Source organism: Equus asinus, chromosome 10 (genome assembly GCF_041296235.1).
Source record: "Equus asinus isolate D_3611 breed Donkey chromosome 10, EquAss-T2T_v2, whole genome shotgun sequence".
In the NCBI taxonomy this organism is placed as follows: Eukaryota; Metazoa; Chordata; class Mammalia; order Perissodactyla; family Equidae; genus Equus; species Equus asinus.
This window is the reverse complement of record NC_091799.1, coordinates 33,864,527-33,967,194: the sequence shown is the minus strand read 5'-3', so window position 1 is coordinate 33,967,194 and position 102,668 is coordinate 33,864,527. Positions and strand designations below refer to the sequence as shown.

At 42.4% G+C, this 102,668-nt stretch overlaps 3 protein-coding genes, 1 long non-coding RNA gene and 1 pseudogene across 11 annotated transcripts in view; 2 read left to right on the top strand and 3 right to left on the bottom strand.

The window, feature by feature from the left end:
• Positions 1-6,738, bottom strand: part of C10H9orf152 (chromosome 10 C9orf152 homolog) — a 12,195-nt gene extending 5,457 nt beyond the window's left edge. Inside the window, exons 1-2 of one of the 2 annotated variants that reach the window (XM_044779068.2) lie at positions 5,781-6,738; positions 4,821-5,665 (exon numbers count right to left, since the gene is read on the bottom strand). In XM_044779068.2, coding sequence (XP_044635003.1) covers positions 4,821-5,013 — 193 coding nt within the window. In that variant the 5' untranslated portion in view covers positions 5,014-5,665; positions 5,781-6,738. Of the gene's footprint in view, positions 1-4,820 lie in introns of both variants that reach the window. The other variant, XM_014834497.3, reaches the window with a different exon arrangement.
• A 22,954-nt stretch (positions 6,739-29,692) lies between these two features.
• On the bottom strand, positions 29,693-44,632 carry TXN (thioredoxin). The gene is made up of 5 exons (XM_014834486.3): positions 44,358-44,632; positions 39,331-39,435; positions 38,843-38,902; positions 30,641-30,706; positions 29,693-29,907 (listed from the first exon to the last, which is right to left on the bottom strand). The coding sequence occupies exons 1-5, from the start codon at positions 44,379-44,381 to the stop codon at positions 29,845-29,847; spliced, it is 318 nt and encodes a 105-aa protein (XP_014689972.1). The 5' UTR covers positions 44,382-44,632; the 3' UTR covers positions 29,693-29,844.
• Positions 44,633-48,675: 4,043 nt separating this feature from the next.
• Positions 48,676-97,346, bottom strand: TXNDC8 (thioredoxin domain containing 8). Of its 7 annotated transcripts, XR_011506293.1 has the most exons (6): positions 96,777-97,346; positions 96,164-96,267; positions 91,684-91,743; positions 90,494-90,656; positions 88,952-89,017; positions 88,311-88,442 (listed from the first exon to the last, which is right to left on the bottom strand). XR_011506293.1 is itself a non-coding variant. In XM_044779067.2 (4 exons), exons 1-4 carry the CDS (start codon positions 97,344-97,346, stop codon positions 48,691-48,693), a joined length of 702 nt encoding a protein of 233 aa, XP_044635002.2. In that variant the 3' UTR covers positions 48,676-48,690. The 7 variants fall into 7 exon arrangements, 6 of the variants coding, with proteins under 6 accessions (XP_044635002.2, XP_070375130.1, XP_070375125.1 ...); XM_044779067.2 differs by lacking the exons at positions 88,311-88,442; positions 90,494-90,656; positions 96,164-96,267 and adding an exon at positions 48,676-48,696; XM_070519024.1 differs by lacking the exons at positions 88,311-88,442; positions 90,494-90,656; positions 96,164-96,267 and adding an exon at positions 75,523-75,628.
• Positions 61,381-62,035, top strand: LOC106826880 (ADP-sugar pyrophosphatase pseudogene; annotated as a pseudogene).
• On the top strand, positions 96,210-99,569 carry LOC106826911 (uncharacterized). Its single transcript, XR_001397006.3, has 2 exons — positions 96,210-96,367; positions 96,806-99,569. It is a non-coding gene; the product is annotated as an uncharacterized lncRNA (long non-coding RNA).
• The last annotated feature ends 3,099 nt before the right edge of the window (positions 99,570-102,668 follow it).

Here is a 102,668-nt window from a genome sequence, read left to right as displayed (position 1 = left end):
TATGCTCACACACAGGCACTCTCTCCCACCCGACACACTCACGCCCATACAAGCTGTCTCTCTCCCCCCAACACACACAATTATTCATTCATCCAACAAATACTTATTGAGTACTTTTTATGTGCTAGTTATTGTTTATTCTAGGTCCTGGGACTATAGCAGTGAACAGTGAGGTGAAATCCACACCTTCATGCTGTGTTCTAGTGGGGTAGAAAAACAATAAGCAAATGAATATATTCTAATAAAATTGCAGGTGGTAACCAGTGCCATGGAGAAAAGCTCAAGCACAACAGAGTTTAATAAGAGACTTCAGGCTCTGACTGCAGTGAGGGGGGAACCCTGGGAAGAGGTAGGGAACTAGCATTTCAGGCTGACAGAATGACAAGGAGCAGGGCCACACGTGGTCACCCACACGTATGGATTCACATACACTCAGCGGTGGAAAAGGTGACTCCTAACTTACTGGGTTTTGTGTTCTGGGATCCTGATAATGGGTTTACCACCCAAGGCAGAGGAGGGAGGAGCTGCATTTCGAAGCAGCTCCTTTTGAAGGAGTGGCCTTCTCCTTCCATCCCATAGATACTGTTCCCTCTTTCTCAGGGACATATTTCTATCACCTTCTGGAACATGATAGTTTATTGTCAATTCTTGGTGGCAGCGAGAGTTGTGAGAATGACTAAAAGGCATTTTCCTATGGAAAGTAGGTCTGGAGATCCCCCTGAAATGTCAGTGAAGCTCACTTGTGCTTGACATTTGTCACTGTGGGAGGCCCTGTAGGTGACAAAGTGCATTGCAGGAGAGGGGAGATGGCGTTGGAGGAATAAAGTCAGAAAGAAGCCCCTGAGCCCCAGTTCTGGGAATCAGAGAAACAGAGGATTGATGCAGCTGTGTCTGCAAACCGTTACAGACCCATAAGCACTGACTCCAGTGGTTTTGTTCCCGCTTTATAACCACGCTATTTTCTTAGCACGGCAAACATGAAAACCTTTACAAATATTCAAGTGCTCTCTACTTACTTGAGAACAGAGGGGGATGGGGACATGATGGGAGAAGCTAGGAAGTGGGATCCTCTCCCACTATGAGTCTAGGAGGAAAGGACCCAAGATGGACAGGCAGGTCTTGGTAGCAGAGAGGAGCCGACTCAGCTCTCAGTCCAGCCTTGGGTCCGCAGAGGACAAGGAAAGAGACTAAGTGGGGAGGTGCACATGGGCTCCGACCACAAAGCGGACCCTTCTGGGAATCACTCCATGAGCCTTCCATTGTGGTCCCCTGCACACCTTTGGAACGGTGCCTCCTCTCCACGGTCCAAGCAAAAGAAAATTAACACAATTATCTGAAGAGTATAGGGAAATTTCCTATCGTGTGCTTTATCTGTTTTGTTTTGGTTTTGGTCGATCGGGGACTAAGGATGACAGAAATGTTTTAATTATCTACATGCTTTCTTAATCCCCCATCTTTCGTTCAGTTTGCCAGAAGGTACCAGTTGGAGAAGGAGGATTTTGAGCTCCTCCTCGATCTCTCTCTTCAGCTGGGGTGAAGCAATGGGGAACGGAGATCTTAAAACCGGAGTTGACTTACAGGGCTGTTGGGAGCGTTAAATGAAATGTACATAAAAAACACCCAGCCCAGATATGAGTTCTCATCCCTAATCCCATTTCTACATGAGATGAGTCACACACCACCTAGATGTGAGAAAAGCATATGCCTTTTGGATACCAACTGTTGAGGCAATAGGGGCTTCATAGACCCCCGGCTCAAGGTCCCATGGTACCCTTATGTTGCATAAGGGCAGCCATGCTGCTGCTTGGAACTGCATTTCTAGAACTGAGATCCATTCCATAACGCTAATACAGGATGAAGAAAGCCAATTCCAGGGCCCTTCCTTCCATTGATCAGCTCCCAGAATACCTGCCCTTCCAAATACAAGTCAATGTCTTGACACTGAAATCTAGTTTTAGTAGGTGCTGATCTCAATGGTCTATCTTCTAGGGTCTCTCTGTGTACTGGACACAGAGGATCACTATCTTCTAAGTTCCCTCTACTGGCTTGGCTTCATGACATTAATATCACCTGGTTTTCTCCTACCATTAAAAAAATACGTAATTGTGCTAAGACATACATAACACAGGATTAACCATCATAACCATTTCTAAGTGTGCACTTCAGTGGTGTTAAGTACAGTCACCTTGTTGTGCAACAGAGCTCCATAAGTTTTTTAATCTTTCCAAACTGAAACTCTATACCCAGTAGACAACAACTCTCCCTACCCCCTCCCCCAGCCCCTTGTAACCACCATTCTCCTTTCCATCTCTATGAATTTGACTACTCTAGGTACCTCGTCTAAGTAGAATCATAACAGTATTTGCCCTTTTGTGGCTGATTTATTTCACTTAGCATAATGTCCTCAAGGTACAGTATATGCCAGGATAGCCTTCCTTTTTGAGACTAAACAATATTCCTCTCCTGCCATTTTGACTGCTCTCTCTATCTTCTCTGGCTTCTCTTCCTCTGTTTGTCCCTTAAATATCTGAATATTCCAGAACTCTAATTTTCATCCTAGCCTCCCATCAATTGACACGGTGACCCTCCACCATCTTATCCATGCCCATGGCTTCAATTACCACCTGCATGTTGATGACCCCAAATCTGTATCTCCAGCCCAGATTTCTCTCCTGACACCCAGCCTGGTTGGGAGTTCTAGAGACAACTCTCTCACATACTGCATATTCAAAAACAAATTCCTCTTTCCCTACCAGAAACCTTTTCTCCCGTATTCCCCACCTCAGTGAGTGGCACCACCATCAACCTTGTTGCTAAAAGTGCAGGCAGAATTGCTTTTCTGCCTCCCTAGCATCATTTCCACCTTATTTTTGTAATCTTACCCTGGTTTCTCCCTGGAGACCTACCTTATTCCTCCCACTCAGTCCAAGTGCTTCAAGTGTCCTTCCAACTCAGACTCATGTGACATAAGTGACCTGGTCCTCAGCCACTCAGCACATAAAGCCCTGAGGAGCTTTATACATATCAATTCATTTAATTCCTACGACAACCCTATATAGTCAAGCACTGCGTAACAACATTTTGGTCCATGATGGACTGCGTATATGACGGCGGTCCCATAAGATTAGTACCATACAGCCTAGGTGTGTAGTAGGCTATGCCATCTAGGTTTGTGGAAGTGCACTCTATGATGTTCGCACGCTGACGAAATCGCCTGATGACCCATTTCTCAGAACGTATCCCTGTCTTTCTGCAACACGTGACTGTACTTCAGGTTATGACAGTTATTCCCAATTGACAGACAAGGAAACTGATTCACAGGGAATTTACATAACTTGTTCAAAGCTGCATATCAAGTAAATGACAAGAGCTGAGACTCAGACTCAGGCTCTTCCTCAAGTTCACGACCGCTCCATCAGACAGTGCACTATGTCTCACAATTAGAGAAAGGGTGTGGACTTGCCAACTGTTAGGACTACTCTGAAAGAGCTTTCTGGAGCCTGGGGGTGGGAAGTCTTCCCTGAGAAGGCAGCGCCTGAGTATTCTTTGCATTCACCTGCCCTAACTTATCACGCAGTGCCGATGGAGGAGAGGACACTGAGTTACAGAATGCAGGAGAGAGGGCTGCGGGGAGGGTCATGGACAGGGCATGGTGAATCCTATGGTGCACACTGCGTTTGGGCTGTCTTTTGGACATGCCCCTTATATGGATTTGCGCATCTGAATCATGCGTGTGTTAAGCATGTGCTTTCATTTAACAGAGGTTTCATTTAATAAGTGTTTGCTGAATGACTGAATGAATAAACTCCCTTGAGGATGGCATAGGGCTTTTGGAACGGTTCAGCTTCTGCCCTGCAGAGATGGGGGCTACTTGGCTGTGCCAGTTCAGGTCAAACAGATCCTACTGGTTGGCAACAGCCCAAGTCATGAGGGATGGGTGCCTTCAGCGCAGAGGTGCCACTTCTGTCTCCAAAAGGCAGCACACTTCCTGTCCTGGATGGTGAAGTTCCCTGGACCCTGATTCCTTCCCAGCCTGGCCTAGTGCAGGGTGGGCCACTCGATAAGTCCCAAACTGTACAAATAACCACAGAAACCCCCAGGCACAGCCTTGACCTTTCAGGGGGTCTTCCCACCTCCCTGGACCTGTTCCTCTGTCAGAGGATCAAGGGCTGGGATGTGACAATTGTTGCTTCCTGAGCCTGTACTCCTAACGTCCTCCTGGGATGAAAGCTGTGTTCCCAAAGGACAGAGGCTTCTCCCCTGGAGGAGGGGGCTTCCAGGTCTCATTGCGCCTCCCTGGCTGCTCTTAGAGGTGTGATGAGCAGCTGTGTGAGCATGAGCGCCTCCTGGATCCCTGAGCCCTGCACTTCCTCTGGCCAGTTCGAGGGGCTGTCGGGAATGCCACGTCTTCTGTCTCCGGAGCCAGTTTCTCAGGTTTGCAGGAGGCGCCCCGTGAGACCCAGCCAGGAAGCAGAGCCCTTATCTTCCCACCTGGCCTAGCAGGGGGGCTAAGCCCGGCTCACCAGGCAGACCAGTCCAGCAAGATCAGAACCTAAGAGGAGAGGCCAGGAACAGCAGGCTGCCGGCCAGATGCCTGGTTGAGGCCCTTGGCTCAGGTGGCAGAGGGACTGAGCCGGGCAGAGCTGCCCGGCCCTGGTCTCCTTGCTCTCGCTGTGACTCCTGCCAGTCTGCATCCCTGCTCTTCCCACCAGGAGAGCTCGCAGAGCCCTGGCCTGCCCTGCCCGCAGCCCAGCCACCCACGCCGCCCACAGCCGGGCCCTCCTCCCCTCCCCTTCGGCCCAGCACCTGCCCAGCCCTACCTTTCGGAAGCACCACGAGGTGGGCCTGGGCCCTCTGCTGCCGCCTCAAGCCTTCGTACTGGGCTCGCAGGAGCTGGATGCTGAGCGAGGGCCCTTTCCCTGGGGCCTGAGTCCCGGAGCCCTGAGCCATGAAGTGAGACCCCAGAAGCCAGAAGTGGGGCAGGGCAAGACATGGGCAGGGCAACCTCTTCATCCGGGATCCGGGAGGAGAGCAAACAGTGGGGGGCGGGGCCTGGGGGGGGGGCGCGGTGGATGAGGAGAGAGGGAAGTGAGGACAGGAGGTGGAAAGATAGGGGGAGGAGTAAAGCGGCCGGAGAGGAGAAAGACTGGTGAGAGAAAAAGGGGAGACAGAGAAATGTGGGGGAGGGGGCACGTAAGAGGAGCAGGAAAAATTAGAGGTAGGAGGAGAACCCGGGAGGAGGAAAAGAGGGGTATGCGAAGCTGGAGGAAGACTGGAGGAAGGAGGTGATGTGGTGAGGGGATTAATAGGGTGAGGGGGATTAATGGCGTGAGGGAAGAGTGAGGACCACGGGGAAACAGGGGGAGGAGGAGGAAGGAGGGATTAGGGAGGAAGGATCGAGGCGCATGAGGGTGAAGGGAAGAGCAGGGATATGAGAAAAGCAAGCCCAGCTGCTCAGAGTCCTGGAAGTCCAAGCTGGCGTTGTAGTCCAGGTCCTTCACTGCTTGATCCCAAAGTTTCGAATCCAGTTCCAAGAGTCCCCTGAAGCCCCCTGTTTCCGGGCAGAGCTGGAGCTGAGCTGGGGAATGCCAAGTGCCCGCTCCGCTCACACCTCCCGGACTGGGTCCTGGACGCTCAGCAGCAAAACTGCCCACTGGGTTTGCAGCTGGAAAAGGAACACCCTCTGCAGCCTCACAAAGCAGGGGCCTCGGGCTTGTGCATGCCGCAGGGCTGCCCTAGGGAAACCCAGTGGCAAAGGTGCCCCCAAGATCTCTACTCACCCCCCAACACATCCGAGGAGAAAGCCCAGCTCCAAAGTTGGCCGTGGGGACAGAGCCTCCAGCCAGCCGCACCTCTGTGATATTTGATGCCGTCTCTGGTCTCTGCCGTCTCAGCATTCTCCAAACAAGCAGGGAGTTGGTGTTTGTCTTCCCACAGCCAGGGCGCCCTCCCGCCCTGCTGGCCAGCCCCACCGTCTCTACATCCCCTTTGAATCCTAGACCCTTTCTCCCCTGCACCAGCTTCCACCTATCCTTGCTCCCTTTGGTTAACTAAGTCCCTTTTTATCTTCTCCCAACATGGGGTTTACAGATTTCCCAATTACCCAACTTGCCCACAGAGGCAGTGGAAACAGAGTAGCAGCTGAACTTAGGAGATATTTTGGAGGTTAACTGGATGGGATGTAGTCATCCGAAGTGGCGAGTGAGAGAGGGAGGGTCCATCTTCATTGGGTAGTGTTAGTTTGCTGGGGCAGCTGTAACAAAGCACCACAGACTGGTTGGCTTAAAAAACAGAAATCTATTGTCTCACCATTCTGGAGGCTCAAAGTCTGAGATCCAGGTGTTAGCAAGGCTGGTTCTTTCTGGGGGCTGTGAGGGGGAATCTGTCCCATGCCTTTCATCCAGCTTCTGGTGGTTGGCTGGCAACCGTTGGCATTCCTTGGCTTGTAGAAGCATCAGCTGATTTCTGCCTTTATCTTCACATGGTGTTCTCCATGAGTGTGTGTCTCTGTGTCCAAATTTCCCCATTTTATAAGCATATCAGTTATATGGGATTAGGGCTCACCCTAATGACCTCACCTTAATTCAAATCATTACACCTGTTTCCAAATAAGGTCACATTCTGAGGAACTGGGGTTAGGGCTTCAACGTATGAATTTTCGGGGCCACAATTTAACCCAGACCAGGGAGAGGAATGGTAGTTCCATTCACAGAGATGACACAGGAGAGGAGTAGATTGGGGGAGGGAGAAGAGAAGGGATTTATTTTAGATGTTTCAGGAGCCTATGGCCTTTGGGTCATCAGGAGGGAGTTAGACACTCGGTGGAGAGATCTGAGCTAGAAATGCGGATGTCATCATTTGTGAAAAAGATACACTCCATTATTGGAAACGGTTTACCATTAGACGGTCAGGCACATATAGAATTGAGAGGTGGTCCTAAGTAGCTCTTTCATTTCCATTTTCAGTCTCCCCATTAGCTTGTTCAAGTTCATGTTTGATGGGCAGAAGAGAGTCCTCTTCTACACACTCCTACTTTCTTCCTTCTCTTCTCTTGTGACTTCTTTGTCTTGGCTTCCCTCCATCATTAAATTCTAACTATTGAAAGAGGAGATGAATGGTCTAGGCTGGTGGAGCTTCTACAAGATTACTCCTTAACACAACTTCTGTGCTATTATGTCTTTTAAAAAAGTCTCACTCTGTTTTCTCCACCTCATTAAGACCTCCTTAGTTATCCGGGCTTGGGTTGGGTGGGGTTCCATCGGCTGAGTGGGTACGCACTCCTGGAAGAGGGTCATGGAGGCGAAAATGCCCACCCTACCTGAAAAGAACAGAAGTCTTCAGCCCATATGTGGCAGCTGAAGTCTTAGAATTGGATGTTAAGTATAAGGCAGGGATCTAGCTATTTTCACTCCCAAATAATTGCCCAATTGTTACAATACCACTTATTGAATAAACATTTCTTTCCCCATGATTTGCAATAGCACTAATAATAGCATAAGAAAAAATTGGAAACTGTATCCCATCCCAGGGAGTCTTCAGAAATAAATAAAAAATATGATTAAGTCTGTAGCCCTTCCTGGAAACATGATGATGGCTGCCACCCAAAGGTGTCCTCTATTATTTGGGTAGACTCTCCAGGGGAGTAAGAAATAAGCTTCAAGTTTGCTCCAGGTTCGAGACACTGGAGTAGGGATGGGCTACCTGTTATTTGAGGAAATATTTTCTTTTTCCAAATGTATTTAAATTGTACTGAACCTGAAAATTAAAATCTGTGGTTGAGAGATGAGCCTGTGCTTCATCAAACAGGTCCCCTAATTAAAGGAGTCACTCTCCCTGCAGCTCTCAGTGGAGCTTATAGTAAAGGAAATTAGACCGGAAGTATCCAGGTCCACTCTTGTCCAAGAGATCCTGCTATTCCATGAGATTTGGGTGGCAACAGGTGTCACTTATCACTAGGCCACTACTCCAAAGAGAGTCACTCCCACTGGAGGTACTGTAACCTAAAGGCCAGCCATTGGTGGGTGGAGATTCAGAGACTTGAAGAAGGAAGCCCATAGGGGAGGTGGTGTGAGAGCCAAAGGCCAGGAGAGCCAGGTACACAGTGGGGGTGGGGCAGGAGTGGATCCTGTCCTTGTGAAAGACTTAAGTTTTGAGTTCTTTCTACTGGAGACTCCAGGGACAGCTTAGGTTATCCCTATTTTTGGCTTCTCCTCTTCTCTGTAATAATTTCACTCGGAAATTATCCCACCTCTGCAGCCTAGTGGTGTAGCCTTAGAAAAACCAAAATGGCAGGATGGCAAGGGATGGGAGGCCTCCCTGTGATATCTTCTCCCTGGTTCCAGGAAGGAGGAGGGCCTCGTCCTATGGAGTTGACTATGACTTGGGGTTCCATGTGGTGAGAGGCAGTGTCCACAGGAAAGCCAGGTATGACAGGAAAGGACTCAGGGTGTTGAGGAGTGCTCCAGGGCAGACAAACTCATAAGTTCAAAATTTTCGGCCTTATCAAGTGAGGAAGATTCCGCTCTGAAAAAGATGAGTGTGGGAGATATATGAAAACAAAAATTGCATACATTGAGCCCAAACTACAATGGGCCAGGTATATGCCAATCACTCTGTGTACTCAATCAATTTTTTATTGTTGGTGAAATAGACGTAACATAAAATTTACCATTTGAACTATTTTAAGTGTGCAATACAATGGCATTAAGCAGATTCACAGTGTTGTGCAACCATCACCAATATCCATTTACAGAACTTTTTCATCATCCTGAACAGAAACTCTGTACCCATTAAACAGTAATTCCCATTCCTCCCTCCTCGCAGCCCCTGGCAACCTCTATTCTACTTTCTGTCTCTATGAATTTGCCTATTTTAGGTACTTCACATAAGTGGAATCATCCAATATTTTCCCCTTTGTATCTGGCTTATTTCACTTAGCATGATGTTTTCAAGGTTCATCCATGTTGTAGCATGTATCAGTACTAAGTTCCTTTTTATGGCTGAATAATATTCCATTGCCTGCATATCACATTTTGTTGATCCATTTATCCGTTGATGGACATTTGGCTTGTTTCCACTTTTTGGCTACTGTGAATAGTGCTGCTGTGAACATGGGTACTAGTATTTGTTTGAATTCTTGCTTTCAGTTCTTTTGGATATATACATAGGAGTGGAATTGCTGGATCTCATGGTAAATCTATGTTTAACTTTTTGAGGAACCTGTATAGAATCAGACTTAATCCCCCATGAGAACATTGTGACAGAGGCAGCATTCAATCCTTTCTCCTTCACCTTTTATATCAAATCCATCTCCAGGCCCTGGTGGTTCCAGCTCTATCTCAAACCTGTACACTTGTCTGCACCTTCACCACCACCAGCTTAGTCTAAGTTGTCCTTGTTTCTTTGTCCAGGACCACTGTAAGAGTCTCCTAACTGGCTTCCTCACTTCCAACCTGTCCTCTCCCATCCACTCTCTTCATAGCAGTCAGGGTTCTCCCGAAGGCACAAAGCAAACTGACTCTTGTGTCTTCCCCCTGGTTAAAATCCTCCAGTGGCTTCCCAATGTACTCAAACTAGCGTTCAAATCCTTCTTGTTGTCTAAGAGGTCTGTCTCACCACTCCAGTCTCCTGGGTTGATTTTTCTCTTGCTCTCAAACTCGAGATGAGATTTCCTACAAATGGGTGACATATGCACAGCTTCTGGTGGCTTCTGCTTCCTGCTTTTTGGAATTCTTGCTCTTGGGATACTCCTTCTCTGAGCCCGGACAGCAGGCCATGAGCAGCTCAAGCAATATGGAGAGGCTGCATGTAGGAGCTTCAGTCAACAACCCTAGGTGAACTCCCAACCAGCGGCCAGCATCTACTGCCAGCCATGTGAGCAAGCCCCCAGGACATCCAGCCCAATCGAGCCTTCAGATAACTTCAGCCCAGCTGTTATCGAAATGTAGCTTCATGAGAGATCTCAAGGGAGAGCTGCCTACATAATCCCAGGGAAGGCACATACCATGAGAAATAATAAATAGTTGTTTTAGTTCACTAAGTTTTGAGATGCTTCATTACACAGCAAGAGATAACTGAAACAATCCTGGCTGTGAATGTGTCACCTCTGGTGCTCAAACCTGCTGTATTGGGAGACCACCTGCTAAATTAGGAAGCTGCCAGGACAACTCCTAGACCCCTAGACACACCGCCTCTGCCATGAAACACATCTACAAAATGGATGCATGAATCCTGCCTCTGCCCATAAAATCTCAGAAAATGCATCTGATTAGTAGAACCCAAAGCATATCCGGAATCCTACCTCCTAGAAAGTCTGGGGAATGTAGTGTTCTTTTTGAAGCTTCCCAACTTTTGCAAAATAAAAGAGGATTGAAGTAATGTTGAGCAAAGCAATCCACACTATCAGTGACCCATCCTAATTCCTAAATGACCGAGAAATTGCAAGACTCAAGAAAATAAAGAGAATGTTTAAAACGTTTATGCTATATACATCAGACTCATTTTTCACTCGAAACATCTTTTGTAGTCAGTACTCCGTAGACCTTTGAGACACGTTTCATTGCACTAGATTATTATAATGTTCAAAGAGATCTTACCTGTATCCAGCTGATTATCTGTGTCCACTCTGAAAGTTCTTTGATCTTTCCTATCTTTTTAGCAAATATAAAGAGCAAATGAAACAAATAATACTGCTTTGATGCTTGGTCACACTTTAACCAAAGGGTATAGATGTCTTTGTAGGTTGTACTCATGATAAAGAAATAATGAGATATTTTACAGTCTTAAAATAGAGATAAAATTTATTTTCAACATTGTCATATGTTGTATTTTTTCTATTGAGGTAAAACTCACGTAACATAAAATAAACCTTTTAAACCATTTTAAAGTGAACAATTCAGTGGCGTTTATTACAGTCACAACGTTGTACAATCACACCTCGATCTCATTACAAAACATCTTATCACCCCAAACAGAAACCCAGTACTCTCCCTTCTGCTATGTCCCAGGGCCTCCCAACCACTAATGTGCTTTTTGTCTCCATGGAGTTGCTTCCTTTGGATATTTCGTATCAGTGGAACCATACAATATGTGACTTCTGTGTCTAACTTCTTTCACTCAGCGTTATGTTTTCAAGCTCCATCTTGTTTTACATGTATCAATACTTCGTTCCTTTTCATGGGGAACAATATTCCATTGTATGACTATGTCACCTGTTGTTTATCCATTCCTCTGTTGAGGGACATCTTGGCTGTTGTGAATAGCACTACTGTGAATAGTGCTGCTATGAATATTCGTGTACAGATTTTTGTTTGAATACCTGTTTTCAGTTCTTTTGGGGTACTCTACCTAGGAGTAGAATTGCTGAGTCATATAGTTGTTATATGTTGTTATCATGCAAAACTTCTTTGGCTGAACACGGGTTGCATTTTGATGATATTAAAAGATTTCTGTGTTGTATGCTTTGGCTTTTCTGTTGATATGCCAAAGAGCTCTGCCCCACAGCAAGCTGGCCTTCGTGTGTTAGTTGGTTAGTGTGTGTGTTTTTTTTTGGGAAGGAAATTATAGTTCATAATTTTTCATCCTGTAATGACAAAATAATTCCTTGGCTAGAAACAAGGTTTTGAGAGGCAAGGACAGCTTGTGACCTCTGTCTTTCTTTTTCAAGCACTATTATTTCAAGTAGGTTAAAAGTCCGTTGTGAAACATGGACAAAAGTTCTCTCAGATTGTTTTTGCTGTGGCCTGTCAGAATTAGTACCTATGCAATTATTACTTTATGTAATAATTGTATAAAGTCATTAAGTGCATTTGGATTTGAGAGGTAGTGTAGTGATTATGTGCCTGGAGTCTGCAGCCAGAATATCTGGATCTGAATCCCAGCTCATTTCACTCATTGTGAAATCTCATTTCTTAACCTCTCTGCGCCTCAGTTTCCCCATCTGTAAAATGAGGTTAATAATAGCACCTTTGTTAGGATGCAAATTCCTTAGAACGATGCCTGCATGAGGTCAGCACTGTAAGAACTTGTTGAATTCAAGTTCACAAATTGGTCCAGATAATTACAATACTGTTAATCAAGATGATAAGTTAATAGTACAAATTCTCCTAAAGGGGGATCTTATTGATTTTAGTTTTGACGATGCCTATCACTCTCTACAAAAGAACATTTTTCCCCCAAGATAAAACATAAAATCTATTAAAGGAACACTAAGGGACAAGCATTTAATAGTTAATTTCAAATACCTAAAAAGAGATATTACAAAATTTAAAGACAATTTTACTAATGACAAAACACAGTGTACGATAACAGCCCCTACCCTTTTGGTTTTGAAGTTAAGATTCAATTCATGCAACAGTTATTCATTCAACAAATACTTATTCAGCTATACAATGTTCAGTATAGAATTGTAGACTAAACAGACATTATCTTCATGGAACTTTCAGTCCAGCAGTGGGGACAGAAATGCAAACCAAGTTAACTAGCAATCATATAATCACAATTTATGATAAGAACTGGGTGAAGAGACTATGATAATTAACTTAAATGAAATAATGCATATAAAATGTTTATGGGAGTGCCTGGCCCTTAGAAAGTGTGCAATAAATGCTAGCAATGATTATTTATTATTCCAATAATTATTATAATTGATCCAGTTTATTCACCTATAAAAACCCCGTCTTAAATTAAAGTGTCCTGCCCTCTAGTGGGGACTTTGACTCATAGCCACACAAACAACTGAGAAAGGTTGAGCGTTTTCAACGTTTCAACTGCTGTTGAATGAGCCGTGTTGGTTGGGATGCTCAGCAAAACACTAGACAGGCCTTGCAAGACACTCGCCTGATATAGGGCCCCACATGCCCAAAACTTCCTTCAGAAGGCTTCTTTATGTGTGCTTGGTGCCATGTGACTTCACCACCCTCCCTGGGCACCATCTATGGCTAGTCAGTGGCCATGAAGTGGCCTGAGGTGGAAGATCTACTGAACAGGGCTCCCCATACAGGATAATGAGACCTTCAAATTAGAGCAAGACAGAGCCAGTTAATCCACAGTCAAAGGAAACAGATGGAACGTATTTGAACCATGATGATGACGGAGCATCAGAGCGAAGAATGCTTGTTAGTGACCAGCTAACAGGGTCACTAACCTGCCTCCCGTCCCAAAGACATTGCAGTAGCCCCAGGCGAGTCCAGGGGGCTTGTGACTTTTGCCTTTTTCCTACCTTCCCTGGGCATCTTTACTGTAGCCTTGAGTTAATCACATAGTTCCAGCGTCAAAGAGCCTAAGATGCTTTAAATATGCTGTCCCATTTCATCCTTGCCAGTCTCCTGAGAAACAGGTATAATTATCCCTGTCTTACGGGCTCAGAGAGGTTGAGTTACCTTCCCAAAGTCCCACAGCTAATAACTGGCAGCCCAGAATCTGCACTCACTTTCTGTTATGGAAGCTCTTGTTTGTTCCACTACCCTATAACCCATATCTGTGGTATTGAAACATGCATTTAATGGAGATTTGAGATGAGATGTTTTCCCACTTTTTATTATAGCAAAACTCTCTTTTAAAAATAACTAGGTTGGGGCCGGCTCCATGGCCGAGTGGTTAAGTTTGCACGCTCTGCTTTGGCAGCCCAGGGTTTCACTGGTTTGGATCCTGGGCGCAGACATGGCATCGCTCATCAGGCCATGCTGAGGTGGCGACTCACATAGCACAACCAGAAGGATCCACAACTAAAATATACAACCATGTACTGGGGGGATTTGGGGAGAAAAGCATAAAAAAAAAGATTGGCAACAGTTGTTAGCTCAGGTGCCAATCTTAAAAAAAAATAACTAGGTTAAACAACTTTAATCAGTTTATCAGATAATGTTTTGCACGAGCTTTAAAAAGAGGTTAACATCTAGGAGCAATTTGCTCCCTTGCTCCATAATCTTCAAGTTTTCCTTTATTCAACTCTTTCTGGGTCTGATCATTGATTAGAAAGCCTTCCCCAGCAGCGGGGGCCCACATTCTTGGGGATCGTCTTCTCTTTCAGCCATAGTCAGATGACGGCTATCTTAAGGTGTTTAGTTCATGGATTCTCAGTCCTGACTGCATATTAGGGATCCCTTGAGTAACTTTGTAAAGTTAGTTATGCCAGGGCTTCATCCCACAGCAATTGAATCCAAATCACAGGAGAGGGCCCCCGCATGGGTACTTTAAAATGCGCCAGGGTGCAGCCGAGGCCAAGAACAGCTGAACAATTTACATGGTTGTTCGTCAAGCTACCTAGTTTTGGGAAAACGTCTTTCTGCTCACACTCCTGGCAGGTCTGTTGGCAGAGAGATGGGAGAGGCAGCAGGGGTGGGGGATAGAAGATGGGATCCCCTTCAGCTGTCCATCTTCCTCGATGACCTTGCTCTGAGTTCTCCACCTGATCTTAACACAGGTGTGGCCTGCACCCTCTGCACCACCGCCTGAACTCTGGACCTGTTACAGAGATTCAGGGAAAAATAGCGAAACGAATTTCACAGACTTTCAGCCCAGACTTTACCCACAGCTATCTGAGCAGTAAATTTTGCCCTGTCTTGCCACCCAGGCAATGAGAGTCTGCCTACACCGTGTTATCCATGTTGCCAGCTCTGCTCTGTTGTCCCCTTACACTGTGGGGGTCTGGATAGCACGTTAATTTGTGCACAGATATAAATCGTGCACGAAACACTAGGGAAATTCACTAAAAGTCCTACTATTCTCTGCTTCTGTTTTTCCCAAAAATTTCGACCCTCTTTTGCATCTATGTCTTTTGGAAAATGACTTGGATCCCAGGAGGTTTTGGTAATGACTGCTGGGCTTACAGAAGTCACCCAATGGGAACTAGCCAGGTGACAATTGCTCAATTTGGCATAAGTTCCCTGTTGAGTTTTGACATTGAATTTGGTCCCTTCTGATAGTTTAATGGTCTATTTTTGTGTTTTGGTGTATTTGGAGATGTGATAAGCCCAAGAGCACAAAGGCTTTTGAGAATTGGAGTCAGGTTAAATATTCGCTGGACCTTTAACCTCCTGGAAGTTCTGTTTTCATTTATCCTGGGCTACTTAGTCCCTCCTCTGCAGAAGCTCTGGGTGGAGACGGGCCAGCGTGGCCTCCCCACTTCCTCACTGGTGAATCACTAGGGAGTAAGCCTTTTATGAGTCCCTCTTTAGCTTCTGTGCCCCCAAATTTAGCCCAGCCTTCCTAGGAGAGTGGACATTCCATTGAATGGTCCACAGAGAATGAGAATAGCAATGAAACTCTCTCTGATTAAAAATATAAATCATTTGGGCCTTTAGGAACTTAGGGAATATGGAGGACAGATAACCAAGCATCGTATCATCCTGACTTCCTTGTAGCCACCATCTGCAGAAGCAAGGAGGCATGGAGTAAGAGCTGGAGAGAAGTTTTGGTCCATCCAGCAACTGGAATTTGTACTTTGTTTGAAGGCTCATTGACATAATACCTGAAGTAACTCTCTGATTATTTATTGATGATAATTACATCCCCCCAAAAGTTCCCACATTGAATTTACTTAGGGGCCCAAGTAGAGGGTAAATCTAAATTAAAGAGATTTCAAGCCACATGCGAACATATCAAAACAGAAAACTCCCTTGAAATAAAACAGCTTAATATGTTTATGACAAAGGTGGCGCTTCAGAGCAGTTGGGAAGGAAGAGATGAGCATTTCAATAAATAATGTGTAGTCAAATGGAGATCCTACGGGAAAACATTAATCTTGACCTCTGCCTCACATCATATACAAAACTCAATTTTAGATGAATTGTAGGTTCAAAGGTAAAAAGACAATAAATGTTCTAGAAGAAATCATAGAATAATTTTTATTTACTTGGGGAAGGCAAAGATTGTTTGAATAGAGCAGAAAAACCACTAGTAATAAAGGATATTATTGATAAAATGCACTGCATTAAAATTAAGAAATTTTTGATTTCTTATTAAAGATACTATTAAAAGTAAAAATGCAAGGCACAGAGTAAGTATACAAATACCAGTCAGTGGACTCAGATCTAGAATATATAAAGAACTACAAATTGATAGGAAAAAGATAGATGTGCAATACAGAAATAGTCAAAGGATTTAAACAGGTACTTCAAAAAAGAGGCCAATAAGGCCCCATGGTATAGTGGTTGGGTTTGTGCACTTGGGCAGCCTGGAGTTTGTGGGTTCAGATCCCGGGTGCAGACATACACACTGCTCAGCCAGCCATGCTGTGGAGGTGTCCCACATACAAAATAGAGGAAGATGGGCACAGATGTTAGCTCAGGACCAGTCTTCCCCAAGCAAAAAGAGGAAGTTGGCAACAGATGTTAGCTCAGGGCCAATTTCCTTACACACATACAAAAAAAATTTAAAAAGAGGCCAGTGAGCATATAGAAAATATTCAGTCTCCGCAGCACTGAAGTCAGCAGCTGTGCTTTTTACATTAGGTATAAAATGAATGAAATATCCACATCAATGTTCTTGTTTTCTTCCAGTAGTTGAGCAATACATATAATAATGCCATTTAAAATAATGCCATATAAAAAATGCCATTTGTGCCTGCCATAATCTAATAGAACTAGATATAAATTTCTTAATTGAAAATATTATGATTTTTTCTATCTACGAATTCCGCTTTGAATTTTCCATCCTGGATAATAATCATTTGTCTCATTGTTTTTTAATATCTGTTTGACTATTCTAGCACCAGATTTCGAAACTATTTATACTACTTTCCATTGTTTTCTGTGGATATTGTGCAGTCAGTTAAGCACAGGTTGCTTAAACAGCACACAAATTGCCTGGCTTAAAACTGTTTTGTTTGTTTCTAAGAACCTCAAGGCAATACTCTACACAGCATCAACATGTCTCTGCTCAATATCATCAATTGTTTACTGTTTACTCACCTTTTTTCCCAGTTCTAGTAAATGCATATGTTCTTTTTTGTGTACAAGTGATGTGTTACATCCCTTTAATGAAGAATGTAGTTTATATTGATAAATACCAACATTGGGCAAGAGATAATGCTGAAGACTGGTTGTTAAATATGTGATGGAAGTAATAAAATACTTTCCCTTGAACTTAGAATGTAAAAGCCAGTTTCTACTGTCTCTGTCTGTGTTTTAAAATGTAGACCTTATTATTCAGGTATCATGACGCCAACAGATCAGGAGATGTGTGCCACTGAAAAGATGGTTTGTTACTCGTAGTTCCCGAGAGGAGGGGGCAACCAGGCCATGCAGGGTCACATGGGGAAGCACCAGAGTCAGTCAGGAGCCAAAGGAGTGAGGGGGAAAAATGGGCAAGAGCCTTTATTGTGGTTTCCGCAGGAAGGAACAGAAGAGGCAGGGTCAACAGGCTTAGGATTGGCTGGTTGGAATAGTTGGAGTGGGCTCTGGGGCATGGGGACTGTCCCTAGTTGCCTGGTACCTGGTGTCACTGCCTGGTGATGGCAGGATTTTCAGAATCTGAGCTCTGGCCATGGCTCAGCTGGGTAGCAAGGTCCCTTCGTTCCAACTCTTAGAAACACCCCTGTGTTCATTTCTCAACCAGGGGGAACAAATGCTGTGCTGGTGGGAGACACAGTGGAGGAAGATGCAGGGAAACCTTAGTCTTCCATCATTGTGACACATGGTGGGATTCACGGATTTTTAATGCGATCTTTTTTGGGCTCTGGGGTAAGGAGGGCAGGCCGATAGTGGCTCTGAGTGTGAGAGGCTGATGGAGGAGGCGGTGGGCTGTGTGGGCCCTGGACTGGTTGGTTTGCATAAGAGAGGCACACTCACGGGTGAGTCCTTTACTAGCTCTAGCAATTGGCTAGCCTTGGGAGGGCCAGTCCCTCCAGGGTCAGTGAGGCTCCAGGTGTTAAAACATCAGGATAAAAAGAGGTGCTTAATACACTCCATTTGAAAGACTTGGTGTTAAATGAAATACTATATTTTCTACCATGTTTATCCAAGAGAAAACCAATATCATTAATTCAAAGCACATCGTGCTTGCTAGAAATAACCTCACGCTATCAAAAGAGTTAGAGTCACGTTCCAGTATCGTTATCCAGCAAACATAGTAATACTCGACATTTCATCTTTTTTGATCAATTTGCTGGTTTCATCAACATAATCTTTTTTTATCTTGAAGGGCACAGCCCAGAGTTACATTTGTTACTTCTGAATTAGGCATTTGATATGAATAATTCTCTTTTCAATTTCAGTGCTTTAATGAATACCTAAAGAATCAATTAGCAAATAATATAGAGTTGCAAGAATTTAATCTGACTTGAAGTTCAAGATGTAGCTTTGATAAGAATAATCTTCTTCATTTTCATTACTTTCATGAGTAATCAAATATTAATAAGTAATTTGTAATGCCTTATTTCTGAATTTTACATGGGTTATGCTCAATAAAGTCTGCTAATTTTCATCATTGCCAGTTTTTACAAATTTAAGCAGCCTTCTTATTTGGAAATTTTCTATTTCCCCTCATTTTTTCCTCTTCTGTCATTATTACAATCTTGACTTGTACTCACTTCAGTGATTAAAGGATTAAATGTTATGTAGCTGTTTCAAATATTCAAAATTTGAATATATTTTAATCCAAAAACATAAGTTAAAATTTAGAAAGTCAAAAAGTTAGAATGGTCTCATACATTTTCAAAAATTATTTTTCTCTTAACATATTTAAAATTGCCTCAAAAATTAAGGGACAAAAACATAAACAGATTATTCAATAAAGCCAATATTTTTACTTAATTTATGAAAATTAAGTCATTAAATATTTTTATAAAAAATAAAACTACTCAATTCTAGTATTCAGGGTCCATCTGCTTGCCAATGTAAAGAAATTATAATTAGTATCATGGGTCATATGTTACACCTAGGCCTATATATTTATATACACATTTTAGTAATATGAATGATGTAATATTGCAAAATATTGCCACGTGCAACTGTTGCAAACACTAGACTGTGAGTACCTCAGAAACTGAGACTTGAAACACAAAGAGAAGCAAAGAATCTCTAGCATTACAGGAAATGATACTTTGTAATGCAAGAATCAACGTCTCCTTGCTGAGAACTGACAAGTTAATTAAGAGCTGACATGTTTTCCTTTTCTCTTACCTGTTGCTTCTTCCACTCCATTCCTCCCTGCACTCTAACATAACCACCCATCTCCCACATCAGCAACAACCCAAATATGTCATGGCTGTACCATTTATAGATTGCTGAGACACAACCAAGCTTAAAATTGAGCTTTGCAAGAACCACAGTGTATAAATTCTCTGAATGTGGCCGAATATGTTCTTCACTGGTTTTACCGAGGCTCATTCCAATGCATGTCTCTTGGTGAATAAATGCATGTATTTCTCTGGGGGTGTTTAACACTCTGGTGAATTCTTAAAGTCAGTTTTTTCATCTTGCTATTAATACCGGTAGGTAGTGATAGAATCCTGTATGTTCTGCCTTCAAAATAGCTGTCACTCCTCAAACTTTAGTATTCTAAGAATCACCTAGAGAGAGCTTATTTAAAACGCAGATCACTGGGTCCCACCCCCAGAAAGTCCAGTTATAGAGACGAGGCGCAGGAATCTGCGTTTGTTACCAGTTCTCAGGACCATGCTCTAAGAAATACTAGTCTACACTGGCACCTCCTCTTCAACCCCCCAGTAACAGTTCAGGTCCTCTAGGGTCTCACTCTGGCATAGACTCCCCACAGATACCCCTGCCCCAAGACACACTAGTTTGTGATTCTCATTGCCAGCTACACATTTAAAGCACCTGGAGAACTGAAAAATTTACCACGTTTGTACCTCACCCATCCATAGCAACTCCCAGTATAGTTTTAAAGCAAACCCAGCAGGTTTGACTGCGGGCCAGGGTTGAGAATGACTGTTCTAATCCATCTACTGCCTCCCATTGTCTTTCTTACCCCAGCTTAAAGTAATCTAAGATTTCTTCTTAGAGCAGAGCTTCCGAGCCGGTATCCCAAAGAATGCAAACAGGCTTCAGGAGTGGCACAAAACATTGATCTGCTAGTAATCAGGTTGCTCCTGGGCCCGTGAGCTCCAGCTTTAAGTAGCCTCTCCGGCTGCTCCTTAGATGGTAGCTGAGCTGGGTGACGTTTGCCTTCCTACCTCCCCACCCGGTGTTCTCCGCTGAAGATGAGGTGTCCGTGGAGATGCAGAAGGAGAACATGGCCCAGATGCCCAGGAGGCTCGGCCCCAAGGTATGGCTGGTTGGGGGAGGAGGAGTGATGCGCGCTGGGGTGGGGGGAAGGCCAGCTGCCCAAATCTCTGTCTTCGCACACATTTGATTGTTTTTCCCAATTGTCTCTGATGCGCCCTCTGCATAGTGACAGGGTGACTACTCCAAGTGTGTATTCTGAAAATTAGTTGCGTTATCATTTTGAAAGATTTGATTTGAAAAACATGAAATTGGATTTGAAATCTATTGGCATTATCGTGATAAATTTTAACACTGTGTTGGGCAATGGAAGAAAAGGAAGAACTGTTTCTTTTAAATATGATTTCAGATGCTGGTTGTTGCTTAAAGTTTTTATCACTTGTGGGATTAAAATTTTTTTAACTGATACTATCATATGAAGAGAAAAATTAAAAAGCTTGATTAGGAGTTTTTGTGTGTAGCATAACCTATCCAAAAACAGTTCCCAAATGTTAAAGGCAATTATCTACCTGACTTGAAATTTTCAGTGATATCAAAATTATGAACTTCTATTTACTCAAAACTGGGAAGAGACAAGCCACAATCTGAAAAGATTTGCAGCATAAAATCAATAAAAGGCTAGTATTCAGAGTGGATTAAGAATGCTGAAAATCAACAAGAATGAACAATCAATAGAAAAATAGAGGCAAAAACTTGAACGGATGCTTCACAGAGAAAATCTGAGTAGGCAATAAGCACATTAAAAATGCTCAACATTAGTAATTGCAGAAATGCAAAATAAAACTAGAAAATATGATTACACATCCACTAAATTGGATTTAATTTAATTTAAATTTAAAAGCCTGCTAATACCAAGCATTGATGACTATGTGAAGTAACAAGAACTCTTATTCCTGTAAGTTCCTGGTAAACAGGCATTATCTAAGACTGAGCAAATTCATCCTCTACTCAATGTGTGGTCCGCGGACCAGCAGCATTGGCATCACCTGAGCGCTTGTTAGAACTGCAGAATTTCCGACCCTGCGTCAGACCTACTGAATCAGAATTGGCATCTTAACAAGATCTCCAGGTGATTTATGTACACACTAAATGTTTGAGAAGCTCTGCTCTATGACCTAGTGATTCTACCAAGTATATACCTGAAAGAACCTTGTTCATGGCAGCATTGTTTGTCAATAAAAACAGAGATGAACCCTAGTCCAATAACAGTGAAATGGACAAATTATTGTTTAGCCGTATATTGGAATAATATAAGCCGGGAAAACAAATGAACTACAGCTGTGCATGTGGATGACATTCACAAGCATGAAGATGCGTGCAAGAAGCAGATCACAGAATTATATATTTAGAATGATTACGTTTATATTTGCACATGTTTTATAGATTCTGTATTTCACAATTAAACCTTTTAAAAAAGTTATGTTCATGGAAAAATCTTGAAGTTTGACATTAAAAAATTAGGATATTTTTTGTGGAAGTTTTATACAAATTCTATATTTAATATCCTCTAAATAGTTTGCATTGAAATGATTTAAAATAAAAGTGTTAATATTTTACTAAGCCACATACAGATGTCCCCAAATCCTTTCCACTTTAATCTACTGGGCTGGTCAAATATTTTTGTGTTCCATGACGTAAAACATTGTGAAGTAGGGACCTAGAGGCCAAATTATTTCAAAGGCCTTCAAGGTGCCAGCCTTCCCTTGCAGCTTGATCTGTTGCAAGGAATCCAACAGCTGGGATTTGGAGCAGAGCCTTTCTCCGAAGACACCACCATGCCACTGTTATTCTAGGGTTATTAGTAATTCACTTTGGGGACAATAGAATCTTATGTGACACTCAATTATACTCCCCAGTTACTGAGATTTTTATAAACTAGGGTCTTTAACATCTTTAATATTTTAAATAGTTAACAATGTATGCTTCAAGTTATGAAGCATCTACTCTAAACACTTGGTCCACAGTGAAGCAATCGAGCTTAGCAACTTCATTTTGTTTGATGGAAGTTGGCAGGAAGGAGCCATAAAAAAATAGGAATGAGAAGAAGGAGGACTGATATTTATGTTCATCTCTTAAAATGCTTCTGAAGCAAAGAAAAAAACCAGTATCTGTTAACTATCTTCTGCAACAATTTTGATGTTTGCCCATCGCATTCTATAAGACTATCAGAATGAATTGCGTCATGTCTCAAACCCATTGACCACAATTGCTGCCAGAAGTCCAAGCTTCAGCTGGCCCCCCATCATCTCCTGGCCATATTGTCCTCCCCTAAACCAGCGGTTCTCAACCTTGACTGCACATCCGATCATCTGGTGTCCAGGCAACACCCAAGACCAGTTAAAACAAAATCTCTGGCTGTGGAACCTAGCATCACTATTTTTTTAAAAGCTCTCTAATTGATTCCAATGTACTTCCAAGATTGAGAGCCAAATCCTTAACCTGACCAAATCCTGACCCACCCTTTCTCCCTCCTTTCCAGTCCTTTTCATGGTACCTGCTGGGATCTAGATCAGGGGCCCTCTCTGAGTCTTCAATATATTCTTGTAACATCACCTTCTTCCTCAACAGAAATCCCCTAAGCGGTCCCCCCCCCCCAACTTCTTACACTCCACATACCCCAGATTCAGAAGGCGATTGAGTTTCTTGCTTGCCCTCCAAGGCCCCTTACAAACCATTTCTCCTTCCTGTAAGATCTCCACTCCTTTGAGACTCATTCATGCCTTTATAGCAACTTCTTACCCTCCTTATTGCTGCCATCTGCTGTCTACCAAACCCCTCCTTCACTCACGATGGTTCACCTCAAAGAATCTTCCCTCCCTATTTCATTTTCTCTCTCAGCGACCCGTCTAATCTCCTGGTCTCAGATCCTTGACCTGCAGAGTTTCAGCCGTCTTCCTCTACCCCACCTCACACCCTCTCACAGTCATCTTAACCCTTGTCTTCCCTGGAAACTGCATTACCGCTAAAATTTGTTTGTAAATCCAGTTCTGCCCACCATCTCCCATCTCTTTAGTTTGCCTGCTCAATCACTCCCACTGCCACCCTTCTTTGACCTTGTCAAGACCTCTGATCCTCAGACTCCATCACTTTTTCTCCATTTCCACCAGCCTCTTCCTGGGTTTGCTTCTCTACTCATCCGGCCTTGATTCTATAGTGCATCAGTATAATCAATCCTTTGAAAATGCCCGTCAACTCCTTTGCAGTCTCCCTCTGTTGGCCTCAACTAAGACCCAATCCTGCTTGCACTCCCACTCTCCACCTTTGACTGCCTGCACTGAAGCAGCTGAGTGTGGCTGGAGAAGCACGGACCAGGGCTTTGAAGTCCTAACAAACTTCTCATTGGGCACTCAGTGCTGCCCAGAAACCATGCTCTGCTTCCACATTTTGATGATTACTATTTCATACTTTCTCTTTAAAATTGCCTACTTGTTCTCCCATTTCCATCTTAGAAAACAGAAATCATCAGATGGAAATTCCATCCTCCTATCCCCAAAACCACAATCTTGTTTAAATTTGTACACATCTTTATGCGTGGGTTTATTACGGGGCTCTCTATTCTGTTTCATTGATCTGTGTGTCTGTATTTATGCCAATACCATACTGTTTTGATTACTATAGCTTTGTAATATAGTTTGAAATCAGGGAGCGTGATGTCTCCATCTTTGGTTCTCTTTCTCAAGATTGCTTTGGCTATTTGGGGTCTTTTATGGTTCTATACAAATTTTAGGATTGTTTCTCCTATTTCTGTGAAAAATGTTGTTGGAATTTCAATAGGGATTGCATTGAATGTAGGTTGCTTTGGGTGGTATGGACATTTTAATATTTTTCCAATTCAAGAGCATGGAATATCTTTCCATTTATTTGTGTCATCTTCAATTTCTTTCACCAATGTCTTATAGTTCTCAGTGGACAGGTCTTTCACCTCCTTAGTTAAATTTATTCCTAGATATTTTATTCTTTTTGATACAATTATAAATGGGATTGTTTTCTTAATTTCTCTTTCTGACATAGTTCATTATTACTGTATAGAAACGTAACAGACACATAAAAAGATGTTCTTCATCGCTGATCAGGGAAATGCAAATCAAAACTACACTAAGGTATCACCTTACATCTATTAGAATGACAAAAATAACTAAAACTAATAGTAACAAATGTTGGAGAGGTTGTGGAGAAAAAGGAACCCTCATACACTGCTGGTGGGAATGCAAACTGGTGCAGCCACTATGGAAAACAGTATGGAGATTTCTCAAAAGATTAAAAATAGAACTACCATACGATCCAGGCTGGGTCTGGATCCAAAGAGCTACTGGGTATCTATCCAAAGAGCTTGAAGTCAGCAATTCCAAAAGTCCCATGCACCCCAATGTTCGTTGCAGCATTATTTACAACAGCCAAGATGTGGAAGCAACCTAAGTGCCCATCAACAGATGATTGGGTAAAGAAGATGTGGTATATATACACAATGGAATACTACTCAGCCATAAAAAAGAACAAAATCGTCCCATTTGCAACAACATGGATGGACCTTGAGGGAATTATGTTAAGTGAAATAAGCCAGATAGAGAAGCACAATCTCTGTATGATTCCACTCATATGAGGAATTTAAAAATGTAGACAAAGACAGCAGATTAGTGGCTACCAGGGGAAAGGTGGGGTGGGGGGTGGGCACAAAGGGTGAAGGGGTGCACCTACAACACGACTGACAAACAATAATGCACAACTGAAATTTCACAAGATTGTAACCTATCATTAACTCAATAAAAATTAAATTAAAAAAAGAAACGCAACAGATCTCTGTATATTCTTTTATATCCAACTTATTCTAACTAATTTATTATAATAACTTATTTATTATAATAATTTATCAATTATTCTAACAGATTTTTGGTGGTCTTTAGGGTTTTCTATATATAATGTCATCTGCAAATAGTAACAGTTTTCCTTTTTCCTTTCCAATTTGGATGGCTTTTCTTTTTCTTGCCTAATTGCTCTGGTTATGACTTCCAATACAGTGTTGAATAAAAGTGATAAGAGTGGGCATCCTTGTCTTGTTCCTGATCAGTTTTTCACCATTGAGTATGATGTTAGCTGTGAGCTTGTCATATATGGCCTTATTATGTCAAGGTATGTTCCCTCTATATTCATTTTGAGAGTTTTTATTATAAATGGATGTTGAATTTCGTCAGATGCTTTTTTTGCATCTATTGAGATGATCATATGATTTTTATTTTTCACTTTATCATATTGATTTGCAGATGTTGAACCACTCTTGCATCCCTGGAATAAATCCCACCTGATCATAGTTTATGATCTTTCCAATGTATTGTTGAATTCAGTTTGCTCATATTTTGTTGAGGATTTTTGCATCTCTATTCATCAGGGATATTGGCCTGTAATTTTCTTCTCTTGTGGTGTTCTTGTCTGGTTTTGGTATCAGGGTAACGCTGGTCTTGTAAAGCACTCTTGGAAGCATTCCCTCCTCTTCTATTTTTTGGGAGAGTTTGAGAAGGACTGGTATTATTTCTTCTTTGGATGTTTGGTAGAATTCACCAGTGAAGCCATCTGGTCTTAGACTTTTGTTTCTTGGGAGGTTTTTGATTACTGATTCAATCTCCTTACTAGTAATCGGTCTGTTCAGATTTTCTTTCTTTTCATGATTCAGTCTTGGAAGGTTTGTATGTTTCTAGGAATCTGTCCATTTCTTCTAGGTTGTCTAATTTGTTGGTGTATAATTGTTCTTAGTAGTCTCTCATGATCCTTTGTATTTCTGTGCTATCAGTTGTAACGTCTCCTCTTCTATTTCTGATTTTGAGTCCTCTGTTTTGTTCCCCCTCTTTGTGCATCTAGCTAAGTTTGCCAACATTTTCAAAGAATCAGCTCTTGGTTTCACTGATCCTTTCTATTCTCTTTTCAGTCTGTATTTCATTTCTGTTCTAATCGGTTATTTCCTTCCTTCTACTACTAACTTTGGGCTTTGTTGTTCTTTTTCTACTTTCTTGAAGTGTAAGCTTGTTTTTAAGATCTTTGTTTCTCAAGGTAGACATTTATTGCTATGAACTTGCCTCTTACAAGGGAATGCTTTTGCTGCATCACATAAATTTTGGTATGTTGTATTTCTATTTTAATTTGTCTCAAAGTATTTTTTGATTTCTCTTCTGATTTCTTCATTGATTCATTGGTTGTTCAGTAGCATGTTGTTTAATCTCCATAAACATATTTGTGAATTTTCCAGTTTTCCTCTTGTATTTGATTTCTAGTTTCATACCATGTAGTCAGAAAAGATGCTTGATATGATTTCGAGCTTCTTAAGGCTTGTTTTGTGGCTAACATATGATCTATCCCGGAGAATGTTCCATGTGCCTGAGAAGAATGCACGTTCTGTTGCTTTGGGATGTAATGTTCTGTATATATCTATTAGGTCTATCTGATCTTATGTGTTGTTTAAGGTTGATTTTTCCTTATTGATTTTTCTGTCAGGATGATCTATCCATTGATGTAAGTGGGGTATTAAAATCCCCTACTATTATTATGTTGCTGTCTATTTCTCCTTTTAAGTCTTATATTTGCTCTATATATTTAGGAGCTTATGCATGCATCCTTATTCCACTGGTTATGGTGGAGGAAATGACTTTCCTTCTATCCAACGTGTCTCTCTCTTTGTGCTTTGAATCACATTCTCTCTTGATTAAACAAATTCTCTTTTTCAAGTATCCTTTTTCCTGCAAAATCAGTCTCTACCTCTGTATCATTTCCATTTGCATGCTAGCAAACCCTCCGTCTTACACATAAAATGCCTATTAACCCCATCTCTCAGCTCTACTTGAGAGGAAAATTTCTCATGAATTCTACAAATCCTGCTTCCCTTTCTTCACATTCTATTCACTTTTTAAAAAATATTTTTAATTTGTAAGTAATGCATGAATATATTCCTTTTATGAAACATCCAGATATTTACAGATAAAACTAAAACCATTAATGTCTACGTATCCCCCTCTCCAGAAGTCACTGCTGTGATTAACTAGAAATGTCTCCTTGGAGATCTTTTCCTGTTAATTTACATGCAGATTTACCTACAGATAGCTAGCATGTTTTGTGTTTTATACAAATGGAACCATACTGTTCTGTATTGTTAATATTGTTCTGCAACTTTTTTTTTTACTCAGTGACTGAGATTTTCCTATTTCAGTATTAATAGCTCCTTGTTCTGTATTACCTAGAAAGAATTTCATATTGAATTTAACCATTCCTCTATTGACGGAGATCCAATTTTGTGCTGCTATAAACAATGCTCCAACAATTATCCTTGGACATTTTTCTTCAAAAACAAATGTTATTTCCTTTAGGATAGCTATGAAAAGTGTGATTTCTGGGTCATTTCTGATCACTCTTCAGTTCTCACCGATCTCACTTCCATCCCTATTCTCTCTATAGGAATTTCTTGTCATAATCATCACCTTCATTTTGTTTTCCTGTCATCTTCCTTAGCCTCTCAATAGCATTTGATAGCTCTCCTCTTTGCTTTTGGGATAAAATCCTTCTCTGATTTTCCTCCTTCCCCTCTGTCCTCCCTTCTGTCTCCTTTGTTGGTTCCTACTTTACTAGTCTCTAAAAATTGGGAGTTCATCAGGCTATTTTGAGTCCTCTTCACTCTTGATTATCTTCCTGGGTGATCTCACACATTCCTGAGCCATCTACATGACAATGTTTTCCAAATTCCCATCCCAGTCCAGACCTGATCTGTACCCAACAGCCTGCATATCTTCATTTGAATGCACACCACCAAAGGATCTATCTTAACATGTCCAGAGAGGACCTGACCTGCTTCTTTCAATCCTCATCTCACTCACTACATGGCACCCCAATCACCCAGTTGCTCAAGCCAAAAACCTGGGATATACTCTAGAATCCTACTCCCAGAAGTCTTTGGATTGTCTTCATACACACTTTGTTTCTCTCTACCACTTCCCTGCCATCCCCCAACACAGCTAATCCTTATTTCTGGCCTAGGTGCGTGTAAAAGCCTAACTGGTCTTCCAGTTCATTGCTTCCTCCAACCCATTTTCCATAATGCTGCCAAAATGAACTCTGAAGATCAGAGCCCATTAATCTTCAGCTTACCCTTCAATTGCTTCCCTTTGCACCTAGAAGGCGGCCTTGGATGACCGGGCCCTGCTACTCTAGCTGGCTTTATTTCATGCTTCTCTGATGGTCTTTCTCGACTCAGGGCCTTTATGCACACCATTCTCTCTACTGAAAAGCAGATTCCCTGGCTCTTTGCTGGTCGGAGTCCTTTTTAACATCAGGTCTCAGCTTAGTCACCTCACAGAACCCCACCCCAACAAGTCCATCAAAGCAGGTCCCCCTAGTCTCAATTATTGTGTCCCTTTGTTTGTTTCGGCCTTGTAGAATATACCATAGTCTATTATTCATTAGTTTGCCTCCCCTTCTATATGTAAGCTCTATGAGGAGAAGAGTGTCTTATTCACAGGTATATTCCTAGCCTAATACAGTGCCTGGATCATATTCAATTAGTATTTTCAGAGGTCATCTAAGTTCAGCACCCTAATTTTAGATGAGGAAAAAAACCTAGGGAAGGGCCCATCATTTTACCAGTTACTCAGACTGTTACACTGAGAAGCAGTGTAGTATTTGAGAGCACGTACTCAGGCTCCAGCTCCCTTTGTTTGAATCTCAGATCCTCCACTGACTGGCGTGACAGTGGGGAAATTACTTACCTCTCTGCCTGTTTCCTCCCTGGGAAACAGGGATTACAGAACTAACTTCACAAGATTGTTGCAAAGATTGAATTAATATAAGGATGACGCAAGGCATATGATTAATTCTATGGTTTTCATTATCATACAAATTAAAAACTTTCTTCAAGCATTCGTCTAGCCCTTTGCTGTGTCTAGAACACAAACACTTAATGTTCTTTGAATGAAATAACTGGTAACTTCTACACCCTTTACCACTCAGGTTGAAACTTCTATCTGGCCTATAAATCAGTTCCTCAGCAACTTTGAGGGAATCAAAATTCCCATGGTAATATTTCTGGGAACTCCCTTGTGAGCTGACCACGAAGAATTCCCAATTGATACAATAGGACTCAGTCACCATTAGCAAAATTAGCAGCTCACTATGACCTTTGGGACAGGAATCTCAAACTAGAGATAGAGAATTCCTTCATGGGTGGACATCAATTTTGGTGATGCTGATCATTCAGACAGCACAGGGGCTTTTCCTGCTAGAACAGAATACTATTTATTTTCTCTGTTCATAAGGGTCAAAAAATAACAGAATTTTAACATACTACTCTATTATCTGCACTGCTCCCAACAAGATTTTTTTCTAGAAATACACTAAGGTAGTAATAGTAGGAAAAAGTCTTAACAGCCTATGAGGTTACTAAAAACTGATCAAGAATATATGAAAATAATTAGGACATTAAATATTATCTAATGGCCACTTTTCATTTATTTTGAAAGCTATTCAAAGATACCAGACAGTTTTAAAAAGGGTAGAATTAATATTTTATTGTCACTTATAATCAGATGGCAGTTGGGTATATAGTCTTCATACTTGATCTTTCCTTTTTGTAAATAAAAAAAATTACAAGTTTTAAACAACTGATGGCTGGTCACGTTTTCAGAAAACACGATTAGATTAATCCCTTAATGGTGGCTTCAAGTTTTTCCTTATTAGCTCCAGAAAACTCATCCACCTGTTAAGAGAACATTGAATTGACATTAGATGTAGCATAGTGTCCCCATTTTGTGCCTAAGATATGATCAGAGAATGGGAAAGAAATGGGAGGAGGGGAAGGGAAGTATAATCTTAATTTAAAATTAACATCCTTGGGGGCCGCCCCATGGCTGAGTGGTTAAAGTTCTCCACGCTTCTCTTCAGTGGCCCTGGTTCGTGGGTTCGGATCCCGGGTGGGGATCCACTCCACTCATCAGCCATGCTGTGGAGGCATCCCACGTACAAAGTAGAGGAAGACTGGTACAGATGTTAGCTCAGGGCTAGTCTTTCTCAAGCAAAAAACAGGAGTATTGGAAACGGATGTTAGCTCTGGGCCAGTTTTCCTCACACACACAAAAATTAACATCCCTGGGTAACACAGCTCTTTTAAGTTAAAAATAAAAAATAAAAACTAAGAAGAAAAATCCTCAAAGTCTCAAATACAATTTTTTTTTACAGAAACACCTCTTAATAAAGACAAATGCACTTCATGATAGAAATACGAAGCACCAGTCACAGAGATTTTAGTGACCAGTTCCAGCAAAGATCAATTTTCAAATAGATGTCACATTATGTACTTAAATCAATGAAGAATGACATATTTAAATAGTCTTAAAAACACACAATGGGGGCATGCTTCCCACCGGGAAGGGCTAAGTCCATTCAGTTTCTTCCTTTACGACATGTTTTCTTTCAAGGTCAGATGTACCTACCTTTTGCCCCTTTTTAAAAAACTGGAAGGTTGGCATGCATTTGACTTCACACTCTGCAGCAACATCCTGAGGGAGGGGGTGCAGGAGGAGAGGATGAGAACAAGACTGTGAATGCTGAGCTTTGACAGAAGTAACCCAAGCCAGCATCTTTTTCCTGTTACATACCCACATCTCAGCATTAGGACTTTTTTTTTTTTTTGCATATGAAAATCAATATAAGGACTATAACAGCAGCACAAAAGCCAATTTGGTTATATTCTCAATTACAATTCTTAACGTGTTTGCTCCTCTATGAGGGGCACCCACAAGCAGCATGCTACCAGCATCAGATACTATACATACAGTGATTCACTAAGTTGTGTAATCAATTCTATCTCAGCTATTTCAAGTATCATAAAGGAGCAATAAAAAATTCTGCTGTAACCGCATTCAGGATTTTAATCTTAACTATTCCTCAGAATTAGCACCTCTTGTCTTTCCTCACGGTTTTTCCAATTTTCTTAAGGGAGTGATCAGAGAAGATGATCATAAAGGCTCCAGTCCATTGTTAGCAAGAAAAATTTATTTCCAAGAGAATTGTTCAAGAACAGAGTCACAGTAATCTAAAGGGACAGCTCCATACCGGTTTTTCTGTCTATTTTTAATTAAAAATTCACTTGGAGGTTCTCAAATCTGGCTGCATATCGGAATCACCTGAAGGGAACCACAAATTCCACACACCTTGCCTCCCCCCTTTAAATCAGTATAAAGCGGGACTCCTGGCTTGGAGGAAAATGGATAAACTTTTAACATTGCTAACTGGGCTAGTTGGTGCACATTTTCTCTTCTCCTAGATGTGGCTCTTATCTAAGGATTTTTCTGCAGCTCAAAGGTCATGGCAGTCTCAAGCGTTTTTCAGTCTCATTACAGGAAGATGAAGTGAGAGGGCAACACCACACACGCAATACGTTGTTCACACGGGGTTCGGAGGGAAATGCCATGAATATGGTTTGGTTCAGACGAGAGTTTCAGGTGAAGAGGTCCAATAAGGATTGAAAATGTCAGCTTGGCATTCAAATAAGGAGGACAGGAAGGAAAGGCAGAACCTCGCAGCGCCTAAGAAGCAAAAGCTGGGAAGGACAGCAACCGAGGAGGCAGAACTCTGAGAACCAGAACTCGGAAACCAGAGGCTTCACGGGAAAGGAAGGTCAGCTATAAACACCGTGGTGGTTTCTAGTTTGTGATTCGGGAGCAAGGGGCATAGGAATTAAAAATGGAGTGGCCTCCAGGAGATGGTACACACCGGCCTAACTTCACCTCTTCCTCTGAGACTGCAAAGAAAAGCATGACTTTACATCCTCAGGAATTTGCGTGCGGACTGTTGAGAGCTTGGGCAGGAAGCGTGGTGGGCACTACTATTGAAGAGTTCTTTCCAGAGAACCTTTACTTTGTCTTTAAATGCACCAGGACAGTAATGGCTGGAATAAAAATGGCTAATACTGAATGCCTACTATGCTGCAAACACTGAATATTCGCTGAAAGCAAGAGTTACAGGGAATTACCAAGAAATGTGAGAAGACTATCAAAATGAAGATGACAAAGTTTTAACTGCACCAGTTTACTACTCCAGTGGCTCCCTTGTAGTATGAGCATCCAGGATGGAAAATCTGGGTGAAGAGTTGACAGCAAGACTACGAACTGCACATGTCAAAGGTCCTGGACGAATTGTGGATGAGCAATCAAGAAGTCTAGAAGACGGCAAGTTAGAAGGAGGGAGGGACTAGTTTAGCTAAAAGGTTAATAAAAACTGGTAGTCTATGGGGCTGACTCTGGTCCAGATATGAAAAAGAGAGGAAGACTGGCAACTGATGTTAGCTCAGGGCAAATCTTTCCCAGAAAAAAACCAAAAAATCAAAAACCCTCTGAATTGGTTTACCCACTAGCAGATATCTCTTGAACTTGAATATCTGGGGACACCGGGCTTACCCCTCATGGCACTGGAGAGCAGGTGTCTACTACAATCCCCACCCTCTCTACGTGGCACCTGTAAGCCACCAGCTGGATACCATCTTTCATGTACGCAGGTGGCAGAAGCCTCAAGAGGAGGGTGTTGGTTTTGTTTTTACATCCACGGTGGGAGGGCAGTGGTCCAGGAAGAATGAGCACCCTCTCCCCCACTTCTAATCATAGAACCAGGCTGGAACGGAGCTGCACGGCATGTGAAGGCACGCAAGACATCAGGACCTGGACACTATCACAACTTTCAGACAGGAAAAGCCACTCCCAAAGCTTTATCAGCAGAAAATAAAGGGTCCCAATCAATAAAGTCATAGTTTAGTCAGTGTTTTCAGATTCTGGATGCCTTACACCTCACTGAGCCAGAGGTCAGCATTCCTGCATTGATACAACTGCTTAACTTACAATAAAATCATAAAAAAACTGGAAAAAAGATAAAGGCTCACAAAGAAGTGGTGTCAAAGCTTTAAGATAGATTCTTGGTGTGTTTTAAATGATGTTCATGCATTTTATTTTAAATTGCAGTCAGGTCTTTAAACGGTAAGTTTTTAGTTTAAGCATTCAGCATTGTCACTTTCCTTGGGTGTGAAAGTGATTTTTAAAGGTGACACAGGATTTCGTACTATAATCCCCCATCCTGGGCTTTTAGGTTATTTCCAACTTATGTCCATCCTTATGAATTAAGTTCCCAGACACATCCCCAGGGCAAAAAGCTTAACGTGGAATTGCTGGGTTTAAGAAGATCATTTTCATTTTTAATTAATTTCTATAAGTATAACCCACATTCAATGCTTTCCTTTATAAAACCCATGTTAGATGCAATGAAACACACATAGACACTAGGTGTAATGCACATACAATGGACTTTTCCCCATGAAACCGTACACAGTCATTTTTTATGGTCCAATAGCATTCCTTTATGGCTGCATCATCATTTTAACTAATCCACTAGTCAATATGTAGGAGGCTTTGATTTTTGCCTAACGTAAACACTCTAATCTTCTATATAAATATCTCTACTTCCTGGTTCAATTCCCATCGCCTGAAGTAGAATTGCTGAGAGAAAGAGCATGCTCAATTTAAAGGCTCTAGATATATACTATTAAACTACCTTCTAAGGAATGTGTGTCAGTTTATCAGTATTCATCACGATTTCTGCCACCCAGGTTAAGACTTTTCATGTAATCAAATCATCCATCAGCTCTTCCCTACCCATTTCATTAAATGCATGGGCTTTCTTCAATTTAGCATCAAACAACTTTAGTTCTGTGACTGAACTTTTCCAGGCCCATGTCCTCAATGGCAAAGGAGAGAAACAGTTCAATTCTTAAGACTACAAGAGACAAGGTGTTTCATGCGCTTGACGGTGTCTATCATTTCAGTACTTTTGAGGATTTTGATGTTTAAATTTCTACTAGATTTTACTTGGGAATAAAGGTAGAGTTGCTACATTTTAACCCCAAATGGTTAATCATTAACACCCGGTTCAACAGACCTGGTTCTGTTTTTTGGACTTTCTCTTCTAGTCCACGGATCAACCTACCTAACTCTGTTTAGGCGACCAGCCTCTTTTAACTAGTGCAACTAACATACTTTATTTTTATGGGGCTTGTCCTTTCCCATCCTCCACAATTTCATCCCCCCAATTATTATTTTTAAATACTTTCCAGGATTTTCCTGACTATATTATTTCAGAATATCATGATCAATTTCCCAAAAATGTCAGTTTGAGTTAGACAATTTTGGGAGTACTGACATTTTAACAAAACTGAGTCAATATCTAGGAACACAATATACCCCTATTAAAATTTTTTATGGAACTTGGTAAAGTTTAGTAGTTCCTCAACTAACATTTGATCGTTACTGTCTAAAGTTAATGTCTTTTTTGTTTTGTTTTGTTTTTGAGGAAGATTAGCCCTGAGCTAACCACTGCCAATCCTCCTCTTTTTGCTGAGGAAGACTGGCCCTGAGCTAACATCCATGCCCATCTTCCTCTACTTTATATGTGGGACACCTGCCACAGCATGGCTTGCCAGGTGCTGCTGTGTCCACACCCAGGATCCGAACCAGCGAACCCTGAGCTGCCGAAGTGGAATGTGCGCACTTAACCGCTGAGCCACTGGTCAGGCTCCTAAAGCTAATGTCTTAGTTTTCTTTTGTTTTCTACTTCTTGTTCGACAGACTAGTTGCCTATTCGTGTAGTGATCTGAAAGGTATGCATACTTCAAAATTTAATTACTTCTGAGGTTTTAAAAACATTCATAAGGCTAGCTCAAGCCCTAATGACATCCTCACTTCCTGGTTTTTTTTTATAATCTAGAATTTAAAAAAACTTACATACAGTAAAATTGACTTGGGGGAGGACATACAAGTTCTCCCAGTTTTGACAAATGCATAGTCATGTCACAACCACCACACAATAAGGATACAGAACTGTTCCCCAGTCCCTTGAAATGTCCTTCAGCAGCTCCTTTGAAGTCAAACCCTCCCCTACCCCACCCCCCGGGAACCACTGATCTGGTCACCATCCCTGTAGTTTTGCCCATTTGCAGATTTTTATTAGTTTTTATTGGTAAGAGTAACAAGACCACATTTACCTTATTAGTTTCATTGGTTTCTAGCTTAGCCCTCCATAGAGCTGAGACAACTTTCAACTTGCTTTAGTCATTTCTGTTAATTCATTCCTGGCTGTGCTAATTAAAATGGAAACACATGGCATTCTGAAAGGCTGCAAAACAATCAGGTCAAAATTACTCGGTTTCTTATTTTAATTTACAAAATAAGTACCATGCCCTGTAGAGAGTTGGGAGTAGAGTCTCAGTCTTTCATTTTCAAAAGAGCTGGTACTCATACTTTTCTATGAATTCAAAATTATTTTGTGTGTGTGGGCCAAGCCCGTGGCCGAGTGGTTAAAGTTCCACATGTTCTGCTTCGGCGGCCTTGGTTTGCAGGTTTGGATCCTGGGTGCAGACCTACTCCACTCATTGGCCATGCTGTGGAGGCATCCCACACATAAAGTAGGGGAAGGCTGGCACAGATGTTTGTTAGCTCAGGGCTAATCTTCCCCAAGGAAAAAACAGGAAGATTAGGGGCTGGCATAATGGTTAAGTTTGTGCTCTCCACTTCAGCAGCCTGGGTTTGCAGGTTCAAATCCCAGGCATAGACCCACACACTGCATATTAAGCCATGCTGTGGCAGCGTCCCACACACAAAACAGAAGAAGATTGGCACAGATGTTAGCTCAGGGTGAATCTTCCTCACCCAAAAAAAAAAAAACAAATTTGTGTACCACATATTATGTCCATGCCTCCTAACTGTCCATTTAAATCTATTACACCTAAAACAATTTTTTCCAAATGTTTAGTGATCCTTCTACTAAAACTGTATGCTGTTCGCCCCAAAGACATTATAAATGTAAAGTACCCTGGGCCTGAAATTTAAGGTCAGCAATTATCTGCATAAAAAACTAATTCATTTAACATTCCATCTATTTAATAATGACCTAATATTCAGAAATTGATGCAATCTTTATCCCTTATCTGCATTCTTTTAGAGTTGAAATGAGGTGACGGTTTTACCTAGAGTTCCAAAGCAACCAGAAGATCCACTCATGTCATTCGTAAATTCCTAGGGGAAAAATAACTCCTAGTTGTTCAATGAACCTGCTTTTTGTGTAAATTTCCTGCCTTGCTAATTCTGCTGAATGGCCAGGTGAGTAGGAGCTGACAGAGACTACTGCTACGTGTATGTGGTGACCAAAGGGTGCTGGAATGAGTTCAACTTTTAACTCTGCAACAGATCAATAAGGCTAGATAGTATAATAATACTCATTAGAGATATCCAAAGGAAAAAACTGCATGGTGCTCCATCCTTAGAATATGGAGGCAAAGTGAAAGGCCTCCAATTTGTGAGAGAGTCACTCCAAGGTTTGGAATTTGCAGGGTGATCATGAGTAGGCCACCCAGACATGACGGAGGAGCCCTGCCACACAGAAGTCCTTGACTGCTCTGCATACCTACTTCCCAAAGGATTTGGACTGAGGCAGAAAGAGCACCTGTCCTCGGTCCAGCATGGTCCAGGGTCAAACCCACAGGCTCTGTCTCGGCTGACCTACTTCTCCTTGCGTGCTGCAGTCCCATTATTTGTTCAGTGGAGGTGCTAATAAAAAGTGTCCTTGTAGTTACTGTGGGGATCACCTGACCTAATGCACACACAGAGCTTACCGCGGCATCTAGCACGTTATTACTTTCAGATAAAATCTATTCAGTTGCTATGACAGGGTCAGTACCAGATGGAAGTTTCTCTAGTCCCTTCCAGGTGACATTTTCACCTGGTTAAGGTGACCATATAGGAAAAACAAGAGTGTAAGTTAGGTTATAAGAGGGAGCAAGGCTTTTGTTCACAAACACATGCTATCTACTCTCACTTCTTTGTTTAAAACTCTGGGACACATCAGAACAGTAACTTAACAACCATACAACATTCACTGATTCCGGACCTACTACATGCAGGCAGGTATGCTAGGTGAAGGGAAAACAAAAGTGAATCTAACAGGGTCCCTGACCCCAAGAAATTGACAGGGACTAATGGTAAAGGACAGACACAGAGAGATCATTATAGTAGTAGCTAATATCACTGAGTACTTATCACGTGCCAGGCTCTTCGCAGGTATTATCTCATTTAACCCTGATAGCTGGTTTATGATGTTGGATTAACACTGCCTTTTTACAGAGGATCAAAGTGAGGCAGAGAAAAGATAAATAACCAAGCCTGCCCAGCTAAGGAGGCGCAGCTGGGAAATAAGCAGGCAGTCCAGGTACAGGATCCTCCCCATTCTATTACCACAAATGCAAGAGGACAAGCGGGGCAGAGGACATGATGGGGACACGGAAATGGAAACTAACCTAGTCTGGGGCATAAAAGGGGTAACTGGGATTCTGGAGAAGACGTGAAGCTGATGACTAGGAGTTCGTCAAGGAGGAAAGGAAATGAGATGCCAGGTAGAGAAGACAGTGCCAGCAAAGGCAGGAGTGTGGAATCAGAAAATGTGCCGAGAATAAGCAATGTGATGCTGGCAGGTCCTCACAGGTTTAGAAAGTACTGCCATAAACCTTTTAAAACTAACCTTTCAGTACCTTTCTTAAACATTCCATGTTTGCTCCCTGAATAAGCAACCTTGGGAGGCTGAAGGGGCAGGGATTAAGATCTGGACAGAGAGAAGAACCAAGGGAGATGAGCCTAAAGCAGAAGTCACTGAGACAGGATGAGAACCAGGTGCAGCGCATCAGACCCTAACCCCCTCCGGCCCCGCTGGGGCTAACGAGGAAATGCCCACACAGCTGTAAAGAGCCCCTGGGTGACCCATCTTGCTCAGGCCCTCCCAGTTCAGGGGGCTGTGTGAGAGCGAGGCCACGTGCTGGGCACCGGACCTGCACCCCCAGCACAGAGCCTCCTCTCAAGTGTGTGCTTAAGAGCATCAGCTGGGAAGGCAGACCACCTCATTTGATATCCTGGCTCTGCCACTTCCTAACTGTAACTCCACGGCAACCTCTCCGTCTTTCAGTTTTCTCCTCTGTAAAATGAGGATGATGCCGGCACCAAGGCTGAAATGAATCGAGACTTGTAAAGGACCCACAACAGTGCCAGCACATATAGCGCTAAACAAGCATTTGTTAAATCAAACCAACCCTGGAATGTCCCCCAGATTACCCTCTCAGCTCTCTACCAGGAACCCTGGTGTGTGTTCTTTAAAACAAATGGGTTTTCTAATTGACTAAAATCAACCAAGGCACTTGTGAATATACTTCCTTGTGTCATTAATTCACAACCTTAAAAGGAGTCCTCCAATTTGCTGACACCACCAACTCTGTCAATTGACTTATCACAGCCAAATCTAACTTCTACTTATTGAGCACCTCAGAATGTTAGGTAGAATTATGTAGTATTTCAGAGAGATCGGTGACTGGGAAGGGACAGAAGCCACAACCGTCTGTCGTCATGCTTTCTTTAGGATGTGAGGGCTATAGCCCTGATATCTAGGATTAAGCCCATAGTTGGCACAACTACCTGTTCTTCCAAAATAGAACTTTTTGGCTAGGGTTGTGGTTCTAGTAGTATTTGACATGTTTATGAAAACAAGCACTGTGCGATGCAGAGGGAAAGGCCAGGGTGAAAGCTTGGTTGTGTTCTTAACTTCCAGCCACGTACCTGACAGTCATCCACGTCTACTTCAAGGAACACCACATTGGAGTACTTTTCAGAGAGGGACTGGAAAATTTAAAAGGAAAAATCCACCAAGATTTAGAACTGGGTAACAGCAATCAACACACTCAAGCTTCTTAAATGGAAACTTAAAGTATAGACTAACTAAAGATCCAAAAATTTAGACCAAGGATCAGGGAAGCATAAAGGACATCAGTTTTCTCTGAATCGAATTTTTTCTAATACAAAATAATTTGCTACATCAACTTTTGAGGCCTAAATTTCAAATAGGGCCCATGTTTGGCTGGAAGACAACCAAATTAACTTCAAAAGTGGTCTTCAATGGGCTACCTGTGTAAAACTAAATTAAGTTGTTATACTATTACTTTTAGACCAAAGATCTAACAAAAGACCCCCAAAGCTTTTGAACTGTCCTCCTTTCCTAGCTTTGTGACCACAAATCTCATACAAAGGAGAAGTTGTTTAATACTCACATGAAAGAAAGGCTTGATCATTTTGCAAGGCCCACACCACGTGGCTGAGAAGTCAACGACTACGAGCTTTTCTCCTGCACTGTTCAAGGCCTCCTGAAAAGCAGACTAAGAAGGGAGAAAGGAAAGTGTAAGGTAAATGGCTTCATTTCCAAAAGCCCTGGTTAAACCTGATAAAATGTGACACAAAGCACGAATTGGAGGTCCTGCTTTCAGGACCTAATTTTTAGTAAAAAAACCAAATCAGAACAAACTGTTGGAAGAAATCCTACAGAGTGTTGTAGTGTTACCTGATAAGATGCAACAAGTATAATGTATATAGTGTATCGACATTCGTGTCTTCACGAATTTTATAAAATATTGTTCATTAATCTATAGCCAAACTAAGCAAACAAAAGAAAATAGACATTTGTATTAAAAATGTTTCCACATCAAATCTAGGTATATTTATGGTCAACATTCACTAAATGCTTATCGACTGATCAAAGGGGCCACTTCCATTGCAGCCACCAAGGCAGAGAACTCTACAACGAAGACACCACAAGTTAGCTTTCTTTTTAAAAAGAGCTAACGCTTTTTTGATTAAACTATTTTCTACGGTAGAACACGCCAAAAGCTCAAAAAAATATCAAGGAAAATAACCTCCCCAAACCCTCACACTCAGACAATCACTGTTGACATTAAGCATATTTCCTTGTATTCTTTGCAATGGAGTTCCCAGAGTCGAGATCATACTGTTTATCTTTGATTTCTGCCCTTTATCTCCACTCTGCCCTCATTGTGGACCAAACCAAAGATAGTTTTAGTTCCTCATGAAGGGAATTTCCTTAGATGTTATTTTGCATAAGCAGTGCATGTTAAATACAATTCCACCAGCAGAAATGATCAAGAAATCCCTTCCCACCAACCTCCCTGAATAATTAACTCACGGTCTTGACACTGTAACCTAGGAACCCAACCTTCTAGTTAACAAGAGACTTGTTTTTACCCACAATTAGTCAGTCAGTGCTGATAAAAAGCGGAGCAATGAAGAGAAATCAAAACATAAAAACGTGACTGAAATCTAGGTTTCTTCTGGGGGAAAAATGCTGGTCACGTTGGCTTAATTGAAACGAACATCCCCCTCCCTTGAACGCTAAGAACCCTATCAGATCTGGTCCAGTAAAGAAGGAAAGTAAATAAAACACCATTAAAAAAAAAATCTAAAGTGAATTCCTCTGAAGTACAGTTCCTTCTCTCAATTTCTGATTTCCACCTTATTTTTGGGGGGAAACAATTCCCAAGCGGTGTTCCTGATAACGGTTAAGTCATGATGGCACTAACTCCCATCCCACCTTTGGATGTGGGGAGACGTGTCGGGGTGCGGGTGGGGGTGCTAAGCCACAGACAGTAAGCCACAAGGAGAGAAGTTATTATTTACAAATCATTTGTAAAATTACCGGTTTTCCAGCTGAATTTCACTCACAGCCTTCCCTAACACGATTTTTTTTTAGGTCAAACCAGCCACTCTTCACTGCAAGGTCCAGGTAAGACAGGAAAAAAGTCAAGGAATGACAACATCTGGTCAGATCAACACATCTGTTTGTGAACACGGTTGGCCTTCCGTAAGTACTTGCAGGGATTACTTTCAAAACAGAAGCTATTTCAAACACCCTCAAGGGGTCCCCAAAACAATTCTGAATCAAAGTCAAGCAAAACGACCTAATATTCTGAAAAGAGACAGGCAACAATAACTTTTGGCTTAACTGAACATGAGTTACAGAGCCAGGTGTGTGTCGACGTCACGACAAATTCTCTTCTCCTGATACTTAAAAAGTTTGCCTAAAACAGACATCAGTTTAAAAATGATTCAAGATTATCTAACTAAGAAAAAAACCACAATTTTTAGCTCCTGGAAACTAACAATGAGGATTAATAAAGGTACCCATCATGGACACAAATATTCTGAACACAGAACACTATAACTGGGGTAGATAAGAGCAGAAACTAGCATCTCTTTTCCTAAACATACCCATTCCAAAGGTAATTAGTTAGAAGAGTGGACGTAAAGCATTTAGTAAAATGCCTGTGTGTAGAAGATAGTTCAATAAACGGCAGCTGCCATTCTTGGGGGGAAAAAAACGGGGTGTTGATTTCTTTCTCATCACATTTATGATCCATTATCCCACTCATGTCTGAAATAGATCCCAGTGGCTCTGAACTACCAACACAGCGCCTCTGAGTTATCTCAGATGGCCAGTGGCACCAATTTAGTCCACCAGGATGAAACTCTAAGGTGCATCCAATATTTACAAGTAATGTTCAAATTCGTTTAATTTTGATTAATGACTCTGGATCATAATTTTGAAGATCAACTGATTATCAGGGCCCTTGGGCCCCAGACTGTAGTGCCTTTTTTTTTTTTTTAAAGATTTTTTATTATTTCCTTTTTCTCCCCAAAGCCCCCCGGTACATAGTTGTATATTCTTCGTTGTGGGTTCTTCTAGTTGTGGTATGTGGGACGCTGCCTCAGCGTGGTCTGATGAGCAGTGCCATGTCCGCGCCCAGGATTCGAACCAACGAAACACTGGGCCGCCTGCAGCGGAGCGCGCGAACTTAACCACTCGGCCACGGGGCCAGCCCCTGTAGTGCCTTTTTGAGTAATGAATTTCCTGTCACCCTTGCACATCTTCTCACTGATGAGGGGAAGAGCATGTCATATTTCTGACAACTAAAACAGGGAAGGGCTGAAAGGCGTGTTCCAGGAATCAATCCATTTTCTGTTTGTCCTGTATGGATTCGGAGACAACTAATACAGGCCACTCAAAGGTCTGCTTACTCCTTCAGTGGGTTCTCACCGGTTAGGTTACACTGATGAAGCTGGCAGACGCTGGGGAACAAGCCCTCCCCGCACAGACATTTGTCACTCAGTAGGCATTGAATCAAAGTACGTAGAAGAAAACCCAATATTAAGGATCTCTCTTTTCAACAAATGACAGGGTTGCTAATTTTAATATAAAAGCTCACACAAAAAAAAGCTCCCAATAGGAAAAATCGATAAGGACATGCAGATTAACAGACTACAATTAGCCAATCAACATGTCGGGGGAGAAAAGTTCAGTCACAATCACTCAAAGCTACTCAGATTACAGCGAGATAATTTTTCTTACTAATGATTTGGCCAAAGTTATGGGGGAAAAGTCAGCGTTGATGGCGTGCAGTGAAATGAGAATTCTCATGTTTCTCGCCGCATCTACAAGCCTTAAAAAGGTCACATCCCTTGGGGCTGGCCCCGTGGCCAAGTTCGCGCGCTCCCGCTGCAGGCGGCCCAGTGTTTCGTTGGTTCGAATCCTGGGCGCGGACATGGCACTGCTCATCAAACCACGCTGAGGCAGCGTCCCACATGCCACAACTAGAAGGACCCACAAGGAAGAATACACAACTATGTACAGGGGGCTTTGGGGAGAAAAAGGGAAAAAAAAAATTTTATTAAAAAAAAAAGGTCACATCCCTTGACCCAACCACCATACTCCAGACCCCAACCTGAGGAACAGCATGAACTCTGTACAAAGGTTGTGAACAAAATATTCACTGAATCATGGAAAACTGCCTAAACATCCAGCAAGGTGTTCAGATACTGAAATGATTACAAAAGCTTCTAATTACATGGAAAGTGTTCCGGCTAAATTAGACGGAAAAGAAAAAAAGCTCAGACACAAAACAGGACACATAAAATAATCTCAATTACTCTGGTTGCTTCTAGGAAATAGATCTCTCTTTCCAAATGTTCTACAATGATCATGTATGTTTCCTGATTACAAAAGTAACAAAAAGATAAGGGATCATTACAGAGAAACTTCTGTTTCCCGAAGCCCATCCCAGCAGCTAACAGGTCGGGGCACTGACGGCAGGGGAGGACCCGCCTTTCCCCTGCTTTACTGGGGTGGGGGGTAGCGCAGGGTAAACGCTTTGGAGAGGTCTCTCACTGTTCCAACATCAATGGTCTCTTACTTTCCTTTCTCTGGGTTTAACAAACATTTGAGTGGCTACAGTATACCAGACACAATGTTAGGCTCTGGGTTTTCCAGGCAGGAGGGTATCAGCCTGGCCACGACTTTCCAATATGGGAACACTTTTTGCCTTGGACATTCCTAAAAGGACAGAACCACCATCTGGGTACCCGGAGGCCAACGAGCACACAGACGGGCGCGGCTGCTCCCAGGGGAACTTCTGGCTTCTGCAAATCCCACTGACTGAGGGTGAATCACACATGGGTAGAGCAGCGGAGTCCCCTGGGCCCAGCCTTGGGGACTGAGTCATTCCAAAGCCGGCACTGCCGGAAACACGCCCAGCGCCGCAGGAGGAGGAGTCCCAAGGGCTCGACGCGCACCTCACTTCCTAGCGGCCACCTGGGCCCCTGGGGCCGGACTCCTACTTTCGAGCAGGGTCTCCAGCCCGGGACCGCCCCCTCTGCGCGGATACAACACCCGTTATCTCAGCGGCCCGGCAGCGATGAAGGCAGCCGGGAGTCTCCGGCCTAGACCCGCTCCCAAGGGAGCTCACTCCACCCAGCGCGGGTGGATCACGCCGCTCACCCAGGAGGGAGTGGCGGCCAGCAACTCCGTGCTTTCTCCAAGGGGCCCTCCATCTCCTGGCCCGGACCCGTATCGGGATACAGATGGGGCTAAGGGGGGCCTCCCTCCATCCCCTCACTCCATCAGCGTTTCCTGGACCAGGGGATGCAGAACGCGCAGTGGGGAGACACCCGGGCGCTCCCCGCGCGAGTGCATCCCCCGGGCGCACTGGGCGCAGGCAGCGCTGGGCACCCCGACTCCGCCCTCCAGGAGGCCCTCGTCTCTCTCCGCGCTTCCTCCAGGGCATGCTCGACCGCCTCGGGCGCACCCAGGCCCGGGCTTCTCGCAGTCCCAGGCCGAGCCGCTGCGTCCCCTTCGCCCAGGGATGCGGACGGGCGGCCTGCCCACCTCCGGCCCATCGCCTTTCCCAGCGACGGAGGGTGCACGGCGCGCCCGACCTTCCCCGGGAGCGCGTACCTTGCTCTCGATCTGCTTCACCATTTTGGCTGCTGGAGTCTGACGAGAGACCGTAAACAGCGATGGAAGCGGATCCAAAGAGTCGGACGGAGCTTGGAGCGCGCGCAGCCCTCCTTCTCTTTATACAACAGGGGCGGGGCGGGCGGGCGCGCGCGGCGTGCGTGTGGCGGGGGCGCGCCCGCTCTAGCCTCCTGCGCCCGCCAAGACTCCGCGGCCAGGCCCCGCCTCCCGCAGCCGCGGAGCCGCCGGATGGGGACTGGACCACGGTCGGGGGCGGGGCTGTCGCCGGCGCGGGGCGGAGCTCCAGGGCACCCCCCCACCACCCCGACCCCCGGCGCCACCTTCCCACACCCGAGCTGGGAGTGGGTAGTGGTGGGGGCCATCGAGCGGCTTAAAGGGCGCGTGCACAGTGCACCGCCAGGGGAGGCGGGGAGGCGACGGCCACACTCAGAGCCACAGGGTCACCTGGACAGGGGTCAGCCAGGCTTACCCTTAAGGCCTGGCTGACCCCAGGATCGAGAAGGTGCCGCCTAAACCGGGCGGGATTCCTCGAGAAGGCCCGCCACGCCCCTGCCCTCCATTCCCGGGAACCCCACAAAGTGCTGAGTAACGCAGACCGGGAAGTCAGTCTCTCTGCGTGTGCTCCCTGCCTCCTTTCCCAAATTGCCCGCGCCCATTCTGTTCTCGTCGCTCCTTCCCGTTCTTTCGCTTTCACCGATGAAGCTGAAGCTGCTGCCTCAGCGTGACACAGCAGTTTAGTGCCGTAGAGGTGGTCCGGCACCTGGCTGGGCCCCTGAGGACCGCACAGCCGCGTGCGGGCTGTGAGTGTGGCCAGAGTGATGCAGTCGAGACCCTAAGCAGGTCCTGACCGCCGGTGCCTCAGTTTTCCTTTCTGTAAAATGGGCCTCATGATGCTCTGTAACTCGTGGTGGTGTTGTTTGAGGATTAAAGTGCTTGTAAAGTGACTAGGACAGTGCTTGGCCCATAGTAAGCACTCAATAAATAGTTATCATGATAGCTGTTGTGAGTACTAATTAGGCTTGCTTGGTGTCATGGAGGCCATGTTGAGCTTGGCGACTGTATATTTCTAATGGAATCAGTACACACATTTGTGTGAGTTTTTTCTACCAGTGGTAAACCTGGAACAGAGAAGTGGGCCGTTCGTGTTGATACAGGGCTGCGTTTGGCGGACTGGGTCAGGCAGGACTGGGGATAGCGGAAGGTGAGTGTGGTAGCTGGCACTGTGAAGCCAGGCGGGCCTGTCAGCAGCTGGAGGCGCAGATGGAGAAGCTGTTGGGCTGGAGAGAGGAGTGAGAGCCGGAAGGCTGGAAAGGAGGGATGATGTTGGGGTGGGAGGATTCAAGCATGTATTTTCAGAGTGGAGGGGCTTGGATGAAGCCACATCTAAGTGTGACTGGCTGGGCCGGTCTAACTGCTCCCTGGCTTCCCCCCCAGGGCCCCTGGCTTCCTTCTCCCTGCTCTTTCCAACAGAGAGGAAGGAAGAAAACCAGAGGTTTTGAACCTATTGTGCAAAGTTTCCAGAGAGGTGAGGAGCACAGGGCCATGGGTAAGATATAGACAAGGGACACATTCTAAGGACAGTCCTAGACAGAGGAGTTTGGACTGGCCTGAATGCAGCAACCTTCCCATAGACAGTAAGGACTACTGGGGCAGGGAAGAGGCCTTATGGGGTCCCAGGAGCAGAATATATAACCTGCTTTTCTGCTGCTGTGTCTTCAGCCAACTTATATCCCAGCTTCTGGGCCTATTAGTTGGTACATTTACATGGGAGGTGACATTAAATAATTGAGCTCTAGGAAGGGGAGGAACAGATCTCTAATGGCCATCCAAACCACCCTCAGCTGACTTCTCTCCAAGGACCTTCCAAATGACTAGTGACTCAGTTGGAGGAGGTCCTGACTCCCTCCCACCTTCGCAGGACCAGAGTAGAGTAGAGATGGGGGATGCTACAATTCGAGGGAACTGGGAGGCAAGAGTGTATGTTAGGAGCCCAGATTCTGCGATTAGATTCCCTTGTCCTCACCCCCACTCTATCACTTAGTAGCTGGGTAACTCTAAAGTCTAAATAGCCTTTCTGTGCCTCAACTTCCTCATCTATAAAATGTGGAATTTATGCTATTATAAGAGTTGAGTGAGCTAAGATATATGTAGAGTGCTTAGAACCATGCCTGATATGCAGTATAAACTATGATGACAGGCTATTAAATGAGATGGTGAGGTCCCTCTGGAATGATGGCAGAGGCAGAAGAGACTGTAAAACCAGTGTCGAAGTCCTAAGTAAATGAAGTAATCAGGAACTTAGTAAAGATCAGTGAGCTCTATAACATGAGTCTCAAAGTAAGAGCATTTTTCTTCCTCAGTGTGTGAAAGCAAAGTGGGCTAGACCTGGCCCTACCTAAAGAGGAAGGTCCCCTGCCTACAGGGACAGAAATTTGAGTCCTTAGGATTTCAGTTGTGGCAAGGAGGTGACATTCTGTGAGGAGAGTGAGGTGCGGGGGAATTGTCAGGGACAACCCAGTGAGGGAAGATCCGTGTATGCAGAGAGCTAAGGGTGAGAGGAGGAGAGAAAGGGTGACGTACAGCCCTTCATTTGGGGGGTTGGTTCTGTGTATTCGAATGCTCAGTTGGAAGGAAAAATTCCAGCTCAAACTGACTTAAACTGGAAAGAGAATTGGTAAATCTTATTATCAGGAATTCCAGCGGTCTAAAGGTGTCACAGAGGCACCATCTCTCAATAGTTTCATTCTCAGTGGATTCTCCACCTTATGTAAGACTAGCCCAGGCAGCTCCAGGCTTAGTTCTTACCAGATTAGTATCCCAAAAGAAAGAGCATTGCTCTGCCTTGTTCTAGTAAATGTCCCAGAGGCTGACCTTCATTGACTTGAGTTGGGTAGGGGGAGGCCTCAGCCTTGCTTGAATCATTTTGACCAGGAGTAAGGAAAATCCAGGGGGTTACCAGAGAAGGGGGAAATGGATGCTGGATAGGCAAAAGTGATGTTTCCATGTCATCAAGAATAGCAGAAACAAGTAGTGTGGATGATGAACTTGCTTCAGGTTTCTGGGTCAGCTCAGTCTGAGCCTCCATGGGGGACTGGAAAACCAGGTTTGCTGTCTTTGTTCAAATTTGAAGAAAAGGCAGCTCCAGGGCTTCTGAAGCAAGCTTTTCTCAGATCACAGATTTCTGTAGGTGTGGCCCTTGACCACCTCATTCAGCATAGCAAGGGGTGCCAATGATACTGCAGACTCCTGGACCACACCCAGAGAGGCATGGAATCACAGTCTTTTGAGGTAGATCCCTGGATCTATATTTTAGAGAAGCATCCCAGGTGATGAAGTATACTAAGATTTGATAGACTGCCCTGAGATCTTCAGAGGGAGGCCAGCATTAGTTAAGCTTGAAGACTGTGTCAAGCAAGAGAGTAGAGATGAGGACACAAAAGAGAAAACAGTGAGTGATATCAAATTGGGAAGCTCAAAATACCATGGTAAAGAAGGTGGTTGAAGGAAAAGGAAGAAACATATATGTACAGAATAATCATTAAGTGCAAGGCCTGGAGCTGGGGGTGTGGCATCATTCTTCTCAACATCCCCTAGGACATAGATATTATCCTTCTCATTTCACAGAGAAGGAAATCGAGGTTCGAAGAGGTCACATGGTCACACTAAATGCACACCGCCTCTTCTACTCTTCTCATGAAGGGGAGGAAGTGCCAGCACAGTTTTCAAGCCAGCCCGTCCACCTATCTTGGACACCCTTCCTTTCATCAGTGAAAAATATCTAACATTCCTTATGCTAATTTACAAACTCTAACTATAAGGATATTTGAATAGTTTGCAGAAACTCCCTCTGGAACATCAGTTCCTATTTGGGGATTTTCAAATGCTCATTCAAACCCCCCAAAAGTGGACACCTGATTAGGGTACTTCACATGTTAACTGTTTAGATTTTAGAAATGAATATACATATAAATATCACATTTTTAATGCTACGTATTCTAATGTAAATTTCAAACAGTATAACCACCCATGTGAATCACCTACCCCACACACCACTGCTCTTTACATCCCCTAATCTGTTGCAATCATCCCCACCCCTGCCCTCTCAAACCCTTGGCTGTTCACCCTGCTGGGACCACTTGGACCCAGCAAGTCCCACTGCATTCTTAACCTCTTCTCAGATGTTTCTTTTGCATTCACTGAAACTTCTGCTCTTCTCAAGTGCAGGCTCCGTTATAAGTCAGGGCCAGGAGGTCAGGCAAATGCTTCTCATTGCTGCTTCCAGGTTCTTTCTCCTCCTTCAAAAATCTCATGGCTATCTCTGTAAAAAAAAAGAAAGAGACTTACCCTTACCTCACACCATACAACAAAATCACTCAAAATTTACTATGTGACTTCTAAAAGAAGATGTTGGAGATAATCTTTGCAACCTTGAGGTAGGCAAATATTTCTTTGGCAGGACACAGAAATCCCTGACTATAAAAAAAGAGTTGGTAAGTTTGACCTCATTAAAATTAAAAACCTCTGCTCTTTGAAAAACATTGTTTACAAGAATGTGAAAAGGCAAGTCACAGACTGGAAGAAAATACACATATGCATATACAATACGTATACCTAACAAAGGATTTATACCCAGAATATATTGTGGAGGACTGGAGTTGGCCACCCCAAGATATGTCTCTTTGGCATGAGGATTATTTTGGGCTGGTTATTTTTAAAAACTGCGGACAGGAAAGAAACTCTGAAAAGTAGAATTTACTTAGCCTTTGTTAAGAGACGTTTACACTTGTAAAGGAAATCTCCATCTGTAAAGGTGTCTCTCTCTCTGTACCAGGAAGAAGGAAGGATGACCTTATCTCTAGAAACTCTCATCAATGTGGAAGGCAAGGACTCAAGCCTGCATAATAACCTGATTCTTGTTTACTGTGCTTGTCTGGTAATCTCCCATAACTGACTCTCCCCACCCCCAACATCCTCCTTTGTCTTTAGCTGAGGGTGGTATTTAAGATAAGAACTTCTGCCATTTTGGGTAGTTGCTCAGTTTGCCTGAGCCTCTCCAATGTATACATGATATAAAGCTTTGTTTAATTCTCTCTGTTATTCTGTCTCATGTGAATTTAATTCGTTTTCTGGCCAGAAGGACCCAGAGCAGGTAGAGGAAATGTCTTCCTCCCCTACAATGTAAAAAACTCTTACTACTCAATAAGACAAACAACTGGTAAAAACATGGCAATAGATTTGAATACCTACTTCTCAAGATATATGAGTCACCCATAAGCACATGAACAGATGATGCTAAACTTCATTTGTCGTCAGGGAAATTCCAGTTAAAACCACAATGAGATACCACTTTGCACCCACTAGACTGATAAAATTTAAAAGAACTGATAATACCAAATGTTGGTGAGATTGTGAATTAACTGAAAATAACTTCCATACACTGCTGGTAAGAGTGTAAAATGGTACAACCACTTTGGAAAACAATTTGGTAGGTTTTTTAAAATTATGTTTTAATGAAGTTATACATTTACCATATGACCCAGTAATTCCACTTCTAGGTATTTACCCAAAAGAAATTTAAAAACATATCCACACAAAGACTTGCATATGAATGTTCATAGCAGCTTTATTTGTAATAGCCCCAAACTAGACCCAAATGTTCATCAGGAGGTGAAATACTACTCCAGTCATGCGTTGCTTAACAATGGGGTTATGTTCTGAGAAATGTGTTGTTAGGCAAACATCACAGAGTGTACTTACACAAACCTAAATGGTATAGCCTACTACACACCTAGGCCATTTGGTATTAATCTTTTTTTTTCTTTTAAAGATTTTATTTTTCCTTTTTCTCCCCAAATCCCCACAGTACATAGTTGTGTATTTTTAGTTGTGGGTCCTTCTAGTTGTGGCATGTGGGATGCCGCCTCAGCATGGCTCGATGAGCGGTGCCATGTCCATGTCCAGGATTCGAACTGGTGAAACCCTGGGCTGCCAAAGCGGAGCGCGTGAACTCAACCACTTGGCCACAGGACTGGCCCCTATTTAGTATTAATCTTATGGGACCACGCTCATATATGCGGTCCGTTGACAGAAATGTCGTTATTTGGCACATGGCCATACTACTGCTATTGCTAATAAAAGTGATATATCCATACAATAGAATGCTTCTCAGCAACAAAAAAGAATGAACTCCTTCTGTACACGATAACATGGATGAAGATCAAAAATACTATGCTGAGTGGAAGAAGCCAGAACAAAAGACTACATACTGTATGAATCCATCATATGAAGTTCTAGACCAGGTAAGACTAATATATAGTGACAGAAAGCAAATCAGTGGGGTGGGGGCATTGCAGAGAGGAGAGGGGAAACTTCTTTGTGGTTACATAGATCTATACATTTTTCACAATTCATGGAATGATGCGCTGAAAATGGCTACATTTTATTTATTATGGGTGTAAACTATACCCCCAATAAAGTTGATTTAAACAATAAAAACGTAGTCTCTGAGTAATCCTTTTAAGGCACAAAAGCCATCCTTAAGACATTAAAATAATCACACAAGGCAACAAAGATGGGATAAATTGGAACGTTTAGGCAGTGCTTTGCTTCAGGCCACATAATTTGAAACCCTGGCTAACTGAAAGAGACAGTGCATTCAAAAGTAAATATTCCTTTTATAGCTATTGTAGCCTTTAGATAGAATATCAGATATTAAACATACATAATCTAATTGGGAGACTGACCATAAATACCCTAAATCCAGAGACGTGGAGCATCATTGAGGGAATAATACAAATGAGTAGAACCTGATGGACTGTTTATGAAGGACACTTGGGGAGAGTCTGAGCCATCCACACTAATGCCTCAAGGGCTAAGAAAGCACCTAGCTAAGAAAGATACAGTAAGAAGCCTCACACCCTAAGATCAGGTAAAAGACAAGGATGTCTGCTCTCATTGCTTCTATTCAACGTCATATTGCAAGTTCTAGCCAGAGTAATTAGGCAAGAAAAAGAAAGAAAAGGTATCCATATTGGAAAGGAACAAGTAAGACTATCACTATTTGCAGATGACGTGATCTTGTATATAGAAAATCCTAAAGATCCTAAAAACTGTTCGAACTAAGTAAGTTCTAATAGGCAAGTTCAGCAAAGATGCAGGATAGAAGCTCCATATAAAAAATTCAAAAAGAATGAATTACTTGGATATACATTTAATAAAAGAAGTGCAAGACTTGTACTGTGAAAATTGAAAAACCTCATTGAAAGAAATTAAAGAGTTAAATAAACGGAAAGATATTCATGTTCATGGATTGGAAGACAATATTATTAAGATGACAATGCTTCCCAAATTGACTTATAGATTTAATACAATCCCTGTCAAAATCCCAGGTGCTTTTTATTTGCTGAAATTGACAAGCTGATCCTAAAATTTGTATGGAAATGTGAGGGACACAAAATAGCCAAAACAGCCATTTTGTTTTTTAAGGTTTTCATTTTTTGCAGGGGAAGAGTTGCCCTTTGCTAACATCTGTTGCCAATTTCCCTCCTTTTTTTTCCTTCCTTTCCCCGCACTTAGTTGTAAGTCCTTTTAGTTCTTCTGTGTGAACTGCCACCACAGCATGGCTACTGACAGACGAGTGGTGTGGTTCCATGCCCAAGAAGTTAACCCTGGGCCACTGAAGCAGAACATGCTGAACTTTAACTGCTAGGCCGTCAGGACTGGCTCAAAACCATCTTGAAAATGAAGAACAAAGTTGGACGACTCACGCTTCTTAATTTCAAAACTTACTCCAAAGCTTCAGTAGTCAAAACAGTCTGATACTGGCAGAAGGATAGATAGATACTTCAATGGGATAGAATTGAGAGTCCAGAAATAAACTCATAAATCTATGGTCAATTGATTTTCAACAAGGGTGCAAGACCATTCAATGGGGAAAGGATAGTATCTTCAATAAATGGTGCTGGGACAATTAGATATCCACATGTAGAAGAATTAGGTTGGACCTTTACCTCACACCATTTACAAAAGTTAACTCAAAATGGATCTAAGACCTAAATGTAAGAGTTAAAACTGCAAAACTCTTAGAAGGAAACATAGATGTAAATTTCTGTGACCTTGGATTAGGCAATGATTTCACAGATACGACACCAAAAGAACTAGCAATCAGATAAAAAAATAGATAAATTAGGCTTCTTCAAAATTAAAAATTTTTGTGCTTCGAAAGACACCATCAAGAAAGGGAAAAGACAGCCAAGAGAGTGGGATAAAATATTTGTAAATCATATTTCTGATAAAAGACTTGTATCTAGAATATATAAAGAACTCTTACAACTCAACAGTAAAAAAGACAACTCATTTAAAAAGAAAGGGCAAAAGATTTGAATAGACATTTCTGCAAAGAAGATATACAAATGACTAATAAGCACATGAAAATATGTTCAACATCATTAATCATTGGGGAAATGCAAATCAAAACCACAATGAGATACTACTTTACACCCACTAAGATGGCTATAACAAAAGACAGACAATAACAAGTGTTGGTAAGGATGTGGAGAAATTGGGATGCTCATACGTTGCAGGTAGGAATGAAAAATGGTGCAGTTGGTGTGAAAAACAGTTTGGCAATTATTCAACAAGATAAACAGTTACCATATGATCTAGCAATTCCATTCCTACCAACAAAGTTGATAATATACATACACACGAAAACTTGCACATAAATGTTCATAGCAACTTTATTTTTTTATTTTCCCTTTTTAAAAATTAAGGTCTAATTGACATATAACATTATATTAGTTTCAGGTATACAGCATAAGGATTCCGTATTTGTATACATTGTGAAATGATCACCAGCAGCATTATTCTTAATGCATAAAATGTAGAAACAACCCAAATGTGTATCAACTGGTGAATGGATAACAAAGTGTGGTGTATCCATACACTGGATTAATTTTGGGCCATAAAATGGAATGAAGTTATGATACATGCCACAATATAGATAAACTTTGAAAACATGCTAAGTGAAAGAAGCCAGACAAAAAAAGATCACATATTGTATAATTCCATTTATCTGAAAAGTTCGCAATAGGCAAATCCATAGAGTCAATAAGTACATTAGTGCTTTCTAGAGGCTGAGGGGAGGAGGGGAATGGGGGATAATTACTAGTGGGTACTAAATTTCTTTCTGAGATCTTGTAAATGTTCTGGAATTAGATAGTAGTCATGATTATACAACTATGACTATCCTAAAACTCAGTGAAGTGTAAAACAAAAATGGGATAAGGATATCTGTTCTGCCTTTACCAAATCATGTAATGGAAATATATATGCTTTGTAAATTATTTTTAAAAAGTGAAAGAAGAACAAATAAAAATCCTTTCCACAGAAGCCAGGTGAGCCCAGTTTCTGTAACTGTACTTTGGAAACCTTATCTCTGCAAAAGGTATGCGTTAATGTGGGTAGAATATCTTTGCTCAATGACATTAACTATTGGTCTAGAGCCAAGGGTGACCCTGACTCTTGTCGGGAGGATGACCTCCTGTTCTACAACCACCGATCAACCAGGAAGTACATATTTTTGATTATTTGCTGCTTCCCTGCATGGGCATTGGTGTTCCAAATCAGTCAGTGGCACTCTATTAACAACCCAGCTATGCCCAATTATTCCTATGAGCAGGTACCCTTTAAGGGAAGGAGACTGGTCCCATAAAAGAGTTTTCCGTGGTTGGATACTTAACACATAAAAAAAGAGCAGTTGAAATACATAGATGTCCAGGATGTCTAATTCTAGAACTATTTAGAAATCACTTGACTACAGAGAAGTAATTAAAGGGTCCAAGAAGTACATTCAAAACTATTTCTGATGTTGGCAACTTTGAGAGTATGGTCAAGGAGTCACAAGCCAATATATAAATACATTATCAGTAGGATTTTTATGTCCTATTGGCCTTTACCTCTTGTTTATCAATGTGACTTGGCAGCTGTTTGTGAGACACATGTTCTATCATGATCCACCTCCCAGGGGGAGGAAACAGGGTTAGTCCTTGAATTAGAGTCTGTATCAGCAAAAGGGAATTGAAGAAACAACAAAATTTAAAAATGTATCCTTGTCGGTAAGTTTAACCAGATGTGGGGTCATCTTTGTTTTGCTCGTAAAGGATATTTTTACCCCAATAAAGCACTTGGAGTTTCTTCATTTCTCCTTCCACTGCTATTGCCCTGGTTCGGACCACTTCATCTCTTACCTAGACCGTGGCCATGCTCTCGTAACTCATCTCCCTTCTAACATGTTGCTCCCCTGTAATCCATTTTTCACACCACAATATGTATATCTGAGCATGTTTTTCCTTTACTTGAAACACTTCAATGATCTTTCCATTGCATCATGCTAACACTGACCATGGCCACCATCATATATGGTCTGATCCTTCCCTATTCCACAACCTCATTTCATGCCATTTTCGCTCTCATTCACTGTATCTCCAGGCACCTCATGCTTATCTCAGGTCCTCTCTCCAAGCATGTTCCGTCTAAAGTTCCCGCTTTAGAGAAGGTAATTGATCACATCTAAGTTCCTTTGTGTGAGTTTGGAATCCACTGGGAAGAAGACGCATGAGTCAGACCCACAAAGATCAAAATATCAAATTTATTCCTGAAAACGCTGGATTAGAAAACGACTTAGATGTGCAGCTATAATCATTCCTTCTTTGGAGCCAAAATTTCCTTTTACAGATACAAGGACTGAGGAATAGGGGCTTCATCCCTGCTTACTTCAGGCCCCTTTCTGTTTTATTTCTCGATGATTGCAGAAACTAGTAAATACTTTGTCTAGCAATAAAATGGCATGTTTTATGGAACCAGTTACCATGTTAAAACAATTCTTAAACAATTGTAGAGGCACTGAGCTTTTCCTCCTCTTTGATTTATCACTTATGCAATTTACAGGAAATTTATTGTAGAGTAACTTACACGTAGTCATTTTCTCAGGAAACATGTTTAGAAGATCATTGGTTTTTCTGGAGAAATCTGATAACTGAAACATAATCTGGCACTGTCCTACCTCCCCCTGCAAAACCAAACACCAGTAAGTCACCATTTAATCCTGAGTTGAGGACAGAGTTTTGTGAAATATCCCCTTCTTGAACATTATCATAAAAATTATTCATAGATGTCAAACACATGTTATTATATATAACTTTTAACCATTCCCACCTGAAAACAAGCCATGAGCTCTTGGTGGAAAATATGGTTGATTGACCACCACAGATTTACATAGGAAACAAAAAATGAACTGCAAGGTAGCTGAATTAAAAGTTAATTTGATGTGTACACTCTCTGATTTTGGAACAAATCATGCCCTTCAGGAAAAACAAAAAGTGTGGTTCCAGAGTTGCTTCTTTTGGTAAAGCTTTCCAGACTGCTTGGAAAGCAAATGTTCTACTACTACGTTGTAACAGAATAATATTGGAACATGTGCATTTCTGTATCCATTCCTTTAATATTACTACCCCTTCAATGGCCATGTGAGTCTCTTGGGCGAGTACGAATATTCCTTTGACGGGGAGGAGACAGAGATGCCCAAGTGAGGTGATTTGCCTGAAGTTACCAGGGATGCTGCAGGAGATCCTGGATCAGACTCCGCCTAATAAGGATCCAGAAGTCGGAGGCCTTGGTCCTAGGCCTGGCTGTGACTATTCTTCATTCTAGACAGCCTCTCACTTGCATGTTGGGGGAAAACCAATTGTATCATTTAGACCTCTGTCTGTTCCAAGTGACAGGAAGCAAACTGACCTAGAAAAGGGAAATTGGCAATTCCAAGGGTGGGTCTGGCTTCCGTCATGGCTTGATGAAGGAGGTTGAGTGATCAGGCCCTAGTTTCTCTTTCGTCTTTTGTTTCTACATCCTCTGATTTGCCCTATTTTCAGAACAGCTCCTTCACTGTGGTGGCAGTTGCAAACCTAAATTTCTAACACTTCAAATCCAGTGAAAAAGAGCAAAAATATTTTTTTCTCAGGAGTCCCAGTCCAGGTTTTATCATGTCCCATTGGCTCTGATGCAATGGATCAGTCGATATAGCCACATGTTGGACCAGGCTGAGGTCACATGCTCCACCACTTTGGCTAGGCTGGGACAGTGAGAAGTAGGATCCTGTAGAAGGAGACTTCAAGGACCCCTCAGCTTCTTTAGTAGAATGGCAGGCTTTGGTTTTACTGTCTCTCTTAGATTTCACGAGATACAGGAGCAATACTTTTCTTTGCAGAAACCAGGGTATGTGAGAAAAGAGGAATGGATGCTGAGCGGAAAAAAAAAATCCACCACCCCTTTTTTAGTAGCCTGTTCATGTTTGAAATTGTCAATTGTTCAGAGAATCTTTGCTTCATATTTGGCTTCCAGAGCTATGCCAGCTATTCCGCCTATGAGGGAATAAAGCTGGAAAAGCCTGGAGAGGCTGTGTCTGGCTTACAAGCAACATGTTCCACCTCAGCAAGCAACCTTTACCATCACTTAATAAGCCAGTAGCCCAAGAGACCCACTATCCCCAGGGTAGCAAACTTCACGATCTAGAACCAAGATGTTTCTTTCATGATCTAAAGAAAAAGGAGGGCAGTGTTTCCAATTTATAACCATTAGTATAATTAAATTGCTTCATTATGCTACCCAATGAGAACTGGTAAATTAGCATCAGCTTTTGATCCAAAGGGAATTCAACCATGAAGATATATTATTCTGGGAAAGTAAGATGGTTAATAAGAATGTGGTATAATTTAGGAGCCAAAAAGTATTAACGGTGCTTTTTTTTTTTGGCTTTTTCTCCCCCAACCCCCCCCCCCCCCCCCGTAGATAGTTGTATACTTTTAGTTGTGGGTCCTGCTAGTTGTGGCACGTGAGATGCCGCCTCAACATGGCCTGATGAGCCGTGTCATGTCCATGCCCAGGATCCGAACTGGCGAAACCCTGGGCCGCTGAAGCAGACTGCGCGAACTTAACCACTTGGCCACGGGGCTGGCCCCTTAATGATGCTTTTTAAGCTACAGGTTTTCATTGTATTTATATTATTAAACTTAATAATAGTGAGATTATTATATATGAGAAGAGTTTAGTTTTATTAGTCAGGATAGGCTAAAGAAAAAGTCCTAGCAAGGGAAAGGATTTTTTGATGCTAGAATTTTATAATTCTTATTTTTTAAGTTATCTAACATTCTAGAATTGTTTCCATTTTACACACAGATTTGAAGCAGGAGGCATTGTTCTGAAATTCCTTAAGCCACTGACAAAGCAGAAACTTGTAAAGAACCCTATTCTCCTCAGGCCCAGACTTTAGAAGGCAGTACCACACTACTTCTGCTTTTAAAATGTTCCACTTTCCCACTTTGTGTTTCATGCTGATATCAATGCTAAAGGGCAGGTTCAAATTTTTGTAGTAGATGTTGAGGGTTATATGATCAGAGTTCATAGTTGCAAGCAACTGAAGCTTACGTTGTATGATTTATTCAAACAGAATTTCTGGTAATGACGCAGAACTCATCTTGGAAACTGAGCAGGAGCAAGAGAAAGAGGTAGTAGGATGGACCACAACCCAAACCAAGGCACAAAGCCAGTCTGGTGAGGACTCGTCTGCCACTGCCACCAAACACTTTGCTGCCACTGGAAACTGGATGTCATCAGATTAGGGTTGTTGGAGGAAACACAGGACGCCTAGTTAAATTTGAATTTTAAATAAACAGTGCGTAATTTTTAAAGTATAATAATGTCCTATGAAATATTTGGGATATACTTATACTAAAACACTTATACTAAAAATTACTTGTTTTTTAATCTGAAATTTGAATTTAACTGGGTCTCCTATATTTTCATTTGCTAAATCTGGCAACCCTACACTGCGTATACCATTGCTCTTGCCACTGCTGTTCCTGGAAGTCACCTGCCACTCAAACGGATTTTCCAGGAAGTTCCTGGCTCTTTGCATCATGGGTTCTAAAAAGAACCCAACAGAGAGTTATGTGTGGTCAGTGGAGCATCTGTTACATGCCTCTGCTCTAGCTGCGGGGGAGGTCAGAAAGATGCTGGGGTCTCCATTGTTAGTGGAAAGTGGCCTCTGTGTTCCACTAAATATTAAGTTACTCAGACATAGGGTTAGGGCTGTAGTGAGGTTCAGATATTCAGGAGGAAAAAAATAAATGCCTACCCCATTTCCCTTTAACATACATTCCTCCTGTTTCTTATTGTCTAGTAGCCTGTGTGCTGGGGGCCAGGTATGATCATTTAATTCTCTTTGCCAGTGACTGGTTCGAGAACCCAGATACAAGCCTGTTAGCAGATGGCTTCTCCTTGGCCACAAGGGTTGTTTCAGGATTGGGTACATGACCCAATCTGGGCCCTCGAGATAAGAGGAAAGCTCACGAGAAGATTCTAAAGAAAGTAACCGTATTCCTGAGAGCTGCATAAAAAATAATCTTATCTTCCTGCGGATATTGTTTTTGTAGTTGTGAGACCTGAAAATTCTGCAGCCATCTTGCTTCCATCCTGAGATGAAGAACATAGAAAACAAGGGCAGAAATCACCAGAGTAATTGCAGAGAAATGGAGCTGGAACCGCTGGATTAAGTCCCCTGACGCCTGTCCACATCTTGACATTCAGTTATGTGCACCGATACATTTTTGTTTGGCTTAAGCAATTTCGAGTTGGGTGTTCTGGTCCTTGTAGCCAAAAACAACCCAACTGGAAAAGGGACTCATGAATATGTGAGTCACTTTTGTAAGCTTACCATTTGTTGAACTCTGAAAGTTTAGCATAATGTGTTTTGATTGAACTAGAAATTATTGCCATTATGAAACCATGAGGCAAAGATTAGTATTTAAATGAATGCAACCGAACAACTGGAGATCTGCTTCATTAGTCCAGGGAAAGAAGTTTATGATTATTGCCAGATTCCTGCTCTTTTTGCATGAATGCCCTGAGGATGAGCCAGCCTCTTAGGGAGTTCCCTCTGAGGAGAGAAACATTTAAATTCGTGGAACGGCCTAAAGTATAAACATAAATGGTATTTTAGAAAACATTACCCTCCCTCCTGCTTCTTTCTTCATGAGGTAGACAGCTGCTGCTTTGCCCTGCCCAGCAACCCTCCCCATTTCTTTGGGAATGCTCTACTTTTCTTTGGATAACTCTCTCTTCTTCATTCCCTGTAATCCCATTGGGACCAGCCATCCAGGTGCTACTCCAGCTCCCTACCACTGGGCCCAATGGTGGGCACGTGACTTCACCTCTAACTCTCCCACAAGAATTCAGCTCTCCAGGGGAGTGACACAAGAGGAAAAATCACTGGAATCATTCCTAAAGGAAGTGTCCATGGGTCCCGGCTCCTCACATCCTGGAAATGCCTGATGCCTGTCCTTTCTGAGGCTTGGTTCTGGCGGCCCCCTCCCCAGCTTTGCTTAAGGTAGCAAGCGAATTTCTGTTGCATGCTGCCAAAAACCTAAGCCGATACTCCCCACCAAATCATCCTCGAACACAATCAAGCCTTTATTTTGGAGTTACATTTCTTGTTTTTACTAGACATGTGTGAATACAAGCCTGATGTAAACCTGTTTATAATAACTTCTATCATGCACCTAAATTATCATATAATCGATTATTAAGAAAAACTGTCTTGGGAACAAAAGTATTGGGAAGTGCATTTTTAAAATTTACCTAGAAAACACATAGAGCACTTGTGTGCAAGGCATTGTTTAGTTGTTTAATCATCATTGCAAATAATTTTATCACCATTTTACAGATTGTGAAACTGGAGGGCAGAAAGGTTAAGTAACATGCTCAAGGTCACACAACTAGTAGATGACAGAGCTGCCACTCAAACCATGACAGCCTGACTCCAGTGCATGCTCTTATTCACTGTGTAAAATACAGCATCATCAAAATGCTGACTTAAACTACAAAATTAACTTCTAATGAGTAAGATTAGTTATATGGAAAAGCATCTTAATGATAGAATGTCTTCCAGTCCAGAAGCAAGAAAGATAAACAGAGTTGGCCAAAGCCCCTGGATTCCAGCTTGTAATTTTTGAGACAAATAAAAACCCCTTAGGATTTCCATGGGAAAAAAATCCTCATCTAATTAGTTAGTGAGCACAAACTAAGTCCAGACATCTGCTACTGTTTTTCTTTCCCTGTTGCCAGGTGCTCCATGGACAGCCTTAGATCAATAAGTAATTATAATAGAAGCTGAATTTAATTACTTATATAACTTTAACTTATTAAGTTTATGTCCATTAAAATTGCCCCAATAAACTGGGATATTTTAAAGGCTGCCATAGACAAAGGGGGACTAAAGATTCAGTTTAAGCCTTTTTTTTTTTATATTTGACTCAACGATGAGTCACATCTTTCCACGGTGTGAATTCTCACCGTTAGTAATTCTAGTAAATAGCTAGGGAGTTATTCACCCATTCATTCAGCTAAACGTATTGAGTAGCCACCAAGTGTCAAGCACTGTCCTGGGCACTGAGGTTACGGCTGTGAACAAGCAGAGGAAAATCTTTGTTCTCTGGCGTTCTAGTGGGGAGTTGTAATTCCATGGCGGCACAATCGAAAAATCCTGAATCTCTCCTGGTTCCTGATAGTTTCATTACTATAATGACTGAAAGAACAAGTCATCTGATGGCTATGCTGAGTCTGTGCAATGTCAGTGGGCCTGGTCCTTCCAGAGGTGTCCAAGGGAGGGACGCTGTGGCTACTGCCTGGCAGAGGCAATAATATCCACTGGGAGATGATGATTCACTGTTGTGTGCCCAGGATTTCATATGAATAAACCATGTGCTTCAGATTCTAACACGCTTAGTTCTCACAACAACCTAAGATTTAAAAGCAGTAACCCCAGGATCTGCTGAACCTGCTACCTCAGTCTTGTCCTTTCTTCTTTTGTTCCCCTGAGTACCCTTCCTTCACCCCACACTTTGGACATGAACTTCTTGCCTGAGGACACTGAAGACTAACTAGTTTGAAAATGGAAAACCAAGAACCAATGGATTCTTTTCAAAATACCAAGCAGTCTGTTATTTCAGAGGAGTTAATTTCAGAAGGAAAATGGATCAAGTGAAAAAACAACTTCCATGGATCCCACTGGTGAAACAAGAACTTGGGAAATTGTGAAAAGTATAACCAGGAAAGGACCGTTGGCTGATGGTGTGGCGGTCATCCCAGTGCTGCAAAGAACTCTTCATTATGAATGCATTGTTCTGGTGAAGCAGGTCTGATCACCAATGAGGAGTTACTGCCTTGAATTCCCCACGAGTGTCGTAGGTGATAATGAAAGCCCGGAAGCAGCTGTTCTTTGGGAGCTTGAGGAAGAAACTGCCTCTAAAGGTGACGTTGCTGAATGTTCTCCAGCTATATTTATGTATGCAGGTTTGTCAAACTGTACCACACACAACGTGACAACTATTAATGGAGATGTTGCTGAAAATGTAAGACCTAAGCCGAAGCCAGAGGATGGAGAATTTGTGGCAGTAATTTCTTTACCAAAGAATGACCTGCTGAAGAGACTTGATGCTCTAGTGGCTGAAGAACATCTGACGGTGGATGCCAGAGTCTATTCCTGTGCGTTGGTGTTGAAACAGGCAAACACGAAGCCATCTGAAGTACCCTCTCTGAAATTTTAAGGCCAAAGGACAGTGCCCATGTGAATATTCAAAGATGCCTATTTGTTTTCGCTAAAATTAGGATGTCTTCCAACTGAAAGCACGTCACACATAATTGTCAGCATCTTTTCTTTCTTGGTGATACATAAAATAATGACCTAACAGTTGACAGTGTCTCAGATTCAATGAAGTAGAGTGTACGAGAGTCAAATTCCCAGAAGCAGAGCCTAAGACAGGTATTGGGGTTTATATAATGTTTTGAGGGGGTGCTCTTTCAAAAAAGCCCGAAGGGAGGGAGTGAAGCAGGAGAGAGAAAGGGACAGAGCCAAGCAAGGTCTTAGGTCAAGACTAGCCTCTGGCTGATCCATAAGAAATGGGCTCTGGAGCATAAGCCCCATCACGGTTTTACTCTCCTAAGGCAGGGGGCCTTTTGTGCCCCCACATTAGTCATTGACTATGGGCTGTCTTTAGAGGGGTCATAACATCCTGGGCAAAGGGTTCCCATCAGCCAAGAGCAATTCTCAGAAGAAGGGGGAACTGGGAGCCACTATCAGCTGGGGGCCTTCCCTTGGCGTAAGGGCTCTGGTGGACATTACAGCATCCACTACAGGAATCCTGCTCAGTGCTCACAAAAAAAAATAGCTGCTCTCAAGAAAAAGAATCATTATTCTGACATGGTGTGATTTGCAATATCCTCAATAATATCCTTAGAGTAGACACTTCATCAAGTGTCCTAGGGCTGTTGTAGGTCGCCTGAGGACAAGGCAATCAGATGCTGTCAGAAGCCACAACTGCCACAGCCACAGAGACATTCTCATCTGCATGTGGCAGATCTGGCTCCCCAAGGAATCCACAGGCCCTTGACGTCTTGGTGGGGGAGGGGCAGGTAGCTCAGAAGGGAAACCATAAAGTAAGTGGAGTGTTATCTTCTCTGTCCCCTGCTCCACTTTTCCAGAATAGAATCTTGTCCCCTCTGCTACTGTCCTTTTCTCTACCCACTTCACCGCCACCCTTGCTCAACCTGATCTCTAACTGAGCTGTTCTCAGGTCTTGGGTTGTTTCTTTCTCCACCCCTGACGCCCCCAACCCTGCCTCCCGCCGTAAGGCATTTACCTTAAAAAAAAAGTGTTAGGAATTTCATGTGTTACCACCTGGGTATATTTGCATTTTAAAGACCACTGGGAGAGGATGCTATTTACATAAGGAAATGAATAACTATTGGTGTAGTTTAAGGCATCTGGAATCCTTTAAATCATTCAACATGGATAAGCTCCTCATACAAACTACAAACATGGGGAGTGAATGAGGAAACAGCAGAGAAGAGTTGGGAAGACCTAATTCTGCTCTCTCACTTTGGCCTACAGACCAATCCAGGCCATTACTCTTAGCTAATTCTTCTTCCTCTCCCTTCCCATATCTTGGCTTTCTCATTCCCAGGCCCAATCAAGGGCATAGACAAGGATGGAATAATTCCAATATATTAATTTTCCCCGTTGCAGTGATAACAATAGTAACAGCAATGACACTACCAACAATTACTGAATGTTTTCTAGATGTCAGTCCCCTTTCAACCCACAAGCCTTGTAAAAGAAGTTGTCAGTGGACTTTCTGGTTAATAAGAGCTAAACCTCAACCTCTGAATCCTTTTTACCTGTATCAGCTTGAGTACGTATTTGAGCTGACCTAGAAGTGAATGTTAAAATGATGAGAAAAATGAAATTTGACCAAGGTAGTCTTTCACAGACTTAAACTTAGCCTCGGGGAGACTCTGATTCAATTAAAGAGGAGCAATGACAAAACAGAAGGATGGGATCCTAAGGATATGGAGCTGAAAGGGAGCTTAGAGACCACACAATCCCAACTTTCTCATTGTACAGGTGAAAAAATTACATCTCAGGTAAAGCAAATTGTTCAAAGCCACAGAGGTCCAAGAGTTCCGGGAAGATTTGGATTGGGCAGGGGGTGACATGGTTATAAAGGCAGGTGCCAATGAGGACTTTACTGGGCTTAAGTCAATGTATTTTAATATGGAAATACAAGTTTAATGACGGCTGCAGGTAAATTAAGCTAGAGACGAATAAGGACTAAGACTGGAGAATGGCTTTTATATGGCGAGTGTTCGTTTGCTGAGAGTAGATTATCAATCATTCTGAACTCTTTTCTTGAGCAGCTGGTGCGCAGGGCAACCAGCACCTCATGAGGTGTGTTCCCAGTGGTGGGTGCCTGGGATTAGAGCACACAGCCAATAGAATATCTTGGTGGGAAATATAAGAAGAGAAGCTTTTATGTGAAAACTGATCTTTACTATTTTAAGAAGGAAGTGACTACTTCTTTGTTTCCCTACCGTTTCTTATCTGCCCAAACTTAGCCTATAAATGACTTGTGAAAGACAGCATGCTATCCACTAGTCACCTATAAAGGCTAATTTTTGGTCCTCCCCTCCGCTCCGTGGTTAAATATTGTCAGCTTTATGAAAGGCACTAAAAGACTGAACTTTTTAAAAACTTCAGTCTCTTTGGATGTCTATAGGATGATTGCTCTTTATTGCACATTGTACTAGAGGCTGTTGGAAGATACAAAAGAAGTAAAAAAAAAAAGTATCAGTTCATATGTTCAAAGAGAGTAGAATCTGGTTGGAATGGTAGAAATGAAAACAGTCATCCTCATCACCATCATCATTCCCATCCTTGAACACTTTGCCGTGGACAGGTAGTGTACAAAACACTTCATGGACATTATTCCATTTAATACTTGCATCGACCTTCTGGAGGTATCCATTACAGCCTGGTTTACAGATGAGAAGACTGAGCCCCAGAGAGGCCTTCGGCCTGGCAGCGCCTGAGTCATGACTACAAACCGGATCTGTCTGACTTTAGAGTCTGTGATGCTTCCATCACAGCACACTGCCCTCACAGGAAAGCTGTAAAGCGAAACCCGGTGATTAATTGCCAACCTGATTAATAGAGACAGAACTGGCCCCAACATGGAGTTGCTCTGTTCCTGGCTGCTGCTGCTATTTATTCTGTCTGGCTTTGGATTCAGTATACCAAGTTCTCACCCTCATAATGTGATCTGTGTGGGAGCTGATGGTAGACTTGTAAAGTATATAGAAGCTATGCAGTGTGTGACTTGTTATTATATGTATTAAAGACAGGATAGAGAATAATGTAGACACATTTGCTCCTTCCTACCGGTCTAGTTTATAGATTATGAATGTATTAAATTTGAGCACATTATCTTTCCCCTTCCAAACCTCCATTCTTAGGTAGAAATAAAAATGTATTCCTGATCTCAGTTGAAATCTTAGGGTTTCCTATGGGAGTTTGGGCAGCAGTCATTCATGTAGTCATTCATCCATCCAATAGTTACCAAGCCTCTACTAAGTGCCTGGTAATGTTCTTGGGACCGCACACACGAGGATGGAAATCCATCACCTGTGTCCTTAGGAAGCTGGGTCTCATTGGAGACAGACATAGGGTTACCAGATTTAGCGAATAAAAAACAGAGGACACCCAGTTAAATATTGCACAGAACATACTTACACTGAAAAATTATTCTTTGTTTATCTGAAATTCAGATTTAACTATGTGCCATGTATTTTATCTGGTGACCTTAGGCAGACATAAAAATCCACCACACCCTGCAGAAAGATGGCTGCTGGAATGGTTGTGCACACACAGCTCCATAGACACACGATAGACACACAAGCTTTCTCTGTCTGGGATAGCCATGGGAGGCTTCACATGACTGTGTGAGCTGAGTTGAAGGAATGATGCGTTTGCTGGGTGATCTTGAATAAGACAGGCAGAGATGGGGGGAGGAAATTCCAGACGAAGGGAAGAGCATAGAGTTTGAGACAACGTCTGTGGTACATGGGCAACGGGAGAAGAGCAAAAATGAATGTGACGGCCAGATCAGGAAGGGCTTTGGCAGAAAGGTGAAGGGCTCACAACTTCATTCTGCCATCAATAGCTAACCATCCAATCTATGCTTTGTCTTCTTATTTTTTCATATAACCAGACTTTGGCTAAGCAGTGCTCCACAAAACGTGGGCCACAGACCAATGTTACTCTGAGAAGTACTTTTGGTAGTAGTTTTCGATGATTTGGGGTAGTATGAGAAAGCAGCATCAAATAACCTTGACTAATGCGGGGAGACTGTTAATTCCTTTTTTTCTTCCAATTTAAAACTCAATTTTATTTTTATGTGTACACTTAAAAAACTAATAGACTTTACTTTTTAGAGCAGTTTTAGGTTTAAGAGACATTGAGCAGAAAGTACAGAGAGTGCCCATATATACTTCCTCTTGATTCCTTTTTTATTTTCTTTCAGTACTGATTACTCAAGGAGAAAATCTTAATTTGGTGCAATTCTAGTTTCAATATCTCTCTAATAGTTGGTCATCCTGTCGGAAGACAGAGGAGAGGAGAGTTGTGAGGAGGAGAGGAGAGGGGAGGGGAGGGGAATAGAGAAGAGAGGAAGGGGAGGGGAGGGGAGGGAAGAGAAGGACAAGGGAGGGGAAAAGAGGGAAGGGAAGAGAAAGAGAAGGAGGAGAGGGGAGGAGAGAAGAGAGAAGGAGTAGGGAGGGGAGGGAAGAGAAGGAAAGTAGAGGAGACGGGAGAGGAGAGGAGGAGAGTGGATGGGAGGGGAGAGAGCACTCAGCCTCTGAGTCTTTGACAAGCCATATACCAAGTTAGACTTGAAAACAAAAATCATTTTGTCTCCAGTGTATTTGTTTATGAAGTTTTCTTCTACTTCTCAGAATAATACTCCTATTCTATTTAGGGTGCTATGATAACAAGATTTGTTGCAAATTAAATTTATTCATACACAAAAAGTGGATAAAGTAAAGGACAATAAGAGTGGCATGTGAATGACTCAAGCTTGGAAATTTCAGGGCTGAGGAATCCTGGCTGAGTCTGTATTTCAGTTCCCACCCGACCTTTTCAGTGTTGATGGAGTTTTCTGGAGAAAAGCCCCATCTTTTTCAGGAGAATGAAGGAGGATGACCTGTGGGAGCAGTGCTTTAGAGAAATCCAGTGTCTAGCTTAGTCTCTCTTTCCTTCTCTGCTCTTCTCTGACCTCTCATCCTTATCTGGCCCCACATTCCTTTTCTTAAAAGCCCCGAGGAGGAGTAGTCAAAGGAACGCTTCCCTGGAAGAGGATATCTAACATGAAAATCCCAAGCATTTGCCTTTAAAAACTTGATGAAAAAGAAGGCTAAGGATTTTTAAATAGTGGGTACCCATGACACAGCTAAAGGTTATTGATGTTACACACAGATTTTCAGGAACATTCCCGGGAGGGAGGAATATGTCAGTAAAGGAAATTTCTCTGAAATCCATTTCCTGGATCGGGACGCATGGGCCTGAGTGTGACACCAATGAAAGGATTCACAGAAGCAGTAGATTTTATTTGCTTTGAGAGAATCTGTTCATTGTTCATCATCCCTTTAATTTTCTCTAGCACACCCAGGTTCACATTTGGGCTCAACCATTTACTAGCTGTGTGACCTTGGGCAAGGTACTTCCTCTCCCTGAATTCCATGTCTGTAAAATGTACTTTCTCAGTGGTGCTCAAACATGAGCACCAGAATAATCTGGTGCGTCAGAATAATCTGGATTGCTTCTGTGATGGCCCACCCACACCCAGCTTTGATTCAGGGTGTCTGGCAGCGGTCATGGGGGGTGTGTCTGAGAATGCGCATTTCTAACAAGTCCCCAGCTGATGCTCCTGGTCCCAGAACCTCTCTTTGGGAAGCCCTGTACCAGGTCCTCCCTGACGAAGATGAAACCCTATGGCAATGGCTTTCAGTAGTGACTCACCAGCACCCACAGTGAGAAACACATTTTACATTGTCACCCTGGAATAAACATACCTAGAACTAAATGAGTTTCACACGTAATACTTACCATTACTACAGTAAATGCACTCTGCTAATTTTTGTTTTAAGACAATGCTGACCCACTAAATAGCACTTTATGGGTCTTGTGTCAGCAAGAAAATACTGTTAGTGCCTGATAAATATTGCATTGGTAAAAACGCACAAGCCAGCCCTAGTGGTCCAGTGGTTAAGATTCCATGCTCTCACCGCCGTGGTCTGGGTTTGTTTCCTGGTCAGGGAACCACACTACCCAACTGTCAGCTGTCATACTGTGAAGGTTGTGTGTTGCTGTGATGCTAAAAGCTGTGCCATGGGTATTTCAAATACCAGCAGGGTCACCCATGGTGGACAGGTTTCAGTGGAGCTTCCAGACTAAGACAGACTAGGAAGAAGGACCTGGCCACCCACCTGCAAAAAATTGGCCATGAAAACCCTGTGAATAGCAGCAGAGCATCGTCTGCTACAGCACCGGAAAGTGAGAGGATGGCGCGAAAAGACCAGGCAGGGTTCTTCTCTGCTATACACGGGGTCACTAAGAGTCAGAATCGACTCCATGGCACGAACAACAAAAAATGCACTACTCAGCATCAGACAAGAAGGCAAAAATTAAGTGACATCTTGTTCTCCTTTTCTATCACAATAGAGAAGCCCTTATAAAAGTGTGGACGCTTCTACTCTTAGGCAAGAGAAATCACATTGAGAACTTGTCTGCTAAAAGCAAGATGGAGAAGACTTTGGTTTCCAGGGACCTCTCTTGGACTCTGACGTGTGTCCTGTTTTATTGTTACCGTGGAAGGCAGGACTGCAATAACAATGAAGAAAACTAAACATCTGCCTGCTCCAGCACGTAGAAAGACACTACAGAATGTAAACACCTGAGGCTGCCACGTCTGGGCATGGAATTCATTGTCCACCCTCCTTCTTCTCTCTAAAGACATTTTCCAGGCTCTTTCCAGAGGCCAGTGTCTTGTGCGAGCTGACTTTGGTAAATAGGTGGTCGTTGATTTTCACCGGTCTAACTTGCACATATTACATGTTCATGCACAAAACTCCACCTTCCCGTTGTCACCAGCTATATAATGATTTCCCAGCCATCCTCTCTACCTGGCCTGTGCTCTGGGGATGGGTGGGGGCCTCAGCCAAGGTGACAGGAATATTCAGTCATCTGTACTAGTGCCAGTGCTGATCGAGGCCCAGCGGCCTCAGTCTGACCCACAGCTCCCCGGTCACATTCTTTGCTGTTCCAGAAGCCTGGTCCTCTGGAGCGAGCTAGCTCCAGCCTGTGATCCCTGGCGTGGAAGTCTTGTCCGGCCGGCCTCTGTCTGAGCCTCACTTGAATATCACTATGTCTGGGGAACAGGGGAGGAGCGACAAGTTCAGGCCCAACTGGGCTCTTGCTTTGGTGGAGGAGGGAACACCTCTTCCTCTGTCCTAGTACATTTGGGCCCAAAGAGATTACGGGCCATAGAACCTTCCATCCTTGCCCTTGTGGGGAGGTCAGCCTGATGGAACAACAGAAATGCCAGGCTTGATTTTGCCTCCAGGCAGACACACAGTCTGCCCTCTTGAACACAGGGCACAGCCTCCTCACCCCACGAAGGCTTCCATCTGCCCCCCGGGGGCGGGGGTCTGGACTGGAAAGAGGCGAAGCATCGCCAACATTACTTAAGAGTTTGATTAAAAAAGGAAAAAAGGCTTTTTGGAACCAAAATGCTCTTGTAATCTCCAAGTCTGAGTCTGTTTGACTTGGAGACCTGTAATTTTCATAAAACTCTTCCTCATTCTTAAGACCTCAAGTCAGCAGCCATTTTATCAGGAAGCACTCCCTGACTTCTGGCATAGATCACGTCTCCTTATTACATGCTCACAAAGCACCAGTGCTTCTCCTTTGTAGCACTGCTACAGATGCATTTTGTAAAAATAACCTTTTTATTTTAGATTTACAGAAAATTGCAGAGATAGTAAAGAGAATTCCCATATACCTCTCATCTAGTTGCTTAATGTTAACGTCTTAAATTACCATGGTATATTTGCCAAAACTAAGAAACCAACATTGGCATGTTACTGTGGAGTAATCTTCACATTTTATTTGCATTTCACCAGTTTTTCCACTTATGTCCTTTTTCTGCTCTGGGCTCCAATTCAGGGTACTACACTGCATTTAGTTGTCATGCCTCCTTGGTCTCCTGTGGTCTGTGCACTGGGCTGGATACCAGAGAATTAGAGACGTGGAGGAGAACATGCTCCCATCCTATGGGAGTGTCCCAGTCTACACATCCTAAAGGCAAAGATAAGCAACTCAAAGTTAAACAGAAGTCAAGAGAGATAGTACCTGTGATCTCTGCTGGAATCCTCCTTCCATTTGTCCTTTCCTTAGTAAAGTGAACACTGATCAATCAACACTTGCATTCCAAGGGACCGAGGTCTATTTGTTTATCATTCAGAATAAGTAAAACAGTGACCTTTTGCTTAAGGACTTGAGTTCCCCAAATTTAACCTTTTGCTATTGGGCTAACATTTAATTGGAAGATCAAGGAGCCTGAATACTCAAGGTGCATGTTATTTCACTTTTTAACATCTTTGAAATCAAGATGCATCTTACAATTAGTGGCCTCTCACAATCACGGTTGACCAGATGGTAGGTCTGACAGAGTTGTCATTGCCTATGTGTGCACAAACTCGGCCAGAGCTGTTCATGTGTGGTCCCTCGAATCAATTTGGGAGCATTGCTCATCCCTTACAGGTTGAGCTTAATTGTTGTTTAAAATGTCTTTTGAAATAATATGCTGTCAGCATTGGAATGAAAAGTTACTGTGGATGCAGAAAGTCCTGAACACAGAGCAGGAGGATATACATTTGATATTAGTGAATAAACTAGTCACTGTTGGAGGAAAGACAGTAAATATTTTCTTGGAATTCAACAACCAAGCGCATTACAGGACCTAAGAAAGAAGATATCCATAGGCAAATGAAGTTGTATTACATTTTGCCAACTGACATGCAAATGATACATTTCATCACCTGCTATGGCAGTGTACCTGAAGGTAGAAGAAATTCCTATAAATCCCCTGGAAGAGATGAAGGAAATTTCAAAGAATCGAGACTTTGATGTGGCTGACTTGTTCATCATTGAGTTCTTTTGTTAAGGCGTGTTATCATAGCTTAAATGACTGAGATTTTTTCCTCCCTAAAAGTATATAAAATGATGGTGCCTCTTAAAATAGACGGTCTCAGATTCAATGAAATACAGTCCCTGAATGGCTTAACAGATGTGGGCGGGCCACATTTTAACTAGATTTGATGCCTTATTGAATATGGAGCTGATGAACCTGGCCGTGCCATAGGCTGTGTGGAGCTTAGTGCCTGCTCTCAACAGACATGGGAGGGGAGGCAGAAGGAAGGAAGGCTTTAGCCCCTCAGAGATGATTGAGGGGAAGCTTGTGAGATATATTTTGATAGCGTGCACTAGGATCAGTTGGGTGGGCTGTATGCATCCTATTATTGATAAAGCAGTGACATTTTTAGTTTATGAGCATTAGACATGATATGACCCCTGTGGGATTATAGTTCATAATTGTATCATTAATTATACATAAATGAACTTAGCCTACCCCTGCATGTGCCCTAGGCAAAACATTTTTTCCCTTGAGAATGTCAGGCAGGTCGTCCTTCAGGTTAGGTGGGCTGAGTACGGTCTGAGGACAGCAGCTAGGTAGCTAGTCCACACAACAGAACTTCTCACTCACGAGCAGGGTCTGTATGCCCAGCAGAGCTTTCTCACAATCCACATGCTAGGGTCTACCATAGACCTGGTGAGCGCTGTCTTCCTTTGAAGTGTGGGGCCCAATAGGGACCACCCCAAGCTGTGGGAAGCAGCACAGAGAGCCCTCTGAACTTAATGTCACTCCTCTGAAATAGCACACACACGTTAGTCCACACTGGAGATGTATTTATCATTGGGCTTCTTAGAGCACTTACTCCAGCCTCTTCATCTAGGAGTTGAAGGATTAGAGAGATTGACATGCCTCAAACATAGCTGCTGATAGACTTTGAACTAGAACTCAGACCTCTGGACCCCCAGTCAAGCATCCTTTTTAACACTGAATGCTACCTCTGCTCCTGTGAAAACAAATACCTCTGAAAGGGGAACACTTCAAGACTTTGGGGGGGCTTAATGAGATGCATTCCTTCTTTCCATTTTCCCCAAATTCCAGCCACTGCAGACTCTGCTTTTATGCTACCCATTTTCATTTCATTGTGCTTTTGCCTGTGTTGTTTTATCAGCCTTTCCTTCCCTTGTGTGCCTAACAGAATCCTCTTTATCCTTTAAGCCCAGCCTAACTGTCATCTTTTCTCAGAAGCCACTGGAACTCAACCCCATCCTCTGCCCAGCCTCCGGGAGAATCCATCACTCTCTCACCTACCTCACTTGTTCTTTGCATATATGTTGATTAGAGCATCTCTAGCTGATATTCCTTTAGCTTGGTTTGTACATGACCGTTTCCACTGCTGAAGTGGTACTTGTATTCTGTGCCTCCCTAGGATGAGCCGAGTGCTAGCATAAAAGCATCCCCAGTTAATGACTGTTGAATGGATGAGTGAATGAATGATTGGAGAATCAGTTGAGAGCAAGAGAGGCTCTGGGGAAATAAAATATAAAATGTGTCCTGGGTGGTGATATTTGGGAAGGGGGAAGGAGGCGGAAGAAAAGATGGATGAGAAGGTATTGGAACTGAAAGTGGGGATGGTCTCAACTTGGTCTTGACCCACCACATAATTTTACCAAGACTAGCTTTGAGTGTGCCCCATAGAAAATGAGGGGGAGGGAGGATTTTAAACTTAGACTGAAATTTGTGGTTCTAGGTGAGTAAATGTGGACAATATGCCAGAACTTTCTTACAATGTTAAAGGTGTGTTCTTTGCAGATAAAAGAGCTGGATAAAAGATTCTGTTATGGTTAAATAACCTTCTTATCTTCATTGGGAGGAAATGATGCAGTGAATCTGGATGCATTTTGTTTTTGCATTTTCTCTCTTTTTTTTCTTTTTTTGCTGAGGAAGATTGGCTCTGAGCTAACATCTGTTGCCAATCTTCCTCTTTTTGTATGTGAGCTGCTACCACAGCATGGCCACTGACAAACGAGTGGTGTAGGTCTGAGCCCAGGAACCGAACCTAGGCTGCTGGAGCAGAACATGCTGAACTTAACCACTAGGCCACTGGGGCTGGCCCAGCATTTTCTCCTTAGTGCAGACTTTGAGGGATGAGAAAACTGTGCTTGGGAACCAGGAGGCTGGGAACAGACATGCTAAGTTGGACCAGTGCACACAGGAGAAACTCAGGAAGGACTGTGAGCCTGCTTCAGTGAATATTGGGCTGTAAAGCAGACTGCTGGCTTAAAGCGCCAAGGAATTTTGACTGCAGAACTTTAAAAGTCCGTGCGGAGGTTGAAAGAAGGCCCCAAAGAACTTTAACTAGCATTTCACTGTGGATCCTGGAGATCGATTCAACCTGGAAATGAATCCTGGATCCCCTACCTCCTTCGTGGTCTTAGAGAAGTCAACCTCTGAGTCTATTTCCTTGCCTGTAAATTGGCAATGTTAAGAACCTTTCAGGGATGCTGTGAGTGTATGAGATGATACCGATAGTGTATGGTGCAAAGAATTGGGTAAAATTGTAATTATGGTTTAGAGTCTTGGAAGTGCAAATTGAGATATGTTACTCTAAACCTCTCTAAATGGCTCTTATGCCAAATAAGAGCACCAGACACAATGATCTGAAACTTTTTGACACTGTATTTTGTTAAGCAGTGAGAGTGACTGGTAGAATTTAAGATAAGCATGGCACTATTATATACCAAACTATACCACTTTTTGTAAATCCTTGGTCCAGCTTTTGCATCAGCCAGCCTGCGGTCTAATATGGATTCTTCTGGGCAAACCCAGGAGAGTCATTTAACTACACTGTGTCTGTTTCTTCTCTGGAAGAAAATGGGGATAAAAGTCATACCTCATTTATAGGTAGCGGTGGGCTGGAGCTAAATCTTAACCAGCTCCCAAGAGCCTATTATGCACATCTTTTCCCAGCTCTACCTTTAGTGATGTCATATTGGTACCTTGAAATCTACCAAGTATTTACACCATAGAAATTGGCAATCATTACAAACGAGGATTTTTTTTTCCCCAGAGACCAAGTTGTTAAACATTTATCAGTACACAGCTACTTACAGGATTGTTGCAAAGGTTAAACGAGGTGTAAATGTAAAGAGCTTAGCATATTGCCTAGCACATAATAAGTACTTATATATGTAAGCATAGCGGTACATATATATTCTCATCCAACAATTTTTTATTTCAATTGTTGAAATTTTAAATTTACTTTTGTAGGGGACACAATATTATGTCTTTCCAGCCTCTTGCTTTTCTGGGATTCCATCACCCCCATCCCCACCCTTGTAGTAGGAGCAATATTGTTTTCACACTGTGATCCTGCTCCCTGGCTAAGTCTTTCCTGAAGGAATAATCTGGCTGGTCTCTTGAATGGAGGAGAGAATGGATGCTTAGGACTCACTGGCAGGGGCTACTTTCTAGCATGGGGGCTGGGAAATAAAGAACACTTCTCTATAGCAACAGAGAGGATGATTCAGATGAAAGGAGAAAAGCAGAGGACAGAAATCCTCAGAAATATCCTGGGTTCCCCACATCCCTTCTCTCCTTGTTTCTAACGTCTTGTGAAAGCTGGCTATATCTCCGCCTTGGGATTCTCTGAATCACGTTTTATTCTGAGTGCCCATACCAGTGCTTGGCACAGAGTAGGTGCTCAATAAATCTTTGCTGAATGATGAAAAGATGTTGTTTTTAGCTTAAGCCAGCGTGTGTTGGTTACCTCTACTCGATATTCCAAACAATTCTAACCAAGCACATGGGTCCTGTGCTTTGTCAACATCTCAGTCATCAATGGCTAGCGAAAGCTGGCTCTACTATGACTTTAGATGCCCAGCGTTCCTCTGATGGCAGCCCCTTGGTGGGGACAGTTAGTAGGACAAGAAGCTTATTTTCTTTGAGCTCTAAATGTATGAGCCATCTCAGTTTAAAAAACCCAGAAAACATTATCGGTAGTAAAATGACTCTCTGGCTTTTGTTTTTGTGGGACTTTTAAAAATTTATAGAAGAATTTTAGAAATACAATGGGGGAGAGAGAATTGATACAGTTCTAACAAAGGTGATAGATCGGAGAAGAATTTTGTACCACAAAAATGGCTCAATGGGGAAAAGGCCTCTATATATTTGGAATGCACTAGGTTCAATAAGGCATTTATTTGTTTCTTGATCACTGTGAAGAATTCCATCTTTGGCAATCTCTGGAAAACCTTCTCTATGACCTGGGATTACTTAGCTTTGCAGAGCCTCTGTTGTGAAAGTCATAAAAGCATTGCCTAAAGAGTGTGCTCAGAGTAAGTGAAAAGACTAAGTTAGAGAATGGAAATGACACAATCTCTGATAGTGCAAGAGTTTTAAGCAATTTGCAGTGAGGTTGCAATAGGGAATTCAACCTGTAAAGCATTAGGAGAGAGACCAATGGAACATCACAGTATTTGCTGGAAATAACACAAACACATTTGCTGTGAGCCGTTTAAAAGTTTGCAAGTGTATTTTGTCTTGGAGATCAGCTTACATTAGTTCTTGAATCTTCGCTTCCAATTTCTTAGCATCAGCTCCACAAAACTCAAAAATCTGTTCACAAATACACAAAGGTGAAACATTTATGGGTTCAACTATTGCAAAGATGTTGAAGGTTTGAGGAGTTTTATTTTTGGTTGTAAAATTATCTTCTATTCATTTCTATTGTCTGCAAGGTACTTTAAATATAAACGCATATTAAATGCATTAAATTCATGATGTTTTAATTATTTGGCAGCTTTTCAAAACTGTTTATGCTAATATTTTGCCAGATTTATATAATTATCCGTAACATGCTTATAAACTAAGATGTAAGACATATAATGGTGTTGGAAATGAGGAAACTCAGTCATTGAAACTCCTCAGAGCTTTCATATATTGGCATTGAGGGCTTGTTAATTCTTATACATTATTTCCTGAAATCAAATGGCTCATGATTTCCAATTCTGACTTCTGCCCAGGTAATAGCATTGTAATCAATTGATTTAAGAAGCATATTTTCTCTTCAAATTTTCCACATCTCTGAGTCAGGATGCATTTCACAGTGGATGGTGGGTTGTATTTTATTTGGAACCCTTCTCAGGAGCATAAAACATAATGGTGCATCTGTCAATGAGCATCTTATATCTGATGAAATATGAAGTCAAAGACTTATTCATTATAACTTTAGTACCAATATAAAGTAGTTGGAGAGAAGGAAGCGTGTGGGTAAACTGAGGCTGGGATTGAGTGAAGACTTAAGTTTCCAATGAGGGGGATTTCAGCAGCCAAAAATGGCATTAGGACTTTGAGGGAAGGGATGGAAAAGCCTAGAACTAACTTCAATGCTCAGTGTGCAGCAGAGAAGAAAATGCTCTCACTTCTAAGGATTCTGCTTCCCGAGGCAGCAGTGTTCTGGTTGGGTGGTGCCTGTGGGCATCACGGTTCATTCAGTTCCTTGAAAGTAAACCCATCTTGTGACTCCATCTTGATCCCGTTTCACTTACCGGCTTGCCCACGAATCCACTTCTACAACAGCAAATTGCTCTTTTGAGTCTTGAGAATAGGGTTACCTAAGTGTGGGTGCAGAATTTCATGATTTATCTGGATTGTCTGGTTTACAGCCATCTCCTCTATAAACAGTTCTCTTGGCCTGGGCCACCAGGGGAGGAGGGTGTCAGAAAGGAACTGTGAAAGTCTCTCTCGCCTAAGAGGCAGGTGGCAGCTCGATGGTGCTCTAGAGCATGAAGAGAGTTTCATAATCCTCTGAGGCCAGAGCAGGTATCAAGAGAAGAAGTCCTGGCAAGAACACAGGCAGGGCTTGGCCACCTGAACGACCGGACTTGGCAGGGAGCAGGGAAAGGATGCTAAGCTTAGCCAAGTGACTGGAGTACTCAGCCTATTGCCAGGAAGCTCAGGACCATGGTGAGGCAAAGGAAGCCTGAGCAAGCTCCAGAAGGCTAGAGGTTGGGAGACAGGGGCATGCTTTGTTAACACTTTTCACTTGAGGGCAGCAGGACTTCCTAGACAGCTCAATCTGGTCTTAAAGGAATTTTGCCCCTTTGTCTCTAACCAATGCTGGGGTGGAATGCAGGGTGTGACAGGTTTTGGGGTTCCATCTCTGTCTCAGTCTGTCTTTCCCCATGGGAGCTGGAAGGGTGGACATCAGCTTTGTCTTCAGGGGCTCCCACTTATCCTTTTCTTGTGGCTTCCCTTCAAGATTCCTCCCGAGTCTCTATCCTCTACTCCTCTGCTATCGGAGTAGCTTGACTCCAGTGAAGGCACATGTAACAGCAGCAGAAGAGAGACTCTGGCATGGAAAGTATGAGAACTTCCTGAAGTGTGTCTGTTCCCCATGACCACTGCCATGTAATTGTACACAGTCCCCTGGCTCCCCAGTGGTCTATAAGAAGATATTTTTGTTATCCTTACAACAATAACTCTAGTATACCTGATTATGCCTGCTTATGTTAGGACCTCCCCCACCATCAAAGGGCAATGTGGAGCCAAGGAGAGTTTGGGGGCCCCTAAAGATGGGTTTCTTTTCTTGGAGAAGACTGCCCCTAATGGAGGGATCACACAGTCTCTAGGGGTGTAAGAAAATAGGAGGGCATAGCCCTGAAGGGAGATTTCAAGGAACGGGTGATTTCCCCATGGCCATGGGGTTATGACATGCCTGTGCTGTGACACTTGACAGCCACCAAGGGCAGCTGGAAGCCACAGGTGCAATAAGAACCTAGGCTACTGTGGAATTTGACTCCTTTTCTTTCTAGATACACTGAACCTGGCACAGGGCACCATGACCCACTGTGTTACTCGAGCCAGGAACCCGAGGCCACATTTAAAAAATTCATATACATTCAGAAAATTGCACAAATTGTAACTATACAGTTTGGAGAATTATTATAAAAGACAGCACACCTGTGTAACCATGTCCAGACTAAGAAATGGAGCTTTACCTGTACCCAGACAACTCCATCTCAATGCTACCCTATGCCCAAAGGATTTTCACCATATGAAAAAAAAAAACACCTTATGGATTTTTCACCATGAATTAGTTTAGCCTGCTTTTGAACTTTTGGGGTTTTTTAGTGAGAAAGATTGGCCCTGAGCTAACATCTGTGCCAATCTTCTTCTACTTTGTATATGGGACGCCGCCACAGTATGGCTTGATGAGCAGCGTGTAGGTTCATGCCCAGGATCTGAACCCACGAATCCTGGGCCGCCAAGGCAGAGCATGTGAACTTAACCACTACACCACTGGGCCAACCCCTAAACTTTTATAAACGCAATTCTACAGAATGGATTCTTCTGTGTCTGGCTTCTTTCACTCAACGTGATGCTTATGAGATTTATCTGTGTAACGCAGTACATCCATTTTTCAGTGTCTTTTAGTATTCCATTGTGTGACCATGACATAGCTTATCCATCCTGGCTTTGACCAACAGTGCTGCTAGGAAAATTCTTTTCCACATCTTTGTAGGGACATCTTTGGGGGCATATAAGCACTCCACATACTTGACAACACTTGTTATTTCCAGTCTTTTTAACGCTAGCCATTTTGGTGTTCTAGGTGACATTAAATTTGTCACTGAAATACATGGGTTTTACCTCATCAACTTTCACCCAGAGTTTAGCAATAGTTTATAATTTGTCTGTCTCCAGTCCTGTGCCCCTGAGATCCCTGAGATCTCTGAGATCCAGTCATGCCATCCTTCTTTGTAAAATTCTTCAATGCTTCTCCATCACTATAAAATCCAAGCTTCCTACAGTAGGGCTTCCTTGAATTGGTCCTGTCTACCTCTACTGTCGCTCTCTACCATTAACTCTGACCTCTAGCAACACTTTACAGTTGCAGTCATTTATTCCTTTAACAAATACTTAATGAGTGCCTATTATGAGCCAGACATATTGTGAACAAAACAGACAAAATCCCCCCACGGAGTTCCTATGAATTCTAGTGATAATTTTATAATTCTATACAAATGTATTATCATCAAATAATTCCTGACACATGTCCTTGATGTTTTATAACTCTCTGCTTCTTCCCATCTTTTCTCACTTGCTAATCTTAACCATCCTTCAAGATTTAACTCATAAAGTCTTCCCTGGAGTCTTTCTCTGTGATCTCACAGTACCGTGTGCATTCCACTATCAAAGAGTTGACTTAAAGAGTTGACATTAAAGAGTTTTCCCCACTAGATCAGGGATGGGAACTGTACCTTATTTTTTCCTCCATATTTTTAGTATCCAGAACCTTACACTTAGGTGCTCTATTAATGGTTTTAGGCCTGAAGTGAGTTGAGCTAAGCTGATTTCCAGTCGTTGGAGTACAGGTCCAAGACTCTGGGTAATATTAAGTTTCAAGGACTTGGAGTTACCTGTTTTATTCTTTCTCTGTCGAGTCTGCCAAAGATAAATGTGATATTTGCGTCTAGCACAGGGCTTTGCATATAGGAGTTTAATAAATGTAGTTAATGAATGAGGAACAGTTCACTGATAAGAGCTCATTTCATAAGTAGCTTTCTTTTGAAGAGATACATATGCAAGGCAACTAGCATATAATTTCTGTCCAAAATGTTTTCTCATTTTATCCTGAATGTTTGGCTCTACTTCTCAAAGGCAAGCTCCACTCTGATGCATTAGGAGGCAAGATTTATTTCTCTCTTCTCAATGCATTCATTTTGCATGCACTGCTGCCACCATAATAATGACTGCTAATTAAAATTACAAGCTCCAGTTTGCAGAGACCAATGAGATATGGGGTGGCTGTTCGTGCATAACAGAACCACCTATGTCCAACAGTCAGTTTGTTTTTAAAGTCTTTTATTATGGAAATTTTCAAATATATACAAAAATAGAGAGAATTTACCATCACCCAGTCCAACCAAAGGCAATTCTTTATGCCAAAGACATTCACTCACCTACAAAAAGTCTATTACTGTTACTGGGAAAATGCAAAGGGGCTGGAGCCACTGTTCCCTTCCTAACAAATGGACTTCTAAGAGTATAAATTAAGGAGTCTGTTTAATGGTGCACACATGGAATAACTACAATGAGATGTCTTGACCAATTGATGTGCTATTTGGTTGAGTGAATACTGAAGTTATATTTGGACTAGCTGTAGGAAAGCTCAATAATTTTCCAGACATCTGTACTGGCATAAATAATGATTAAAGTGCTTTTCTTCATCTACATTAGGGGTTGACAAACTTTTTTGTAAAGTGCCCAATAATACGTCCCTGTATCAGGCTTTGCAGGCCAGATGGTCTCTGTAGAAACTATTCAATCCGCTATTGTAGTGTGAAGGCAGTCATAGACAATATAGTGTCATGGCTGTATTCTGGTAAAACTCTATTTACAAAAACTGGTAGAGGGTCAGATTTGGCTGTAGTCTGCCAATTCTCACTCCACGACATCAACTAAATTTGTTGAGGACACACATGATGCTGTCTGCAAGCTAGTTACTCAATACAATGTGGCTTTCTGTTGAAGTGAAAAAGGAGCATGTGTATAATGTTATGGAAGTTCATCTCAAGCCACAATGAGAATAGGAAGAGTGATTCTGGACTCTGGCCAGAGGGGATGTCATTCTGCCATTATTGGAAATGTGGGATAGAACGTTGTTCTTGGAAATAAAAATGGTTTTGGAGCCATTCCCTTCAATGGCATATACTCTTGTTCTCATGTTTCCACTGGAAAATTTGTTTGACTGTGTGGTCCTGGGAAAATATACCTGTTTCCTAGATCCCTTCACTGACTTGTCCTCAAATTCAGAGGTAAGCTGAACAGTTTAGCCTAGACATAGGTCTGAGCTCATGCTCATCCTCTCTCTTTTGGGGTGTGTTCTGCTCAAGGGACAGGTCTCCTGTTCCTCCCACCATTCTCCTTCTGGAAAGCACATCTGAAGTGAGCCCAAAGTCTGCCTTCTAAAGAAAGGTCTGGAAGGCTAGCACCCTCTGTCCTCACCTTTGGGGTTTAATAGTTGTAAAAAGCAACAATATCTCCTTCACCTGGGTAGGTAAGTTTCTCTTCTGCGGTCCCAGCTTCTCCCATAGGTGGGTCATCTCCAGGTCTAGGCTTCAAGGGCTAATAGGAAATCCATTGACACAGGTCCAAGCCATGGTCTTCAATTAGCAAAATTTAGCACTGCTGCTACTTATAATAAAGGTGATATTTTGATTTTCCACATGACTCCATGTGAGAAAAGAGTTAATTCAGCAGGTCCGGTTGCTTACTCCTTGCATATCTCCAAGAGAACCATGATGGAAACTTCACCAACCCCCAGGGAATGTGGCCCTCCCAAGTGTTCTTTGTGTCAGTGATTGATGACCTGGAGCAATGCTGGCTTGTCAAGCTGCTTTGCACAAACATCAATATTGATGATGTGCACCTGGTTTTATTATTGGGATCCTGCGTTTCCATTGTCATGTCTGGTTGTGTAGCAATGTTTGTCTAGCAAGACATGTCTATGTGACAAGTCCCCAGATAAAGGCCTCAGACCCTCAGACTCAAAATGGCATCCCTCGGCAGAGGCATTCTACACATGTCCCTGAAGTTCACTGCTAGAGAGAGAGGGTACCCCAATGTCTCCTTGGACAAGGAAGAACATCGGAAGTCTGTGCTGGAACTTTCTGGACTCTATCATGCATACGTTTTTCCTGATGCTTTTATTCTGTATTCTTTGTTGTGATAAGTCTCAGCTACGAGTACAACCTGCTATTGAGTCTTGTAAGTCCTTCTGGCCAATCACTGAATGAAACAGTCCTCTTTTCAATGACTTAAAATTCAAAGAAGAACAGGCCTGGCACTAGGGTGTACAATTTAAGAGGCTTTAAAAACTCAGTAGGCAGGATAAAGGATATTTTAATAAATATATTTAAAAGTTAAAAATTCATGTAAAAAGCCCATGATGAACAGAACATCAAAAATTCAAAGTAAGACAGGATTCCACCCTACACTTGCAATATCCTGCCCTACTTGCCTCACTCTACTCCTTGCCCTGGAGAAAAGAGGTACCCACGTAATTACTGCCTTTCAGTTGCTAAAGCCAAGAGCAGCATCTTTAGCAATGGTGTTGATGGTTGCTTAATGGTTGCTTGATGGTTGCTTAATGGTTAAACGGTTGCTGCACTTCAGCTTTCCCTGCATCTCACTTAGTTCTTGGGCCCTCCAGTCAATTTATCTCTGCCAATGTATCAGATATTTATGGGGCTTATCTGTAACTCCTTTTAGGGATCCGGACCCTTCAGAACCCCAAAGACTATATGAGAGCTCTTTTTTCCCCCTCATACAGAACCCTCAGTGTCTAATACAATCCTTAACACGTTGAATATCACAGAGTAGGTAACTCTTGAATGCTAGGATGACTTAGCTTAAACAAATATTGTAGTTATTCAAAGAGCTTTAGATGTCTCTTGTCACCTTTACTCCCAAATTTCTATTTATTTATACATTTTCAGAGAGAGAGAGGTGCACATATAGAGCCTGGGGCACTAATAATAGCCACATTTTATAGTATGTACCAAGTCCAGTGCTAAAGCACTTTACATGCATTGTTGTGAATTTTCATGACAATAGTTCAAAAACACATGATATAGTCCCTATTCCACAGGGAAGAAAACCGAGCCTCACGGTGGTTAAGGCACATTCCCAAGGTCACCCACTAATAAGAGGCAGATCTAAGGTTCATCCTATAGCTCTAACTCCAGAGATAGCAGAAAATACCCACAGACACTCTTTTGAGGGTTGGGTCAAGCATTGGCTTTTTTCTTTTTTTTATTTTTTGAGGAAGATTAGTCCTGAGCTAACATCTGCCACCAATCCTCCTCCTCTTCTTCTTCTTCTTCTTCTTTTTTTTTTTTTTTTTTGATGAGGAAGACTGGTCCTGAGCTAGCATCCATGCCTTTCTTCCTCTACTTTATATGTGGGACGCCTGCCACAGCATGGCTTGACAAGCGGTGCGTAGGTCTGCACCTGGGATCCGAACCGGTGAACCCAGGGCCACTGAAGTGGAACGTGTGAAATTAACCCCTGTGCCACAGAGCTGGCCGCAAGCACTGTTTTTATGAACTTGAACAGCGAGCATTTGGCAGGGTGATTCTCCACAGACTTCTATCCTGTTGACTTCCTACTGCCCCTCGTATTGTCCCTGCCTGGCCCTTGGAGACACAGAGTTTGTGACCACTGCTTCCAATCCTGTTCTCTTTCTAGCATGCAGTGGTGCTGCCTACTTGGGATTCATTTCATCTCTGTACCGATTTCAAGGAGAAGGCTTGCTGGAAATGACTTCCATGACCTCAGCAGGAGCCCCGTGGTTCACAAGCGTAAGGGTAAGAGCTTCCACCCACTTAATACGAGAGCTCACTCATTTGTGAATAACTCATTTATGAGCATCTCTGTTCCCATATCCTATCACTCTTATGAGTGGGCTTAAGTGCTTTGGGAAGCCATTTTACTTTCATATCAAAGAATAAAAGGTGGAACCAACTTTTGGCCCATATTTAGCAGTTGGCCAAGACTTGCTAAATCTTTATTACTCTTCCTTTCCCCGACTCCACAGTCATACACCAACTTTGGTCTGGAACCAATGTTATCATCCTAGGGGATCTACTGATGGGCTGCAGAGGCTCAATGAATACCCTAGTATCATATGCATATTTCAGTTTATGTGTATATGTTTTTTTTTTCTGGAGAGAGAGTTTATAGTTTTTAATGAATTTTAAGAGGGTCTATAAACCAAATTTATGAACTATTTATGATATAATACAGTGTAATATTCTGGTTACAAAAATTAACCAAGGTTTTGGGTGCTCCATCTGGAAGACATTCCAGGAATGCTTTTTTTTTTTTTATCACAATTAATCTTACTGGAACACGATGTGATGTCCTAGATGAAAACACTAAGGAATCAATCCAGCAGGAAGGAGCAAGCCCACCTTATTTATTACCTGGAATTTGCTTTAGCTGCCCTTTGCCCTAAAACTGTGAAATAATTACAGCTGTTATTTACAGTGCATTCTTGCCAGATGTTCGTCCGACCTCTGCATGAAAACTTCCAGCAAAAGGGAATGCCTATCATTCACCATGGCCCTAGGTTATTGTTACATAGCTTCATTTGTTTTAGATTTTTAAGGTTTTATTCTGTTCATATTCTACGCATTTGGAAAATATTTGAAATGAGCTAGAATCCGGGGCAAGATAAAATAGCAAAACCACTAAAGGATGACCCAGTATGGAGATGGCAGTTAGGGAATGCCAGGAAACTGCAGATAAGGGAGGTTATTGCATTTGAGTAGAGGAGGGAATCCTGAGATTCTTGGCAGCCTTGGAAAAAGAGAAACCCAAGAGATTCCCTAAATCTGTTGATCTAATGCAAGGAAGCAGATCGTAGTTTCAAGGGAGGCAAATATTCTAACCCTGTGTTCCACGAGGAATTATCATAAGGCTTTTTATACAATGTACATTTTAAAAGGCATAATGGACAGTGGCTCTTCGCCAGCAGTTTTACCAGAAATGTAAAGACATTTCTTATAAAATTCCATAATAGAAATTAGACTCTAGGTTTTTCTTTAAAAAATTATTAGATAAATAGCACTTAACTGCTTCAACAAGTCAATTTTCAGTTGTGCTGTCCCAGATGAAAGAGAGGAACACATTTATGGAAGAGGTTTCAAAGAAGTAAATTTAATTTTTTTCTACCCCCAAGAAAACAGTGAATGTCATTGGTAGCCTTCCTAATCAATTCTATCGGGAGAGGAGGGAAATTCACATGGACTGGCCTTTTTGTCCGGCCACCCCAAACTTCCTCTGGACCCAATGATTTTCCCGTGCAGACCACTGTAGGGTAGGACCTGGGGGGTGGATTTCAGAGGTCTCATGGTTTGACTGCAGCTCCGGATGCAATGGTAGAAGTGAGGACCCTGCAGAAGCCCTATGGGGGCTACTCAGATACCAAATGCTGGGGACTGAGTCAAAAGAGGGAAAAGATTTGTAATAGCGTCTTTTTAGTATCTCTTCCCCTCTTTTCTTGGCCTTTGTCTTTTCCACAATAGGTTGATATTCTTTGTTAAATGGAGCCAGCATTACAAATCTTTTCTGCAGGTTTTCAAATGATATTTAAATTAATCCAGGTATGAATCTTCCTGGAGATATGAATACATATACAAACAAAGTTGAGAAGTAGACTCATTTGTATATTGTGATATAAATGATCTCAAGGTTTTTTTTTTTTAATAATTCCATAATCAGGATGCTAAGTTAGTAATATTCAATGAGAAATTCAATTCTCAAGAAAATTACTTGGGACATGGGTATCCACATTATAATCAGAGGCTTGCTGGATGACTCTGGAATTTGAATATAGGGAGGCAGATCAGCTTAAGGGACAGTGCCATCAATTCAGTTAATTTTATTTTCCAATTAGCTAACTGGCAGAAAATTCAAGTTTGAGATCCTTAGTGATCCCTAGAATACAGGCATTTTGTTCCATCACTTCCACAGGGATCCATACCCTGTAAACACCCGTTAAAAATAATTGTATATGGGACCAGCCTGGTGGCATAGTGGTTAAGTTCACATGCTCCGCATTGGCGGCCCAGGGATTGCCAGTTTGGATCCCAGGTGCAGACCTATGCACTGATTATCAAGCCGTGCTGTGGCAAGCATCTCATATATAAAATAGATGAGGATGGGCACGGATGTTAGCTCAGGGACAGTCTTCCTCAAAAAACAAAAAAAAGAAAGAATTGTTTATAAGCTCTTCCCATCTCCAATTGAGGGCTCTTCCACCCCCACAGAGAACGGAGACCAAGAAGGCCCAAGCCTTTCCTCAAAAGCATAGCTATGGATTTGCTCAAGAGCCTAGACACGTAATCAATTGAGAACCCAAAGATTTGTTTCATAAAACAGAGAACAAACTGTTGAGGAGTAGCAGTCATCAAACAATATCATCTGCAGAAAGGATGAAACCAGAAAGCTGTTGAGAGCTGGAGCAAAACCTTCCCTGAGTCAGATTAGTATGAGGACAGCATCAGGAGGGGAGGCAGAGCTGGCAGTGGGATGTAGGGGAAAGACAGCAGCATTCACTCATTCATTCATCTGTCCACTTACTCACCAATTAAACACAAAGCAAGAATTTTCTGTGTAGGAGGGATTCTTCTAGACACTGGGGTTTCCAATCAGACACGAACTCCTCCAAGTACTTGGGACAGTATGAGAAAAATACATGATGTTAAGATCTGAGTCAAACAAAAATGGGCTTGGAAAGATAGATTGGGTCAAAATTACAGAGAAATCGGAAAGTCAGACTGGAATACAAGGGTTTAGTCTTGATTCTTTAGGAAATGGAGGAGGAGGAGCATCAAATTTTACAAGGGAATGACATACACAGAGCTGTGCAAGGATCTATTTGGAAGAGAGAACAGAACTATGGTGAGAACTTGGGGGTGAGAAGGGCTATGGCAATTGTTTAAATTAAAGGTATTTATAGCTGGAGCTAGAAGTAGGGATGAAATTACTATAGGAGCAGAGATAGAATGGGAAAAAGATAGAACCTTGGGAAACACTTATATTTTGGGACCACAGGAGACAAAAAAGCCAGAGGAGAGCTTGGGGAGGGATCCAGGATAGAAGCCAAGAAAGGAGGAAGTTTCCAGAATATAGAAGCTGATTGGTTAACCAAGGAATAAAAGGATTGAGAAAAGGCTATGTAAATTAGGTGCTGGAAGATCCTTGGCGACTTTCAAGAGAGTAGATGAGGGAATGAGTGGAAAATGAGAACTAGAAGCAGTAAATATATTCTACTATTTCAAGAATTGACCACGACATGAAGGAGAGTAGTCTGAGAGAACATCAGAGAGACTTACTAGAAATTATTTCGTCGCAAGTGACAGAAAAAGCAATCCAAAGTTTATATAACTGAAGAATCTATGGGGATAATTAAGGCTTCAGGGATGAATAGATTCTGGGTTCAATCAATGCAGTTGGTACCTCTTGGCTTGACTCTGCTTTCCTCTGTATGGTGGCTTGATTTCCAGGTTCCCTGTGATGGCAAGCTGGCTGTAGTAGCTTCAGCCCGATATCTTCCCAAGTTCAAATCCAGTACATCAAAAGAGAAGGCTTTTAGCTGGCTGCTTAAGAAAGTCCTGGAATTAGCTCTGGTTGGGCTTGGCTGGGCTTGGCTTGACTGGAGTCAAGGCCCATTTCCGATGGGGATGGAGTTCACTGATTGGTCTAGGCCTGGAGATGGGGCCCTACAGAAGCACATGGACTAAGAATGGGAAAGGGCATGGTTCCCTGAAGGAAAAGTCAGAGAACTCTTAATAGAGAATGGAGAATGGTAGCTTGGTGGCAAAACCAACAAATGTCCAAACACCAGGATTGAAAGAGGATAGGTGATGGATAGAGGACCGGAAAGAAGGGAGGGAAAGCAATCAAGGTACGGTGTATGGAACTGATTTCAAAAGGAGGAAGCATCCTCATTTCTGAGCTGGAAGAGAAGGAGAAGATAATGCAAGGTGACACATAAACAATTTGACATGTAGGTGTGGGAGGTTGAGGGTGCATATGTTAAGTAGCTTCAATTTTTGAGTAAAAACTCAAGAGGGGGAATACTGTTTTTTTTTTGAAAAATTATTTAAATCTATTGCACCAATTATATTACAGCAGATACATGCAAACAAATAGAAACTGAAAATAAAATTCTACAGCTAGCATATCAAATGCTTTCATACTTTATATTGTAGGCATAATCTTTACAAAGATCAAGCTTGAATTTTTTAGCTTTACATATATTCTTTGTAACACTTTTTAATTGTATACTATTTCATAGAGTAGATTATCATAAATCACTACTAAAAAAAGCATTTCGATTGCTCCCATATTTTATTAGAAATAAGGCTACAATTACTATACACTTAGCTGTTTACTTTTCATTGAGGTACTTCTGTAGCAAAAGTTTCCAAGAATGGAATATAGTTATGCCCCACCTAATGACGTTTTGGTTGACAATGGACCAAATATATGATGATGGTCCCATAAGATTAGTACCATATAGCCTAGTTGTGTAGTAGGCAAGGATAAAATCATCTAACAATGCATTTCTCAGAACTTATCCCCATCATTCAGCAACACATGACTAATTGTGTGAAAAGGAATGAATAGCTTGTTCGTCTTAATTTTGTTGCAATACCACCTTTCCTAAGGTGTGTACAATTGTCAATGCTCCTCTATGTAATTACTAGTTTCATCACACACCAAGGTTTTCAGACATTTTATTGCATTCACATCTTTAAGATAACAACTACCATAACGTACTGAACACTTAATGCATGTCAGGATGAGTCTAAAGACTTTAGTCACCTTACTTCATTTATTTCTCACGACAGTCCTGTAGGGGGAAAAACTTGTTATGACCCATATGTTTACAGATAGGGAAACTAAGATACAAAGAGGTTGGTAAGTAAACTGCTAGGAAGTGGCAGAATTGGTATTTGAACCCCAGCAATTTGTCTCTAGAACCTGTGTGGTCAACGATTAGGCCATAGTGCCTTGTGATAGTGTTTGATTAACATTTCTCCAAGTGTTGCTAACAACTTGTATATATTTGCGTAAGATTTTAATCCTGTCCTTTGTTGGGATAGTTCTGCCTCAGATAGGATAGTGGAATACTTCGTAGTGATTTGGACACATCAGATGGCCTGAATGGGGAGATTTATTATAATTCATGCATTTTCTTTTCACCCCTTGCCAATATGTAAAGTCCAGAAACTGAGAATTATATTGCTAAGATTAAAAATACACACAGTTGTTCCATCCCTCCAGGATATCCCAGGCCCTTTTTAAAACTCTGATGGTTTTATAATCTATTTCAATCTGCCAGTTACCATGGAAACATACCTTCTGGGCTTGCTTGAACATCTGAAATGTGGGTATTGCTTTGATGTGATAAGTTTGGGCTAACTCCTGGGAAAGAAAAAAAAGGGCATGAAGTTACAATTTTGGTACCCTCTCTCTGCACCCAGCATGGCAATTGGTGACTTTTCAGGAGGGATGTCTGAAAGCCCAGGGACAGTCGATATTTCACAGATTCTCCTGCCAAGAAGTTTTCTAACATATCCTCAAAGCTTACAGGAATGAGAAAAAAGAAAATGACTCTTCCCAGCACTCTTGAGCTTTTCCATCTCAGAGCTCTAGGAGAGGGGAGAGATGGAGGCCAAAACAGAATGGACTGAAGGACTGAGTGAGCTCTATTTGAAAGAGCTTGTGAAGGATTGCAGAAGGGCCCCAGCGGAACTCAATATGGAGAAAGCATATTGCAAAAAATAAGAAAGAGTAAAGGTCTCTTTATAATGCACACTCGAGACACGGGGTGATGTAATGGTCCTGCATTTTAAGTAAGGCTTACACGGTTCTTTCTTTCTTTTTTGGTGAGGAAGATTGGCCCTGAGCTAACATCTGTTACCAATCCTCCTCTTTTTGCTGAGGAAGACTGGCCCTGAGCTAACATCTGTGCCCATCTTCCTCTATTTTGTATGTGGGACACTGCCACAGAATGGCTTGATGTGCAGTGTGTAGGTCTGCACCTGGGATCCAAACCCATGAAGCCCAGGCCACTGAAGCAGAGTGTGCGAACTTAACCACTATGCTACGGGGCCAGCCCCGCATTTCTTTCTTTTAAAGCTCTACTCATCTATACTGCCAATCTTTGTGAAAGATTTGGAGCCAACAAACAAGAAAAGACATCAGAATTTCAATTTTTTCAATCCATTACAACCTGCTTTCAAGTGCCACTTTTTGTTTACCTTGTTTAGAAGTCACAAGAAAATTAGTCACCCACAGGATCAACAGAATTGGACTTTTCTCTCTAATATACCTATCATTTCATGGTGCAAAATCTCTCCCCTGCCACCTACAGCATACACGTACATTAAATCATAATTTTCATGACCACAGCAATGACAACAACTAATAACTTATTATTAAAGAAAATTGTGCATTTGTTTCACCTTGGAAGACAAAGAGCTATAATCAAAAAGGCAAACGGGAAAACATGTTGGCGAGGATGTGGAGAAATGAGAAGCCTTGCACATTGCTGATGGGAGTGTAAAACAATTCAGCAGTTCCTCAAAAACTTAACCATAGAGTTTCCATATGCCCTGACAATTCTACTCCTACCTATCTACCCAAGAGAAATGAAAACACACACATAAATGTTTATGCCAGCATTATTCATCATAGCCCAAAGGTGCAAACAACCCAAATGTCCATCAGTGGATGAAAGGATTAATAAAATGTGGTATATCCATACAATGGAATATTATTCTGCAGTAAAAAGGCACAACATATTGATACGTGCTATGAGATGGATGAACCTTGAAAACTTATGCTAAATGAAAGAAGTCAGTCACAAAAGACCACATATTCTATGATTCCATCTACCTGCAATGTTCAGAAGAAGCAACTCTGTAGACAGAATGTAGATCTGTGGTTGCCTAGGGTTGGGGTCGGGGGATGGACGGGACTAGGTATAAAACTCCAGAAGTGTTTCTTTTTGAAGTGATGAAAATGTTATAAAATTGACTGTAGTGATGGTTGCACAGCTCTGTGAATATCAAAAAAGACAGAGAGATAATGATCCTAGCTCTATATCCTGAATGCATAGGATATAATTCAGCTTAAAGGGCAATTAAACACTGTCACAGTTTAATGAAGCTTGAAGGAAATGAAGAAATGGAACTTGGATTATATTCTGGGCACTATGTCATCTATTTTGTGTACTTTATCTCATTTTATACTCTTTTAAGTGCTATTACCCTGTTTTACAAATGAAGAAACTGAAGGTTATAGAGGTTAACTGATCATAGGTCACATAACTATTAAAGGGCAGGATGGGGAGAATAACAGATTTTTTGTCACTGTATTCTAAAGCTCAAACTCAATCTAACATATGCATATGCCACTTCCTATTGTTACTTTTCCTCATCATAAATGAAAAAATGTCATGAAAGAATAATTTGGTAGACACACTGTGTGTATTACTAGGACACCTTTTGAGTGAGGAAATGAAGCTGATTACTTTTGGGTGGGTGAGGTGAAGAAGGAAGCTTCTAGGAACTGAGAGAAGGATTTCTTGGAATTCCTTATGATGTTTAAAATACTCCATAAAAAAGCAGAAGATATAGCAAGAGGAAAGCAAGGTACATTAAATGTCTGTAATGCACTGAGTTCGGTTTCAGAAATTGATTAATAACCTATTACAGGGATGAAAATCATTTTTGACCTTGAACCCAATGCCAACCAACTTGGTACTGTCTGCCTACAGCAACTCTGCTGAGCAGGATTCTGGGACAGAGTCCAGAGCAAGTGGTGAAGACCATTAAGAGTGATCAGTGAAGTCTGCCATCATATGGGAGGGGAGGGAGGCAGCAGGAGAGCCACATATTTGCTGTTTTTTTTTTTAAAGCAATACAAAACATATAAGAACATTACAGGGTGTTTACTACAGTTTATCAGAAAAAATTGAGAAGTTCTACTTAACTCTAAATTGATTATATAATTAGTGAAACAGTGCTCTCAATGACATTACATTTAGATTTTACGTATCTACATGGAGGATTTAAGATTCTTACCCGAGACTCGTCCACATCCACCTTAGCAAACATTACATTTTGGTATTGCAGTGACATTGCCTTCAAAATAAAAGAATCAAAATTCCTCATTAGTTTAGTGTTAATATTAAATCACACGCTAGAAGTGTCTTTTGGCAAAATCAAGAAATGAACAGAAAGGTTGTTCAAGAGAGCTAAGCATCATTCTGTCATTTCACTACTGCCTAGAACTTGAAACACTCAAGTCAAACGTCAGACGATGTCAAGGTCAAGGGTAGAACAAGGGTCTAAAGAACCAAACCAAAGATTAGTTTCAAAATTGGAAAAGGACACAAGCAAAGAAATAATGAAATGTACGTGGTGGGTCTGGACTTATCCTGGGGTAAGTAGCTTTTCCCTGGGGGCGAGTCCATCTTCAGAGGTCATCAAAGTACAAATCTCTGAACCAAATACCCAAACTCTGCCTTTACCTTCTCTTCTTGCCAGGCTTTTTGGGAGGTGGTGGTGCTGGTGCTGCTGGTGGTAGAAGGCTCTTATGGCTGAAGTGATATAAAAATATTTGAGCTGATCATTAGCCTATTGCTTTCCACCCTTATTGCCACACCTCTTTACTATGTATTGAAACTAGAGTTTCCAGGGTCCTTTGCCAGCTGTCCTCCAGTTAGGTTCTGCCAATGGAAAGCATTTGCAGGAAAATGGAAGGTGGGAAGAGGTAAGAAGCAAAACTCTCTTCTGCTTCTGTTTTGTTCTGGATGCATCTTTGGCAGCGGTGGTGACAACGGTGTTGGTAGTGCGTCTGGAAGTAGTGGATGCAGCAGCAGCAGCAGCCTGTAAATGTCAGCTCCTGGGTTTTTTTCAGACAGCTGTGTTCATACTTTAAGGACATAATAGCATATTGATTGTTTGTTTTAACATCATGTCTCAAGTATTTCCAGTGACCTATTTCAAATGAGACCTCTTTCTGATGGTGATGTGAGGTGTCCAGAGCTCGGCCAAGTGGAGACAATAAAGATGGAGCTGTCACTGGGGGCTGCTTCCATGGAGAAACAGGAAGAAGCACGGCCTGGGGTGATGAGCGGGTATGTGCAAAGTTCTGTTGTGGAGATTCTCTCCCCTTGTCTGTCCACGGATTGTGATTGAAGTGGGAGCTCTTTCTTCAGAGGTTCATCAAGCTGATGAAATTGGGAAGAAACCCTTGGACAATAGACATACAGACCTTTGGAGTTTTGGAGTACTTTTCAGATCAAAAAGATGCTGATTTTGATCGGCAGCATCTCCATGCGTGGCAGGAAAATAATGTCACCCAAGAACTTGGGGGCAATGGACTTGCACTTTTCAAGTCTGAAGATAAAGGGATGTTCCCCAGTGGGAGTCATGGGAATGGGTTTGACCTATGTGGACATCTAATTCTCAGGGTCAGGTTCTATTTATGAAGTTTCCAGAGCCTCCCAAGTCTCTCAGGAAATGGACAAGGATATGGCAGTTGTCATTTTTGTATCAAGTAGGTAGTAGCCAGAAGACATGGTACAGATACGGGTTCATCGCTAGGTTGGAGTTCCCTTGTGGACATTGCCTTCCCTGACTATCCCACTCCATCCATCGAAGACCTGCCCCATCTCCCTCCTCCAAACAACAGCTCTTCCTTCCACTCTGTTCTTCCTCATACAGAATCTGTTACCATTTGGTCACTTCTTCTGTTGATCCTAACTCTAAAATGTCTCTTGAATTTGCTCTTGCCTTTTTTCTCCAAAAACCACTGCCCTAGTTTTGGTAAACCTATCATTGAGACTGTTGTTCACCTTGGTTTACCTGTCTTCAGTCTTTCCAACCCATTCCTATACAACATTGCCAAAAATATTTTCTAAAACCCACATTTGATCATGGCAAAACCCTTCTTAAAATTCTTCTGACTCTCTACAGCAACTCATTAAGTTATAACACAAAGTTCTTCCTTTTTTTTCTTTTCAAAGATTGGCACCTGAGCTAACAACTGTGCCAATCTATTTTTTTTCTGCTTTATCTCCCCAAATCCCCCCCTGGTACATAGTTGTATATCTTACTTGTAGGTCCTTCCAGTCGTGGCATATGGGACGCCCCCTCAATGTGGCCTGACGAGCGGTGCCATGTCCGCGCCCAGGATCCGAACCCTGGGCCGCCGCAGCAGAGCACGCGAACTTAACCACTCAGGCACGGGGCCAGCCCCCACAAAGTTCTTCTTGATCTGGCCTCAACTTCCTTTTCGAAGCTCATCTGTTGTGACTTCCATTGTATACACCATAAGTTAGCCTCACAGACTACTTGCCTTCCAATGATAACACCTTGCAGTTTCTCAACAAATTTATAACTTCTCCTTTTCCAGAAATGCTTCCCAAGGTTCTATGCCTGGTGACCCTCTTAGATCATGGTCAGTAAATTACACCCCGTAGACATATCCAGCTCTCTATGTAGTCTTGTCTTTTTTTTTTTTTTTTTCAGATTTTGTTTTTCCTTTTTCTCCCGAAAGCCCCCTGGTACACAGTTGTAGATCTTTAGTTGTGGGTACCCCCGGCTGTGGCATGTGGGACACCACCCTAGCATGGCTTGATGAGCGGTTCCACATCTGAGCCCAGGATCCAAACAGGTGAAATCTATGTAGTCTTATAAATAAAGTTTTATTGGAACACAACCCATTCATTTGTGTATTGCTATAGGCTGCTTTTGCATTACAACATCAAAGCTGAGTAGTTCTGATGGAGACCACATGGCCCACAAACTTGACAGTATTGACTATCTGGTCCTTTACAGAAAAGTCTGCTGACTCCTTAGTTTAGTCATCAAGATCCAGATCACATGGGACTGTGGAATTTACTCAAGACTTAAAGTTTTACTTTTTTGTTTGTTTGTTTTGAGGAAGATTAGCCCTGAGCTAAGTGCTGCCAATCCTCCTCTTTTTGCTGAGGAAGACTGGCCCTGAGCTAACATCCACGCCCATCTTCCTCTACTTCATATGTGGGATGCCTGCCACAGCATGGCTTACCAAGTGGTGCCATGTCCGTACCCAGGATCCGAACCGGCAAACCCCGGGCCTCTGAAGTGGAACGTGTGCACTTAACCGCTGTGCCACCAGGCCGGTCCCACAAGACTTAAAGTTTTAAATCACTTCTTAAAATTCACATTTTCTTATGAGTCACTTTTTTTCCTTCAGCAAAGACTCTGTAACCAGGAAACTTTTAGTTTTTGTGTGTCTGAAAATGTCTTAAATTCTTCCCCCTCCCTTGAAAAATGGCTTAGTTAGTTAACTTCCATTCCACTTTCCTGTAGAACATGGAAAGGAAAAAACGTAAAGATTCCTTGGATTCCCTAGTGAGACAGGAACCAACCTAATGAGACAGGGCCATCTGTAAGGCCCCTGGCCTAAGAAGATAAGGCCCCTAATCAATGGGCAAGCTAGGAGAATCAGACAGAAGCCACCAAGATGCACCTTCCGCAGCCTCTGGACTTTCCTGAGCTTATGCATGTGCCCTAGCACCCAGGAGTACACTGAAGGTGACCCTATTAGCATAGTAAAAATCACACTCAGGGGTGGAGAGCTAGCATGCTAACGATACAGATGTTGCATGTGGTAGCATGCTACGTGACCGCACAGGTGCAAGCACAACCCCACCTCTATGTGCCGTGACAATGCCCTCCTCCCCAGCCTTTGCCTAATAAAAGCGCCACAGTGCTGTTCCCTAACAAGCAAGTCCCCTGCCCGTTTCCTTTCTGGACCACCTCCCTTGTGCCTCTCCTGTGCACAAGATAACAAACTCTTACTTTTCTACTCCTGTTTGTTGTCTCTCTTGATTTGTATCCTGGGGGACAATAAGAACCCAGTGAACTCGTAACACTAGCAGCTAGAGTTCTGGATGCAAATTAGCTTTACCAGTGAGATGTGCAGAAGTGAAAGAAATGCTACTTTCTTTCTGTCTTTGGAGGTTTCTGCTGGAAAGTAAGATTGTGTATACCGGGATGTAGTTCTGCTGGACGTTGCAGCAGAAGCAGTAGCCAGACTCAGAGATCCAGTGTCCAGGTGTCAGCTTCCTGGATGTCCAGAGGCAGCTGTAGTATCAGTACCTTCCTGATTCTGGTTCTGACTCCCTGACCTGCTCTGCTGATTAATTTTTCTCCAGTGGTGGACTCCCATCTGCCCCTACTTGTGATTAAGGCAAAGTTAGGATCTCTATATGCAGGTCTGTTCTGAGCGTCCTTCACAGTGTTCCAGTCCAGAGCCCATTCATGTAGCCTTCCAGTGATTTTATAAGCATTTAATTCCTTGTATTAAAATCCTTTTCTAATTTTGTTTCTGTTTCCTGCTTTGATCTCTGAACGATAAAGTGACCTAGAGTAAGTAAAGCCTTTTCTTTAACCCCCTTATGGAGTATGAGTTTTAAAAAAATTACAGACGATACATTCTCTTGCAAAAGTTCAAACATTACAAGAAAAATAAAACAGAAACATGAACTTCTCCAATTCACAAGCCTACCTCAATTTTCACTCACTGTCACAGAAAAAACCTGTGTGATATACATGCTTCCGGGAAGTGACGTCAGCACCATGGAGGAGGGAGTTGTTGCCTTTGTCCGTCTCCTGTAGGTTACAACCAGTTGGGACATCCATTGATCAACAAAGGACTGCCTGCACAGCGCATCAGAGCACCTGAGAGATCCGCGCATCTATACATCTGCAGGTGGGTGGACTGGGCCGCGGAGGCGAGCAGCCCCTTCCTCCTCCCCCTCCCAGGCTGCGGCGATCCAGGGCCCGGATCCTCACATCCGCAGCAGCACGCGGGGAACAGAGGCTGCAGGGACAAAACCGGCACTCTTGGCTTGGCCCCTGTCCCCCACCTCCCCACCGCAGCAGTGGAGTGTGGCGCACACGTCCTGAAGTCTCAGGACAAAGAGCGGAGCCGGTCACCCAGCCCCCACCTTCTCTCCCTCCCCCTCCCCCTCCCTGTCGGTGGCGCCTGTCTTTACGGCAGTGAGAACAGTTTCCAAACGCGGATTTTCCCGGCTGGGGAGGGGCGCGCTGAGCTGAGGTTGCGAAGCAAATCTGCGCACACCAGGGACCAGAGGCTGCACAGCAGCAAGGACACTCACTCTCGGCTTGGCCCCTGTTCTTCCCCCAGCCTCCAGCGGTGGCGGGTGGCGCCTGCGACCTGAGGCCTCTGGAACCACAGCAGAACCCGTGACCCAGCCCCCAGTGGCGGCGCTCCCTACCGGCTCTACTAGCAGCCGGGGCTGCATACAAGACCCTGGACCCTGGGCAGCAACAGCCACACCCGTGAACACAGCGCCTCCAGCAGCAGTGCTGGCAGCGTCCTCAGACAACCCGGCAGCAGCAGCGCAGGTGGGGCGCGGGGCAGCAGCACCCGAGCCCGTGGAGAACCTGCAGAGAGCCAGTGTAGGAACACAGACCCAGGCGACCCTGGGTGACCCCGACGGTGACCCTTGAGACGGCAGCACCATCGCAAGCAGCAAGGCACCAGCAACCTCAGAGGCACAAGCAGCACAAGGAGGGTACTGACGACCCTCTGGCAGAGGCTGTGGAGGGTGGAAAGTGCAGCCTCTCAGATACAACCAGAAGCAGCTCAGAACCAAGTAGCCAAAGCCATATCCAAATAAGAAAGGCTTCACTACCACAGATGGGCCCGCTGAGGAACAAGTCATCAAGAACCATGAAGAACTACCGTAAGAGGGCAGCACGGAAAGAAAATGACAGCTCTCCAGAAACCAAACTTGAAGTCACGGAATATTGTGATCTAACTAGCAGAGAACTCAATATGATTATCATGAAGAAACTCGACGAAATCCAAGAAGGCTTTGAAAGACACCTCACTGAGCTCAAACAGGGCTGTGTCGCCAAACTGATTGACGCTATAAAAGAACACCATGCAGTAGTTCGGGAGATGAAGAACACACTTGATGAGATAAAAAATAGTGTAGGAAGCATTGGGAATAGAGCTGACCGTATGGAAGAGAGAGCCCAAAGTGAGCTGGAAGATAGAAATCAACATCCTTCTGTTCCCCTTTGTCTATGTATAATATAGTGTATATGTTTATATATATACACACATACATATATATTTACATTGCATAAATGGGACCATACTGTATAAGTTTTTCCATATTGTGCTCTTTTCCTTAATGCTCTGTTGTCTTGGAGACAATTTCATTATTACATATGGGTCTACTTGATTCTTTTTAACATCTGAATAGTATTTCGGTGTGGATGAACCAAAATTTATTGAAAAACTATGTTTGCATTAGTCTGAATTCCAACAGAAGTTAGATGGCACATTCAAGTAAGGATAAGTGGGGGAGGTTTATCTCCAAAAGGCTAATTATAACTAACTATAACGGTAAGGATGGGTGTAGGAAGGGCAGGACATAACAGCAGCAGAGCTGTCATCACCCTTAGGTCCCAAAGGTATGAAGAGAGGGAGAGGTTGCCAAGCCTCAGATTTCGTTGTACTTTATGAAAATGCCTCTTGTTGGCTGTTGGAATTTCATCAGCTTTGACTTTGTGACATGTGAGCATATTAATACTCCTGAAGCTGAACACTGGGGATTCTCTTTCTTAAAGTTTTGAGTGTCAGAATAGAGGGGCCTGTCAGATATTAAAATGTTCCCTTTGGATATTCCAAGGGTTTTAGGCATAGAATGAATGTTGAGATGTCACGTAGCCAATTTCTCTATTTGGATATATTTCTTTTTACTTAAATGTCAAAGGTTGTGATTGTGGTTAGAATTAATTCAGGTGGATTCAAGAGTGCCAGTCAGAAAAGATTAGACGTTAGAAATCTTGCTGAAAATAAACCAGAGTATTTTCAGTTGTGTAGAGGAATCAGAACTTCTTTATATTTGAAGGAACAGATTTCACAAAATTGACCGTAAATGCGAAACTTCTGCATGATAAGGAGAAACAAAAATAAAACGCCCTGAGGTTCTCTTTGCAGCATGTTAAGTAAAAAATAAATGGTGAAAACTTTTAAATGGGGCAATAGGAAATTAACTAGATGAAAAATTGTATAGACATTAAAATTATAATCTGCAGACTATAAAAACAGTTTGCATGTGGATAAAAGATCTGAATGTAAATAATTACAACTAAGTAGAATATTTTACTAAAATATTGTACAAAGTGGGTTACAGATGTATGATTTGTTCTGATAACAGGGTTGAATGATTGGGGGCAGTTTATTTTTTTGTATTATAGTTTAAAACAAGTATGTGTATCTGTAATCTATTCCAGTAGCTGAAAGTTCTGAACTCTGGAACTTTAGTAAAATGTCATTATTATGAATGATCCATTCATTTGTACAATTGTACTCTTTTGCACATTTGATGTTCCTTGCAGAATTATCCATAGATAAGCAGTATTAATCTTCTGGTATGTGTACTAATTATCTAATTAGATCTCAGTATATTATCTTCAGGTTGATCAGCATGCTTCAAAAAAAACTATTGATTCCATAATGGCTCTTAAGTGCCAGCCTTTTAAGATTTCCTGCAAAAACTATTTAAGGACTTAAATTCCTTCTAAAACTGTGAAATAGATACTGGTGATACTTACATGAAACAGAGGACAAATCCTTTTGCAAGCACCACACCATTTTGCTGAAAATTCTACCACCGCAAGTTTGCATCCAGCAGCTTTCAAAAATGTTTTGAATTCATCCTGAGGCCAGAACACCAAGGAAGAAATGTACACAATTGCTGAATCTCAAGAAGTCTTGCAGAGAATAAAATGACAGTTTAGTTCTTAAAAAGGTTAACCAGGTACCCCAGCCTATTGTTCTCCAGGTGACTCAACCTTTCTTAAATGTCCTGAGGTCATATATGTTTATCTTTGTAAGTACACATAAATGATAATAAATACACAAAAAAATATATGAGTCAGTTTACTAAATGGATTGGTAATAGTGGTTGGTAATGGTTGGTTGCCTTTGGGGAGAAACTGAGAGTGATCAGTGAGAGATGAGGGGTGGTGTGTAAGGGTGAATGATTGTTCCAGGTGGACGTCTCTCTGTCTCTGTCTGTCTGTCTATCTATCTATCTATCTATCTATCTATCTCTTTTTTTTGTGAGGAAGATTCACTCTGAGCTAACATCTGTTGCCAGTCCTCCTCTTTTTTTGCTTGAGGAAGATTCACCCTGAGCTAACATCTGTGCTCATCTTCCTCTACTTTGTATGTAGGATGCCTCCACAGCATGGCTTATGAGTGGAGTGGGTCTGCGCCAGACATCCGAACTGGCGAATCCTGGGCCACCAAAGTGGAGCGTGCAGAACTTCAACCACTCGGCCATGGGGCTGGCCTCTTACGTTTTTTTACAAGGACCTAAACATGCCTTACTACTGAAATTTAAAAAGGAGAAGAACTAATCTAAACCTTGAATCATTTCTTGTTTTTGTTTTATTTTGGGGGAGTGACTATTACTAAAGCTATAGTCAAAACCATACATTTAAAGATTTGACATGCCTCTTGCTGAATGTCTTAGTGAATTTTCTAACTATTTGTATCCTCTAAGTAAAGTAAGGCTTCCCTTTCTGGAACCTCAGATCACTATGTCTCTGCTTGCCTGTTTTGTGAACAGTGACTGTCCTATGCTAGTTGTTTTATGCATGGGTTATCTCCCCACCAAGTCCCTGCAGAACTCACTCCTGATTCCCTCCTGCACCTCCATGGTCCCTTAACAGGCACATGGTAAGTGCTCATGGAATATTTAGTTGATGAGTGAATGATACGCTAATATATAGTGTTCTGATCAAGATTTATTTTTCCTGGTGGCACAGTGGTTAAGTTCGCATGTTCCACTTTGGTGGCCCGGGGTTCGTGGTTTGTATCCCGGGTGTGGACATGGCACCGCTTGGCAAGCCATGCTGTGGCAGGCGTCCCACATATAAAAGTAGAGGAAGATGGGCCTGTATGTTAGCTCAGGGCCAGTCTTCCTTAGCAAAGAGGGGAGGATTGGCAGCAGATGTTAGCCCAGGGCTAATCTTCCTAAAAAAAAAAAAAGATTTATTTTTCCTTCATTTTACTCTGTGTCTGGTGTTCCCTCCCTTAATCTTTACAACCACCTTATGGAGTGGGCGTTACTAGTATTATCCTCATTTTACAGATGAAAAAACTACAGTTTATTAACTTTCTCATGGTCAACCATGAGAAACCATTTCCTTAACCACTTCACAAAATCATCTCCTGAGTTCTTTGTAGTAATGGGGCTCACTCTCCCTCTTAATGGCCCTAGTTGCATCATGTGCTCATCCCTGGACCAATCATGAAGATGGGGGGGGGGGCCTCACTAATTGGATTAAGTCAAGCAGAGCCTATCACTGGGATTAGGGATGGGGTTAATTCCATACAAATGGCATACTGCTCTATAATAGGGGAATCTTGACAATTATGTTGCCATTTGATTTGTTTCAAGCAGGTAGAACTGATCATTTAAAGAAGGTACACTCTCTTCCTTTACCAATATTCCTCTAGGATAGAAGGTAATTGACTTGTCAGAGAGCCATGTCAAGCTGCCATTTCTCACTTGCTTCTGAAGTTAGAAGGTAGTTGCCATCCTCACAAGCCCCCAACACCCTCCACTTCTCAGTAGTTGTTAGGGTGTAAACCTGCCCAGTTGGACCCATGAATTTGACATGGCTAAGTTCTAAGTTCTCTGAAGGGAGTACCCCCATAGTATACACATTGATTCAACATGAATCTATTGAGGCCTACTCTATGCCAGGTCCCGGACACACCGTTAGAATACAGCTGCAGACAAAAAGCCAGATAAACATTCCCTTCCTTCATGGAGCTTACAGTTAGAGGGGGAAGCTGATGTTACGATAATAAGCAAAATAAGTAGTATGTTAGTTATCATTGCTAATAAAGAAGAAAGGAGAAAAATAAAATAGGAAGGAAGGATGGGAGCTGGATTACAGTTGTAGTCCGGGTGGACAAGGTCCACCTCGGTGTGAAGGTGACACTTGAATAAAACATGAAGGAGAAGACAGGCCCTCAGGAGAGGTCTCTGAGGAGTAGATGGAGGGGGCTTCTCAGGGGACGAGTGAGACCCTGGGCTATTCTGAGATTCCCAGAAAATTTTAAAAAGTACCCAAAGTATTAGCAAATGTGTGCTACTTTAAAACATTTTCTTATATCAAAGTTATGTTGCAATGCCGCCTTTCAATCTGGTCAGTCTCATTTTTGTGAGCTTATGTATAGCTGCCTTTGGGGAAAATATTAGAAGTCTAAATCTGCGGGAGTTGGTGGATGGAAGGCCCTATGCCCTCCCCCTTTGCTCCAGCTCCTGGCCTGCCTGTAATGAGGCCAGGCATCAGAATGTCTGGATTCTAATGCCCACTCCACCCCTAAATGATATAGGACCTTAGCTTCTCTTTTAGAGGCAGTTTTCTTCTTTATGATTATCCCTGCCCTAGGATGCTATATATGTATTTAGATTTGTTATGGCAATAGCATTGAGCAATGGATAGAAAGTGGCTTTATGCAATACCCCCTTAGGAATTATTGATACTGCTGGCTGTCATTTCTCCTACCCCATTTCATAGGCATGTCTGGCGTTTCTGTTGTCTTTCCTAGAAGAAAACTATGTGGACTCTTTTATTTCCGTAGAATTTTCCAGGTACAACTGAGGTGGGAGTGGGATCAGGTACAGGTGGGACATGTTAGGAGCAGGCCTGGATCCAGCTGGAGTCAGAGCAAGGAATGAGAATCAGGGAAGAACAAGACCCTTTTTGATCAATTTGTCTCTTGGCTACCCCTCTAGATAGTGTCTTCCCATAAGAAACAACATGATGAGCAAGAAGTCAAAAATCTCCCCTTGCTATAGAGCAGCGAAGGAGTACTCGATGAAGGACATAATTCTTAAAGTTTATCAAAGATGGTCGCTTTTGAAATATTCAATGAAGCTGAATAAATACTTGCCATATCTTTAATAATATGCACCATGGTTTACACCTGGGAAGCGCTGATGAAG

What these genes read in the sequence shown, in the direction of transcription:
- TXNDC8 (XM_070519024.1), bottom strand. Translation starts at nt 97,346, where the DNA reads ATGACTTGTTCCTCAGCGGGCCCATCTGTGGTAGTGAAGCCTTTCTTA. An exon ending in TGGATGTGGACGAGTCTCGG is followed by an intron (nt 89,018 to 91,683) that starts GTAAGAATCTTA and finishes TTTCTTTCCCAG; the next exon opens with GAGTTAGCCCAAACTTATCA. An exon ending in TGTTCAAGCAAGCCCAGAAG is followed by an intron (nt 75,629 to 88,951) that starts GTATGTTTCCAT and finishes ATTTGTGAACAG; the next exon opens with ATTTTTGAGTTTTGTGGAGC.
- TXN (XM_014834486.3), bottom strand. Translation starts at nt 44,381, where the DNA reads ATGGTGAAGCAGATCGAGAGCAAG. An exon ending in TGAAGCAGATCGAGAGCAAG is followed by an intron (nt 39,436 to 44,357) that starts GTACGCGCTCCC and finishes CTCCCTTCTTAG; the next exon opens with TCTGCTTTTCAGGAGGCCTT. An exon ending in TTTTTAAAAAGGGGCAAAAG is followed by an intron (nt 29,908 to 30,640) that starts GTAGGTACATCT and finishes TTCTCTTAACAG; the next exon opens with GTGGATGAGTTTTCTGGAGC.